The sequence below is a fragment of the Amblyomma maculatum genome, chromosome 6, assembly GCF_055883805.1.
Source record: "Amblyomma maculatum isolate TAMU_Amacu chromosome 6, ASM5588380v1, whole genome shotgun sequence".
Classification (NCBI taxonomy): Eukaryota; Metazoa; Arthropoda; class Arachnida; order Ixodida; family Ixodidae; genus Amblyomma; species Amblyomma maculatum.
In genome coordinates this window covers 162721207-162865385 of record NC_139349.1, presented here as the reverse complement: position 1 = coordinate 162865385, position 144179 = coordinate 162721207, and the positions used below count along the sequence as shown (strand labels likewise).

Here is a 144179-nt window from a genome sequence, read left to right as displayed (position 1 = left end):
CGAATGCGAGTAAATCTGTAATAACCTCTTTCATTAATTCTAAAACTTTTTTTTTACCTAAGCGTTGCCCATAGTGAGGCCTCCATTTTTAAGTTTTGTTGCGTTTTTTTAACGAGATGCGTAGTACCAAACATTTTTGGCTTTACCGAAGTGCATTCAGTACTCTGGCTGTTCCGAGACTGAGCCGGGCCTGTACCTCGTGGGCCGGGCCGGGTCTGGGCCTATATTGAAAAAGTCGGGCCGGGCTAGGGCGGGTAACGAGAAAGGTTGACAGGCTCGGGCCGGGGGAATATTTAAGGCCCGCGCAATGCTCTAATAGAAACTATACGAATTTGGAAGATTACTCGGACAGGTTTGATAAAAGCGAGGTATATTTTGCTTCTCAGTAAATGACTGATGCAGATTAAATATTTACGTAGAACTTTATTATGACATTGTTGGCAGGCGAATGCTATTTGCGAGGTAGCTTTTTCTCCTTACTAAGCAGCTATTCCAAAGAAAATTATAATGCGTAACTCTATATCGTTACAGTTCATGCACGCGAACAACATTAGGGGAGGCACGGATAAGTACGCACGTAGCGTATTTCGAGCACTCCTTGAAGCGTCTTGCCTGGTCCGCGATACACTGCAGCAGACCAAAACCAGAAGCCACTAGAACAGCGGATGAACTACGGGAATTTAGAACGCTTTCACTTGCAAGCGTCTTTTCGCATGTCATAACAGGCATCCGTTGTAGCACGTCCAACGTTCCGGCGGGGACGGTCGTTCTCTTTGCATACTCCTTATCACCATAACAGATCACCGCAAGTGCATTCCACGGCCTCGTGATTCGCGGTCACGTTGAATGCATGCCCCACTCTTTCAATATCTAAATTGGCATGCCGCATAAAGCCCGGCGCACGGGACAGTGTGCGCGGGCGGCTTTCAAAACAATCCATCTATGCGTGCTCATTTTTGCCTTTAGACTATCCAGTGAACAATGCAAATGTTTCTCCGATGTCACCGAAGTATTTATGCAGCGGGACGCACGGTTAATGCGGAGACATCGAGAAAAACTCGGCAAGCACAGGAACCTCAAACAACTAATTGAAAAGGGGGTTAGTTGCTCCGGAGCGGGCTAGAGGGCGCCACCGCCGTCACATGAAATCACAAAGAAAAAAGAAGTCGTTCGCCCTGCGCGCGAGAGAGGAGGAGATTTGAAGGCATGGCGTCTTGTCGCTACTTTAGTTTTTGTGGAGTCTTAGCGGATAAAGCCCTGGAAATTTGTACTCGCGGAAGGAAAGAAGCGCAGCCCGGCGGCGTTGAAGCGCACTCGTTTCCGCTTGGTCCTCAGCTGACGGCAGATGGGTGACGTCACCTCCTTGACGTCACCCTAATTGAGTGACTTTAGAAAAATAAAGCCGACATAAAGATAAATGTCGAAAACTACCCGGTCCCACAAGTAGAGGAAACTAGAAACTTAAGAATGGTCCTCCAAGAAAGAGGGCAGAACACAAACAACGAAAAATGAAAGATGGCTTAGCTCTGCTAGCCCGCCGGAGTGGTGCAGTGGTAAGGAGCCCTACTACTCTGCCGGATCACCCGGGTTCGATTCCGACCACGGCGGTTGCGTTTCGATGGAGGCAAAACGAAGAGGCGTCCGTGTGCTGTGCGATGTCATTTTGTTGTTGTGGCTGCAGGGAAGAACGAAAAGAAAATGCACGGGCCTGCTACTGACCCTGTAGCTGAGCCACCTCCACTGTTCTCTTCAAATTAGAGGAGAACGACAACAACAACCTCCGCTGATTGATAAATTTTATAGGAAGGGAAAGACGCGGTAACTGGCGCCTCTCCCTTATATGTCTTGAATTGGTGGGCAGACAGGTGAGGCTATTAAATTTAGTGACAAACCATCGTCGGAAGTGAAAACTGAAGAGAAAAAGAAATTAAGGCTTTCGGTGCGTTCTTGACTATAGGTATCTCCCACATTTTGAGTCTTTGCTGGATTAACATATCGCCAAAATTTGCTAGGCGCCTCAGTTAAAACTTTTTGAGTGTTACATTATAAAACATATCCTTAGCCACTTTGACAAGACGTTTAAGTTCCTTACTCATTTGGCTAATGATACTACTCGATTAGGATCAGACCTATTCCTCTTTGCCCTCCGTTTACGTTTTAATTTTCGTTTTGCATGTATGATTTCTCTCGTGATCCAGGGAGACCTTTTTCTTGTACATTTTAGGCGCTTGGGAATAAACTGCTTAATACATTGTTCCACCACGTTCGAGAAGTAAAACCATAGCTCGTCAACTGTAGTTCCGCTCTCGACTAGCCACATAAAATTATCGAATGAACACTCGAGGTCATCCAAGATAGCAACATCATCAGCGGCCGTAAAGTTTAGAACCGTCTTACTAATGTTGTGCGAATAATCTGGTATCATGTCTAAATTCATTATTAACATTTTATAATCCGATATACCCTCGTGGAGTTCACATGTACGTAGATATGGTAGCAGTACGGAGGATACAAAAACTAGGTCAAGGAGTGAAGATGTCGTTTCACATATTCTGGTATAACATTTTACAACTTGTGTTAGGTTTTAAAAAAAAGCAAGTTCTACTAAATGCTCACAGCTAGGTTTATCCGGAGAGAGCATATCTGGCAAATTAAAATCACCTAAAAGCAGGATTGGGTTATGATTTAACTTTGTGTCCTTGAAATGTCTCAGATTCACAAGCATATCTAGAGAGGAGTCTGGGGCTTTATAAAAACCATCGACAAACACCAAGCGGTTGTTCAAATTAATTTTACTTAATTTTAATACATACTGATTCTATATTTGTTGGAACATCCAACACAGAAAATAATATATCACTTTTAACCATAACTGCAACTACACCACCTCTTTCTATCCGGTCTTTTCTTAATATCGCATAGTTTGTGGTGTGACCTCCAAATCTGTAACATTCTGTTGAAGCCAAGTTTCAGTTATTACCAAAATATGCGGTTCGGGCTCTAAGATAATACTTTCAATGGCGGCTACTTTGTTAACCATGTTTCTCACGTTTATGTTTATAATCTTAAGAGATTTATTAGATAAATTATTGAGTCCCACATGCTCGCTTTCTGCTGGAGCATTACACCTCACTCTCTCACCTGTGACTTCATCCCATACGTATAGGATATTGCTAATTTTAATCTTATCGAAGATTAATTTAACTTTCGCACCGTTGCTCCTGTCCACGACTGAGGATTCCCAAAGCTTTTTACGGATCTCAACAACTCTTTTAGAGTAGTCTTCTGATATGCTCGTTTCAGTGCCCTTGAGCTTGTGACAGTTGCGCATAAGTTTCATTTTATCGAGAAGAGAACGGTAGTTCAGGCGGTACGGTTTGATTTCGGAGCGCCCAGTAGAAAAAGCAGGGCAATCCCAGAGTAGATGAGATATGCCGCCGCGAGTTATGGGGACACGTAATCATTTTCTCTGTATACTGACGCCAGCGGGCCATTCTAGAAACTGATGCTAACATACATATGATATTTGACAAGTATGGCTCGCTTAGTGGCCTGATTATAGCAATGTGATTTCAGTGACGACCTAAACAATGAAGATTCTGTCTACTGCCCTTTATCTCTATTCATGGCCATGAGCCTTCCCATTCAATAAAGGACATTCAATCAATGAATCAGTCATTTTATCTCTCAAATCTGATAACTTCAAAATAACAGGACGGTCCTTACCCAGTGTTTTCTATCCTAGTCTATGAATTCTTTCAATAGAATTCAGTTTGTGTCCAAGGTTTTTTCCAAGTATATCATCATTCGCCTTCTTCAGCAAAGTCTCTTCATTTTCGCGCCCTTCCTCTTTTGCACTCCTAATTATGAGATTGTTTCGGCGGCATCGGTTTTCAAGATAATCAAGCTGCTTGGAGATACTATCCATGTTGATGACTTGACCCTCAACAACAGTTTCTGTCAGCAAGCCTTTTGTGAGTTCCGTCAAGACTCTGAAATTTGTTTTCGATTGTCTGAAGCCTGGTTTGTATTTCTAAAATGCGTGCGTCAGATGATGTTTGGTTTTGCTGAATTTGTCAGATTTTGGACAATATTTCTTTCTGTAAGAGTACCATTGAAAAACAGTCACTGGCACATTGCAGCAGCCTATGTGGTCACGGCAGCACTATTATACAGAGATAGTCGCTACGGAAGTCATATTTTTCATCACCAACCTGCACAAGTAAGGGTACGTTCAGTGACATTGCCACGGCCGTGCCCCCGTGTCCACTGAAGCAGGAACTTGCAGGAGCGCCTCTTATATCCACCGGTCTAGCTGTCCCGTGACGGCTTGTTGACGTCAGCGTGCGCGAAGATGTGCGTCGTAGTCCTTGTCCACGTGCCGTAGATAGAGCGTAATGTCGTCGGATGAAGATGCGCAGAACAAGCAGTACCCATGCAGCCATTGCGCCGTGTTGATTTCGTCAAGCTGCAGGCAGCATCCTTCAGCAGGGAACGATGTTGCCTCACCGAAAGCGAAGAGCAAGCAGCCAGCGAACACATGCACAAGTAAGGGTACGTTCGGTGACATTGCCATGGCCGTGCCGCCGCGTCCGTGTCAGAGTCACCCGTTAATAATTAGGGGGTACTATTATTAACGATCCCCTTCATGGATCACTGCCTTGTCGTGGCGGAGGGGCTTGCGAAACTCGATGAAGTCGTGAGCTCTGCTGTGTAGGGCCACCCAAGATAGACAGGTCACGGCAGGGGGTCCTGACAAAATGTGATTCACTGGAGATGATGGTAATGGCAACCCACTCCAGTATTTCGTGCCAAGAAAACCCTATGGCCGGTCACAATACCATTAAAGATATGGCGCCGGAAGATGAGCCCCCCAGGTTGGAAGGCATCCCACATGTTACTGGGGATGAACAAAGGGCGATTCCTAGTAGCTCCAGGACGAATGAAGCGGCTGGGCTAAAGCCAAAAGGACGCTCAGTTGTCGATGTGTCGGGAAGCGACCGGAAAGTCCAATGTTGCAAGGAGATATATCAAATAGCAACTTGGAATGTAAGAACTATGACGCAAGGAAAACTGGATGTCGTCAAGCGAGAAATGGACAAATTGAACATTCATATCTTGGGTATCAGCGAGCTCAAGTGGACCGGAATAGGAGAATTTAACTCCGGCGACCATTATGTCTTTTATTGTGGGCATGAATCCAAGAGAAGGAATGGGGTCGCAATCATAGTAAACAGAAGAATGGGCAAAGCATTGCTAGGGTACAACCCCAAAAACGACCGAATGATTTCACTTCGGATCCAAGGTCACCCTTTCAACATAACAGTTATCAAAGTCTATGCACCGACCACTACTGCTGAAGAATCTGACGTTGAGAGATTTTATGCGGACCTACAGTGCCTTTTAGACCGCACCCCATCATCAGACATCATTTTTCTCATAGCAGACTGGAATGCTAAGGTCGGGAGTGAAGAAATATCCGGAATTATAGGCAAGTTCGGTCTTGGCGAGCCAAATGAAGCTGGGCAGAGGCTAGTAGAGTTTTGTCAAGAAAACAACCTGACCATAGCGAATACTCATTTTAAACAGCACAAGAGGCGCCTCTACACATGGACTTCACCGGACGGTCTGTACAGGAATCAGATCGATTATATTCTTTGCCGGCAGAGATGGAGAAGCGCTATACAAGCAGTAAAAACAAGGCCTGGGGCCGATTGTGGCACCGATCATCAGCTTCTAGTTGCCAAAATTAAGCTTCGACTGAGGAAAACGCAGAAAACTAGAAGGCCTTTCAGGTATGATCTGGATCAAATTCTATTAGAATATGCTGTGGAAGTGAGGAATCGATTTTAAGAATTAGATCTAGAAGACAGAGAGCCCGAAGAGATGTGGACCGATGTTCGTGATATAATATAAGAAGTTGCTACTAAGGTAGTTCCAAAGCAAAAGAAATGCAAGAAAGCAAACTGGTTATCTGAAGAGGCTTTGCAAATAGCTGAGGAAAGGAGGATGGCAAAAGTTATGGGGGAAAGAGAAAGATACAAGGTTCTCAATGCGGATTTTCAGAAAATAGCAAGGAGAGATAAGAATGCCTTCCTGAACATCCAGTGCCAAGCAGTTGAGGACAACAGCCAATTAAGGAACATAAGAGCTCTGTATAAGACAATCAAAGATAAAAATTGAAGCTTCTGTGCTAAGCTGGGCGTGATAAACGACAAACGAGGCAAGGACCTCACTGAAGCCTCAGAGATACAGAAGAGGTGGCAGGAATACAAAGAAGAACTGTACAAGAAGGACCCGAATGTGCAAACCCAACATAAGACGGTTGTGATTACTGATCTCGAGCCGGGCATCCTGAAGAGTGAAGTTGAATGGGCCTTAGCCAGCCTTGCTAAGAACAAAGCTAGCGGAATTGATGGCGTTCCAGCTGAGTTGCTTCAAAACCTCAACCATGACGCTGTTAACATTCTGCATACATTATGTCAGAAGATTTGGACAACCCTGCAGTGGCCACAGGATTGGAGGAGGTCAGTTTACATCCCCATCCCAAAGAAAGGCAGTGCCAAAGATTGTTCCAACTACCGCACGATCGCGCTTATTTCGCATGCTAGCAAGGTGATGCTGAAAATCCTCCAAGGTAGGCTGCAGCAGTATGTGGATCGAGAGCTTCCGGAGGTGCAAGCTGGGTTTCGCAAGGGCAGAGGAACTAGAGACCAAATTGCCAACCTTCGCTGGATCATGGAAAAAGCAAGAGAGTTCCAGAAACCCATCTACTTCTGCTTTATTGATTATGAAAAAGCGTTTGACTGCGTAGATCACAGCAGATTGTGGCAAGCTCTCCAAGAGATGGGAGTTCCAATTCACCTCATCTGTCTCCTCAGGAACCTGTATGAAGGGCAAGAGGCCACAGTCAGAACTGGGCATGGTCTTACTGATTGGTTTCCGATCAAGAAAGGAGTGAGGCAAGGATGCATACTGTCGCCCTGTCTATTTAACCTATATACAGAGTGCATCATGAGGTAGGCCGGTCTGGACGAGTCTTCAGCTGGAGTGAAGATTGCTGGAAAACGTATCAACAACCTTAGATATGCGGATGATACCACTTTAATGGCAGAAAGTGAAGTGGAACTCAATAGACTTCTGATGCGCGTACACGAAGAGAGTGAGAAGTTTGGGCTTAAACTGAACATTAAAAAGACAAAGATCATGGCGTCTTGCCCTATGAAGTCCTGGAGCATCAATGGACAAGAAGTGGAAGCTGTGACAGATTTTCTCTTCTTGGGCTCCAAGATTACCTCGGAAGGAGACTGCAGCCATGAAATTAGGAGACGCTTGCTTCTGGGAAAGAGAGCAATGGTTAGCCTTCACCGCCTAGTAAAGAGCAGAGACATTACTCTGCCAACCAAGATCCGTATAACTCGTGCTATGGTCTTTCTAGTTGTGATGTATGGATGCGAGAGTTGGACTGTGAAAAAGGCTGACCGGCGAAGAATTGACGCATTTGAATTGTGGTGCTGGCGAAGACTCTTGAGAGTTCCTTGGACTGCCAGAAGATCAAATCAGTCGATATTGTTGACCATAAACCCTGACTGCTCATTGGAGGGTCAAATTCTAAAGTTAAAGCTCAGCTACTTTGGTCATCTGATAAGAAGAGAGGAGTCGCTGGAGAAAGATTTGATGTTGGGAAAGGTTGAGGGTTGCCGGAGAAGGGGTAGGCAGCGAACGCGATGGTTAGATGGTATCCTCGAGGCACTGCAGATGAAGTTATGTGATGTTAGGAAGATGGTGAGAGACCGGAAAGCGTGGCGTGACATGGTCCATAGGTTCACGAAGAGTCGGACACGACTGAACGACTGAACTGACTGATTATTAACGATGCGCCCTTAACGCTGCGCACACTCCCAGACACCCTTAGAGTGAGTGGGGGTAGCTGTTCCTGTCGCAAAGGAGATGCCCTCGACCTGCGTGGCGAGCTCAGCCGGAATTCAACTACCTTGTAGTGACAGAAGGGAGTGGCCGTTTGGTGCCCAGCTGTCGCCGGTTCAAGTCAGAGTAAGGGTTGGAGTCAGAAGTAACAGACAAAACAAACTTTATACACAGCAAGAGACGATACAGAGGAACACACAAACACTAAAATCGCACAGACGAGAGGTTCACAGAAAAACAAACGCTTAGCATACAATTACAGAGGTATTCAATAACACAGAGGATTTACAACAGATCAATCAGATCAAACACTGTTGCAGTCCGACGCCTCGAGAGTCACAATGTGGCCGCCATGCAAGACAGCGTCGCTCCCTCGCAGGTCCGTGGGCTTGCCAGCAGCGGGTGATCCCCGGGAGTCCAGCCGAAGCACCAGCGAACACGTCGCACTGACTGACTACATAAGCGGCGCGGTCTCTTTAAATAGGGCGCGCCGCGTCTATCCGTTAACCCGCGCCAAAGGTACCGCGCACACACACTTAGTTTCGCTGGTTAGAGCGCTCCCTTCTCCTCCCGTCGAGCCGCGCATTGTCATTGCCTAGGTCCCATACAAAGTTTTGAGTTTTCTGACATATTCCAGCTTGATGAGTCCGCGTGATCGCCGGGTGATGGGAAAGAGGGTTGCGGCAACGCGTGCAAAGCTACGCGCTCTCTCACGCGGGGAAGGAGGCTTTTCTCGAGCTTTCCATGCGACGCCGCGTGGGCCTCGCTCCGTGCCGCCTTATTACAAATGTGCGCCGATTTCGTGACAGTCAGCACGAGCTTTTTCTAAACCGAGTGCTCTTTTCGTTGGCGCTTCGCCTGCAGCTGTGTCTTCAGCCCTTTCCCTAAATAGCGCTCCCCGGTAACGTTGTTCCTCAATTAGTTCTAGTTTTTGTTTGGTTCTCCATCCATTCACCCTGTTCGGCTTTCCTGAATGTGCCAAGACCAGGCAATAAAGGAAAGAAGAGCGGGGCATGGCAAAGCTTAGGAATTAAACTTAGGATTTGCAAAGTCAAACCAAACAGAGAAACTAAAATTTGTGACGTCATACAGGCCTAGTTATTTAACAAATGTGGATTACAAAATACTGATGAAAGTTCTGGCAGCCAGACTACAGACAGTGATAAAACATGTCGTTGGCTCCCACCAGACGTGTGGTATAAAGGGCCGATCCATTACAACAAATATTCATAAGGCGAGAGCGTGCTGGAATGTTGTGACGTTGCTTGGGCGAGGGTCGCGCTTCTTCAGCTCGACCTAGAAAAGGCGTTTGATTGTGTTCCCCATGATGCATTGTTTGCAATATTGGATTATATCAATGTTGGTTCCATTATCAGAGAGGGCGTAGCCCTGGCGTACCGAAACTGCACAACGCGATTGATTGTTAATAAAGTACTAGGGGAACCCATAAATGTGCGGCGTTCGGTACGTCAGGGTTGTCCCCTCAGCCCTGTTCTATTCTGCATTTGTATCGAAACTTTATGCCTGTCTATTATGCAAAATTCATCTGTTCAGGGCTTTCAACTGTACATGTCTGAGGTCAAACGTTTGGTGTACGCTGATGATGTAGCAGTGTTTTGTGCGAACAAAGAAAGTATTCGCGCCGCAGTTCAAGTTGTGAAAGATTTTAGTGCGACCGCAGGAAGTCCAGTAAACAGGGGAAAGTGTCTTTGCTTCTGGCACGGGGCGTGGACATCAATGCCTGACTTTTTTGCCAACGTTACACGGGTTACAACACCCGTGAAGTATTTGGGCGTACCTCTAGAATTCTGTGAAGAGAGCAAGCCATTTTGGCGCGCCCAAGCTCAGGAAATACGGGAGAAGGCTGACAAGTGGAAAGGAGTGCCGCTGTCTATCTTTGCACGAGGCACTGTGTGTAATCTATTTTTTGTTGCCAAGGTGTGGTACATCATGCAAGCATTTCATTGTTCTAGGTTGAGTTTTCAAAAGCTACACCGAATCTTTGCTGTGTTTGTATGGGCATCAAGCTGGGAAAGATGCAGTCGGGATAACCTGTTCAGGGCCAATTAAAGACTGCGGTCTTGGGCTTGCTCACTTATTCGTGCGCCAGCTTGTAAACAGATTTATTTTCTTTCGCAACGCTACCGACCCCTTTTTGCGCACTGTGTGCCAAGTGAGGCTCGCGCGGGCGTTGCCCAATTTTGTTGTGGCCACGGAAAGCAAGCCAGGGCGTCTTTCTAGTTTTTTCGAAGAGGTTGTCAGCAGTGTTCGAATTCTGTCAGCTCGCTTCTCGACAGAATACTGAAGTTCACTGAAAAAGAAGAACCTGTATAAAGCTGTTTGTGACGACTTCTCTGTTCCTGTGTACAGAGCCTTGTATAGCGGCCGTCTAGGTCAAGGCATACTGGAACGTGTCAAAAGAATGCCAGTTTCTTTTGGGGTAAAGACGTTTTTCTTTAAGTTACATACAGGAACATTATCGGTACAAACGTTTTTTGAAAGCAAGGGCTTTTATCTGCCATGGGGTTCACTTTGCTTAATATGTAAACAGCCAGAGACAATAGACCATGTATTTCTGCACTGTTGGGAGGGCGTTTATTTTTGGGATGTGCTGCAACTAACTTTTAAAAAAGAATTGCCGTTAGACTCATACGGGATTAGATTCCTGCCAACTGAAAATAATGATGGGATTTCACTTGATACGGTTATGCTAATAGGCCTGCACAGTCTATGGCGGTCCAGAATTGCGGGTTTTCACTGTGACCCTGACGCCCGCCCTGCAAGGCTCTACTTTCGCGAGAGTATACACGCATTGGTTGGAATTCACAAATTGAAGACCACTCTGCCAGACTGGATTTCAAGAGTCGAACCACTACGCGAGCTGAAGGAATTTTAACTTGACAAAGGCAACTCGTATGAGCCTGCCGGATTCTGTATTAACAGTGTCATGCTTGTGGTAACCACTCTGCTGTGAGCATTCTGTTTGTAGTGCGTTTTTGTTGGTTTTGTTTTGTGTTGGTGATGACCGGTAATAAAGAAAAAAAAGCGGGGTATGGCAAAGCGGTAAAGCGCTCGGCTGGGGATCCAAGGGGTGGAGGTTCGATTCCTTGATGGAGACGAATTTCTTTTTTTTTAATAAGGAGGAAACGCACACCTCCTTAGCGTTCCTAGGCAACACCGGCAGAGCTTGACGAGGGGGCTGCGCAGCTGGCCTTGGCTGTGACGTCACGGCATACGCCATACAGCATACGGCATACGCGAAGCTCGGCTCCGACCTTCGTAGTGAAGCTTTTCGCATCAAAAACCACCCGGACACGCCCATCCGACATGGAAAGAAAAGGGCAAGACCAATGGCGAAGGTAGTTTTGCTGCCCAAGGTAGAAAAGTTCCTCAACCAGATAGCTGGCGATCTCCTTTCGTTGACGCCCCAGGACAGGGAAAACGGCCCGGTGGCGCCGGCTCGATTCGACAGCCTCCCAACGATTGCACCATGAGCGACCGCGAGGCATGTATGTAGAGGGGTAATAATACCTCTTAAATGGGTGTGTAGTACCCCTTAATACCCCTCGTGTAATACTCCTTAAATGTGGCCTTTGAGGTATCAATAAACGAAGAAGTTCCCAGGCCGCTCCGAATAGCCGATGAGCGGTTGCTGTCCGCTGTCACGGCGCTGCAATCAGATGTGGTCCCCGCCGCGCGCCCGTGGTGAGGGTACGCGCTGAGAGGGGGATCGGCCCCTTCGTTACAAAGCAGTGAGAAAGATTGTGCGGTGCGCGCCTTCGCAATTCCTTCTTCGATTGGATTGGATTGGAAAACATTTATAGTCAGCAATGAGCGATTTGTGGGCGCTACATATAGATGGCCTCAATACCGTTGCTCTCGGCGACCTTTTGAGCCCACTCAGTAGCCCGAACTTGCGTTGACGGGTCTGAGCTGGCCAGTATAGCCTCCCACCGCTCAAAAGAAGGTACTGGTAGTAGGTCCGCTGGTGGCGGCGCTTTTTGCGGCCCCATAATATGTGATCATATCCTGCTATTTCGCCGCAGTGTTTACAATTTGGATTGTGTTGTGCTGGGTACATGTGCGCTAATTTAGAAAGGCTGAAGAAGGCACGCGTCTGGAGCCGACGTCAGATTACACCTTGCCTTTTGTCTAGTTTCTTGTCTGGTGGAGGATATATCCGCCTTTCTAGTTTAAAGTGATTAGTGCAGTCATAAAATGAGATTAGTGCATCTCTCGAGAAATTGGGGTATTCTTCGATTTCCGCTGGGCTACAGCCCCTGGCTCGGCTGACGACCGTTCGCCGGAGTGACGCGTGACGATAGTCTCAATATTTAGTAGTACTATGGGCACTTCTCCGTTCTTTTCGCCTTCTTGGAACACGATATGTTGCGTTTAACTTGACATCAGCTCTATCACAGTATACGGGGTCGTCACAGGGCCTTCTCTAATTGTGTCGCTTGCTGCCAATTTAATGCACACGAATCGGAGTAGCGCACGCATTGTTTCCTGGTGTTTTTGAAGGGTTCTCGTTGATGCTTAACTGCCATTTCGCTCTCAGATACAATTAGTGCGTGCTAACTCACAAATGTGACACACAAGGTGAAGCAGTTGAAGATCTCGTGTGTTGTGGAGCGAACAAGTTGCTGATGCTTCTGCGAAATATTTCATGGTTTTGCGCGCAATACGAACTGTCAGGGTTACGTTTTCAGTGATTTGCGCATGTTTTTCTGCTCTTGCGAGAATGAAAAGAGCACTTTCCCATATTGTCAGAAAACTAGCGGACAAAGAAGGCGTCTCATGACACGCGGTCAGATTACTAATTCTTTTAGTACAACGTGTTCTTCAACCCGGTCCGCGATTTAAGCACGCATTCGCGGCCCGCTTGTTTCCTGCCAACTGCGAAAAGTACTCTTTACTTTCTCTTGAAAGCAGGAAGGCGAGCGCAGGTGCTCAAAACACAACCGTGACCGTTCATACTGGGTAAACGCTATAAAAAATGTCAGTACCATGTGCTGAATCCCCAACATTAGTAGGTCATCACGCGCGTGAGGATACTGAACCCATACAAGGATTGAGATGAGGAGCTGGATATAACGGAACAAAGAAACCCTTCGCTGTACCTCGATTCTTGTGCAGTAAATTGCCACCAAACAACACGATTAGGGAAGGAACAGTGATGACCCCGTATGCTATGAAATCGCCGATGTCAAGGTAAACGCAGTTATCGTACGCAAAAAAGGCGAAAAGTACAGAAAAGCGCCCATAGCATAGAGAAACATACGTAAAGAGCGGACACTCGAGCCGTTTCGCGGCTGAGCTAGTAAGGGTCTGACCACCCGCGAGGCGGCGTTGTGATGTTGGCTTCCACTTCACATCAAATGTAGACAGCTTATCATACATACAGCGGACTTCATCTAACCTTCCCCTTTCCTTACTCTTTCCATGTAAACGTTGATGCTGCGCTGGTCATGTGTCGCCGGGTACGCCCACCTCACCGCACTTTTCAATGCGTCGCCTCGTTTAGTCGGTAACTTATTTCCTTTTGCCTGCACAATTATTTTGGTGCTTCTTGAGCGAAGAATGCTTTAAGTAAATTGCTTGTGGCGCTGCGTGAGCTTATCTTCCACGTGTAACATAGAATATGAGATATGGCGCCCGGTTAGTGTGCAGTTACTGTTTTTCAGGTCGTGTTTTGCTGAAGAACATGTGCTTCCTTCCATTGCGTGATTTTCGAAAGTAACCCGCTACGCCTACGGTTTAAAACGCGGAATTTAGCAGTGGCTCACGTGTATCCTAACACAAAAATTCATTGGGCACTAAAAGAACACTGTACTGAGCATTTGAGGTCGCCTTGTGAACGATGTTTACTTTTCGTTATTTGCACAATTCATGTGCTTTTGCCGCTTCGTAAGCACCTTTTTTACATGTCGAATTCGTCATGGCTAAAGCATTCTCGTTGTGGCCTGAAACGCTTTGCTGCCTGTTCATGGCCTGAATTTTTGAGGACATCTACTGCTATAAGTCTTGTGCAATAGGCTCCCTGTAATGCATTTTTTCATACGATCAGAGGGCAGTTTTGATCGCGATCAGGAGTATAACCATATTGTGATACTATTATGTATTCGATGTGTTGCGTTTAAGTGTTTGAACAGCCTATATTGCTCAAGGCTGGAGTATAGAAATTCCCCGTGGGCTTTACCTGCATTTTTTCCTCCTTACTTGTTATGCCAGATTTTCGATACGAACCATCCACCCCCCCTCCCTTTCTATTGTTTTCCCCTCTCTGGGGAATCGAATTTTTCATTACGTATATGTGCCATAGAGTGTTTTGTATACTGCTTTGGTCTGTGATTAATGTGCGTCACGTAGTGGTGACGAGGTCGACGACACAAATGAAGGGTCGATGATTGCACTAAAGAAACTCTTTATTTGGGCTGACTTGCGCCCGCAAAAGAACTAAGCAACTCGGCGGCGGCGATAGAAACAAACGTGCACGTCGATCGTCGAACAAAGAATGCTCGCCACACTCGTCAACGCTCAATTTAAAGGCTGCACAGAACAATCTAGATAACGTCGCAAACAGCTACCAGCACGGACTGGAACATTGTGGAAAGACACCCGAGTGGCCGGAACCTTCGAGATAGATCTCGGTGCATATTGCGCTACAACGAAACTGATGAAGGTGTGACTCCCGACATTGAGCATTAACAAACAAATATTACGGAACTGATACACGGTCCAGAATCAGAGTGATAAGCCTGTATGCCGGCGGCTGTTGAAAAAAACAACAAATGCAGTTTTGAAGGATTCGCGGCATTACCCACCTCCCCTTACAAAAAAAGCATCGCCTCGATGTTCCAAAACAAAGAAACTTAAAGATAAACACTGCAAAATTTAAACACCAAAGATTCTTTAACGCGCATAATATGGCTTCAGTCGTGCAACATGTACAATTTCTGGTCGTTCGCGTCGCCGTTGTGAAGCTGACGTTCCGTCGGGAATGACTTCATAGTCCAGTGGTCCGACGCGGCGAATGATTTGTACAGCCCAAAGTAGCGACGCAACAACTTTTCACTTAGTCCGCGACGGCGAATTAGTGTCCAAACCCACACTTGGTCTCCTGGTTTGTACTCTGCGGAGCGTCGTCGTAAATTGTATCGTCGGCTGTCGGTGCGCTGTTGGTCTTTAATACGCACCCGTGCGAGTTGTCGGGCTTCCACTGCACGCTGCAGGTAGGCGGCGACGTCAAGGTTGTCCTCGCTGGTTACGTGCGGCAGCATTGCGTCGAGCGTTGTCGTGGGCTCCCTGCCGTACACAAGCTTAAACGGGGTCGCTCTGGTCGTCTCCTCGACTGCCGTGTTATACGCGAAGATTACGTACGGCAAGATGGCGTCCCAGGTCTTGTGTTCAGCGTCGACGTGCATGGCGATCATGTCCGCGATAGTTTTATTCAGGCGCTCCGTAAGGCCATTGGTCTGTGGATGGTACGCAGTTGTTCGTCGATGCCTTGTATGACTGTATTCCAGGATGGCTTGCGTCAACTCTGCTGTAAACGCCGTTCCTCTGTCCGTGATGAGCACTTCTGGGGCGCCATGTCGCAAGAGAAGTTGCTCGACAAAAAAATTTGGCGACTTCTGCCGCGGCTTCGGCGCAACGGGTAAGGTAGTCAGTGGCCACGATGATCCACTTGTTACCCATAGACGAAATGGAAAGGGGCCGAGGAGATCCATCCCAAATTGTTGAAAGGGCAGGATTGGGGCGGAATCGGGTTTAGTAGTCCTGCTGGTCTGATCGGCGGCGTCTTGCGTCATTGGCACTCACGACACGTCTTCACGTAGTGGCCAACTTCGGCAGGCAGTCGCGGCCAGTAATACTTCTCTTGGATTCGACGTAACGTGCGCGCCAATCCGAGATGGCCTGCTGTGGGCTTATCGTGCAGCGCCTGCATAATTTCCTGCCGGAGGTTTTTAGGCACTACAAGAAGCTGCGCGGTCTTGTTGGTTGCTAAGTTCTTCTTCACCAGGAGGCCATTGCTTAACGCGAACGATGATAAATGTCGCCTGAACACACCAGGAGGAGAAGTGGTCTTTCCTCCTAAGTAATCGGCTAGCGCTTTCAGCTCAGGGTCTGATCGCTGTTGTTCTGCGAAACTGCTGGCGCTTACCGGTCCCAAAAAGGCGTCGTCGTCATTGTCCTTCGGGGGCAATGCGTCGGAGTGCTTCCGGCCCGACTTGTAGACTACAGTCAAGTCAAATTCTTTAAGTCGTAGGCTCCATCTGGCAAGGCGGCCGGAGGGATATTTCAAATTAGCCAGCCAGCAGAGTGCATGATGGTAGCTAACAACCTTGAATTGTCGGCCGTATAAGTATGGACGAAACTTAGAAGTAGCCCAGACGATCGCAAGGCACTCCTTCTCGGTCGTCGAGTAATTGACTTCGGCTTTTGTGAGGGACCTGCTAACGTAGGCGATTACTTTTTTCTGACCGGCACTCTTCTGGACGAGAATGGCTCCTAGGCCCACACTGCTCGCGTCGGTGTCTATTTTTGTCTCGGCGTTTTCATCAAAGTGGCCAAGTACAGGAGGGCATTGCAGGCGGCGCTTAAGTTCGTCGAAGGCTTCTCCTTGCGGCGCTTCCCATTTAAAAGGTACGTCAGCCTTTGTAAGCAGCGTCAACGGTTCGGCGATCCGCGAAAAGTTTCTGACAAATCGTCAATAATAAGCGCGCAGCCCAAGGAATTGGCGCACAGCTTTCTTGTCGGCAGGCAATGGGAATTGTGCGATTGCAGCTGTTTGTTCCGGGTCTGGGCGAATACCGTCCTTGCTAACAATGTGACCTAGGAACCGGAGTTCTTCGTAGGCGTAGTGACACTTCTCTGCTTTTAGCGTTAGTCCCGATGACTTGATGGCTCCCAGCACTATCTGTAGTCATTTTAGGTGGTCTTCAAAGTTTGACGAGAAGACAACAACGTCGTCCAAATCTACCAAACAAATTTGCCACTTCAAGCCTGCCAGGTCTGTGTCCATTACTCGTTGAAATGTGGCTGGTGCGGAGCAGAGGCCAAATGGCATCACCTTGAACTCAAAAAGACCGTCTGGTGCGATGAAAGCGGTCCTCTCGCGATCTCTTTCGTCGACCTCAATTCGCCAATATCCGCTTTTCAGGTCCATCGATGAGAAGTACCTTGTATTGCAGAGCCGGTCCAGAGTGTCGTTGATGCGGGAAAGTGGGTTGACACCCTTATTTGTTATGCTATTCAAGCGGCGGTAATCAACGCAGAAGCGAAGTGTGCCGTCTTTCTTCTTCACCAAAACGACTGGTGCCACCCAGGGGCTGTTCGATGGCTGGATTACATCATCACGCAGCATTTCCTCAACTTGATCGCGAATGGCTTGGCGTTCTCGCCGCGATAGACGATAAGGGCTTTGGCGCAGAAGTCGGGCGTGTTCGTCCGTTATTATGCGGATCTTGGCCAGTGGTGTTTTTCGTACCTTCGATGACGATGAGAAGCACTCCCCGTAGCTTCGAAGCAGACTGAGAATTTGGTCTTTCCTGTTGTGGGTCAATGCCGGGTTGATGTCAAATGTGGGCTGACGGAATAGGTCCGGTGCGTCTTCCAGTGTTTGGTCGTGGAGGGCGAATACATCTTTAAGGTCCGCTAATTCGTCGAGAAAAGCGATCCTCGTGCCCTTGTCGAGATGCCGGGATTCTTCGGTGAAGTTTGTTACCAGAACCTGAGCTTGACCTCTCCGGAATTTCTTGATGCCTCTTGTGATGCCGACACCTCGTTCTACGAGTAATTGAATATTTCCTTCGACGATGCCGTCAGCGGTTTCGATGTTTGCGCTACCTACGCAGACTGCGATGCTTGATCGGCGCGGGACGGTCAATTCTTCATCGAGGACGTTTAGAGGGATGTGTTGCATCGACGTCGTCGTAGCAGAAATGGCTTTGTCTGCAGAGAGCTTGTTGAGATTGGATCGCAGATCAAGGATAGCACTATGTTCATTTAGGAAGTCCATGCCTAAAATCACGTCGCGAGAGCACTGCCGCAAGACCACAAAGGTGGTTGGGTAAGTACGCCCATTTACGGTTATTCTTGCAGTGCATCGTCCCGATAGAGTATTCAGGTTGCCACCTGCGGTGCGAATCAGCGGGCCATCCCAAGCGGTGGTAACTTTTCTGAGCTGAGAGGCTAACGGTCCACTAATGACTGAATAGTCAGCTCCGGTGTCTGCTAGGGCAGTGACTCTGCGACCGTCGACATCAACTTCAAGGTCACTTGTTCGCGTCCTCGCATTGCACGTGGGCCTTAGTCTCCGATCTTGGCTCCGTCATTTCTTCAGGTCATAGCCAGGGCATACCGTTGTTACTTCGCTAGGCGGCGGTGTCTGCTTGCACTCTGGTCGTGTTGTCGTCGATGACGTCGTATGGAGCGGCCGTGAAATGGCTGCGTCGTCGTAAGTGGTCATCTGCGGCGGATGATGTTCGTCTTTTCGCTGTTGAGCAACCTCACCTCCAAAGGTTGCTCTGTTTAGTTTCCCCTGCGCGGGCTTGGGGACATTCCGCGCATACTCTCATCGTAGGTATTGCCTGGCGACGCAGAGCGGGCCGTATGCGGCGATGGAGATCTGAACCAACGGCTTGGTGGCGCAAGCTCACCGCTACGTAGATAGTTGTCAATTTCTTGTGGCCGTTCCAAGGATTCCAAGGGAAGGAAAGCGTAGCAGCGAGCAGGGGGCGGCAGAAAGTTAGGTGGGCGGATGAGATTAAGTTCGCAGGGGTCAAGTGGATGCAGCTAGCACAGAACCGGGTTAAGTGGAGAAATATGGGAGAGGTCTTCGCCCTGCAGTGGGTATGATCAGGCTGATGGTGATGATGATGATGTGGCCGTTCACCTAGGCCTGGTCGTGGAGCGTCGACTGCAAATCCGCGGGGACCGATTCGTCGGTACGGGCAGTGGCGCAGAATGTGGCCGGCCTCACCGCAGTGGAAGCATAATGGCCGGTTGTTTGCAGTCCTCCAGGCGTCGCACTTCCTGGGGTTTGGGGGTCGTTGGTAGGCTTGGCGGGCGGGGGCCATGGGGCGGTTTTCAGGAACAGGACGGTAGCGGCGAAGGCTCGGAAAGTCGTCACGTCGGGGCTTAGGCCACGTAATGCACCAGCGTAGTTCGTCTCTGTTGCCTCTTGTGCTGGAACAGTCGCAGCCGTCGCTTGAGGAACGCCCACCGCCTGCTGGACTTTTTCACGGACGACGTCCGCGAGCGTCGCCACCTGGGGTTGTTGCGAAGGTGGCATCAATCGACGGAGCTCCTCTCGCACGATCTCCCGGATGAGGTCCCGAAGGTTCTCTTCACTTGCAGATGCGCTGGGGTAGTGGCTTGAGTAGTCTGGCTGAAGTGGTCGCTCGTAGTGGCGCATCCGGATGTACAACGTTTTCTCGATGGCAGACGCTTCCGTTTCAAATTCCGCCACGATTTTTGGCGGATTTCGGACAAGATTTGCAAAAAGCGATTTTTTGACACCTCGCATTAAAATTTTGACTCTCTCACCTTCAGTCATGTTAGGGTCGGCGCAGCGAAATAGGCGCTTCATTTCTTCAACGTACGCCAGGACAGGCTCGTTAGGAAGCTGAAGTATTGACTGAAGGAGGGCCTGGGCTCTTTCCTTTTGGACGACGCTTGAAAAGGCAGTCAAAAACGCTTCCTTGAAAATGTCCCAATCCTTCATAGCTGCCTCATGATTTTCGAACCAAACTCGGGCATGTCCTTGAAGAACAAAGTAGACCTGCCTGAGTTTCGCAGCATCGTTCCAGCCGTTGAATTCTGCCACACGGTCGAAAAGGTCCGACCAGTCTCCAGCATCTTCATCCGGTCGTCCATGGAAGCAGGGGGGCTCACGGGGTTGGACGAAAACAACCGGTGCTGTAGCCTGGGCGATTGTCAGTGTCGATGCCTTCCGAGATCGAATGGGGTCAGGCATCAGACCGTGTTCGGGTTGTAGGCCTTGAAGTCGGCGGCTGGCTCGGTTACCTGTAGGCTGGTCTTCCAGGGCGACAGGAACACGGCTTGAGTCTTCGCTTGAAGGATCAAAGGCAGCACCTCCACCAGATGTCACGTAGTGGTGACGAGGTCGACGACACAAATGAAGGGTCGATGATTGCACTAAAGAAACTCTTTATTTGGGCTGACTTGCGCCCGCAAAATAACTAAGCAACTCGGCGGCGGCGATAGAAACAAACGTGCTTGTCGATCGTCAAACAAAGAATGCTCATCACACTCGTCAACGCTCAATTTAAAGGCTGCACAGAACAATCTAGATAACGTCGCAAACAGCTACCAGAACGGGCTGGAACATTGTGGAAAGACACCCGAGTGGCCGGAACCTTCCAGACAGATCTCGGTGCATCTTGCGCTACAACGAAACTGATAAAGGTGTGACTCGTGACATCGAGCATTAACAAAGATTACGGAACTGATACGCGGTCCAGAATCAGAGTGATAAGCCTGTATGCCTGCGGCTGTTAAAAAAACAACAAATACAGTTTTGAAGGTTTCGCGGCAATATGTATGTGCGTACCCAATAAATTCTCTTTACTTGTGTCTAGCCGTTCACAACTCTTTTTATATTGCTCTCACGTGCGATATTTTAGAGGAGGAGGAAGAACATTTATTTCCGCCGAATATGGCGCGGCAGTCACCTGCGGGTCCGCACGCACGCGTCCGGGGGGGCAGTCTGTCGCACCGCGGCCGGAGGACATCCGGCCCTGTCTAGGAGAAGAGGTCTTCAGCCTCGGCCGCCAGACGGACGGCGAATCGGTGTTTTTTTGTCGGAGCTTCTTAGCGTGGTCTCCCATTCATCGCTAGTTTTAATCGCGTTGCGCCCGGGGGCACTCATGCATCTCCATATTATGTGATCAAATGCTGCCATGTGGCCGCTAAATTTACAAATTTCGGTTTCTGCACCGTCCCCCTTCCGCCTTCTGGCACCCAACTCCTCCACAGGGGCGAAAAGAAATTTCAAGCTTGGAGTCTTCTCCAGTCGTATGATTCCTTTTTACTCGGGGATCTATCCGGTGGCGGATATATCCTCCGGTCTTTCTTCAGGTTGTCGGTTACATCCCTAAACGTACCAATACATTCTTTGTTTTTAGATGTTGTGGAGACGTCCGCAGCCCCCCGAAATAGCGAGGAGCGGGCGAGCATGTGGGCAGCCTCGTTGCCGGCGAGACCGGTGTGTGCTGGGGTCCAGATTATGGTCACGCTTTAGCCGAGAGACGACTCGTTCAGAATTTTTGCAGCACGATTGCTGACTCTACCTCTGCTAAAATTTCTAACCGCCGCTTTGCTATCGCTGATGACGTGTTTCACGCCTGGTCGTGCAATGGCAATGGCTATTGCAATCTCTTCCGCCTCTACCGGTGGTAGATCTCGGTTTCTTTCGATTCCTATGGCTATCCCGGCGTCTAATACGGCGACCGAGGTTACGTCGCCTTCTTTCCCGATCGCTGCATCGGTGTAGGCGACCGATCCCGGCGGTTGGTTGTCCAATTTGTTAGCGAGGTGCTTAGCTCTGCTTTTCCTCCTCCCCACGTCGCGTACGGGGTGCATGTTCTTCGGTATGGGCGAGACGTATAGATGCTTTGATTTCTCGATCTATGCTTTCTCTCACAATTTCGCCTTCCCCAGGTGCTAGTAGGTTTGCCCAGTCGAGGATTTGTCTACCCGCCGCCGTACCTGCGAGTCGCTGTCTCTAGGACAGCCTGATCACCGCATCTAGCTCTTTCCACTCATTATGCAACCCAATTTTCTCTAGAATGTAGTTAGATGTAGTTATGGGGAGTCCTAGAGCGCACCTCGTACATCTCTTAATTATAGTGTTTAGTTAGCGTTCTTCGGTCTTGTTGATATTTAGGAATGGAGTCGCGTACCAGATTCTGCTCGTGACAAAAGCTTGTACGAGTCTGAGTCTACTAACCTCCGTGAGACCACTCCTTCTGTTGGACGTCTTCTTAATTACACTGACTACAAGCTCGTCCTGATCTTTTAATTTCTTAATCAGGCTTTTGTTTCTATCCCTGCGGTCGATAATCATACCTAATATTCTAATATCATTTACTTTCGGGACTTCGTTCCCGTTGACTTTAATTTTGATATCTGGAGTTATCTTCCCAGTACTGCTGGTCATTACCAGGAGCTTCGATTGTTTTGGCGAACAGCATAGACCTACATCCTCTGCGTGTTTGCTGATTATATCTGCAGCCTCTTGGAGCCTAGATGTGATGTACGAGTCGTTCCCTTCGCATATCCAGACGGTCAGATCGTCCCCGTAGGTGCTTAGTTTTAAGTCATCGAGATGGCCAAGCTTACGGAGGAGCTTCCTCATTACGATGTTAAAAAGGAAGGGTGAGAGCACAGCCCCCGACGGAGTGCCTCTGTTACCCAGCGGGAACTCCTCCGAATTTAAGCCCTGAAAGCTGATGATCACGGTCCTGTCTCGCAGGAATGATCTAATGTAGTTGTAGGTTCTTTCGCCTACTCTTAGCTCAGCGAGCCCGTCGAGAAGGGCGTCGTGGCTGACGTTGTCGAAAGCTTTCTCAAGATGTAAGCCTAGAATAGCTTTCGTATTTTTTCTCCTGAAGTCTCTGACTACATTGTTATGTAGTCTGAGCATGGTATCTTGCGTACAGAGGCCGGGCCTGAATCCGACCAATTCAGCCGGCCACGCATCATTCTCTTCAGTGTATTTGGTTAGCCTCCTCTGAATGACTTTCTCAAGATTTTGCCTAGGCAGGATATTAGTGATATTGGGCGGAGATTCTCCAAGCCAGGTGGTTTTCCCTGCTTGTGGATTATTTTAGAGGAAAAACACGCAGCAGGTATGCCCATTTTTTTTCTTTTTGTGACACTGTGTAGAGTGCTTTACCATGCCTTCTTTTGTTATTGCATTTTTTTGCATTTTTTAGAGTGTGTGATCCAGTATGTTTTAGTGTAATTCAAAATACCATCAAGAGAATTAACTTTTTGCATGAAACCCATGCCTCCTATGTGTTCAACTTAGAAAACCGGCTAAATGACATCAAAGAAGTAGAATAATAACAACTTCAATCGCATTATCCCAACCTGCATGAAGAAAGTAAGTTACGCTTATGTTCTTCGAGAACCTTGGTGGTATTTTCAGCAAAAAGACTGCGATCTGCGACTTTATTACGTCTGTATGCAAGGAAACATTAAAGACCTTGCGCGCCACTCTAAACGTTGCAGTTTAGTGTTTTAACTGCCAAAGGTATATCAGAATCGAAAGCATTGCTATCGAAACCAAAACCGGTACAGAGCAAAAGCACGTGCATGGAATCTCGGAGGACGTAATTTGCGGTCTGACAGCCGCTTGGGGCACTGGCGGCAGTGCAGTAGCTGGGTCGTAAGGGCCTATTGAAGTGTCCGCTCTTTACGTAAATATGTTTCTCTATGCCCATAGTACAACTAAAGATTAAGGCCAGCTTCATATTAAACTCCGGCGAACGGTCGTCTGCAAAATATTGGCAGTGACTTAGCTTGGTTAAGCTTGGTAATTGCGAAAGCAATAGCTATGGCTACGCCTAGGTTCAGCTGAAGGTGTCGCTGGGTGGGGTGCTTAGGTTATGCTTATGGTGATGCAGTGATTCACTCTTGCCACGGCATATGGTTCAACTATTGTTTATTGCGGGGTGCTGCCTGATTATTCTATGTATAACTAGTAGCGAGGCAAGGAGTGCCGTTGCTGCAGCGATATACTTGGTTGTGGGCTTGGTTAAGGCAGAATGTACAAGTGCCACTCCGGCACCGGCTGCAACGGCATTCTTTACGCCAGCAGAAATGAAAGCATCCCTGGAGACTGCCTTGGTTACACCTGCCGCTAGGCCACCTCCTATATAGTATCAAACTTTGCGCCAGCAGAAATGAAAGCATCCCCTGGAGACTGCATTGGTTCCACCTGCCGCTAAGCCAATGTTGCACACTCCGGGGGAAGGGCGGCAGTTCTTGGCCCTACGGGGATGGGGCGGTAGGTCAACGCCGCTTGCGGTGGGGGCTAGCCAGACACTGAGCTTTATCTGTTGTGGGCCGTCATTGCACCCGTCACCTCTTCCGTGGTGGTGGACGACGGCTGTTGCGGCGCGCGTCTTTCTCTCCCTCATTTTTCTTTGTTTATTTTTCTCTTCTGTCCGCTCGAGGCAGCGGAGGTGGCTCACCTACAGAGCCAGTAGCAGGCGCGTTCATTTTCTTTTCTTTCTTCCTACAGCCACAACAACAACAACGTTGCACCCACGGAGGCAGCTGCGGCTGCAGCCCCATAATTTTTCTTAGCTTTAGGAGCATGTGGCACAACTGCAGCTCCGCGATTGGTAGCTACCGCCTCTAGAGGCGACGTTTCGAGTTGGGGCCCCTATTTTTGCCGCAGATGGGATGACGTCACTCCGGCAGTGGAGCCCATCGTTGTAGAAGAGGGAGTTAGGCAGCGGTCAGTAGCTACCGCCTCACGCGCCAGCGGTACGAGTTAGGGCCCCTGTTTTTGCGGCAGATGGGATGACGTCACTCCGACGGTAGCGCTCCCTCATGGAGGGAACGGGAGTTAGGCTGTGGTTAGTAGCTACCGCCTCGCGAGTTGACGGCGCGAGATGGGTTCCCTGTTTTTGCGCAGCTGGGCTTGGCGGAGCGCCAAAGTTCACGCTAAAGGTCAATATTGGTAGCTTCTGCCTTGCTACGCGAAGGGCTGAAAAGTTAAAGCAGTACTGCTTTCGCAATAAAACTCGCGTAATAAAAGAGTGTTACCGGCTTTGTATGTTTACTCTCAGGTGAAGCTCAAGCGTTCCATTCCTTCTAATGAGCAGAGTAGTGGATGAAAAAGAAAGAGGAGCCTTGGCTAGGACTTTGCTTAACTGAAGGAACAAATAATGCGTTTTTTTCAATTTTGACAGAGAATTTAGTTGTTCCTTTATTCTCATTAAGACTTTTCGACTTCGCGTCAGGTGGTTTTTTCTCGTAAAAGGTGGGTCTGGTGTGGTCACCTGCATGCGACGCTGACTGAGGCTACGAAGACGAGTCCGTGTATAGTGCCTAAGTGCAAGAGAAGGGGTACTGTGTTGCCCGCCCAAGGTCGAATAAGGATGAAGCAAGGGTTTTGAAGTAAACGTTGACATCCCACCTGCCAAGGCAGGTGGTGGTAGAAACATTTTATTGCCATTTGGAACAAATATTGGGGCGAAGCTCCTGCATGGCACTTTGGTGCTCCCTTACTACATGGGAGGCACCCTCATATGGCAAAAGAAAGTCTTTGAAGAGCAATCCTCCTCAGAGCACTGGAAATGATCTTCCGTTGCTCTTCACTTGAAGTGCTCTTCATGAGAGACTGCCAGTAGGACTCTGCTAAGTTCGGTGATGGGGGATGAGGAAAGGTGGGGAATGTAAGAAGGATGTGTAGGAAGTGCCCTGGTTTGCCACAGAGTCTGCATGATGAGGAAAACTGGTCTGGGTATCGAGCATGTAGTAGTGTAAGGTATGGAGCAGTCCGAAGTCCGAGTCTGCAAGCTGCGCCAGTGCACGGCGTGCGCTATGGTGAGAGAGGGGGCTGGGGGCGTATATTCTTTTCGTTTGTCCCGGTAGTGCGAGAGAATATCGCGGAAGGAGAGCAGGCGCTCCTCGGCCTGTAGAGGGGGCTCCATTCCTCTAGCCCGGAAAGTAAGACCTCGGGCTAGGGAATCAACCTCCTCGTTGTCAGGGAGGCCAGCATATGCTGGCATCCAGACGAGGGTTATGGGGTGCCGGGGCTGCCAGAAGTGTATTATGCGAGCATTGGTGCGGGATATATAGCCGTTGGCGTAATTCAGAATCGCAGATTCGGAGTCAGATAATTTTTGTGGCAGATGTAGAGATGAGAGCAAGCGTAATGACTGCCTCCTCTGCCTCTGTGGTGGAATTGGTGATTATAGAGCTGGAAGTAAGCAGTTTTGCTTCATTGTCGGCTACAGCTAGGACCATACGGGAGCCTGACGTATATTGCGCTGCGCCCACTAGAACACCTCTTGGTTGTTGCTATATTGTCTGTGAAGGGCATGAGCCCTGGCTATTCTGCGGCCCTGGTCTTGCTCAGGGTCCATGTTTTTAGCGATGAGAGGTATGATGAGGTTAGAGCGGAGAGTAGGAGAAAGGGGGACACCGTCAATGGGGTGTATAGCTGGGCTAAGGTTTAAGTAGGATAATAAAGTGCGGCCAGCCGCCGAGTTGGATAGGCGGGATATTTGTGCCGTTAATGTAGCCTCTCTAAGTTCCTCGAAAGTGTTGTGTACACCGAGTTTAAGGAGTCGGACATTAGACGTGCTGGGGGGAAGTCGCAGAGCTGTTTTCGTGCAACTTCGTAGGAGCGCGTTCACCCGTTCTCTTTCCTTTTGTTTTGGGGGGAGGTATGGGAGGGTATATGTCGCGCAGCTTATAATGTAAGCCTGGGTGAGACGAATTGTGATTCGCTCGCGTAAGCCTGCCCAGCGGTTGGCTATGTGGCGAAGCAGTCGGGTGGTCTGTTGACATCGCGTATGGAGTCTTTATGACTTCTCCGTGTGCACCATGGGAGTGAAGAACTAGACCCAGTACACAAATTTTGGATACCAATGGGATCGAATGGGTGTCTAGCTTGAGGAAAATAGGCGGACTGCCTGAATCGTATGGCCTGGGGTGGTAGAGAAACAGTTCTGATTTTGAAGGGGAACAAGTTAGGCCACGTTCCCTTACATAGGTGTCGATAGTGTTTAGTGCCAATTGTAGGTGCTCCGCTGTTTCAGCATCACTGCCGCGGTTAGCCCAGACAGTGATGTCATCGGCGTAGATGCTGACATGAATGTCGGCGATTTGTGCTAATTTTTGGGGTAGGTGAAGAAGTGCTATATTGAATAGTATAGGGGAGAGGACCGCGCCCTGGGGCGTACCTCGTGCACCTAGCATGATCTCCGGAAGGCAGTGGTCGCCAAAGGTAAGTGTGGCTGTGCGATGGCTGAGGAAGTCTGGGACGTACTTATATAACCTAGCGCCGACTCCCAGGGTTGTAAGATTCTGAAGGATTGCTGAATGTGTAACATTATTAAAAGCTTTATTCAGATCCTAGCCTAGAATGTCTTTAGTGTTATATGTTTGACTGTCGAGAATGTGATGTGTCAGCTGTAAGAAGACATCCTGTGTAGAAAGGCCAGGACGAAATCCAAACATGCAGGTGGGCTTGAAATTTTTGCCTTCTAGATATTGACAAATTCTGGTCGAGAGTACATGTTTCATTAGTTTCCCGACGAAAGTGGTGAGAGAAATGGGCCTAATGTTTGAAATTAGTAGGTTTCTCAGGTTTCGGTATAAATACAACTTTGGCTTCTTTAAATTGCGGCGGGAGGGTTCCCCGTTGCCAGCACTCGTTAAGGTATTCGGTAAGGGCTGCGATAGATTGGGAATCGAGATTCTGGAGTGCCTTATTATGTACTCCGTCTGGACAGAGGGCTAAATATGTGTTTAGCCTCTGAAGCTCAGCCTGTACCTCTGATACCGTAATGGGCTGGTCGAGAAACTCGTTAGGAGATCCCGAATAGTCGGGGTGTGTTAAAGTAGGGTACTTGGAGAAGTAGTGATCTCGTAGTTCTTGGAGAAGTTCCGGTGGATGCGTATCGCAAGTACATATTAATCTAGTGAGGTTGTCTCGTTGGGTAGTCCTAGTCTTACTAGAGCCTATTAATGAAAGTGTCGATGCCAGAGTTGAAGGCGAGAGATCCGATCCCTTTAAGGGCATGCTGGGCGCACTCGATCTCTGGCATGGTGACATTAACTCACCGACAATGTGAGAGGTGTTTTGTGGAGCTTATCATAGGATGATGATGATGATGAGTCTCTGGATCTTAGAACTTCAGCATCAATCCTCTTGGCGGATGCTTCGAACAATAGGAAGACAGAAAATCTTGCGTAACTTTTGTTTTAAAGTGGTCCTGTCCGGAGTCGTCGATTCTTTTTTTAGAAACCAGGTTTTGTCAAGTAGAAGGACACATTTATAGATTAAAAAATCCTGCCATTTGTTGAAAGCCCTGAACGGCGGTAGCTGTCGAGCAAGTCAGTCATCAGCGTCGTCACCTCGCAGACCGGGAACATATGGGTGTCGCGTTGACGGCTGCTCACAGTCCATGTGGGAACGGGAGCTGGGTTGTAACAGGAAGAACAAGAAAACGGCGGCGTTCCCCTTTTGTGTAATGACGATGCTGGTAGATGTCAAGTGCCGGCCGGAACGCAGCTCCGGGTAGATGCAGGTGACAAGGCAGCGTAACTCCGTTGTCTCAATGAAGACCTGAAGTCTGAGTCGCGCACCGAAGCCTACCACCTTAAGCGAAAACGATCGCTATCAATAATAGAAAAAGATGACGGTGAAGCAGCATGTGCACCGGTGTGAAAGATCAAGTGTCATACAGCGCACAATATGTTTATTTGGCACATAATACTGCAAATGTATAGTTGTTCAAGACAGACAACAGATTCATTAGAAAGTGAAATTATACCTGTAAAGTTATATCTCGACAGAATGCATAGGTAAATGAAAGTTAGGCACATAGATATTCGTCACGAGAGCTAGTCTTCGGGAATATCCAGCTCAACAGCGTATGTGCGGATGTAGATAACTACAAACAGGAAATACGTGACTGGAAACAAGATGCGAGATGCAAGGTCAAGCTTGTCGGCCGTTGTCCGCTGTGCTTTCAACCAACTCTGGATGGTGGTTTTCCAGTTGTCTTGACCCGTGCTCTTAAGTGTTTCAATAGTTGCATTATCCTTTGTCTCCATGTCCTGCACGTAAAAACAACAGTGAGACACAACGTGGGCATAAGTCTACTGTGGGAATTCATTAGGGTTCGACTCTCAATAATGTTGGCATATGTCGCGATGTCCTGAAAGTCCAACAAAGGTGATAGCTGTTCAATATATTCAACAGCATGATTTTATGCAGCATACTAGCGTAATATGAAATAATGTGAAATGTGTGAGCATTAGCGTGAATCTAATTTGTATATTATTGGTTCAGCGGTGCCGCAGATGTGGCGATGGCGCAGCGCCAAGTTCTTTGCTTAACCTTGCATCAACATTTTGCAGATATTTTCTACACGACGCCACACGCCATCTGGTTATCATAGCAGTAGACTCCTGATATCACGTGCGGCCGTCACGGGTTGGATACTCCTACGAATACTGCAACCAGCATCCTCCATCTTCAATCAGCGGCGCGGCAGCAGTGGTGACGCAGTCTGTTGCCCTGTGCCCTAACCTGTCATCAAGTTTTGGGAAGTTGATAAAAAAAAGTTTATTCAGCAATTCCTTTTTTTCGCTGCCGGCCCTGCTGCTGCACTTGTTATTGCGCAATGTACTGATTGTTGGTTCCTCTATTTTTTATCATGAACTCTGCAAAAGGTCCATGCTCCTCATGCGACATGGTATACAAATTTTGCTGTTGGAGACCCAGTCAGCACATGCGTCAACTGCACTTCAAGTTTTCGCATCAAAAAGGCAGTGGCATGACCGAGCGTTCATTTAGGATGTTGATAGAGGCCTCTAGGAAATCGCTGAATTCCTGCAAGCAATCAGCTGGACAGACCGTAAGGAAACGAATCTCTGAACATTTCCAAGCTGAACTAGCAAAAATAAACATTGTCGCACATTCTCGTACTTGGGACCAAATTAGACAAGCTAATGAACACTCATGAAACTGTGTTGAGCTAGAGAGCAAGTACAGTATCGCTTCGACACTTATGATGGCAAAAAGGTGAACATAAAGCCTCAGAACAGAGACGTAGGAGACCTGCGCCTCGATTGGAAGCTTTTGAAAGTAAAAACAAGAAATGAATGAATTCGAACAGTAAAGCTACTGCAAGATCATGAAATCCACAGATTTGAACCGAGTGACGATGAATTCCTCATGCATGAAATTAACAAGATTGTCTGAACACTAGACCTAGCAGGCTGAGCAATTCGATAGCAATGTTGAGAATGTGCACCGTTCATCCCCGAATAAGGATAAAAGACCTGTGGTACAGGGAAGTGCGTGCGAAAATATTTGACTAACATCAGCTGCTATGAAAATTTATCATCGATGATTATACGGTTGGTTTGACTCGCGAGGACGAGGACAAAGCGAAGTACACATTCACAAGGACTTCTGAGGGTACAGTGCTCGTAAGGAAATTAGGATGGAAACTTGCTATGGGTATTGAAGCCGAAAATGCACTGAGCAGAATTGTGTGGATGAGTCGCTGCAGTTCTTTGTATTTCTCAAAATCAGTATGACGTGCTACATGACCACTTCGTTCAACTTCGTCGTGAAAAGCGACTAGCACTTACATGAAAAGAACTTCCTATTGTTTTTTTTTATTTAAATGCAGTGATAGAAAAACAAGGCAACGTGGGCTCATTTAAATGCAGAGCCTGAGAAACAAACAAGTCGATGACAAATTATACCTTTCTGCATGGCCCTGTTCTTTTGAGTTACTGGATTTTTCCGAAACTTATATTCCAAGTATTCTGGATGTTTCCGATTTTTGTGGGTAATGCCATGTTTCTCAGCATCTAGCGCAAAATCGAGCTGGGGATATGTCCCTCTACTTCTGGTTGCTACCACTGCGAGACCATAGACGACTTTACATTCATGCGTGACAACTTTGAAACAGTTGTCTTCATATGCGAAACATTGTTGTAGTTTGTATCTGACGACCTGTATCTGTTCAATTACATAGCATCACTCATAAATTTTATGAATTCCAGAAAAAATCACAGGCAATGTGAAATCGACCAGGTCTATATCAGCCATGCTAAGTTTCACACAGTTATGCTCGGAAATGGCTGTGAGAACGTCATCGAACAGTATACGAGAGTCATCTCAAACACAAGTACACTAATAAACTTATGTTTCACAGATTTCTATGAGTCTGCTATAAAGCCCCCGACCATGCTTTTTCAGCAAATAGGGATGGATCACCTCGACCCCTTTCCAACTTCATCCGCGGGTAACAAGTGGATCATCGTCACAACTGACTACTTTTCGTACTACGTCGAAGCGAAAGCACTGCCTATTGGTGCAGCGGCAGCAGTCGCCAAGTTGTTCGTCGAAAACATTTTCTTGCTACACGGCGATCCCGCAGTGCTCATCACGGACAGGGGAACCCCATTTACGGTAATGATTACGCAAGCCATCTTGACCTACAGTCATACAAGAAACAGAGGTAGTACAGCTTACCCTCCCCAGACCAGTAAACTTACGGAGGGTCACACCAAAATGATTGCGGACAAGATTGCTACCTTCGCCGATGCCGAAAGCAAGACCTGGAACATCATCTTGCCATACGTGATCTTCGCTTATAACACGGCCATCCAGGAGACAACTACAGCGACCCCGTTCAAACCTATGTACGGCACGGAGCCCACGACGACGCTAGACGCGATGCTGCGCACGTGAAAGAAAAAGACAACCTCGACGTCTCCGCCTACGAGCACCGTGCAGAGGAAACCCGATGACTCGCACGGCTGTTTATTAAGGACCAGCAGCGCACTGACAACCGGCGATACAACGATACGCAATGCAGAGTACAAGCCAGGAAACCATGTGTGGGTTTGGACGCTTATTCGCCTCCATGGGCACAGTGAAAAGCTTTTAGACCTATACTTTTATACCTATACTATACTATACAAAGTCGTTCCCCGAGTCAGACAATTGGACTACGACGATATTCCTGACAGCGCGATGACATCCCAGCGGCGCCGTGCCACCTAGAAAACGCGGATGTCGTATGCTTTAAGCCCTTTCACGTGCTCTTAGGCCCTAGATGTTCATATTTCCAATGTTTTGTTCTTTAGTTTACGTTGGAAGCATCGAGGCGATGCCTTTTTAAGGAGGATGGAAGCCACAAACCATTTTAAATCAATTTGATGCTTTCACTTAGCGCAGGGAATAATGTTACAATCTATTTCTGTTCATGCTCATTGTCTCAAGACAGAGTATTATAATTTTTCTTCGCTGCGCAATATGCACCGAAATGTATTGCGAACATCCCCTGCCACGCGCGTCTGTTTCTACAATGTTCTCGGTTGGGCTATTCATATTGTCACGTAGTGGTGACAAGGCCGTTGACACCAAAAGAAGACACAGGCTTGATGGTACTGAAATTAACTCTTTATTGGGCTGATTTGCGCCCGCAAAAGAACTAAGCAACTCGGCGGCGGCTAAAGCAACAAACATGCTCGTCGATCGTCGAACAAAGAATGTCCGTCACACTCGTCAACGCTAAAATAAAGGCTGCTCAGAACAATCTAGATAACGTCGCAAACGGCTACTAGTACACCCTAGAACATTGTCGAAACATACGCAAGTGATCGGAATCTTCGAGACAGATCCCGGCGCATCTTTCGCGACAAAAAAATTATAACGCTTCGTATCGCGACAACGAGTATGAACAAACACGGGATACAGAATTGGTACGCGTATCAGAATCACAGTGATAAGGCCGCACGCCGGCGGCTGTTAAAAAAACAACACAGTTTTGAAGATTTCGCGGCAATATAACGTTCTGTCAGAACCCCAGCACTTATGTGAAAGGACTTTCAGCATATAGAGAGATTTTGAACCTTTCTTTACTAGCTTGTTCATTTGTGGAAGGAATGAAATCTTTCTTTCAAGAGGTAGCCCTAGAAACTTGTGTTCATGTTTTACAGGTAGCTTACCATCATTTAGGTTGATGGTGGACCTGATCTAGGATAGCGCTCAAACCAAAATTACTCGCATTGGTGTGTATCTCCGTACCAGCGTGTTCATCAAAGTGTGCGTCATAACGGATGCTGACTGAAGGCAGCGTTGAAGGTCCTGAAATGCCTGTTGCTGCGGTGTTTCCAATTGGAGCTGTACATCTGCATTGGTGAGATAAGGGGCGCGGCGAGTTTGGAGAAGTTTGTCACAAATCGGCGGTAGTACGCACATAACTCAAGCAAGCGCCGAACTTCCTTCTGGTCTCCTGGCGGTGGGAAATTCACGATGGCAACAGTTTTCTCCGAATCGGGAAGGGCCGCTTCATTGTTGATGACGTGGCGTAAAAAATTCAATTCTTCGTAGGCGAAGTGGCATTTGTTGCCCTTTAAAGTGAAGCCGGAAGATTTTATAAGTTGCACTACCGCAAAGAGGCGACTAATGTGCCTTGCAAAACGTGGTGTGAAAACGATCACATCGTCCTGGTATCGAGACTCGCCTGCCATTTCAGGTCTCCGAGGACGGTATTCATAAGCCTTAGAAAAATTGCTGGCGCGGAACAAAGGCCGAACGGCATGACCTGAAACTCGTACAACCCATCTAGAGTGATAAATGCTGTTTTGTCGCAACCTTCTCGTCTACCTCGATTTGCCAGTAGCCAGATTTAAGGTCAATAGAAGAGAAATACTTGGTGTTGTATAAGCAATCTAAAGCGTCATCATTTATGGTTTGGTGGCAAACATCCTTTTTAGTTACATTGTTCAACCGTCGGTAGTCACCACATAACCGTAATGTTTAGTCTTTCTTGACAAGGATGATAGGTGCAGCCAAGGGGCTCTGCGATGGTCGAATAACGATCAAGCACTTCCTTAACTTGAGTGGTAATTTCAGCACGTTCTTTATATGAGACACAACAGGGTGCCGTGTCTGTCGAAACGGCTGTACTTGTATCGTCTGTAACAATACGTTTTACAAGGTGTGCTTTACCGACACGCTGCAGCGACACGAACACAGTTCTTTAACGGTTGTGGCGGTTCCTCAGGATGTATTGCTCCTTTTGAGGTAGTGCCGGGTTGTCGTACTTTAAATGGCGACTTCCTCTTCACCCGTTCTAGAATCACCAATGTTCATCGATGGCGTCGACATAAGCGACAGCTGTTCCCTTATTTAGGTACCTGTGTTCATTGCTCAAATTGGTCAGAAATCGACTTAGTCATCTTCGAGGGAGACAACAGCAATACTGCGGTCGAGAAGCAAAGCCATTTTACTCTTCACGACACCTCCAACCTCCCGGAGGGTGTGCGCACCGATGGTCACCATTATACTGGAGCGGTGAGGAGCAGCCATGTGCTCGTCGAGAATGTGGAGCGGCGCTGGCAGAACACTGTTAGCTTCGAGGGCATTCTCTGTCAATAACTTAACCGACTGGGATTGCAGGTCAATGATAGCGTCGTTTTCCGCCAGGAAGTCCGTACCCAGTATAAGGTGTCTGGAGCAATCCGATGGCACAACAAACGTTGCCAAGAAGGTTAGCCCTTGCACCTCGACTCCCGCTGTGCACGTTTCTCTAGGTGTAATCAAATGTCCTCCTGCGGTACGTATCTGTGCGCGGTTCCAAGCTGTCGTAACCTTTTCGAATGCCGTGGCGTATTATCCACTGAGTATTGAATAATCGGCTCCAGAATCGACCAAAGTGGTTACGACGATCCCGTCAAGTGAAAGGTCTAAATCGACTGGCGGTGGCGTCTCGCTGCGATAATGTTGAGGTGTCCGGTTTCGGCTGCGGTGCGTTGAAGAAGTGCGGTGTCGCAGAGAGGCAGTCGGGCTGCGAAGTTGGTCGGGGTGTCGGCTTGCCGCAAATTTGGGCGGCCAGGTAATCGTCGTCGTCGTCTCTGGGAGTTTTGGAGTCAGCGAAGTGGTTTGCGTCGTTTGAAGGCCTTGTACGTTTCGTCGTCCAGCAGCCACATTTCCAGAGGCGACTGCGTCTAATTTCCTGTACGGGAATTTTTAGACAGGTCCCGCGGCTAGGAGGAATCGCAGCGACGGGGCGAAGGCGATCGTTGGCGCTGGACTAAGTTCGGTCAGCAAGGTAATTGGCAATCTCCCGTGAGCGCTCTCCCGGTAGCAGACAGCGAGCACCGAAGGGGAACCCGCGAAGACTCATATGTGCCACAAACTTAGCACAGCGGCCGGTAGTGCGCAGTTCACCAGATGTCAGTTTGGCGGCGCTGGGGTCGCTGGACGAACGTCTACTCGGCAGGTGACATTTTGGGAGCGGCCGGCACAGGTGCTTCGTAACGTGGTATTGAACCCAGTAGAAAACGGCTTGGGACGGCAGCGTAACTGATTATAGGCGGCTGTGGAGGGCTTGCAAGAAGGGGCGAGGTATCCAATCCTTGTTGCACTTCTTCGCTAACAACATCGGTGACCGATGAAACTTCGGCAGTGCCGGCGCAGGTAACAGTTTCGCCAGCTCTTCGCTCACAATGGCTCTAATGGCCTCACGCAGTGAATCTCCTGATGACGCTGTGGTTCTCTCAGTACATGTGGACAGCATCGATAAAGTTGTGAGGTCATACTGCCGGGACCGCATGTCAAGCGCTTTCTTGGTGGAAATAGCTTCCTTGACGAATACATCCACGGTCACTGTCGGACTGCGAACCAGACCGGCGATAAGCTGTTCCTTCACACCCCTCATCAATAACCGCGCTTCCCGCTCTTAGGTCATACTTGGATCTGCGTGGCGGAACAGAAGCTTCATCTCCTCCGCGTACACCATCACACTTTCGTTCGGATACTGGATACGATTCTGCAGTAGAAGATCGACCTTTTCTTTGCAGAATGTGTTAATAAATGCCTGACGAAATTCTACTTTGAATTCGTCCCATGTTAGGAGGCGAAAATTATGGTTAACGTACCAGGTCCTCGCCGAGTCCTCCAGGGCAAAAGAGAGATGACGCACCTTCACGTTAGCGTCCCAGGCATTGAAAGTGGCCACCCGGTTGAACTGGTCCAGCCAGTCCTCGGCATCTTCATGGGGCAGACCATGAAAACGATGAGGATTTCCAGGATGAAGCGGGAGATTCACAGATTACGCTTGTGTATTCATGGGGACAGTGTGTATGCTTGTAGACCGTGATTACAAACCGAGCCTAATTAGGGAGATAGGCCACGTAGTCGCCGGCTGCCCTGGTGAACAGGCGTGTGTACCTTGGGAGTGCTTCATTGGCTGGAGTCGTGGCTTGAAGACATGACTCCAGGTACATGAAAGATCTACCCAGCACTTCTACACAAGATGTGTCATTGACAAAAAGAAGTGGGCAGGCCGCAGCGACGGTAGTACAGAGATCCGGTGTGTTAGCGTAGTCCAGGGAGGTTCGGTCGAGTGCAAGACGGGGACTTCGCCGTCTTCTGCTCCTCTCATTGTGGCATCAATATATGTAAATTATTTGCTAGCTGTTCGCAATACATTGATTTTTATTATGTATGCCGAGGATCCTGCAGTAGAGCGTGTAGCGCTGTGCGCTAGGAGGTAAAATGTGGTGGCGCGCTCAGCGTAGCGCGCTGTGAAGAAATAGTGAGACGCGCAGCGGCTGGAATAAATCCAGACTGCTTCATAACAACAACAACGATAACTTGGGGCGCCTGTAGAAACAGCATCGGCTTGCACACTATAACGTACAGGTAACCAGTGTAAAAAAAGGTGCTGCTTCCACACAAGCCGCATATAAAACTGATTTATTCCAGCCGCTGCGCGTTTGTTTCATTTTTTTTCTTCACAGCGCGCGACACTGAACGCGCAACTACAACACTTCACCTCCTACCTAGCGCGCTGCGCTATACGCGCCGCCACACTACCATCCTCTACCGCCCATAAAATGTAAACGACTTATTTTGAAAGCCAAATTGTATCCTCAGGAAAAGAGGATCACTCAGTAGATCGAATGTACTTATTATCAATGCTAATAGGCCTAAGGGTGCACGTGCTGTTGACGCCCAAAAACCGCAAAGTGGACATCCTTGATTTACTGGTACTAAACTATGCAAATATCTTCATCGGACCTATTTTCAAATGTCTTTGTGTATTGTTTGAAGAGCATATATCATGAAACGAGAATATTGATTTTGTCCTCTTTAAAATCTGACGTTTAACAGGCGTCCATTTTAAACTGCGATCCTGTCCACAAAAAACATCATACATTTAACATATAAATCACTATTTCTCTCAAATATATATACTACTGACATTGTGTATGGGGTACTACCACTAACATGGACATTACCGAACTTTACAGATTGCAGAAAAAGGCAGATGGAATAATCCTGAATGTTCCTTACGACAGCCACACAACTCATATCTTTCCAAGACTTAACCTAACATGCACGCCTGAAATCAACAGACCATATTTATCAAAGTGTTACGAGGCAGATAATAGAATAAATAGCAATGTTCTTGCCGACTACCTAAATTTATGCTTTTTCACGTGTAATAAGCTGCATGATGCATTATTGCCGTATACATGTGCTTGTGCTGTGTTTCCATGCAGTAAACAGGACCACTGACCCCGTCAAACCACTTTTGAGGCTCTTTGCCTGCGGCGCCTCAGCGCCATTGTTTGAAACCCGGCCATTCTAGAACTGGCTGTATCGTCTGTGCGGGAAGTAAAAAAAAATACGAGCAAGTGGCGATGCTTGTTTCAGGGCATATTCCGGTGCTTTTCCTTTATAGTGGCCCTAAGCCGCACGATCTTACGAAACTTGGACTCTCCATATGAAGCATCATCTCTAAGAATCCTTTTTTTTTTTCAATTAGTATCTTTCCGTTCAAACCTGGACGGCTGGGTGGCAGGCCGTTCTTTTCGCTTTTCGTGGTGCTTGAATTTTATATGAACTGCCGGGCCTCTTGGCATCAATGTTACTAGGCGGGGACCGGTAAGACCTGAACGACACCCTGAGTGGCCTTTAATCAGTGCCTTTGAATCCATTTTCCCCCTTCTGCTATCCGACGGCTGGGGGGTTGGGCCTACCGGCCGCTTGAGGCCATGACCGACCAGGCTGCTCCAGGCAGGCCACCGCCTCCGTGCGACGCGTCCTCCTGTCAGGCGGCTTCTAACATCGTCACGGACCTGACCTTTTACAACTCCAACGTTGCATCTCCTGGCAAGCTTCCGGAGTCCGACCCTGCCTCCCTATCTGCCAGTCTCCATTTGGAACGCGACATTTCTAAGTTGCCGGGAACCCTGGACCTTCCACCGCGGTCAACTGTGGACTCGGAGTCGCCGAAGTACAACAGCTTGGAACTTGGAACGGACGCTGATGCCATGAGGGTCCATGAGCAGATCGTTGCGGCTATTCTGGACAGGGATAGCAAGATTGGTCCCTCAACCAGGGCAGTCCTCTTGCCTCTTGTCTGTGCCCTGTACCGCCACACTGCGCACTTCTTCGCGTGTGCTGTCGCCGAAATGAACCATTCCCAAACAGTTCGGACTTCTTTGGCTGCACGAGATCATGAACTGAGCGTCCTCCGAACGCGGCTTGCTGGGGTGACTACCAAGGACACCACGGCTGCGGTGCACCTTTCCAGCGGGAGACAACAGCCCCAGGTCTCTAGGACATATGCTGCTGCAATGGGTGGCTCTTCAATAACTGCTCTACAGGCAGACGCAGTCATTGCAGCCCCTACTGCGACCTCTGACTCGTGTGAGTATCCTGCTTCCGGAGATTCCTGCATCAATCCCCAGCCGCACCAGATGGTTTTAACTTCTGCTGCATCTTCGGACCACGTCGGCAATGAAGTGGTGGCTCTTCTCAAGGCAAACATTGATCCCGAAGTCGAGGGAATCTGGGCTGTTACTCTGCGGGCCTCCCGTCGCGCCCTGACGGTTACCTCCAGGGATCCTGAGGACCTCTATCGCCTCAAGTCTGCCATCTCGCGGATCGAGGCCACGCGGACCTCCGTCAACGTCCGAATCTCCAAGCAGCGGAACCCGCACGTTCGATTGACGGGGGTTGACCCTGATATCAGGCCGGAGGAGCTTATCTCTGCACTCAACCATCGCAACCCGACTCTTCATCTGGACCCCTCTTCCTGCAAGGTCAGGCTATCTTTTCTACAACGCTCCGGACAGTTCGTTCACGTCATTGAAACAGACCCCCCAGCTTTTGCCCGTCTCTGCAAGGCACGTCGAGTAATCATAGGGTGGACTTCCGTCGAAGTGTGCGAGGACCTGCATGTACCTCTGTGCACATTTTATGCACAGTATGGGCAAGCTTTGAAAAAGTGTAAGCTGAGGAATGACCCTTCGAAGGCGCGTTGCACCCGTTGTGCGGGGCCGCATGCCTTGGCAGCTTGCCCGAGTTCCATCCGGGATCCTAACATTAAGTGTGCCCCTTGTGCTGCCGCCGGTCGCCCATCAAATCATCGTGCGGGACACGTGTCATGTTCTATTTTCAATGAACTCTCGGACAAGATCCGCGCGCGAACTAAGTATGGGCCGTGCACGGAACACACGCACAGTGAAAATGGCACACAATAAGAAGACGCATCGGTCTGCAGCCTCGGGCATCACAGTTTGGCAATGGAACTGCCGTAGCTTCAGACGGAAAAGGGCATCCCTACAAATCTACATTCAGAACCACGCAACTACTCCGGATGTCATAGCTATTCAGGAAACAGGCTGCTCGCCCACTTTGACCGGATACAATACCACCTCCCTATCTGCACGCACTGCAATTCTCGCCAAAAACACTCTCACGGCCATAGACCATACACTCAGCAATCAAGTAATTGAGCATACGCTCACTGAAATACTGCCGCCTGCACCAGATGCCCCCAGCCTTTTCATAATGAACGTTTACGACCCACCCCGAGCCAAAGGACACGGCTTCCTCACATTTCTATCCGACATCAAATGCATATCTGGTTCACATACACTGATAGTAGGTGATTTAAACGCTGGACACACAGCCTGGGGATACCTTAAAAACACTCCCAAGGGCACACGTCTGTACAACGCATTTATGCAACTCTCTCTCACCCTCATCACGGACCCCAACGCCCCTACCCAAATCGGCACTAGCACCGCCAGAGACACCACCCCAGACATTACACTGACCAACATTCGCTCTCCCATTTTCTACAACGTACTACGAGACACACTGGGCAGCGACCACTATATTGTCCAAGCTCAAGTGCAATATGGCGCAAAAAGAGTTCACATCCAAGAGCCAGCGTCTCACTAATTGGAAAGAATTTCGTGAGCAATGAGCGGTAGTCACTTCCGAGGACAGCAATCTCCCACTGGACACCTGGGTAGATAAGCTTCAGTCTGCACTCAAACGCACCACTAAAAACATCAAAATCACTCCGCAAGCACCTCAAATCGACCCTCATCTTCTGCATCTCTGGGAGGCAAGGCGAAGCCTTGTTAGGAGATGGAAAAGACAACGACACAACAGAAATCTCCGCCTCCGAATCGCACATATTACCATTGAGGCCATAGAGTATGCATCCAATCTGGCAAACTCGAACTGGCGAAACCTCTGCAATAGCCTTCAGGGTACTTTAGATACGCGAAAAACTTGGAATATTCTCCGAACCCTGCTCGACCCCACAGCCACCAAACAACAGACAGCCATCAACACGCACCGCCTCATTCACACTACAGCACAAGGCACAGACATCCTTCAATACCTCACACAGCGATACCTCACACCTTCTTCCACGCCCCCATCTCCTCCACCACCTAACCCAAGGCTAGATGAGGACATAACCACCGCGGAGGTACGGTCCACCCTCGCCCACATCACTTGTAGCACCGCACCCGGGCCCGACCAAATTACATACAATCTCCTTCGAAACCTTGATGATACATCTCTTTATCAACTCACAGCTTACTACAACCAACATTGGAGGGAGGGTACTTTACCAGCCTCTTGGAAACATGCTGCAATCAACTTCATTCCTAAGCCCGGAAAACCCCTTTCCTTAGACAACCTACGCCCCATTTCTCTCACAAGTTGTCTTGGCAAACTATGAACATGTAATCCTTAGACGGCTTCAACCTGAACTCGAAACTAGCGGTTTTTTGCTCACTCTCAATTCGGCTTCCGCCCACATCTCTGTACCCACGACATTCTACTGCGCCTGAAAGAGACCATCCTAAACAATACCCTCCATAAACATGCCACACGGGCCATACTTGCACTTGATATACAAAAGGCATTTGACAACGTGAGCCATGACCACATTCTGTCTACCCTTGCCACAACTAACTGCGGGCTACGCATCTGGCGCTACGTTGAAGCATTCCTAACCAAACGCACGGCTCATATCACACTCGCGTCCTACACCTCCCCGACCATCTATTTACCCAACCGAGGCACACCGCAGGGCTCAGTCCTCTCACCCATCCTCTTTAACATCGCCCTAACTCCCTTAGCCCGGATACTCGAGACTATACCTGACCTTCAGCACGCAATATACGCAGACGACATCACACTATGGACTACTAAGGGTTGCCCTGGCCAAGTTGAACAAACTTTGCAATTCGCTACAGATGCCATCCACACATATACAAAGGCTATAGGTCTTGCGTGTGCACCGCAGAAATCTGAGCTTCTAGTCATCAAGCCTTCCCCACGTGCCCCATCACCGTACTCCTTGACAACGCTCCGATTTCCAAAGTACCACGGCTCCGACTGCTGGGTCTCCACATTCAACAGGACACTAGAGCCACCTACACCATACACCTCCTGCAGCGCCAAATCAACCAGATAACACATCTCATTCGTCGCATTTCAAGCCGCAATCATGGCCTCAAGGAAAAAGACACTTTAAGACTCTTAGATTTCCTTATCGTTAGTCGACTAGCTTACCACCTCCCCTACCATCACATCACCAAAACCCAACTCAATAAACTTAACGTCCTACACCGCTCAGCCGTTAAAGCAGCCCTCCATTTACCTCGTCATACTAGTACAATTCGGCTCCTTCAATTAGGCATTCATAACAATGTTGAGGAGATCATAGAGGCGCTCCTCTCCAGCCAGCAATGTTGACTCCGCACAACATCTACAGGCACTCATCTCTTGCGCTCAATTGGCTACAATACCCCTGATCCCTCACCTCATACTCATATACCAATCCCTCCGCGTCTGCGGAGCCTCCTCGAGCTCAAACCCCTCCCACAAAATATGGATCCCGAACACCACAAAGGTCGTCGCGCAGCCCGTGCCTCATATTTTTCCAAACAGTACTCCACACGCCAAGACATCATCTACACGGATGCTTCACACAATCCGGACATTCCTCACATCTGCACTGCTGTATTCACGGACATTCGCCGCTCAACATTCAATGCCGCCTCCATCCACTGCACTAGCATCGCCGAGGCCGAATGCTTGGCCATTACACTCGCAATTGCACACATCAGTCAGTTGCAGACTCAGCACACCACAATATGCACAGACTCCCAAACAGCATACAGATATCTACTGCGAGGAACCCTCTCAAACTCATCTGCTAAAATATTATCTACTCTACCTACCCCTCCCGATACCATCACCATCACATGGGTTCCTGGGCATGAGGACATCCTCGGAAATGAGCGCGCTCATGCGTTTGCCCGAGAACTAAGCTTCCGGGCGCCGTTGGATGTCCTCCCCAAACCTTCATTATACATCACCATCGAACCTCTTGACTACCCTACAATTGTTCAGTACTATAATCGCTGCCGTGCCACGTTCCCGCCACCACATCCCACGCTTTCTCACATCGACAGCACGTACTGGCGACAACTCCAAACACATTCGTTTCCATCTCCACAATTTGCCCACATATTTCACCCCACGGACTTCCCACCGTACTGCACCACATGCAACGCTACCCCACCCACCCTCTACCATTACTTATGGGAATGCCCACATCCAATCCGCGTTCCTCCCGTCAAACACCCCTCCTCCTGGGAGGCTGCCCTTCTAGCCACGCAACCTGCAGATCAGTTACGGCTGGTCGAGCGGGCTAAGCTAGAAGGAACAGCCAGTGGGCTCCTGGACTAAGAGGTCCTCCTGGGAGTGTTTACATTTTTTTTAATAAAGTTTTTTCCTCCTCCTCAAACCTTGTCTAGAAAATAAACCTTTCTTCAACTTTTTTTCGCCTGATTATTTCCAAACTTCAAAGAACCAATTTCCTCTTTTCTCTTCTTTCAGAACAGGTCCCTGAAAAGAAGGTATCTGTAATCGTACAAAGACAGCGGCCCCGACGCTTTGGAACGTATATAGATGTGCGGTGCGCCACTTAAAACCAGATACCACCAAAAAGGGTGCCAAGTGGTGCTTTTTTCACCAGAATGCAGCCAAGGGCTATCCAAAGGTATCATTCAGTACTGATGTGTGGGGTCACAAAATAAGTGAGCATTACAAAGCATTTTTTTACCCTAGGCATCAAAAAAACCTATAAGAATACAAAAAAATATTTCAACAACAACTGTGTTTTCGTACAGCCATTGGCAGCATGCGTCCCACGAGCCATTATTTCGACTCCAAGTCAAGGCCGAACGGAGCTCAAAATACTCACTTGGCGTCCGCAGACGACTGGTTTTCGCAACATTACTTCAAAGTTTCAGATATTTTTTTTTCACTGTATATTAAAATGCGTTCGCCAAAATTGAGGCGCCGGCTGAATAGCAGGGACAGTTTACTCACAAGCAACTCGAGGGGCTGCGCCTTGCCGAAGCATTCATCGTTAGCCTTTGCCGTTTCTTGCGCGACTGGCTTGTCATTAGCGCATGAACGACAGCCAGCGAGTAGTTCGACCAGTGCTATGTCGATCCACACAGCCAGCACGAAGGAGAGGGTGACACCGGTCCACACGTCCGCCGCTTTGACGTAGGCCGTCTGCGGGAACTCGGAGCGCCGCAGCCTGGATAGTGTCGAGCAGGCAGCGACAAGCACCAGTGCGGGGGCAACCAGGCGCGTTCTCGTGGCACCACCGCTGTTTGCCAACCAGAGCGGGATCCAGGAGAGAACCACATACATGGCGCAAGGAATGAACAGCAGAGCGTCGAGGCTGCGCGAAAGGCGCCGGAACCAGACGTCCAGCCGAAGGCAGGAGTAGTCGCCTGCAAAGGCATTTTTGAACGATTAGTAGAGCTCGTGTCGAGAAGCCGCTCATATCATAAAGATTTCGCGGTGCAGGTGTAAATAATGATGCGGGTGATTTTTCGCTCATGGTTCGGATCCACAAATTACATTTTATAGGTCATTTCTTCCTCCCAATAAACATTGAGCTGAAAGCTGCAAATGACGGCTCCTATAAACCAGCTACCTCAACAGCACTTAACAACCTGTTCAAAACGCAAGCCTGAAATACCGTACCTCTAAGCCGCTGCAAATGCGACATGAATACTTAAATCGCTGTCCGTAAGGCTCCAGGGCCTGCGAAGCAACTGATCACAAGTAAAGGGAGACCCATCTCAAAGAGGAAGGTCCTAAGACTCCATGGCTAGCGACAACCCGCATTTTTTAATTTGGACCTGGCAACGTTTAACGCTGGAAATCTGTCAAGTGAGGCTAGTCTAGCAGTGCATTTCAAAGTAGCGGGTATTAACCGGCTTAGATCTTAGTTAGGTTAGAAGGACAAATGAACCATATATTGTAAAAAAGGGCGAACCCTTACTATGCATTCGAGGGTAAAGAGACAAATGGGGACTAGCTGTAGGATTCTGAGCCAATAACATGTAGCTGGTAGCATAAAGCAGTCGCATAGAATTTCCGGGAGAGCGGCAAGCAGCGTTTTTTGGCTTATTAAAGATTCTAAATTCAAGGCTGTGCAGGCCTACGTGCCTACACGTAGTCGTGCTGACCAGGTATTCGAAACATTATATTACAGGTAGAATCGGCAATGGGTAAGATAAAATCCTACTGTATTATGCTGATAGACGACTTAAAGGCTGAGATAGGGACGATGCAGGCTGGTGACCAGGCGGTCGGTAAATATGACGATGACTGTAAAAACAGATGGGGATATTTATTAGTTAATTTTGCAGAACTAAAGAATTCGGAAAACATCAATATATTTATCAGCAAAAAGAAATACCGAAAGCCAAGATGGAAAGCCAGAATGGCCAACCAAACAGAAGGAATCGACTGCATATCGAACTCAAACCCTGACGTGTTGCACAATATAGAGGTAATGGTGATAGAGCAATGCAATGACCCAAGATAATAAAGCCCCGCATCAGTCTATATTTGAAGAGGTAACGAAACAAAGCAGTTAGGAAGGCGCCCATTATGAAATTAGCTGTAAGGGATTAGTAGTCGAATTAAACATTTGGCTGCGGAATATATTTTCAGCTATAAATGAAGAAGACGACCTTTGTGTAGAACTAATAATCGATCCTTTTAGAGTGGTAGTAATGTATTCAGTAGGATAGTTATGCAGGATATGGGTAAACTAACTGTGCAGACGAAAGATCTGATTACCTTGGTATACCGAAGCATGAAAGCCCTCATCCCAACGGACAGCATCGAAATGGCAGAGCTAGCAAGGATAATTAAGTCCACAAGTGACAAGCCTACTGGCGTTGAAAAGGAATCTGCGTATATGCAAGTATCACATCTATGCGCCGGAGCACAAGCGGGTGATGTCGTTACCAATATGCACAAAATAGTCGATGTAGGCGAAGAGCGAAGTACTGATCTATACAATAGCCTACGTAATCTGTACGATATCGAGAAGTTGAGCAATTGATAACAATCTAACACTGCACGAGTAAAAAAAATATTAGCAAAGAAAGCTGTAGAAGGTATGAAAGGAGGGAACGCAGCTGAGGAGGACCGGGTAACTTCAAACGTGTTGAAGGACTGTGTAGGCAAGGCGACGGAAGAGCTTTCCGCCCTCTGTGTGAGATGTACGTCATATGATCTCAGTTCAGTTCAGTCGTTCAGTCGTGTCCGACTCTTCGTGACCCTATAGACCATGTCGCGCCAAGCTTTCCGGTCTCTCACTATCTTCCTAACATCACATAACTTCATCTGCAGTGCCTCGAGGATGCCATCTAACCATCGCGTTCGCTGCCTACCCCTTCTCCGGCGACCCTCAACCTTTCCCGACATCAAATCTTTTCTCCAGCGACTCTTCTCTTCTCATCTGATGAATAAAGTAGCTGAGCTTTAACTTTAGAATTTGACCCTCCAATGAGCAGTCAGGGTTCATGGTCGACAATATGGACTGTTTTGATCTTCTGGCAGTCCAAGGAACTCTGAAGAGTCTTCGCCAGCACCACAATTCAAACGCGTCAATTCTTCGGCGGTCAGCCTTTTTCACAGTCCAACTCTCGCATCCATACATCACAACTGGAAAGACCATAGCACAAGTTATACAGATCTTGGTTGGCAAACTAATGTCCCTGCTCTTTACTAGGCGGTCAAGGCTAACCATTGCTCTCTTTCCCAGAAGCAGGCGTGTAGTAGTTGTTGATTTGATATTTGACAGAACTTTGTTACTACAACTTTGAACTTTAGGGGATTCGAATAAAAGTGAAGAAATCACACGCGGACAAAACCTCTTTATCGGTAACAAAAACACTGGATATATTCAGCAAAGTTTACACGCGTCTTTCTCCGACTAAGGGTGCGTTCCACACTGTCTCGTCCCCTCTTCTCTCTCTCGGCCAGTCGTTCCCAGCAGCACTCGCACCCCGTACGTGCGCACAGCCTCCTCGTCGCCGGCCCAGGCCCCTCCTTCTCCTCAGCGGGCTGCCACGCCGACCCTTGTTTCCAATCGCGCGTTCCCCGGTCGTTCCGGGAAAGTGGACCATGCCGTCTTCGGTTTGTAACTTGAAACCTAGGAACGCGGTGACTTTTGCTGGCTGCTCTTTCGGGAGCAAGAGCTCGGCATTTCTTCTCTGCTTTGTGCTCAGATTTATTGCTCTTTTTCGTTTCTGAAGTCGAGCTACGGGATTGTCGGTTCTTCTTTTTCTTTGTATATTCTTTACATCCCCCCCCCCCCAAAAAAAAATGAGTGCAACTCATTTTATGCGCGTTTCCAAGGGATAGAGGAGCGTAATCATCGAGTCAGTCCAATAGAATACATTCATTTGGTGATCAATTGCTCCTTGAAAGTAGGCGGCCATGCGTGATCCAATTACAGCCGCCATCAGCTCCAACCGAGGCAGCGACAAGGCCTTCAGAGGCGCCACGCGTGACCTGGAAAGGATGAGGTTGACGCTCACCGTTTAGTTGTCTTCTCCAGTGCGGAGGTAGGCACAGCAGCCGTAGGCCGTCGGACTTGCGTCGCAAAAAATGCAGATCTGCTCGGAAACGTGGTCGTTCTGTAGGATGCAACGTGGGAAGGAGAGTTGTCTCAGATTGGCGAGGTCTAAACACCAACTTCTCCAGTCTGCTTCCAAGTCGCTCGGCAAGTGGTCGTCCCACTCAATACCTCTCTACCATAGCCTTTGAAAAAGGATCTTTGCTCGCACCACGAACGGTGCGACGAGTCTCAAGGGGTCTAATATTCTTGCCGACGCCTGCAACACCGCGCGCTTCGATGCAGCTCCGCTAGTTAATGAGCAGATCACACTGGCCAGGGATATTGCCACCTTGCCGTCAGCTGCATTCAATTCCATTCCATTCCCAGGATCTTCTGTTCACCGTTCGAAGGTGTAGTTTCGTCGTCCCCAAACGCCGCGCGGACTGCATCGGAATTCGAGGACCATTTCCTTAAGCACATGCCGGCATCGCTCATTATGTCGATGGCTTCAGTGGGCATTCTCAACGCCTCGTTTACTCTAGCCGCTCCCGCCACCAGATCGTCAACGTAAAGGGAGCCCTTCATGAGGCTCGCCGTCTTGGAAACTTCATTTGTCGTGCATTTCAGGTGGTGGAGGAGGGTAGCGGTCAGCAAATACGGGCTGGCTGTCGTACCGAACGGTACCCGAGTCATTCTCCATCCTTCGATATCCGGCAATGCTGACGGGTCAAGCGGCGGGCTACTGTACCAGAAGAACGGCAGGGAAGAACGGCTATCCTCAGGCCGCACGCTTATCTGCAGAAATGCTTTCTCGATGTCTGCTACGAGAGCGACCTTGTGTAGGCGGAACCGCAAGAGAATCTGCACCAAATCACTGACGAGGTTAGGTCCTTTTTCGAAGTGGTCGTTGAGTGACCGTTTCCTCGGAGCGTGTGATGATGCGTCGAACACGACACGCAGCTTCGTTGTAGTTGCCTCACTACGTACGACTGGCTGATGTGGCATGTGATAAACTTTCCCAGACACTACCTCTTCGGTCACCTGCTCCGCATGCCCTGCCTTGATGGCGTCGTCGTATTGCTCAACGAGTTCTGGATTGCGGCATAGTCGCTTTGTCAGGTTGTCGAGTCGCCGAATTGCCATATTTTTGTTGACGTTGAGTTCTTTGGATGCGTATTTCCATGGCAAGGCAACTTCATAGCGCTGACCTTTCTTTTTCAACTTTACCTTGCTCAGTGCTCTTTCGTCGTGTGTCTCTGGGGAATCTTTTATGCCGATGGCGTCTAGTTCCCAGAAATTTGTGCAGCGTAGTGTGGACCTGGTCTGAAGTTTCCAAGCCTATTCTTAGTATGCAAACATTGTTTGCGGTTGCGAGGCTTGAAGTCACACTGAACGGTCCCTGAATCATCCAACCAAACTTTGTATTCACCGCTGCTAATCCTTCCTTTTCGTTGCATCTTTGCACCTCTCCCGTTTGAAATTTCCAAAGGTGGTCGGCTCCAATTAGTAATCCAATACCTGGCACTGAAGACATGCCCGGATGGATCAGTCTGTCTGCGAGCAGTGCTCCTCGAACTTCCATCTTTTTCACAAAACTGTGATCTGCGGGCACCTGCCTGACGTCCTTGCATATGAAAGGCACCTCAATAGCCTCTATTGCTATTTCGTGATCTCCGTATTGGCTCCGAAGGTGAACTTCTACCAGCCGGCAGCTTTGGACTTGCGCGGCCGCAGCACCAAAGGTGTTTAGGTGAAAGTCAGCCTTTCCTAAAACCTCCAAATCAAGTGTTTTTGAGATATCTACTCGAATGAACGTTTTTTTACTTCCACCGTCTATTACGCCCCGGATGTAGCCGTATTTGGTGCTCCCGAAAGCAAAGGCACGAAAAGTCTGCAGTGCCGTCTCTTGCGTTTCTACTGTTTTGGCTTCTGCATGCACATTAGTGGCGGTAACCTCTGTTGTCACGTCAGTTTTGATCACTGCCCAATTGAGGTTACACATTGAGGCAGCGTGCCTTTTCTCGAAATTCCCGCATTTTATCTTTCGCCTGCAGTCTTTTGCTCGGTGTCCCCACCTTGTGCATCGAAAGCACCTTTTCGTCCTGGCAAGTTTTTCGATTTTTTCTTTGTTCGTCACTGCAGCCGTACATCTCTATGTCGTGCCTGTTCGAATCGCAAAATGCGCATTTCTCTGTTTTGCCTGCTTGAGCATAAATAACCGCGGCACTCGGAGTCGGCTGCCTGGCGCGTTTGCCGAAGTTTTCCTTGTAAGAAGGCTTCTCAAAGGCGGGACCTTGCCTACATCGCTCTCGACACTGTTTCTACTAGCAGAAAATGTAGTACCTCCTCTAGCCTTCTCTCTGATCTGTCTGCTGCCTGCGTTGAGGCGGAGGACTGCTGCGCTGGTGACGCGGGACTACAATCGGGCGGCGACAATACATCTATCTTGGTCGCTCGGCTTGCCAGGCGGTGAAACTCCACCACCATATCTCGCGGCTGCGCCGTTAGAATAATGTCGCAAAGCATGGCGCAATAGGCATTCTTGGTCACTCCGAGAGCCGTTAGCCCGCAAATGTAGGTTTGAACATGATCGTAGAGCCGCGGAGTCCTCTGACATCTTCTGATGACGACACGGGCGGTACCGTCCTTAATTCGGCAAGGTGTTCTTGTTCGATTAGCCCCTTGTCTCCGAAACGGCGCTGCAGTATCTGTATAGCGCCTTCATAGCAGGTCTCAGTCGCTTGTAACCCTTTAACTGCCGACGCGGCAGGCCCAGTGAGGAGGCTCTTTAAGTAATAAAATTTCTCCGCTTTGGACAGGGCCTGATTATCATGCACCGCTTCGCGGAAACATTCCCAAAACGACTGCCAGTTGGCAAGCTCACCATTGAAAGACTGGAGCTGCAGCTTCGGAAGCCTGATTGCAGTGAGTCTGGGCGTCGGCACGGACGTTTGCGTCGATTCGGCGTTCTGTTCAGACGCAGTCTGTTGTGAAGCTGCGATTCGAGCACTCAGTTGGCCGATGAGGTTTATGGCCCGGTCGTCGTATTCGACGCTTTCTGTAAACTCGGTCTCGAACGCTTCCTCCGATAGATAGTTCTCCAATTCTTCGTTGATCTTCCGCAGCTCATCATTGCTGACTTTCAGTCTGTGAAGCAGAGCTGTCAGCTGTTGGACGTTGGCGGTCGGCAGTACTGTTGTGGCCTCGTTGATGATAATCGTGTTCTGCCCTCGTCGACTTCGCCTCTTCGCTTTGAGCTTTTCCATTTTGGTCCATCGCGGTCTTTTCAGATTTCTCCACTATCTTCTCATCCCGGGTTTCGGCACCATGTAGTAGTTGTTGATTTGATATTAGACTGAACTTTGTTACTACAACTTTGAACTTTAAAGGATTCGAATAAAAGTGAAGAAATCACACGCGGACAAAAACTCTTTATCGGTAACAAAAACACAGGATATATTCAGCAAAGTTTACACGCGTCTTTCTCTGACGAAGGGTGCGTTCCACACTGTCTCGTCCCCTCTTCTCTCTCTCGGCCAGTCGTTCCCAGCAGCACTCGCACCCCGTACGTGCGCACAGCCTCCTCGTCGCCGGCCCAGGCCCCTCCTTCTCCTCAGCGGGCTGCCACGCCGACCCTTGTTTCCAATCGCGCGTTCCCCGGTCGTTCCGGGAAAGTGGACCATGTCGGTTTCGGTTTGCAACTTGAAACCTAGGAACGCGGTGACTTTTGCTGGCTGCTCTTTCGGGAGCAAGAGCTCGGCATTTCTTCTCTGCTGTGTGCTCAGAATTATGGCCCTTTTTCGTTTCTGAAGTCGAGCTACGGGATTGTCGGTTCGTCTTTTCCTTTATATATTCTTTACAAGGCGTCATGGCTGCAGTCGCCTTCCGAGGTAATCTTGGAGCCCAAGAAGAGAAAATCTGTCACAGCTTGCACTTCTTGTCCCTTGATGCTCCAGGACTTGATAGGGCAAGACGCCATGATCTGTCTTTTTAATGTTCAGTTTAAGTCCAAACTTCTCACTCTCTTCTTGTATGTGCATCAGAAGTCTCTTGAGTTCCACTTCACTTTCTGCCATTAATGTGGTATCATCCGCATATCTAAGGTTGTTAATACGTTTTCCAGCAATCTTCACTCCAGCTGAAGACTCGTCCAGACCAGACTTCCTCATGATGCACTCTGCATATAGGTTAAATAGGCAGGGCGACAGTATGGAGCCTTGCCTCACTCCTTTCTCAATCGGAAACCAATCAGTAAGACCATGCCCAGTTCTGACTGTGGCCTCTTGTCCTTCATACAGGTTCCTGAGGAGACAGATGAGGTGAATTGGAACTCCCATCTTTTGGAGAGCTTGCCACAATCTGCTGTGATCTACGCAGTCAAACGCTTTCGCATAATCGATAAAGCAGAAGGAGATGGGTTTTTGGAACTCTCTTGCTTTTTCCATGATCCAGCGAAGGTTGGCAATTTGGTCTCTAGTTCCTCTGCCCTTGCAAAACCCAGCTTGCACGTCCGGAAGCTCCCGATCCACATACTGCTGAAGCCTACATTGGAGGATTTTCAACATCACCTTGCTAGCATGCAAAATAAGCGCGATCGTGCGGTAGTTGGAACAATCTTTGGCATTGCCTTTCTTTGGAATGGGGATGTAAACTGACCTCCTCCAAACCTGTGGCCACTGCAGGGTTGTCCAAATCTTCTGACATAATGTATGCAGAATGTTAACAGCGTCATGGTTGAGGTTTTGAAGCAACTCAGCTGGAATGCTATCAACTCCGCTAGCTTTGTTCTTAGCAAGGCTGGCTAAGGCCCATTCACCTTCACCTGCCTGGCTCGAGATCAGTAATCACAACCGTCTTATGTTGGGTTTGCACATTCGGGTCCTTCTTGTACAGATCTTCTGTGTATTCCTTCCACCTTTTCTTTATCTCAGAGGCTTTAGTGAGGTCCTTGCCTCGTTTGTCCTTTATCACGCCCAGCTTAGCACAGAAGCTTCCTTTGATATCTTTGATTGTCTTATACAGAGCTCTTGTGTTCCTTAATTGGCTGTTGTCATCAACTGCTTGGCACTGTATGTTCAGGAAGGCATTCTTATCTCTCCTTGCCATTTTTTGAAAATCCGCATTGAGAACCTTGTATCTTTCTCTTTCCCCCCTAACTTTTGCCATCCTCCTTTCCTCAGCTATTTGCAAAGCCTCTTCAGATAACCAGTTTGCTTTCTTGCATTTATTTTGCTTTGGAACTACCTTAGTAGCAATTTCTTGTATTATATCACGAAAATCAGTCCACATCTCTTCGGGCTCTCTGTCTTCTAGATCTATTTCTTGAAATCGATTCCTCACTTCCACAGCATATTCTAATGGAATTTGATCCGTCATATGATCTAGGCGTCCCCAAAATCTTGGAAGGAGGATGTCATCATCTTAATCCCTAAAAATCAGAACAATGAAGAGTAGAAAAATTACAGACCAAAGCACTCACTATTAGTCACGCACAAACCAAATACTATTGTAATCGCTAATAAAGTCAGGGTAACCTTAGTCCTCAATGACAAAAAGGGTCAGAGATACTCTCTTAGAGGCTACACAACAATCGGTCATATTTGTGCTATTAACTAGCAGCCAGTTATAGTGTTACAAGCAGCCTCTATAGATAGCATTTATAGGTTACGACAACCAATTTTAGATCCATGACATGAGAGTGTAACGCAAAACGACGAAACACACCGAAAGTTTACACAACCCAGGCGCTGTGTTGTGTACCCTTCAGTGTCTTTCGTCCTTTTGCACTACACTCTCATGTCACGGACCACCGTTACCGACTAGACCAATTTTCACCCTTGTAAACAATTTTAGTGTCCAAGCCTCAGCAGTCGTGCCGGCTTAGCGAAATAGATGAATCACGGAAATTAATCATTAAGAGGAGTCAGATTGAGACAGAAAGCATTTGGCGTGTACTATCGGATCATACCTGGAAGACCGACACCCTTCCCCACATGCTGGTATTAGGTTCATGCGTGAAAGCTAAGCAAAATCCCTCAAGATAAGTATATGTAGACAAAAGCCATTTAAATCATGATGCTATTGCCAGCTGCCGCTTCCACGCGGCCTTCACACTGCGATTTTAGCGCACTGAGCGGTCTTATTTACGCTTGTTGCCTCGAGACATGGCTTTGTCACTTTCTAGCACGATATGCGCTGGCATTTTTCCCGAGCTTTCGCACCGAAACACAACTGTTTCCATGTCGTTCTAGACTTTTCCATGTTCCTTCGGTCGGTTATCTAGATAGTTGTTCACCGGCTTTAAATTGAGCGTTGCCGAATTGTCCGGATTTTTAGTTCCACGACCGACGAGCACACACGTTGCCATCGCCACCCAGTGAAGAATAAACATTTATGAGGGCTCTGTTCAGTAAAAAAGAGGAGGGCCCTAATAGCCCCCCCCCCCCTAAAGCACGCATGCACGCAAGTACACACAAAAATAACCCACACACACACACCACCCTATCCACCCCATGTTAAGGCTGAATCGCATGCACGTGAAAACTCACGCGAACGCGAACGCGACGGCGGCACGCGTCGCGCGAAGCCTTCGCGCGCACAGAAATGCATGTGTCGCTTGGCTCGTCGCTCGGATCTGCCGAAATAGAAAATTTCGCTCGTTCACCCGGAAGTGAGCGTACGTCACTGCCGCTCATTTTGCACGCTTTCTTTATTTTGCTGTGTTGCATTGCGATTGTGCACTACTGCGTAAATTTTTCGCTTTGTACGAACAATGGTGAATACCCAAGGATTCAAAAAACGTATAATCGCAACCGAAACAAAAGAAACAAGGGTTCACGTGACTACTCGTACAGACTACAGTGCAAGTTCACACACATTCGATACGGTTTGTTGTAAATACATTTTGCTTTGCATTGTTGTCGCAAAATAACTTGAAATCGTTATGACTGTTATTGCATTTGGCAGTAGTTTTGCGGTGTACTAAGCCACTATTCCAGCCACACAACCCATCGTAGAAGAACCTACACAGAGCGTCGTCGCCGTTTCGCTCGGTTCGTGCTGTCGCGTGCATGCGTCTTCCCCAGTAGGCGACGGAGCGAACCATGATCGCTTTCGCCGCGCCGCCTTGTCGCTTCGCTCACGTTTTCGCTCACATGCGTTTCCCGCTTTATTCTGTTTGGGACTTGACGCATTTTAGAATTGCATGCAGAGAACACAAGCCACATTTACTTGGAATCTGCGGATTGTTTATGAACCCCGCCTCAGCATCAACTTTCCCGCCGAGTACACGAACAGACCGGCGTCTAGACGAAGCTCCTCTATGAAATGAAAGGGCACGCATCATCTTCCCTCAAAAGTGAGAACGCGAATTCATGAAAAATAAATTCCTCGAGTGGTTATTTTCTTGAATAAATCGATACCACAGGACGAATGGCAGCATGTGGGCGCAGACGTAGTAGATATGGGTCTTGTTCATAAGATATTGTCAATTTCTTACCGTACATACACTGTCAGTCATCCAATGTATACCTTTGTGAATTCATCCAAGCTCGCCTAAGGTAGTAGTTCTAGGGAAACTGCAATATTATGTTCTATATGCTGATTTAAAGTGCAGCAAATGATGTGCATTACATCAAACGCTGTCGTTATGGGGGAGGCTAAATCTATTTGAAATGGTGGCACCTGTAGAAAATGACATAGGTACTTATCTAGCAAAAACTTAATGCTTCAACACTCTGAAATAATCAATAATGTAGGTTGACATTTTATTTAGATTATGTAGATTGTAAAAGGCAATATATTTACGTTTCGCACATAATTTCCAAATTTAAGACAGAAGGAAGCACCTTTGCAAGTATCACAAACATTTTTGTTCTCAGTTTGCAGAATAAATTTAGATTTTGCAAAATAGCGTATGCAGCTCGCTCCAAAGAGCAGCCGCAGCCGCTGTACACGGTGGTCGAAAAAAATAGGTTTGGCAGTGAAAATAGCGTGGGCACTAAGCTCCGCCTTCAAGCGTATTGTAGCACAGTATATATGCACTTTCCTTTAAAATTTCCCGTGTCTGCCGGGACTAGAATCCATATCCTACCGATCACCTGCTGAGCGTTAACTACCCCACGCCGGGCATGTGAGAAGCATATCGTAATTCTTTCTGTCTTTATTGCCGGTCAACAATACATACAGGCACAAAAATCACTAGCCTACCTTTGGCATAAGCGATAAAACGTTTTCATTTTGATCAATGCATCGATCACATCCATCAACTGAGGCTGCTCAGGCTGACTACAGAGAACATCTCTAAAAAATGTTACAGTTTCAATGAAGTTGTCCCGGACCGATCGCACGATATATTCTCCACGAGACCAGAAACTTGAAAAAAGGAAGGAAGTAATGTGGCGTCGGCTCCAGAAGCGTGCCTTCTTCAGCCCATCTAAATTAGCAAACATAAACCCAGTACAATACATCCAAATTGTAAAGACAGCAGCGAAATAGCCGGGTACGATCACATATTTTGGAGCTGCAAAAAAAAAAAAAAAAAAAACGCCGCCACCTCTGGACCTACTACCAGTCCCTTCTCTAGAGCGGTGGGAGGCTATACTGGCCAGCTCAGACCCGTTGACGCAAGTTCCGGCTTCTGAGTGGGCTCATAAGGTCGCCCGAGAGCAACGGAATTAAGAACATCTAAGTTTAGTGCCCACAAATTGCTCGTTGCAGATAATAAATGTTTTGTAATCCAAAGTTTCGGCGTGCATAAATTTGATCCACTTTTTACAGCATTTCGAAAAGCAGATCGTAAGTCTCCTTTTTTTGCGTAAGGATGATAGTAGAATTGAAAATGACGTTGCAGTTCGTGGTAATGGTGACAATATAACGTCGACAATGACGCTGTGGTTCGTGATAATGATGATATTAGAAAATGACAATGACCGATCATCTAAAAGATGACGATATTGATCATTGTGCCGATGACAGCCCCGCCTCGGTGGTGCAGCGGTTACAGCGCCTGACTACTGCGCCCAAGGATGCGGGATCAAGTTCCGACCGTGACGGCCGATTTTCGATGGAGACGAAAATCAAGGCGCCTGTGTCTTGTGCTGTCTAAGTGCTCGATAACGAACCCCAGGTGGGCGAAATTTATGGCGCCCTTCACTACGGCCTCCCTGATAGCCTCAGTAGCTTTAGGACGTTAAACCTCATGAAGAAACCGAAACGGTATCGACGATAATGACTATGGAGTTAATGAAAACACTTCTGTAAAGTATTTTTCGCCATTTCCATTCTTAAGCAGATTTAAGCTCAGTCGCATATATCTGCCTTTGTCTGCCTTTTCATTCTAAGTTTAAACAAGTGAATAAAGGTATTTGCGTTTCTATAAGAGTTTTCGAGCCTTTAGCTGACACAGTTTTTTGAAGACATCTTCAACGTTGACCCGCCTGGCAATCTCGCCTCTCTGCTCACAGCAGCGACGAATACTCAGGTGTCTGTCAGCTATGAGCAGTCATAATTTCTAACTAATAATTTATTATTTTTTGTCACAGCTCTCACTGCTTGCGCTCTGATTAAAAACACATGTACAGCTTACTTCAACAGCCGTAATGACAGACATTACTCGGTTCACGAGCTGGTAGGAGCCGGCTCCTAACTGAAAGCCAGCTACAACCCGTTTGATTCCATTTTTCCGCCAGCTGGGATACGCTAACTTCCAAATGGTGAGCACCTGTAAGACGTTAATGCCAGTTGAGTACCAGCTCGGACCAGTTGAAGCCGTCTGAAAACATTTAGAACCTACTAAAACCATTTTGATTTTTTTTTTCTCAGCGATTTGAGCGAGTAAAAAGTTGTGTACTTAGACTGCAAAAACATGTGGCCGGATTTGGGATTAGGCAACCTTACCATTCGATGAAAAGCTCTTGAAGCATCTGACATTGGGATACAAAAGCTCTATTTTTATTCGCTGAATATCAGGAAGACGATTTGACTATTTTTCGCACCAAACCTCGAAATGCGCTATTTTTTTTTACGCTTCCGGGGGGACCCTGAAAACGGAGGACACATTCAATCCTGGATAATTCGACCCTGTTGACGTATCCGAATTGCTTAATTTGTATTGTCAAGACTGCCAAATAACGAGTTTATTTCAGGGTGTGGGATAGCGCTTCTTCTGAATGACGAATGTCAACATAAAAAACGCCACAACTAGCTATTCGATTAGCGGCGGCTACGGAGGTGCATATCAACGCTACAGTCGTCTACGTAGCGGCAGAAAAAAGCCCCACTTCCCAGCCGGAAGCCAGGCTTTGTGGTCACCGTTGCTGACGCATGCCTTGGGTGACACAGTGATGCGCTCTATTTTATTGGTAACGCAGTTCAGCGTGTGGCCGTGTTACGCTGGGCCGGATGATTACCAGACGGAGGCTCCCCCCCCCCCCTCCACGGTGTGGAGAGGCCTGAGGGCTTGTAAAAATCTGTGCAGCGTACTCGATGAGCATGGCGTGTAGTGACAGAAGCAGGCTGCGAAGTAGGGGGTCGTGGATAGACGCCTGTGCGCGCGCTGGTGTTTCCTGGTTCAGCGAAATCGATGTAGGCTGACTTCAACCGATCAACAGAAACGCGGACGTCGTTCGCGTTAACGCGCACGGCGAAGATTTTGTCGTCGCGATGGAGAACTGGCTAGGGTCCGCGTAAGGTAGCTGGAAAGAATGCTGGAAGTCCTTCAAGATGAAAGGGGCCATGTTACAGCGCTGAGCTTCAGGTGACGGGCGAAGGGGAGCGATGATGCGTCGGACCTAGCTAATAAATCGGTGGGATCTGGCGTTGCGGTGTTGGATAGCGGTGCAGCAAGAAATTCGCCTGCAAAGGTAGAGTGGTTCCCCGTAGATGAGCTCTGCAGGTGCAGTCTGAATGTCCGGCTTGAAGGTGGCGCGAAGTCCTAGGGTGGCGGCTGGAATGGCTTCGAGCCAGGTTGAGTCCGGGTGGAACATGGTTTCTTTGAACTGTCGGTAGAAACGCTCCGACATCCCGTCGGGGCTGGGGTAGTAGCTGGTTGTCCTTGAGCGCTCCAACCCGATGGTCAGCTCGAGGAGCATGAAAAGGTGCAATTAGAACTATCTTCCTTGGTCGGTGGTGGCGCGGCGAGAGTGCCCGAAAGCGTGTAATCCAGCCGGCGCAGAAGGCCGAGGCGACGTCTTCCGCGGTGATTCCCTCCAAGTGCAATGCCTCAGGCCATCGAGTATACGGATCTATGGCGAAGAGGCAGAGCCTTATGGTATCAATGTGGACTTGTTTAAACAAACCAGAGGGCTGGTGGAATACTCCGAGCGGTAAAGTAACATGACCGGTGATTTTAGCGTGCGGGTATTGAGTGCAGAATCGCGCCCAGGTGCGGCAATCCCGCTGCATGGAAGGCCGGACATAGCGGTCGGCCACGAGGCATGTAGAGGCTCGTATGCCGGGATGACTGGGATTATGCAGCTCATGAAGAGGCCACAGCGATAGGGAAAGGGCACGTAAGGCTTGCTTCATGCTGTTTGCATGTCGCACTAGATAGTCGTTGTCGATCAAGGCATGAAGACGTGTTGCAGCTTTAGGGAGGACACACTCTGAAGACGTTCGTGAAGTTCGATGTCCGTAGTCTGAGTCTCGGTGAGGACGTCAGCTGTCATCTGTGAAGAGCTGACAGGTGCCACATGGGAAAGCACGTCGGCGACCACATTGTCCTTCCTACTGACATGTTCGATGTCGGTGGTAAACTGGGCAATGAATGATAACTGGTTCTGCTCGACCGGCAAGTTTGTCGCGGCGTTGGGAGAAGGTGTAGGTCAGAGATTTGTGGTTGGCGTAGGTAGTGCAGTGCTGCGCTTCAGGAATGTGGCAAAAGTGTTGAACTGTTTGTATATCGCCAGGTGCTTTCTGTCGAAAGTTGGCCGCAGAAGGGGTCGTTTTCCGAGCTGAGAGGTCCTTGAAGAAGAACGCCAAGGGGTGGCAGATGTTGTCTTAGAGGTGGCAAGAGTCCCAAGGGAGCGTCTGGCACGGGATGGGAGAGACGTGTGGCGATCCAGAGAGCAGCTTTGCATTCTTCAAAAAGTTGCGTTAAAGCCGGTGTACACGCGATTGGTTGGTTTCTCGCAGACCCGCCAAGGCATCATGGAGGGTAGCCTGGTACTCGGCTGCGTGTGGCAAGAAAGGCCTGTAAAAGATCAGCATGCCGAGCAAAGGGCAAAGTTCTTTAGCGGTGGTGAGTTAGGGATAATATTTCAGGTCTGAGGTGCGTTGAGGCAAAGGTCGAGTTCGCTGTGATGAAACTTCAATGCTGAAGAATTTGACGACTGAAGCGCCGAGCGTGTTCTTTGGTACATTGACCAGTAGGCCATGGTCATCGAGGCATTGGAAAAGTAGACGAAGGTGCGTGTGGCGTTCGTCGGCGTTACGCAAAAAGACCAATATGCCGTCAAGATAGACGAAGCAGAAGTCGAGGCGGCGGATGACTTCGTCGATCATGACGCGTTGAATGATTTGTCCAGAGTTCCTAACGCCAAAGCTCATGAAGGGAAACTCGCGCGAGCGAAAGGGGTAATGATTGCAATTTTTGGGACATATGTCGGGGTTGACGGGTATCTGCGTGTAGGCCTTCACTACATCTAGCACGGAGAAAATGTGGCAGACATAAAAGCTATGGGCGAATTCCTGTATGTAGTGAACGGGGCATCTGTCCTTAATTGTGCGGGCGTTGAGGGCACAGTACTCCCTATTGGGCCGCCAGCCTTGGGTCTTCTTTAGAACATGGGATGTCGGAACGGGGGGCGATACTCTCACGCAGCATGGCCGCGAACTCTGCTTTGGCTATGCGCATGCGGTCTGGGGCAAGGTGACGGGCGCGGCAGGAAATTGGGAGGCCTGGGGTGGTCGGGATGTGTGCCCAGTGGTGTGCTGCACTCCACGTGGCAACCCGCTAGAGCGAGTCAAACCGGGAAATTCGGCGAGGATGGCCTGGTACGGTGAATGATTTCCATCACCGAGTACTTTGATGCTTGGCTGGTAGGTAATTATTAGTTGTCTTGGCGAAGAAAATCCTGTTGTTGCGTCGATGAGACGACCGTGGCGGCAGTCCGGAAGGACGTCGTAGTGCACCACAAAATCTGAGCCGATGACTGGCTCGATGACGTCAGCGATGACAAATTCTAGTGAAAGCCACGGCATGCAGGTGGAGCGAACCATTAGTCTTGATTGTGGGGGATGAAGATGCGATGTCCACCAGGTTGGCAGCTAGCAGCCGTGTCTACGAGCTGCCGTTGGCGTTTCATTTATGCCTAGTGGAGCAGGGTAGTCGATATTGGCATGCTCTGTCCCCTGTCACGAAATCGGTGCACATTTTAATTAAGCCGGCGCGGTGCGAGGCCCGCGCGGCGTCGCATTGGAAGGTTCGAAAAGCACCTCGTTCCCCGCGCGAGAGAGCGCGTAACTTTGTACGCGTCGCCGGCGCCCTCTTTCTCATCACACGGCGATGACGGTGACTCATCAGTCTGGAAGATGCCAAAGGTCTCCAGAAATTTCTACGGGTCCTGGCCAGCGGCTCGACGGGAGGAAAAGGGAGCGCTCTAACCAGCGAAGCTAAGTGTGTGCGCGCGCTAGCCTTAGCGCGCTTTAACAGACAGAGGCAGCGCGGCCTATTTATGGAGGCCGCGCCGCTTGTGTAGTCAGTCAGTCAGTGATTGCGGCGTGTTCGCTAGTGCTTCGGCTAGACTCCCGGGGATCCCCCGCTGATGGAAAGACCCCAGACTTGCGAGAGAGCGGCGCTCGTCTTGCATGGCGGCCACATCGTGACTCTCGAGGCGTCGGACTGCAACAGTGCCCGGTGAACAATTTGGTGTTTCTTTATGTGACTCTCTCATGTTTGATCCGCGTTGTAAAGCCTCTGTGTTATTGAATACCTCTGTAGTTGCATGTTTAGCGTTCGTTTTTCAGTGAACCTCTCGTTTGTGCAGTTTTAGTCTTTGTGTATTCCTCTGTATCGTCTCTTGCTGTGTATAAAATGTGTTTTGTTTGTTATTTCTCACTCAGACCCTTACTCTGGCTTGAACCGGCGAAAGCTGGGCACCAAACGGCCACCCTTTTCTGTCACTACAAGGTAGTTGAATTCCGGCTGAGCTTACCACGCAGGTAGAGGGCATCTCCTTTGCGACCGGAACAGCTACCCCCCCCCTCACTCTAAGGGTATCTGGGAGTATGCGCACCGTTAAGGGCGCATCGTTAATAATCCTTCTAATTAATAACGGATGACATCCCCGAAGCGTCCATGTTAGTAGCGCCGGTCTTCATCACCAGGCTGCTGTGACGGCGTTATGTTAAGGTCACGGGTTTGCGGTTGGCGCGTCGGCAAGTGCTGATCCATGCGTCTTTAAGGGAGTTAAGCTGTCGATTTATATTGTCGATACGGCGAGCAAGCTCTGTGGTGATCAGCGGTGCGGCCACAGCCTGGACGGTGGGAGACAATTACGGCAACGAAACCTCGATGACGCACGCAATCAGTGATCCCGGCAAGTTGGATGAAATGTAGCGTAAGCTGACCGTGCAGGAATTTCTTGACATGCGGTAGAATTCCTTGAAGCTAAAGTGCTCGCACAAAGGAATCCTGGACTTTCATGTTACCCGCGAAAGCACGCATGTGGCGCGGGAGCTGCGAAGGCTTGCTCTCGGCACGTTCTGCGGACTGTAAATGTCGCACCTTCTGGTCTTCTGAAAGTGACAGGCGGCGGATGAGTTCGGTTTTGAGGTGTTCGTCAAGGTTGGCTGTTGGTGGGTTGGCAAGGATGTCAAGGACCTTTTTGGCGTAGCGAGCATCGAGGTGGCGACGACATAATCGTAGTGGGTCCGGTCTTACGTAATGTGTTCGAGGTAGAACTAGGCCTCGACTTAGGCTACCATACCTCAGGCGAGTCAGACCAAAACGGCGGAAGCTTGACAGCGACATGTCAGACGTTGTGCGAGGCAGCTTACGGGATGCCGTTTTCCGGGGTTCTGATGTCCTCTGTGGAGCCGCCTGCATACTGCTTCACGGAAGCGTTTAGTCGCAGTCCCGTTCCTGAAGCTATTGCTCTTGCTCGTCCACGGCGATGCGTTTTTGTCGGTTGTCCAGGTCCAAAGATGTGGGATCTCGTTTCTGCTGAAGGACGAATACAAACAAAATCGTAACAGCTGTTTATTCGATTAGCGGCGCCAGCGGATGACCGTACCAACGGTATGCCCGTCTCAGTAGCCGAAGGGAAAAGCCCGCTTACCAGCCGGGCAGCCTATTTTCGCAGCCATCGTCGCTGATGCATGCCTCGCGTGACACAGCGGTCGTGCTGTGGTTTATCGGTAACACAGTGCAGCGTGTGACCGTGTTACGCCGGGCTGGAAGATAACCAGACCGAGGCTGCATGAACATATGCGCAGAGTGTGTCGCCACAAGATCATTTGCAGCGTCCTCCTGGGTTGCCTTTAGCTTTGCCATCCCGACGTGACAATATAAATTACGTCCCCGAGGTACTAATTGTTAGGCTAAGGTGAAGGCTAACAAGAGGGTTAAACTCAAAGCGGAGAGCTAAAATTATAACTGAAACTTCGTGATAGAAAGCCTGCCGAACGGGTTGGAAAACAAAAGCGATTTAGCGATGTTATGGTTGATATGAAGAATAAAGGGACAATTGCGGTTCTTGCGGAGCAAAGGATGACAAATTGTCCCCCTGGGTGACACCATTTATTCCAACGGAAGCAGAAGTACACTAAACAGACGTCTCGTACATCGCTTTGAGCGTCTTCCGAACACGGCGGCTACCTCATCCTGCGATGACCTGGCCCTTTTGCATCAGCGCTCCCATCCCACGACCGTAACTATGATCGCCCGGAGAGAACTCGAGACCCTAACTCCTGCACCATTCCCGTCTCCGCTGCCCGACACCGTGGCCATACTAAAGGCCGTTGTCCGCCAGGAACTTGCCAACGTCGGCCCCTCATCTGGCTCCGTACCGCCCCGCCACCATCGCACTCTGTTCATTTTGTGGCTGCTACAACCGCCAGCACAGCCTCCCCACGTCTCTACCTTGGTCACAATCCTGCAGAGTGGCGTACCTCAGACGACAGGCCAATCTGCTTCATTTGCTGTCGAGCAGGCCACACTTCGCGGTATTGCCGTCGCCATACCTTCCACACCACTCGCTCCTATTACAACGCTGACCGTCGGTATTACTATGGACCTGGACGCTTCGCTGTCCCGCCAGAGGACCCCCGCACCGCCTATGATTAAGGCTCCTCCATTTTTTAAAGGTAGCGACAGGTATTGATCCAGCCGGCGCTCCCTCCGATAGGCCGGTTGGCTGCAAGTGACCTCCTCACCGCCAAGCTCCGCCCAAAGAGTCCAGCGGGGCTCGCTGCGCCGCTGAAATGCACGGCGATCTGCGCTTGCCAGCGAGATATTGGCCGATTAGTTAAGCAAAAAGTACTTCACAAGCCTCTATTGCTTTTTGGGAGTGTATGTGCAGTACTTAGTGCTTAAGCGGACGCAAGAGTTACATCTCTGAACTTAAATTTTGAAGCACACGCGTGACATGCGGCTGCTCCGAGCTGCCGTGCTTTCGTGTGCCGGAACCGTGCGGAGGACGCGAACAAGTCATTTTCCATTCCTCGCGGTGACGATAATAGAAACAGAAGGAAGCTATGACCTCATGAGATCGGGCGTAAGAATTTTAAGGCCACGGAAAACACCCGACTATGCGAAATGATTTCTGTCTGCTTAAAAAGCCGTTCGCTTGCCCGGCGTGGCCTTTGCTTGGGCATATGCTATTTCATGAGCAAAATATCAAGAACGCTATGACTATGTCGCTATTACTTGTACTGTGGATGCCTAGTGAAAAGTCACTGCCGTGTCGCACCCCCTTACTTTCACCGAACCGATCAAGGCTGCAAATAACGCGTGGAATCAATGGTGTCAAAATGCTCAGAATAAAAATGCAATGCTTGATAATGCTTGTTATGAAAATTTAGACCGTGCATTGATCATTTGATTGATATAAATGAAAAATGAAACAGTGGAAAAACGGAAGGGTGAAAAATGTGTCAATATGATCGAAATAAAAAGTCAATATTCGCCTATGCTAAATATCGGTGTATAAATATTAAAAAACAACAACAAAGATTTGTTCCATATAAAGTGTAAAATCAACCGTGTGTGTGTGTGAAACGCTATTGAGCCATTGTTTTAACGGAGGAGTTTCGCGGCGTTGCATCGAAGTTCCGCTGAACGCGCACAGGGACTCGTCAAGTTTCAAGAGGCGGCATCCAAGCTCACTGGTGACATTATTGCCCGGCAGGCTAAGGAAAACAATATAAAGCAAATTAAGAATATGAAAGTGAGAAAACGTTATCCGTGAGCTTTGAATCGCATCATACCCGATTTTGTTTTTACTTGTTGGAAGATATACATGCGTTGGTAATGTACAGCTGCAGAGAAATTGACTTTTTCTCCAAAATAAATCTATTGGTATCTTTGTAAACGAAATAAACTCGAGCCAAAAAAATGTTGAAAACTGAGTATACCCAAACAGTTACAAACGCAATGACGCCCATATTACATTAGAGCTCTATGCGCAACGACGTTCCCAAAAGTTGCAGAAAGCTCGCGGTCTACTTATTTTTTAGTAAGGAAACGAGTCCAATAAGTTTACTGAAATATCGTTTCTACTTCAAGTTCGCTACTAATTTCAAAGCATAATAATGAACACTTTTCTAACCGCTGTACTGATGCGAATGGTTCAGTAGAATGGGCTGGCTTGTTTAACGCCCGCGTTTTTCTTTTTTGACGTTTATGCTGCACACGCAAATTTAAGTTATTATTCCTGTCTTTTCAAGCTTCTTAAGCAGGATAGGACACAAATCTGTTGAATTAACCTGTTTATGTGTGCACCAAGCGCGGCTTCATGAGTACGAAGTATGCACGAAAGAGTGCGGCGCGTCGTCTGCTAGCGCTGTCCCCTGGACCCCTCGAGAGGGCGCTCGAGTAGTTGTCGCTACCTTTAAAAACATGGAGGAGCCTTACCTATGATCGCCATGGACACTTTCCTCCTCAACCAGATGAGCCTCGCACCGAAACCATCCCAACTGCTCGTCGCTCTAGCCGATCTCCATCTCCCAGGGCTCGCCGGTCCCGTTCACCGGTACCTCGTCGCGGCTCCTCCCCATCATACGCCAGAACCTACTCGGGAAACTAGCAAATACAGTGCCGGGAACTGATGCTGCATCACCGAACCGGACTGCCAACTCCCAGCCCCACTTTCCAGGATAGGTGATGCCCTCGACTGCTTGCCCGGTGCAAGTTATTTCTCTTCGATTGATCTTCGTTCCGGTCAGTGGCAGATCGCGGTTCACGAACAGGACCGAGAGAAGACCGCCTTCGTCGCTCCCGATGGCCTGTACTAATTCAAGGTGATGCCTTTTGGCCTGTGAAATGCGCCCGCTTCATTTCAAGCGTATTGTCACGTAGTGGTGACAAGGCCATATACGCCAAAGAAGACACAGGCATAATGGTACTGAAATAACTATTTATTGGGGCTGACTTGCGCCCGCATAAGAACTAAGCAACTCTGCGGCGATAGCAATAAACGTGCTCGTCGGTCGTCGAACAAAGAATGCCCGTCACACTCGTCAACGCTGAATTTAAAGGCTGCTCAGAACAATCTAGATAACGTCGCAAACAGCTGCCAGCACAAGCTGGAACATTGTAGAAAGACACACGAGTGTCGAGAATCTTCGGGACAGATCTCGGTGCATCTTGCGCTACAACGAAACTGATAAAGGTGTGACTCGCGACATCGAGCATTAACAAACAAAGATTGCGGAACTGATACGCGATCCAGAATCAGAGTGATAAGGCCGTATGGCGGCGGCTGTTAAAAAAAACACAGTTTTGAAGGTTTCGCGGCATTACTCCTCCTTAAAAAAACATCACCTCGATGTTCCAAAACAAAGCAATGTAAAGAGGAAGTTCCAATCAGGCGGACAGATCGCCGAGAAAGAGGAAGTGCGTTTTGCGGACAAGCTGTCTACAAGCTGAGCCACCCCCGCTCCGGTCTTACTCGCTACCAGTGCCCACTACCAGTGCCTGGATCCCCGCTTAACACTTGGTGGAGGTCGCGGGATTTCTCTTCTACTTTCTCGCCCTGGAGCTCCGCAGCCGCCGAATTCCAACCGCAATGACTGACTCCAGCACCAATACCACCGGCCCCGCTATCTCGGCCTCTTCAATTCCATGCTCCGGGGTGCTTCGACAGCGGGACACGCCGTTCTTCAGCGGTACCGACGATCAGGACGTGGAGGACTGGCTTTCGTCGTATGAGCGTGTAAGCACCCACAATAAGTGGGATGACGTCTTGAAACTTAACAACGTTATCTTCTACCTTACACAAGTGGCAAAGTTGTGGTTCACCAATCACGAGGCTGACATTTCAACTTGGGCCTCGTTCAAATCTCGCTTTGTGGATGTCTTCGGTCGCCCTGCGGTCCGCAAGCTTCGCGCCGAACACCGTTTGCGCGAGCGGATCCAGCAGACAGGAGAAACCTTTACCAGCTACATCGAAGACGTTTTAGATTTGTGTCACCGTGTAAACGCATCAATTACTGAAGCCGAGAAGATTCGCCACATCATGATGGTCATCCACGAAGGCGTATTTAACATTCTGATGGCAAAAGAGCCCCGTACTGTATGTGAGGTTGTGACGATGTGTCAAAGCTACGACGACTTTCGTCGGCAACGCATCGTCTCTCGAAAACCTGAAGCCACGATCGCGGCTTTGTCTGACGCCCCTGTCAGCTCCACACTAATTCAAGAAATTAAAGACTTCGTCCGGGAAGAAGTTGCACGGCAATTATCGCTAATTCCTAACGTTCTGCATTCCAGTTCACACCTGGCTCCGACCATACGCCAGGTTATTCAGGAACAAGTTGCCGACGCACTTCCGCCCCCTCGACAACCAAGTCTTCATGCCGCTCCACTGACAGCTCCGCTCATTCATGCCGACGCTGTCCCGACGCCCGCACACACTCCACTGTCGTATGCTGAGGTTGCCGCAAGACCACCACCTCGTACGCCTTTTCCATCGTACGGTTCACCTCAGCGGGCATTTTTCACCCAGCGCCGTGCGCCACCTATTCTACGCCCTAGGCGCACATCTGACAACCGGCCCATTTGCTTTGCATGTGGTCTCCCTGGCCATGTTGCACGCCTGTGCCGCCGTCACCCGGCCCCGTACGCTTTCGATCAGAGCCCGGTCAACTACGCGCAGCCGCCGTCCCATCTCCGTGCGTCCCCTCAGCCCTCGTCCAACTTTGACCACTTCTCGAATGACAACCGCTCAACCTCTCCGCGCCGTCGCTCTCCGTCGCCGATGTGTCGCCGTTCTACCTCGCCAGTGCCGGAAAACCACTAGACGCAGTTCCGCAGGCAAGAACTGCGCTTCCGTCGACCAGTGAAAGTCCTGCTTCGCCACCGAACAATTTAATTGAACTTACCATTGAAAATATTTGTACTCTTGCGCTTGTAGATACTGGTGCTGCTGTGTCGGTTATTGATGTTAGACTGTGCCGCTTGTTAAGAAAAGTTGTTCTGCCATATTCTGGGGTTTCATTGCACACCGCCACTGCTCAGCACATCGAACCGATCGGTACCTGCACGGCTCGAGTCACCATTCAGAACGTTCTCTACGTCATCAGTTTTATCGCTCTCCGTGACTGCTCTCATGACATTATTTTAGGATGGGACTTCTTGTGTCGCAATCGCGCCGTAATTCATTGCGCTCGTGCCGAAGTAGTTTTTTCCGCTGTGCACCGCACCGACTGCCGCTAACGTTCTTGGGGAAGCCAAATGCCACGTTGCGGATGCTACTAATATCCCGCCTTCATCTGCTGCGATTGTGCCTATAAACGGTCCCTCTCTTCAAGACTGTACAGTGCTCTTCACCCTATCTTCCCTTTTCGTCTCACGACGCTGTCTTCCCCTGCCCTGCGCCGTCCTTAGTGTACGAAGCGGACGCACCAAACTAGTCATTACTAACGATTCGTTCTATCCACTCACGTTGCAACGTGGCGAGTGCGTTGGGCATGCTGAGCCTGTTCGGTCAGAAAATTTTGTGACCGTCCCACCGGTTTCCTCCACCTGTGCCGACACAATATCCCACAACGTCAGTGCCCTTAGCCCACTATAGTTCCTCGTCTCCTTCACCGCCTCTGGCTACCTTCGACAAAGCCATCGACAGTGCTCTCGCTCCAGATCAACGCGCCAAGCTCCTCGACTTACTGAACCGATTCAGAGCTTCCTTTGACATCCAGCAGCTATCCTTGGGTCGTACATCAACTGCTTCTCACCACATCTATACTGGAACGCACGCCCCATTACGCCAACGCCCTTATCGTGTATCAGCCTCAGAGCGCCGCATTATTGATGAGCAAGTCGACGAGATGCTCAGTAGGGGTGTAATTCAGCCTTCCAGTAGCCCTTGGGCATCCCCGGTCGTTTTAGTCAAGAAGAAAGACGGGTCTATTCGGTTCTGTGTGGACTACCGACGCCTTAATGCGATCACACGAAAGGACGTCTATCCGCTACCACGCATAGACGACGCGCTGGACACTTTGCGTGGAGCGGAATTTTTCTCTTCAATCGATTTACGTTCTGGCTACTGGTAAGTTCCGATGGCTGAGGACGATCGCCCCAAGACAGCTTTTGTCACCCCCGACGGGATCTGTGAGTTCAACGTCATACCATTTGGCCTGTGTAATGCACCCGCCACATTTGAACGCATGATGGACAATATTCTCCGCGGTTTGAAGTGGCACACATGTCTCTGCTACTTGGATGATATTGTTGTATTTTCATCCGACTTCGCGACCCACCTAACTCGCCTTGAAACTGTCGTGCAATGCCTTAGCAACGCCGGTCTACAGCTCAATCTGAAAAAGTGCCATTTCGCCGCTCGCCAACTCACTATTTTAGGGCATTTAGTGTCCAAAGATGGCATCCTTCCAGATCCATCTAAACTTCGCGCTGTCGCTGAGTTCCCGAAGCCAACATCTATCAAGCAATTACGCAGCTTTATAGGCTTATGCTCCTATTTAGGCGTTTCGTTCGGAACTTAGCGACCATCATTGCCCCTCTGACGCGACTTCTCAGCGCTCACAAAGATCTTTCTGCCTGGTCGCCGGCTTGAAATGCTGCTTTTACGAAATTGCGCACAATACTTACCTAACCCCCGTATTGCGCCATTTAGACCCGGCTGCTCCTACTGAAGTGCACACCGATGCCAGCGACGTCGGCCTCGGCGCTGTTCTTGCCCAACGAAAACCCGGTGTTGATGAATACGTTGTGGCGTACGCAAGTCGAACTTTGACCAAAGCCGAGACCAACTACTCGGTAACAGAAAAGGAATGCTTGGCCATTGTTTGGGCGCTTCAGAAATTTCGGCCATACTTGTATGAGCGCCCATTCGATGTTGTTACAGACCACCACGCTTTGAGTTGGTTGTCTTCATTAAAAGACCCCACCGGCCGTCTCGCCCGCTGGTCGCTTAGACTACAAGAGTATGATATCCGAGTCATCTATCGTACAGGACGTAAGCACTCCGACGCAGACTCTTTATCTCGCTCGCCAGTGTCGCCTGACGCTCCGTTGTCCCCTGCCTCCAGCTCCGCCTTGTCTTCCTTGTCCATCGACGACATGCCATCAGAACAGCGCAAGGATCCGTGGCTTACATCACTAATCGATCTTCTTACGAACTCGTCACTTTCACCGGCTCCTCGCGCCCTTCGTCGTCAAGCGCAGCATTTCGCCCTTCGTGACCGTCTTCTCTATCGACGCAGTTATATGCGAGATGGCCGTAAGTGGCTGCTCGTCGTACCTCGCCACCTCCGTAGTGATATATGCGCATCTTGCCATAATGATCCGCAGTGTGGTCATTTGGGTGTATTTAAGACTTATGAACGGTTGCGACAGCGGTTTTACTGGCGCGTTATGTACACCTTCGTCAACAAGTATGTGCGCTCATGCATCGACTGCCAGCGTCGCAAGCCTTCTCCTCTCCATTAGCCGGCTCCGCTACAGCATCTTCCGTGCCCGTACCGACCATTCGATCGTGTTGGCATCGACTTGTATGGACCCCTGCCATATACACCTGCAGGGAATCGTTGGATCATCGTGGCCGTCGATCACCTTACTCGCTATGCGGAGACAGCAGCACTTCAGGATGCCACCGGACCCAACATCGCGTCCTTTCTTCTTCATCATTTCATTCTGCGACACGGGGCCCCTCGTGAACTTCTAAGTGATCGAGGAAAGTCTTTCCTATCCGAGGTTGTCGAAGCGCTCCTGCGCGAATGTCAGACCATCCACCGGACAGCCAGCGCGTACCACCCTCAAACCAATGGCCTCACAGAGCGCTTCAACCGCACACTGGGTGACATGATGTCCAAGTACATCGCCTCCGACCACTCCGATTGGGACAAGATTCTCCCATTTGTAGCCTATCCCTATAACACCACCGTTCAAGCAACTACCGGATTCTCACCATTTTTTCTGCTGTACGGGCGTGAACCTTCGTCTCCACTCGACACCATCCTCCCCTACCGTCCTGATATGTCAGAGTACACATCACTTTCAGCAGCTGCCAGGCACGCTGAAGAATGTCGCAAGCTGGCTCGCTCGCTTACTTCGGACGAGCAAGCCCAGAAGAAAGCGCACAGCGACAGCAGCCACCCTGTGCATCAATTCTCTCCCGGAGCTCACGTATGGCTCTGTGTCCCATCGACACCACCAGGTCTTACCAGCAAGTTTACTGCCAAATACCACGGACCATATCTAGTGCTCCAAAAGACGTCTCCCGTCAATTACCTTGTTGAACCGCTAGCCGCTTCCACCGACCTTCGTCGCCGTGGGCGTGAGATCGTTCACGTGGACCGTTTGAAACCCTATTACGATCCCGCTATCCTTTCGTCTCCTTGAGTCGCCAGGATGGCTCCTCTTTTCTGCGGGGGCAAGATTGTAAACAGGAAGCTCCAATCAGGTGGACAGATCGCCGAGAAAGAGGAAGTGCCTTTTGCGGACAAGCTGTCTACAAGCCGAGCCACCCCCGCTCCGGTCTTACTCGCTACCAGTGCCCACTACCAGTGCCTGGATCCCCGCTTAACAGCAACTTAAAAATAAACACTGCAAAGTTTAAACACCACAGATTCTTTAACGCGTGTAATATGGCTTCATTCGTACAACAAGTACAATTTCTGAGCGTGCGCGTTGCCGTTGTGATGCTGACGTTCCGTCGGGAATGACTTCATAATCCAGTCGTCCGACGCGGCGAATGATTTTGTATGGCCCAAAGTATCGACGCAACAACTTTTCGCTTAGTCCTCGACGGCGAATTGGTGTCCAAATCCACACTTGGTCTCCTGGGTTGTATTCTGCGTGGCGTCGTCGTAAGTTGTATCGTCGGCTGTCGATGCGCTGTTGGTCTTTAATACGCAGACGTGCGAGTCGTCGGGCTTCCTCTGCACGCTGCAGATAGGCGGCGACGTCAGGTTGTCCTCATTGGTTACATGCGGCAACATAGCGTCGAGCGTCGTCGTGGGCTCCCTGCTGTACACAAGATTGAACGGGGTCGCTCTGGTCGTCTCCTGGACTGCCGTGCTATACGCGAAGATCACGTACGGCAAGATGGCGTCCCGGGTCTTGTGTTCAGCATCGACGTACATGGCGATCATGTCCGCGATCGTTTTGTTTAGGCGCAGTTTACGCAGTTGTTCGTCGATGGCTTGTATAACTGTATTCCAGGATGGCTTGCGTCAACTCTGCCATAAACACCGTTCCCCTGTCCGTGATGAGCACTTCTGGGGCGCCGTGTCGCAAAAAAATTTATTCGACAAAAAATTTGGCGACTTCTGCCGCCGCACCATTTGGTAGCGCTTTTGCTTCGGCGTAATGGGTAAGGTAGTCAGTGGCCACAATGATCCACTTGTTACCCACAGACGAAGCTGGAAAGGGGCCGAGGAGATCCAATCCAATTTGTTGTAAGGGCAGGTTTGGGGGCGGAATCGGGTTTAGTAGTCCTGCTGTTCTGATAGGCGGCGCGTCTTGCGTCGTTGGCACTCACGACATGTCTTCACGTAGTGGGCAACATTGGCAGGCAGTCGCGGCCAGTAGTACTTCTCCTGGATTCGACGCAGCGTGCGTGCAAATCTGAGATGGCCTGCTGTGGGCTCCATCATGCAACGCTTCCATAATTTCCTGCCGGAGGTTTTTAGGCACTACAAGAAGTTGCGCAGTCCTGGTGGATGCGAAGTTCTTCTTCACGAGGAGGCGCTTGCTTAACGCGAACGCAGATAAATGTCGTCTGAACACAAAAGGAGGGGAAGCGGTCTTTCCTTCTAAGTAATCGGCTAGCGCTTTCAGCTCAGGGTCTGATCGCTGTTGTTCTGAGAGATTGCTGGCGCTTACCGGTCCCAAAAAGGCATCGTCGTCATCGTAATTCGGGAGGGGGGCGTCGAGGGGAGCGCGTGATAAGCAGTCTGCGTCGCAATGCTTCCGACCCAACTTATAGACTACAGTCAAGTCGAATTCTTGAAGTCGTAGGCTCTGCCTGGCAAGGCGGCCGGAGGGATCTTTCACATTAGCCAGCCAGCAGAGTGCATGATGGTCGCTAACAACCTTGAATGGTCGGCCGTATAAGTACGGACGAAACTTAGAAGTAGCCCAGATGATCGCAAGGCACTCCTTCTCGGTCGTCGAGTAATTGACTTCGGTTTTTGTGAGTTACTTGCTAGCGTAGGCGATTACTTTTTTTTTGTCCGGCACTCTTCTGGACGAGAATGGCTCCTAGGCCCACACTGCTCGCGTCGGTGTGAATTTCGGTGTCGGCGTTTTCAGCAAAGTAGCCAAGTACAGGAGGGCATTGCTTAAGTTCGTCGAAGGCTTTTCCTTGTGGTGCTTCCCATTTAAAAGGTAAGTCAGCCTTTGTAAGCTGCGTCAACGGTTCATTGATGTGCGAAAGGTTTCTGACAAATCGTCGATAATAAGCGCACAACCCAAGGAATCGGTGCACAGCTTTCTTGTCGACAGGCGGTGGGAATTGTGCGATTGCAGCTGTTTTCTCCGGGTCTGGGCAAACACCATTCTTACTAATGATGTGACCTAGGAAATGCAGTTCTTCGTAGGCGAAGTGACACTTATCTGCTTCTAGCGTTAGCCCCGATGACTTCATGGCTTCCAGCACTGTCTGAAGTCGTTTTAGGTGATCTTCAATGTTTGATGAGAAGACAACAACGTCGTCCAAATTTACCAAACAAATGTGCCACTTCAAGCCTGCCAGGACTGTGGCCATTACTCGTTGAAATGTGGCTGGTGCGGAGCAGAGACCAAATGGCATCACCTTGAACTCTAAAAAACCGTCCGGTGTGATGAATGCGGTCTTCTCGCGATCTATTTTGTCGACCTCAATTCGCCAATATCCGCTCTTCAGGTCCATCGATGAGAAGTACCTTGCATTGCAGAGCCGGTCGAGAGTTTAGTCGATGCGGGGAAGTGGGTAGTCATCCTTATTAGTAATGTTATTCAAGCGTCGGTAATCAACCCAGAAGCGAAGTGTGCCGTCTTCACCAAAACGACTGGTGCCGCCCAAGGGCTCTTCGATGGCTGGATTATGTCATCACGCAGCATTTCCTCAACTTGATCGCGTATGGCCTGGCGTTCTCGCGGCAATACACGATAGGGGCTTTGGCGCAGAGGTCGGGCGTGTTCGTCCGTTATAATGCGGTGCTTGGCCAGTGGTGTTTATCGTACCTTCGATGATGACGAGAAGCACTCCCCGTAGCTTCGAAAAAGACTGAGAATCTGATCTTTCCTTCCGTCTTCCAGCGTTTGGTCGTGGAGGGTGAATACATCTTTGAGGACCGCTAATTCGTCGAGAAACGCGATAGTCGTGCCCTTGTCGAGATGGCGGTATTCTTCGGGGAAGTTGGTTGCCAGCACCTTAGCTTGGCCTCTCCGGAATTTCGCGATGCCTCTTGCGATGCCGACACCTCAACAGGGGACACCACAGTTGGATATTTCCTAAGGTGATGCCTTTTGCCCTGTGTATGCGCCCGCTTCATTCAAGCGTATGAAGGACTCTCTTCTACGCGGTTGCAAATGAACGACGCGCGTATGTTATCTAGATGACGTCATTGTCTTTTCTTCGACCTTCGAGAGTCATCTTCACCACCTTGAGGCCATTCTTCGAGTCTTCCGAAGAGCTGGCCTGCAGCTGAATTCAAAGTGCAACTTCGGCCGATGTCACGTCAAGGTACTCGGACACTTGGTCAAGGATCGCGGCGTTCAACCCGACGCCGACAAAATTCGTGCTTTAAGTGCATTTTCTACACCCCGCTGTACCAGTGACGTTCGTAGTTTTCTTGGCCTTTGCTCGTATTTTCGGCGGTTTGTCCCCAACTTTGCGGAGATGGCTCGTCCGCTCACCAAGCTTCTAAAGAACGACACTCCATTTTGCTAGGACCTACAAATCTCAAGCCTTTTTTGCACTCATTGCGGCCCTCACCAACCAACCCATCCTGGCACTCTTCAATCCCTCGGCACCAACGGAGGTACGCACCGATGCCAGTGGTTGCCGTATTAGTGTCATTCTCGCCCAACAGCAGACAGGTTGCACTGGTCATTGCTTATGCCAGTCGCCTCATTTCAGCGGCTAAGCGAATTTATTCAATCACAGAACTTGAGTGTTCAGCGCTCGTGTGGGCCATTAAAAGTTTCGCCCTTACTTGTTTGGTCATTCGTTCTCCGTCATCACCGACCACCACATCTTATGTGGGCTTTCTTCGCTGAAGGACATTACTGGTCGTCTCGGGCGTTGGGCGCTGCGTCTTCAGGAATACACTTTTTCTATCGTCCACAGGTACGGTCGGCTACACACGGATACCAATTGCCGGTTCTGCAACCCGGTAGATCAGCCGTCTGAAAGCGAGCGTGACAATCACCCCTGTGTGTTGTCGATCTCTGACCTTCCAAACATTCGTCATGAGCAGCGCTCAGATCCCAAGCTTTGAGGCTTTATCAACCGCCTCAGCACTGCTCACCCTGATGCTACCCTTGCTTTATATGTGCTCCACAAGGACACTTTATACAGGCGCAATATGCGACCAGATGGCTCTGAGCTTCTACTCGTAGTCCACGACCACCTGCGTACCATCGTTCTTCAACAGCTGCACGACGCACCCACTGCGGGTCATCTTGGGGTATCTCGTATACGTACTGCGTCCGCCGGCGCTTCTTTTGGCCAGGCCTCTACCGCTCTGTCCATCGTTACGTGGCTTCTTGTGACTGGTGTCAGCGATGGAAGAAGCCCTCGATTGTGCCTGCTGGATCCCTACAGCCGATTGACATCGCAATAGACCCATTTTCCCGACTTGGCCTTGATCTCCTCGGGCCTTTTCTTCTGTCTGCTTCGGGAATAAATGGATTGCGGTGGCTACGGACTATACTACGCCCACACCCTTACACGAGCGATACCCACCAGCTATGCAACTGACGTGGCAGTGTTTCTCCTCCACGAGGTTATCCTGCTCCACTGTGCTCCACCAGCTGCTCACTGACCGTGGTCGCTGCTTTCTTGCTCTATTAGTCGAAGAAATTCTCCGATACGACTCCATTAAGCACTACTTCACCATCGCTTACCATCCACAAACGAACGGCCTCACAGAACGCCTCAATCGCACACTCATGGACATGCTGTCAATGTATGTATATGTATCAGCTGATCACCGTGACTGGGATATTACCTACCGTTTGTAACCGTTGCTTATAATTCATCCCGGCACGATACAATGGGCTACTCGCCCTTCTATCTTCTGTTCGGCTGTGGCCCTTTTCTTCCATTTGACAGCGTACTGCCTCCCACCGTTAATGCAAGTTCCTATGTTCGTTACGCCATATCCCGAGCTGACGCCACCCGTGTTATTACTCGCCGCTGACTGGCTTCCTTCCAAACCTCTCCAAAAACGCCGCCATGATTCTTGTTATCGGGATGTGCACTACATTCCGGACTCGCTTGTCTTGCTCTGGACCCCCGTTCGTAGAATTTGGCTGTTTGAGAAGCTGTTGCCATGCTACCGTGTTTTACGGGCAGGCACTTCCGTGACATACGGGGGCACCTCTGTGAACCCACATCGACAGTTCGATATGCCCCGTACAGAAAATTGTTCATGTCGCTCGCATAAAGCCGTACCACTGTAGCTGTAGTTTCTCAACATAGTACGCACCAGGACTGTGGTTTTCGTGCCGGGGTAATGTTACGCTTACACCATTGAAGAGGACGACGATGGACTATAGAGTGATAGACGACGGAGCTGAAGAAACGGTTGGGGCTTGCCTGAACACCTACTCCTCTCATCACCTGTTGTGGTGTCACCTGTTGTGGTGCTAGCCTTCTGCCACGTATCAATATATTTAGCTTCTCTCGAACCCTCCAGTTGCCAAACCAGATGGTTGGTTCAGAAGACCCGAATGTTGGCCGACTTGCTACATGATAAGAGAAGATGCACGGCTCGGACGCACGGACAAGAAGATGCACGGACAAGCACAGGGAGGGTGCACTCACACATTGCTCATTTGCGCTGTGGATTTCGAACGCTTCTGCGATTTCCCTGGATATCCTATCCCGTCCTCTAGCAAGAATCCCGTCCTCTGCTTGTCGCAAAAAGAATTGGATTTTCTCAGAGGCAGGGTAAATGTTTAACTTTTTTCTTGAATGCCCCTCTCCGCTACTTTTGTTAATCACCTTGTGCCACGATTTTAGTCCCGTGTTTTTTTTACAGTTATATTTTAATGCTTTTATTTGCCTTTTTGGCTATGTATATATCTGTTTTACTGGTTTTACTTTCCGTCCCGGCCTCCTACACCGTGGTTTTTATCGCTTTTAGTCTTTTCGGCGTTTCATCTTTTTATCGTTTTTTACTCTTAGACGTGCTTACACGGTTTCGGTAATTGTGCAGGATCGCATTTGGCCACACCCCTCTCTTTGTACCTTATATATGCGTCCTGCTTCGGAATAAAATTTCAGTTGTTAGTCAGCGCCTGTGTCTTTGTCTCCCTTCCTTTGTGTTTCTTCCCGTTCCTTGCGCTGTTTTATTTCATTATGCAGTACCAACTAGCCCGGCATCTTGCACCACTGGCTAATGTTTTAACCTATAGACTTGCACATTTAACATTGCCAGAATAGCAGACGTCTTAGCGCAAATAGGTTTGCTGACGGACGGAAGCTCTGCTTAAGCCCTTGTCGTCAAAAACAGCCGGTCTAGAAAGAAATTTATTACACAATGCATACGAACAATTCATGCTGTTTGTTAGTGGATACTCATTTGCTTACCGATATACAAACTAATTGCAAAGGAGAGCAGCAGAATTCACAGAGGGTTGTAATCTCAGAGCTACCGAAGCCATCCTGGTCAGCATACCTGTACTCGTTCGACTCGTGCAACTGCCCTGCAGGAATCCAATTATCTCGTAATTCTTGATGACGACGCCTGTGCCAATCTTCACAGCGTCAGGTTGCTTGTAATAGAAGACGATGTCATCCGTGGTGTACCCGTCTGCATAACAAAAAAAAAATTTGCACAGCTAAATGGGCTCTTGGAGGAGCTGGCATTCATACTATTTAAGAGCGAACAGGATCATTCGCTTGATTTTCGATTCTGCATTCCACTAGCTGCCTAAAATATTTAAAACAGGAAATTGGATTTCGTAGACATACAAGTATTTAGGGTCGCTCAAGGCAGAACGCGTGAATGGGATCCCGGACATGCATTATGTAAATGAGAGGGCCATGTTTTGGCACCAATGTCACACGAGAAAAGGAGGTAAACCGAGGTGCCGCGTAAATGAGAGCTACCCTTATAGAAAAGCCGAGCTGAAGTTTGGTCGTCCGAAAGCAACGCCGCATTTTTCGCTTGGTGGAGGAGCGTGAAACGTTGCGTCACCTCCGGAGCAAAAGGTCAGCTTACTTCTTGTTCAACTGCACCGAACGAGCTTCGGGAATGGTTATTATGGCGCTGGACAGAAGCGGCCGCCCCACCGAGGCTAAAGGGAGCTAGTAATTAGTGTTCTGTCGAGGGTTGTCATAACAATGGACTAAGGAATAAATGACGAACAATTTTCTCTGGGCCGCTTTGGAAGGCTTATTTTTCAACCAATAGTCTCGTTAAAAACATTTCCGCGTTCATTGTGGAAAATAAACAGCGAGTTTCTCCTGAAGTAAGAAACGAAGTTCGGCTGGTCGCTTGATATAATTATAAAATTCAACGCTACACTGTATGTGTGTGACTGTTCGTGCCTCTTCTCGTCCTGTCTTTACATTTGTACTTGCTGAACCAAGTCCGCAATAATGCGTAAACTCAGATATGTCGCGAGACTAATAAAGATAGCTTGGACAAACGTGTTTAGAGTGTGCAATGTTTAAATACCACGCCGAGAAAATAATACCCACGAAGGTTTGCCGTGCGCCTGGCTCCTCCGGCGTGACTACTTTTCGGCGACTCAAGTTATTTCGCTGCTACTTAAGCGATCTAAAATCAACCGAAACGACAAAAATCGTTTTTGCGACGACCGCGAGCCGCAAATATGAATATGCTCTGAGGAACACCTGCCTCAAAGTATTCATATCGGCCGAGAAACCGTCGGGAACTGAGGTTCTTATACGGGAAAGAGGCCTTCGTAATCGTGAAAAATGCGCAAACAAGTCCAGGATCCCGTTTATGCTTGAGCTGAAAGCTCAATTTGCTGCCACTACCCTTATGAAATGCGCTGAGGAATCAACTAAATATAATGATAAATAAAGGTAAATAGGCCTGCTAAGTCTAATATTAAACGAGACACTGGGAGCGCTCCTTCATATTTGTTGTTTGGAATGGAGATATATGCTGGAAAGATTTCGAACCTTACCAACACTATTATCACGTGCCATCTTCGATATTCGGTACAAGCCAACATCTCCATCTTTCATGCCATCGATTATGGTGAGGTATGTGTTTAGTTTCCTTTTATGTTTTCTTTATATTTATTGGAATTTATTGCATTTTTGTTGCTCATACTTCTGTCAGCAAACTTGCCTCGAATTTCAAGTATAGAGCGTGCCTGAATGTAGAGCATTGCAAAGCGCGTGTACTGCGTCATGCTATTTGTATCTTTAGTTATTCTTTTGTCAACCATGTTGTACACTACATTGGCACTGCGATGATTGCATTGATGAAAGTCGCGTTTTTCTTCTTCTCAATTTCATTCTATGCCGGAACTGCTGCATTTTTGAAGTGATTCAACATTTACCATTCGTTGGTAAACCAGCCTTCCTGATATTTCATACAGTGCGCATGAACAAAGCAGAATGTACTCACTTAGAGGTCTTTCATACAAAAAGCTAGCAAGTAGATATGCTTTCAGAAAATGAGTTGAAGTTCATAACAAACCACCGCACAAGAACAAATCATTTAGGACACTCAATATGTTTTCTTTCGGCTAAATTGGGACCGCTATACGCAGGTGAATACGGCAAGTTGCTTATTCACGCGTCAGTTAGTCGCCCCTGTGCATTCAATTGTCTTCCGTGGAGAAGGAAATATCTGCACCCTCCTTGTCATTGGAGCAAGAGGGAAACGAGTGATCACTGTTTCGAGGGAACGAGCAAATATTTCACTCGAATATTTCGAAACCGTCCGGCAAAGCTGGGAGAAATTATTCTCACTACGACAAGTGGGAAACGACCCTTAGTTTTCCTGCTTTATGGTCGGTTCTCGAAACTGCCACCGACTCGCAGTTTGCCGTGCCTTCAAGTACCACTACGAAGTTTCTTTCGTTTGCGGTTGGTACAGAGAAAACGCCTGCCGTCAACCACAATCGCATTACAATCTGTTCTTCCCAGGTCTAACACAGATTGTTTTGAAATTTTATGTTTCTCTCGACAGGAGATGGCGCCTTGTCTGCTACTTAACGGGAAACCGCCACTGGCGATAGCAGTGCTTGCCAATAACTCCGAATAGACGTGGCAAAATATTTCGGTAAATTTATTAAAGGTCTGCAAACAGAATGCTGTCTTAGTCATGTGCGCCTCAAGGAAAACGCTCGCTAGTAAAAAACAATTCCCGATGAGCAATTCATTCGTCTGCAGGTAATTGTGCCTCCAGTGCGGCTCGCACAGCAGACTACCTTCTTTTATGAAATTTTAATCACTATATCGAATTTTATCGTCACGCTTCACTCCCTGACGCGCGTTTAAAACTAACGTAAGATTCAGTTAGCTACTTCGATTTTATATTCCTTTCACTGCAACTTGTCGAAAAGGCCAGGGTTGTTTTTGAGAAGCCTTCATAGTCCAAAAAATCACCTTCCTCACGCTACACCCCTTATCGAGGAGTTGCAAACTTTCATCGCTACCTGTCAGTTACACTTCCTCAACAACTCGTTACCTGCTCATAACCGAAGGGACACTAGCTCAACTCTTAGTATTAAACCAGCACTAATCTCCAGAAAGAAATCTTTTTGCAGGAGGGTTATAGCTATACCCCACAAGGCCTACGACTTTGTTTCGCCTGCACACTAACCGAGACAAACGTGACGTCCACCTTTAAACTAAAGCCGCATCTGGTAGACAACTCCCCCACAGAAAAACTAGCCGCTCTTCATAACCAACTCCGGAAGTTGAAAACGTTACGGAAAACCCAGCTGCAATCGAAAACAACTGCCAGGTAGCCGCCTGTCCACCTACTCCCTTATCTAGACGGGTACTCAAAAGAGCGCCCTTCGGAAGCGACACTCACCTGCCTGTCGGCCCACCTTCAACTGTAATAAAATGTTGTTCAGCGTGCGAACATGTTGCTTAGAGTAAACATAGAGGAAGCAATGTGTGGAGAATTAAATACACTTTTCCATCTTAGAGAGATGACCCTTGCGGAAAAAGAATGTAAGGAGCAACGGATAGCGAGAGCGAAAACAAGGTCGGCCAGTCAGAGCCAACAGGTGCGACAGTAAGAGGCTATGTTGCATGACACGCTGTAGTGAATTGATCGGACTGGGCGAACGGAGAGTGAGCACAGCATGTCAGAGTGATGACAGATTAATTGGGTGCCGGCACTCACTCTGCCGGTCAAAGCACGTCGTCAGTGGCTTGGACGGCTCCACCCGCGAGGTAGACTTATGTGAAGTAGTGATATTTCTCATCTATCGCAGCAATCGCCTCTGAATCCCCCATCCCCCCAAAAAAGAAAGCTAATTAAGGGACAATCATACTGGGATTCTTGGCCTACGTTACCCGCATAAGCAGAAAGGTGACGTCCATACAGCAACATAAACACAAGTTTTTGTCATGATTGCGGTCTTTTTAGCTCTGATTTTGTCATGCCAACGCCTATCAGCTACAAGAACACACCATTACTGGCACTGATAGCCCTGTTCTGCCGCGTGTATGAGTGGCTAGTTGCAACCGATCGCACCAACCAGAAGCTGTTAAGCTCGTCAGACTACTAATCGATAGGCCCACGCACGTTATCCAGACATCGCGCATCCGTTCTCGGGATAGGTGAAATAAAGTTATTCTTAATCACCTGAGAGGCGTATTCATCCAAACAATTTAATTATGACAGAGCCTTGAGCAACTCAATATATCTTATTTAAAATGAAAAGATAATGCCATACATTCGACGGCACAGAACACGATGGCACAAAACAAAGCAAAGAATTCGAGAACATTAAAACAGTGCAGACTGCGATACTGCTTACAACTGGGCATGATCACTGCACAGCTCTGCGCATCGAATGGGTACTTCTTGAGGTTCATTGGGCAAGACAGCTTGAGAGTCAACCTGCGAAGGAAGAATGAATGCTCAAATTGCCGCTGCGTTCTTGAGCAATTTCAACTCTTGAACCATTTCATTTTGCGCTTTTCAATCTACCTTACGTTCTCTTCACTAGCCTCTGCCATATAGCGCAAGCACGAAAACTGTAAAAAAAAGAAGTAAGTGACAAGTTTTCATGCTTGGAAAATACATTTTTTTTTAAATTATGCAAAAACAGCACGCTCTTTTACATTTTTTTACCGTTAAGAAATATAAAGTCTTCGCCGGCTAACTATACGTTTCTGTTTGTTCCCTTAAACGTACGCTGTCACTACAGACCTTCAGCAGTCACGCTATTTATTTGAAATATTGTTTATCATATTCGCTATATAAGGACAGGTCTTGAATATCAACAGAGCTCTGCAAGTGTCTACTAAATTATTCTGCATGAGGCCAGAATAATCAAGGTATTCCTCGATAATTACGCAGCCGCCTAAGGCAGCATCCTTTCACTACCGAGTTTAGTTTAAAGATGCTGGCATGCATTGTGCACGTGTAACTGACGACGATTTGCCATTCCTAGAGTAGACATGCATAGAGTAAAGATATCATTACTAGCATGTTTACTACTCCGTTATTTAGCTTCATTTTGCTTGTCTATGATGAACCAGAAAAACAAACTTTTTCAAGAATCAGATCCACAGTTTAAAATGGCACCTAATACCGCTGAGTATAGGGAAACAGCAAAAGAAGAAACCAATACTCCACCAAAAAGGCCGTAATCAGCATGAAGTCTCTTGTAAAATATCGGCTAAAGACCATAAGCCCAACAACAAGCACGGGTAAAAAGAGCTGTATATACTCACCTTGTGCTGTAGAGAACACGTCCAGTTGAGAATATCCGAATAAATGAATTAGGCCGGGGCACATGGTGGAAGTACCCTTCTTTTTCGTTAGAGAAGAATGCGTCCGGCCTCCAGATATTTTCAGGCTGGTACAAATGGAGGTACTCGACGTCTCCCGCACGATCATCGAACTGTAGTCGCGGATCGACCCAGCTTTGACGGAAGTACACTTGCATCGTGTAGTCCTGCGAGGGGTCGATACATTGTTCAATTGCCAACTACAGTAACGATGTGTCTATGAAAATACGCTGTTTATTCTTTAGGCCGCTGTTTTTGTGTGTGTGTGTGTGTGTGAGAACGTGAATGATAGTTGAGGCTATTATCAAAGTGCTTTCCGTATTTCAATTGTGCCTTCGAGTTTTGAAAAGCATATACTTGCCAGTCTTGCCTTTCTTCCCTATCGTATTGCTTTCCCGTTTCGCTTCGGTACTGTTTAATTCGCAGAAGACTGAGTGGGCAGTACAGGTTTCAGCAATGTAAAACAATTGCGCGAGGTTAGAAGAAGGTACTCTAAATAATGGCGCAGCAAATAGGGCCGACATCGGCACTGGTCAACAAGACAGTATACGTGCTCCCGTGTAGCTTGCATACGGGCCTGACGTTAGACCGTGCAATAAGCAGTTTTCTTTAGCACATACATGCGGCGTCTTATTTTCAGGGCGTCTGTGCATGCTTCCCTACAAAAGGCCCACAGGCGCCTTCTACAAACATTTTCTATGATGCAAACACTGACACTTAATATATATACTCATTAATCCCTGTTTTCAATTTCCATTTTCTCCTCTTGGCGCCTAGAAAACTGTTCTGCTCTTTCCTAAACAGTAGACTTGAAAAGATCTTAAGGGAAAAACGGTTTCAAGTTTTCTCCTAGATGGGAATTAATTATGGGGTTCTTTAGGGTTGTGATGTTTGTTCGTGAGAAGACAATAAGTATTTAGCCGAAAAATACTGATTACATATAGAACGTTTTGTTTCTATCAGTGGATGCACGTTACAACATTAAGAAAAAAATTAGCTTTTTTTTTAAGAGCGCGGCGCCGTTGCCTAAGATGTGCATGTTATAAGGTGGCTTGACATTGGGGAAGTCTTTTAAGAAAAGGAGTGGTGTATCAATTTATGTAATTAATTGTTTGTCCTTGGTTCATTTTATTCAATACTACAAATTTCTATTTAACAGCTCTTTCTTTTATTGAAAAACTTTGCGTTCAGGGGGAAGTTTATCTTAGGCCTCCACATTCTACTTAAAGGGGTTATGAAACGGCTAGAAAGGTCACTGACAAACGTTTTCAATGTTTAGAACAAATGCTTCCGAATATTTTTCTAAAGTAAAGCTCCTCGGAAAAAATCCAGCGATTTATTATTAATTTTTAAAAATTCCGTTTTTTGAAATTAGCGGGCTGCGCCATTTCCGCGTGGCGGCGAGATTCGGAACTCTTCTGCCGTGATTGCCTACGTCACAAGTGCCGAGAGTGACAGGCCACGACAGGCTGCCATTGGCTGCAGCCGCGATGGCCACTACGTCACGGACACACTTCCGGTTGCTGCGAAAGTCGTCTGCTCGAGTGCTGCATGCATGCACTGCATGCGTGAACCCGAGCTTGACGCTTCGGTTTGCGATGTTAACCGAAAAGGTGGTGGCGTCCGACTGAAAGTGGCGTCGGTAAAGGAGTGCGAAAAGAGCACCAGCTGGTCCGATTTCACACCGTACCCATTAAATAGGCAGCATCAACCTTCATGTACCGACCGACGGCGCAGCAGTGTACTGTAGTCCCGTGTCCCGTCTCGTCTTTGCCTAATCGACCATTTGTACGGCGTGTTGATAATTAAATGGAACGTGCGTCAAAAAAAAAGGTCTACCCTCAGCTTCATCGCGAAAGTAGAAAACTTCGCGCCATATATGTGCAGCACCGGATGCCGCCAGGTTACCGCAGAGATGCCGTCCGTGGGCGCTGCGGCCGACGGCACTCCAATCGTGTGCTGCTCCCTGGCCGTCGCTAGGCCTTGTTTATTTGCGTCGAAGCCACGACGGACGGCATTTTGGAATCACCCGCTTCGCTGCGTCTCTAGCGTAGCCGCTCGCATGCTCATGTGCGCGATTCTTGCGTGTCATTGCGAAAATCAGTGACAACCTGCGCTGCCGAACTGAACGTGCCGAGCTGCTTTGCTGATGTTTTGCGCCGTCGATTCTGGCTCGGACGATGCGTACACATGAGATAAAACACGCGTGCACGTTACGCATTGGCACTTCCTAAACGATGTACGAAAGGACTTAAAAAAAAACACTATACTATCCTTTTTGTTAATTTCAATTTTAAGATTCGCCGACGAATAATTCGTGCTCACCTGTCTTCCGATATCCAATCTCTGTAGCGATCATCAGTCCGTGCTCTCGTCGATGATACGCGTATAAATTCCATTCGTTATGCACAGCAGATGCCTCTCGCCGACCATAATGAAAGCAGCTCCGGACTAAAAACGACGACGACATGTTTGCACGCGGGCTACTCCAATGCTCGATCGTCTGCCAGCATCCATGCAGAGCCGATGCTATCGTGTCAACTCCGCGAGGGGTCACCGGCCGCCGTTGGTCAATCCGCAGAAGACGGTACCATAGAGACTGACCCTGGCAGCGCGAGAGAAGAAAGCGGTCTTGTAGAAAGCCGTGCTCGGCAGGAGTGCACGCTAATTTGCGCTGAATGGGACAAATATATCAAGGAAAGTGCTCCCTCCGCGACTGCTGCCGGTATGTTTGGACAGCAGCTTCCCACCTGTAGGTATGCGCTCGCGAAGGCCCCGAGTTGTTCGGGCTGCTGTCGCACACAATTCCGAGAGGTCAAGAAACTGAAGAAACCGGCGGTCGAGGAAGACAGCAGACAAGGTTGAAAGCTATGCAAACGCAGACGGGACCGGAAAGGCAGAGACAGTGAATGCATGGGCGACGCTCCGGGAAAACAGGTGCGACGACCGGAAGTCTGAGAACCGAGCGTCGCCCTATGACGCTTCGTGGGCGGGGCTAGCGGTGGGGAGTTCCCGAGCTGGTTTCTTCGTTTTTGTTTTTTCTGGTGTCTCCGTGGGCGGGGCTAGCGGTGGGGAGTTCCCGAGCTGGTTTCTTCGTTTTTGTTTTTTCTGGTGTCTCCGAGTGATGAGTTGAGGGAAGCAAGGAGGAGCACCGTTTTTAATCGCCGATATCTCTTGTGGTAATGAAGCTAGCTAAAAAAAATCTTGCGTCGAATTGACTTGTGAGGGAGGGACTATCTCTCGACCAATTTGCTTTACCCCATTTTAGGCATTGCATCACCCCCTTAATGTGGGCGCCTTCAATTGCTCCTTTGAGATATCGTTTTTGATCAATGAAGAAAAATACATACACATCAAGGCACTATCACTGGGCGGCAGCCTTATTTTTCTCAGATAAGGAATGTCCAATAGCAAGATTCCAACCGCGCAAAATACACGCTAGTCTTAACCGTCCACGTCCAGCGGTTTTAGACAAAACATTATTGTTTTGTAACTGTGGTGTAGAGTAGAACTTCATTAGGAATATGTTGATGGGAATTGTTTAGGCTTCACTTCTTTTGTATCAAATTTCATCTTCAATCTTTTTCCTCCCCTAAAAATGAGTAGTTAATATTACTATAGATACCAATAGGGCACGTTTTGCAAGAATTTGGGCACGCTGCAACCCTGCCGAAGAAGAATCAACGGACACACTGTTTTCTGCTGTAGAGTTTTGCGATATGGTCTGAACTTCCAACCTGAAATTTTTCCCAGCATTAGCTTCTCACTTCTGGGTACAGTTTAATCGATTTATGTGAATGCTAGGGCTCTCGAAATTGCAAACACAAAAAGCAACGATGGTAATTGTTTACAATCTCTAGAATGTTGTATATAGCTCTCTGACCTAGTGTGCACACTGTCAGAGAGCTATATATACGTCATGTTAAATGAAAGCATGAGCTTACTATTTTTGTGCTGTATAAGAAATATCTCCATACATAAGTAAAATGTATTGCTCTCATACAGTAGGGAGTAATACAACGACCGAACTTGGACGCGAGTATATGTATTGTTACGATGCGGCAAGACGATGAAGAAAGACGACAGAACATGACCGATGGCGATAGTAGATGACGTTTAATGAATTGCTAGCGGGCCTAGAGCGAACGCTCCTGCCCGCGCCATTGGCGGCTTCTTCCTACTTGCTAGGTCGTAACATGACCCGGGGCCACCGAGCGATAGTCCCGATCGTGGACGTGGAAGTTTATCGATGTTGATGAATTCATAGTATGATGATGGGCGTGTTTTCTGGATGCTTGAAGAAGAAGAGGAAGAAGTAAAAAGAGAACGGCTTGCCGGCACGATGATTCCCAATGAACCTTGGCCCAAGACACTCTCGGGCCACACGTCACCACGACCCCTTGGCGGAGGCCAAGGCACGCACCGCATGGCATAGGAGGGGGACGATGTCTTCCAGTGTAGTGGTGTCTTGGGTCGTGGGGTCGTTGGTCGTCTGATCAGGTCAGTGGGGTCACATATGGTCGTTTGGGTCTGTCCTTGTGTCTTGTGGTCATGTGTGACATCTCGGGTCAGTCTCGCCTTCGTCGTGTCGTGTGGCTGGGGCGGGGAGATGGGGCGGTGGAACGCAAGGTCTTGCTGGGTTTGGCAGGCTGGCGAACAGCCATATGCGATGCCTCCTCACCTTCAACCGACGGCGCACGAAGTCGCAGGGAGCCGCAGCTTCGGAACAGGATGAGGGGGGTGATGATGAAGTACCCAGCACCTCGAACCAAATGTTACGATGCGGCAAGCCGATGAAGACCACAGAACATGACCGATGACGATGGTAGATCTCGTTTAATTAGTTGCCAGCGGCTCCAGCGCGAGCGCGCTCTTCTTCTTCTCCTTCGTTATAATGGCACATACCCACAGTGGGGGATTGGCCAGAATTCGTTGTAGATGACATAATATAATTGATAATGCCGATTGATTTGACTGTATTATAGATAACCTAATAATTAGGAGTTAGTGTTGCTGAAATAATTTGAAATTTTGAGGCAATACTAGTAGAAAGCATTGAAAAAAGGAATAAATTTGTAAAATAGTAAAAATACGAATAAAAAAAGTACAATTCAGATAGATCAGCGCTAACACACAAATCTTCCAGTAGCAATAATATAAGTTTGAAGTAAGTCACACACCGGTTTTAGGGCATACCCTTTGACGGTTGCACCAAAGGAGAGGAGGACAGGAAGTGTAAATGGCAATCCTAGGCGAGCAAGAGGTATTTCTAGATACTTTCTTCTCTGAGTAGCATACCTGCGGCAGGAGAGGATGTAATGTTCAATTGTTTTTACGTCATTACATGACGCACAAGGATTCCACGGCGTGAATTCAAAGCGACATAAATAAAGATTGAGGGAAGGAATTCTACAGCGCATGAGCATTATGGAGACCTCACATTGCCTCGAGGTGCAACATCGGACATTCCAATGGAAATTTAAATGGTTAAAATCCGTAGTCGCAAGGAGTGGCTGATGGCTCAAGGAGTTTAACGTTTGAAACCGTTCAAAACGGGATATATTTAGCAATATAATATTGGGTACAACATCGGCAACAGGCTCCTACCCGCGCCACTGCCCGCTTCTTCCTCCTTGATAGTTCGTAACAATATATATTGACACGGTGCAGTCTTTGTCTTCACTATGCGCTGATCGGGAGCGTGTGCCTCCTCGAGGAGAAGAAACCGACATTCTTCCATTGAGGTGGGCCCTGTCAGTTTTCTGCCCCTCTGTGCGCGGTAACTTCCGTGACCTCTGTGTCCCGGGGTGACTTCTGACTAGACTTCACGTCGTGACATCTGGTGCAGGTGCTGGGTAACGCAAACCATGCTCCGAACACCTCCAACCACCCGAGACTCCATTTCTCAGGGAACTCCTGCCATCGAGACCACGCCTACCCATCCGGGTAGCCGACGGCTTCGAGGTCTTGAGCTCGAATTCGCGCCTGTGCTATTTTCCCGTGCTGCGAGCTCGCCATCATCTTCTCCAGCACCGCCTTCGGCGACAACACAACCACCCATAATGATGCAGGTCGATATCACTGCGCCCTCCTTCGTGTTGCAGCAGCCGCGGGAGATACCCACTTTCCAAGCCTTTCCAGGCGACGACCCGGAAGACTGGCTGGATACATTTGAGCGGGTAGATCAGTAGAGTCGTTGGGGCGATGACCAGAAACTGCAGCATGTATTTTTCTCGCTGGACAGTGCAGCTCGTACATGGTTCGAAAATCATGATACTATTCCCACGAGCTTTCACCACCGTTCTCCGCAAAGAACGCGCCGAGCTGCTCCTACAGATGAGAGCTCGGCTCCCTAACGAGAGCGTCCTTGTTTACTTCGAGGACATGATGAGGCTATTCCGTCGCGCTGATCCAAACATGTCCAAAGTAAGAAAAGTTCTCTATCTCATGAGGAGAATTAAGGAACCGATCTTCGTTGGATTAGTGGGATATCCCCCCACGACCATTTGGGGATTTGTGTCCGAGGCCACTACCATCGAGAATGCGCTCGAGATGCGATCCAAGAGTACGAGCGGCCGTCCATCCCTATTGCTGCGGCCGCCGACACTGGTAGCATTGACGTACTCCGCGAGACCATACGGGCCGTCTTACGCGAGGAGCTGCAAAACCTATTTTCGACGGCAGCCCCCCACCAAGTATCCTGCCTTTCGCAGATGGTTCGGGAAGAGGTCATCCAGGTAGTCACTCCACCCGAGCCACTACCAACAATACCACCACAGGCCATGACCTACGCCGCAGTCACTCCTCCTGCCTGCTCACCTCCCGGCCAGCACCAAGAAGCTCCTGCCTACATACGTCCAGCACCTCCCGCTCAAGCTCCTCAGTTGCATCCACGCAAAAGCGACATCTGGAGCACTCACGATCATCGCCCGCTGTGCTTCCACTGTGGCGAGGCTGGTCACCTGTTCCGCAATTGCTATTACCGACGAAAAGGTCTGCCGGGGTTTAGCGCCGACGCGCGAAAGTGCAGCGTGATGAACGGCCCCCTGTCATTGACGCGTACTTGGCTGAAGCATCCGGAATGCCCTATGACTACTCACGGTCGCCTTCACCGCACCATTACTCTTCGTAGACACGTCCAAATGCTGGCTTGACGCGGGTCCGCTCAACTAGCCCCCGTCGGGAAAGCTAGAAGGGGCAACCTTTGGAGGGAAGGTTGCTCATCGACGAAATTCTCAAGCTCCTCCACCGCTGCAACCGGATAGTCATCCCGTTTCACGACGACACGACGCACCCGACAATGATCCGCTGCCTCGGCGCTCCAATTCTTCGACGACACGAAACCAGCTAGTGCCACACCGCAGCCGTGACCGTACCCCCGCAATTCCGGCAACACCACAGCTGTAACCGCCGACGTGAACATTTCAGTGGACGGAACCGACGGGAAAGCGCTCGTGGATAACGGCACCGGTTATTCTGTGATGAGTGGGCCTTTCGCCGCCACTCTGAAAAAGGTGACTACACCCTGGACATGCCCGCAAATTTGTACTGCCGGAGGCCACTTGATAACGACGACCGGTACCTGTACTTGTAGCGTAACAGTGCAAGAAAAAGGTATTTAGCAACCTTCGACGTACTTGCCCAGTAATCCCACGACGTCATCCTTGGTATGCATTTCTTACCAGAAAATGGAGTCGTTATCGACCTGGGGACTAATTCAGTGACCTTATCGACTGAGAACCTTCTCCGATTCTTTACATGTTGGCAGAACCGATCTCGCCAAGTATCGCATTATAACGGATGATACCGTGCCACCTCTCAGACAGTCACCTTACCGAGTGTCTCCAGCTGAAGGCGCCGCTATCACCCACAGAATGAAAGAGATGCTTCGTGACCATGTCATCCAGCCCTCGCGGAGTCCATGGGCTGCACCTGTCGTTCTTGTGAAGAAACATGATAGTACGCTGAGGTTTTGTGTGGATTACCGCCGGCTAAACAAAGTTACAAAGAAAGACGTCTATCGACTTCCACGCATCGACGATACTCTGGATCGTCTCTGCTTCTCGAAATATTTCCTTTTAATGGACCTTAAATCCGGATATTGGCAAATAGAGGTAGATGAGAGGGAACGAGAAAAAACTGCGTTTATTACTCCGGATGGGATCTACGAGTTCAAGGCTATGCTCTTCGGTCTCTGCTCTTCGCCGGCTACTTTCCAACGGCTTATGGACATCGTACTTGAAGACCTCAAGTGGCAGACATGTCTCGTTTCCCTTGACGACGTTGTGATCTTCGCTCCAATGTTCGAGGAGCACCTTCGGCGACTTGAAAATGTTTTGCAAGTTCCACGCCATAACATTAGCTGGCCTTACTTTTAAGAACTAGAAGTTTCATTTTGCTTACATGGAGCTCAAGTTCTTGGGCCACGTAGTTAGCCACGCTGGTGTCCTGCCGGATCCAGAGCAAACGACAGCTATTGCCAACTTCCCTACTCCTCAAGGCCAGAAAGCTTTTTGATTTCGCTCGACTTGCCGAGGCCCTAACACGTCTGACGAAGACAGACATGCCTTTCACTTGAAACACACCACACGTAAAAGCATTCAAAGAGCTTCAACGCCGCCTACAAACACCTCTTATAATGGCTTACTTCAATGAAAACGCCTACACGGCGCTTCACACCGATGCAAGTAACATAGCCTGGGCGCCGTTCTAGTTCGAACTCAGGGCGGCCAAGAACGTGTGATCGCTTACGCCAGTCGCTGCCTGTCTAAAAACGGAATCGAACTATTCTGCAACAGGAAAAGAATGTCCAGTCATTGTGTGCGCAATGTAGAAATTCCGGCCATATCTTTATGGGAAACCGTTCAAAGTAATTACTGACACACCATGGTCTATGTTGGCTCGCGAATCTAGAGGACCCGTCAGCCCGTCTTGTAAGATGGAGTCTCCGATTACAGGAATTCGACGTAAGTATCACGTGTAAGTCTGGCCGCCAGCATTTGGACGCTGACTGCCTCTCGCGTGTTCCTGTAGATCCCCCCACATATAAAATTCCTGATGACGCCATACTGCTTAATGACATCAGCGCAGAGTGCTTTGCTGAAAGACAATCTGCAGATCCCGAACTTCATCGCATTATGGACGATCTAAACGGCGCATGTACAACTGCTCTGAAAGCTTTCAAGCGTGTTCTATCATTGTTATGTATACGCAATGGTGTTCTCATAAAGAAAAACTTTTCCGCCAGCCAAACGCCGCACATGATGGTTGTACCTATGTGTCTACGTGATTGATGAAATTTTACAAGCTTGCCACGATGAACCAACTGCGGGACATTTGTGAGTCACCCGCACGCTTGCAAAGCTCAAGGAAAAGTACTACTGGCCTTGTCTTAAATCAGACGTTTCACACTGTCAAAACGAGTCGCAGTTGTAGCGTCGTAAGGTGCCGCCGACCAAACGCACCGGATTCTTGAAGCCAAGAGACCCGCAATCGAGGCCTTTCCAGCATATTGGTATGGACATGCTGGGACCATTTCCCATTTAACACTCGGATAATCGGTGGGTCATCATTGTTACGGATTACCTTACACGATAAGCGGAAACCGCCACTCTAGCCAACGGTGTTGCCTTAGAAGTTGCAAAGTTTTTCATCCATTGGGTTGCCCTGCGTCATGGCACACCAGAGATTTTGATCACTGACAGAGGTCCCGCATTCACAGCCGAATTCCTGCAACAGATCTTTATTCACAGTCATTATGAACACATAACGCGACACCACACCATCCTCAAATGAACAGCTTGACTGAACGCTTGAACAGAACACCCGCTGACATGCTCTCCACGTACGTCGACGGAGAGCGCAAAACGTTGGATGAAGTGCTACCATACGTTACCTTCGCATCCAATACAATAATCCAGGAAGCAACGAACATGTCACCTTTCCGCCTGGTCCATGGCCGTGAGGTGACCTCGATGCAAGCACCGTGGTCACCTCACTATTATGGATCAGGCCATATGTTACTTCACCTAGATGACGGCCAACAAGCTGATGTTCACACCTTTCTGCACCTCGCCGAAGAGGCCCGTCAGCTGGCCAGGCTGCGAATTCAGAACAACCAACGCCGCGATGCCCAACGATACAACCTCCGACACCGGGATGCCCGGTACACAGCTGGAGACCGTGTCTGGGTGTGGGTTCCTGTACGTCGACGAGGCCTCAGCGAGCAACACCTCTATGGATACTTTGGCCCATACAAAGAGGTAAGACCAGTTGGAGACCTAACGTACGAGGTCGCTCCTGATGTATTTAGAAAGTCCCGGAGCACCGTGCTCCCTGAAGTGGTCCACGTGGTCCGCCTGAAACCGTCATCATCATCATCATCAGCCTGATTATACCCACTGCAGGGCGAAGGCCTCTCCAATATTTCTCCACTTAACCCGGTTCTGTGCTAGCTGCATCCACTTGACCCCTGCGAACTTCTTAATCTCATCCGCCCATCTAACCTTCTGCCGCCCCCTGCTACGCTTTCCTTCCCTTGGAATCCAGTTTGTTACCCTCAGCGACCATCGGTTATCCTCTCTTCGCACTACATGTCCTGCCCATGTCCATTTATTCTTCTCCTGAAACCGTATTACGACCGTTAGTGCTGACTCTGTCCGTGCTCCGAGCAACTGCCCTCCGTGCAATGTTTTTTGTTTTGTTTTGTTTTCTCATCTCTAGCACATACATCCAGCATCGGGGCGATCCTTCTTGTACCGGGGGGTGTACCTTGGGGGGGGCGGCAATGACATGGTTTAGTATTTGTCTTCCCTCTGCGCTGATCACGAGCGTGTGCCTCTTCGAGGAGAAGAACCGAAGTTCTGTTGAGGCGAGCCCTGCCAGCTTTCTGCCGCTCTCTGCACTGTGACCCCTGTGTCTCGCGGTGACTTACTTCTGACTAGACTTCACGCTGTGACAATATATATATATATATATATATATATATATATATATATATATATATATATATATATATATATATATATATATATATATATGACCCTTTGGGTCTAGCCTGCTCTAAGCACCTGTGTGTGTATGTGTGTGTGTTGTGCGTGTCCAGCTGATTCACCTGTATGTGCCCATATTCTATTTGTATCACCTCTTGCCAAACCTATAAGAAGACGAACAAGAATCATGTACCCTCAGTCTAGAGAAAGGCAGGGCTCCTGCCGAAACGTCGACTATAAATAAACTTGGAAACAGTATGAAGCAATTTTTCACTTTTATTTTTCACATATATATATATATATATATATATATATATATATATATATATATATATATATATATATATATATATATATATATATATATATACATATATATACAGGCACTCAATATATCTCGGCGCAACTCTGAGGGCACAACAAGGAGAATCGTCTCTTCACTGTTAGCAAAATTTTGCTTGTAGAGCACGTTAACACGCAGAGTGAACGTTTTAAGCCCACGATAAAAAACACGGGGAATACGGGCGTCGACGCCCTGCTGATAGTCGACGAGTGACGCTAACTCTCGGTCCATTCTCTGCAGCTGCGCCATTTGGGTTGTACTGATAGCCCCCAGGAAGGGAAAATCATCGGCCGTTTCTTCTGGACATATGGCGATGGGCGAGCGTGACAGACAGTCAGCATCCTGATGCTTCCGTCCTGATTTGCACACGACTGTTACGTTATACTCTTGTAATCTAAGGCTCCATCTAACCAATCGTCCTGAGGGGTCTCTGAGGCTCGGGAGCGAGCATAATGAATGGTGGTCGCCTATAAGGCGGAAAGGAAGGCCGTAGAGGTATGGTCTGAACTTGGTGAGGGCCCATATTATATATATATATATATATATATATATATATATATATATATTGTAACGGGTACTGCGCCAAACGTCCAGGCAACACCCTGAGCCTAGAAGACTGCCGAAGTCCGAGAGCGGTCCGAGCAGCAGTCTGAGCGCAGTTTCAGGCAACCAACTTCGCCTACGCAAACCAGCAACCACTTCATCGTCTACGTCAACTAGCCACTGATTGCCTCCGCTTCGTAGTCGACTATAGTTTGTATCACTGCCCCCCTCCTCTCTTGCATCGACTCGATGCGACGCGGTACTACTAGGAAGAAGTTAGCGAAAGGGTTCACAAAAGTGTCACAAGGACCCAGCGGCGTTGACGAAAATTTCAGCCATGCACGATCATGATAGGGCTTCAGCCGAGCAACGTGCACGACTTCAGGACACTGTGGTCTTCGGGATGGAGCTGCAGCGGCGGGAACAACGGCGTAGGTGACGTCACTGATACGGCGAACAATCCCGTATCGGCGTAGTAACTTTTCAGATAGGCCGCGATGACGAACAGGTGTCCACACCCAGACGAAGTCGGCCGGCTCGTAAGTGACGATTCTTCGGCTGAGGTTATACCGAACAGCGTCATTCGCCTGCTGTCGATGGATTCTGAGGCGTGCTACTTACCGCGCTTCCTCAGCACGCTGAACAGAGATTTCAGCGTCACGTTCGGCGTCAGAGCCGCAAGAAGGATCCACTGGCTTCATGGCATCCAACGGCGTGCTCATTTGGCGACCGAAGACAAGTTGGAACGGGGTCAGTCGCGTCGTCTCTTGAGGGGCGGTACTGTACGCGAAAATTATATAGGGCAAAATCGCATCCCAGGTGCGATGTTCTGCGTCTACATACATAAAAATCATGTCGGTGAGGGTGCGATTGAGGCGCTCCACCAGCCCGTTGGTCTGAGGGTGATACGCCGTCGCACGTCGATGGCTAGTGTGAGTCAGTGTCACGACCAACCGAATTAGGCGAGCCGTAAAAGCTGTTCCACGGTCAGTGATTACCACGGCGGGGGCGCCATGACGTAGGACAATGTTATGAACGAAAAATTGAGCACCTTCGGCTGCAGTACCTTTAACAAGGGACGCGGTCTCTGCGTACCGTGTTAGGTAGTCTGTTGCGACGACTACCCAACGGTTGCCAGAAGAGGACTTCAGAAAAGGACCGAGAAGATCCATGCCCACTTGATGGAAAGGGGTCTTCGGCGGAGCAATAGGCTGAAGAAATCCAGCGGGTTTCTATAGCGGAGACTTCCGACGTTGGCAGTCATGACATGAGCGTACATAGGCCCGCACCGATGGGAGTAACCTTGGCCAATAATACTTTTGACGAATTCGTACAAGTGTACGGCTCACCCCCAGTAGGCCTGTGGTGCGTTCATCATGACAGGCACTCAATATATCTCGGCGCAACTCGGAGGCCACAACAAGGAGAATCATCTCTTCACTGCTAGCAAAATTTTGCTTGTAGAGCACGTTACCACGCCGAGTGAACGTTTTAAGCCCATGATAAAAAACACGGGGAATACGGGCGTCGACGCCCTGCAGATAGTCGACGAGTGACGCTAACTCTCGGTCCATTCTCTGCAGCTGCGCCATTTGGGTTGTACTGATAGCCCCCAGGAAGGGAAAATCATCGGCCGTTTCTTCTGGACATATGGCGATGGGCGAGCGTGACAGACAGTCAGCATCCTGATGCTTCCGTCCTGATTTGTACACGACTGTTACGTTATACTCTTGTAATCTAAGGCTCCATCTAACCAATCGTCCTGAGGGGTCTCTGAGGCTCGGGAGCGAGCATAATGAATGGTGGTCGCCTATAAGGCGGAAAGGAAGGCCGTAGAGGTATGGTCTGAACTTGGTGAGGGCCCATATTATATATATATATATATATATATATATATATATATATATATATATATATATATATATATATATATTGTAACGGGTACTGCGACAAACGTCCAGGCAACACCCTGAGCCTAGAAGACTGCCGAAGTCCGAGAGCGGTCCGAGCAGCAGTCTGAGCGCAGTTTCAGGCAACCAACTTCTTCGCCTACGCAAACCAGCAACCACTTCATCGTCTACGTCAACTAGCCACTGATTGCCTCCGCTTCGTAGTCGACTATAGTTTGTATCACTGCCCCCCTCCTCTCTTGCATCGACTCGATGCGACGCGGTACTACTAGGAAGAAGTTAGCGAAAGGGTTCACAAAAGTGTCACAAGGACCCAGCGGCGTTGACGAAAAGTTCAGCCATTCACGATCATGATAGGGCTTCAGCCGAGCAACGTGCACGACTTCAGGACGCTGTGGTCTTCGGGATGGAGCTGAAGCTGCGGGAACAACGGCGTAGGTGACGTCACTGATACGGCGAACAATCCCGTATCGGCGTAGTAACTTTTCAGATAGGCCGCGATGACGAACAGGTGTCCACACCCAGACGAAGTCGGCCGGCTCGTAAGTGACGATTCTTCGGCTGAGGTTATACCGAACAGCGTCATTCGCCTGCTGTCGATGGATTCTGATGCGTGCTACTTACCGCGCTTCCTCAGCACGCTGAACAGAGATGTCAGCGTCACGTTCGGCGTCAGAGCCGCAAGAAGGATCCACTGGCTTCATGGCATCCAACGGCGTGCTCATTTGGCGACCGAAGACAAGTTGGAACGGGGTCAGTCGCATCGTCTCTTGAGGGGCGGTACTGTACGCGAAAATTATATAGGGCAAAATCGCATCCCAGGTGCAATGTTCTGCGTCTACATACATAAAAATCATGTCGGTGAGGGTGCGATTGAGGCGCTCCACCAGCCCGTTGGTCTGAGGGTGATACGCCGTCGCACGTCGATGGCTAGTGTGAGTCAGTGTCACGACCAACCGAATTAGGCGAGCCGTAAAAGCTGTTCCACGGTCAGTGATTACCACGGCGGGGGCGCCATGACGTAGGACAATGTTATGAACGAAAAATTGAGCACCTTCGGCTGCAGTACCTTTAACAAGGGACGCGGTCTCTGCGTACCGTGTTAGGTAGTCTGTTGCGACGACTACCCAACGGTTGCCAGAAGAGGACTTCAGAAAAGAACCGAGAAGATCCATGCCCACTTGATGGAAAGGGGTCTTCGGCGGAGCAATAGGCTGAAGAAATCCAGCGCGTTTCTATAGCGGAGACTTCCGACGTTGGCAGTCATGACATGAGCGTACATAGGCCCGCACCGATGGGAATAACCTTGGCCAATAATACTTTTGACGAATTCGTACAAGTGTACGGCTCACCCCCAGTAGGCCTGTGGTGCGTTCATCATGACAGGCACTCAATATATCTCGGCGCAACTCGGAGGGCACAACAAGGAGAATCGTCTCTTCACTGCTAGCAAAATTTTGCTTGTAGAGCACGTTACCACGCAGAGTGAACGTTTTAAGCCCACGATAAAAAACACGGGGAATACGGGCGTCGACGCCCTGCAGATAGTCGACGAGTGACGCTAACTCTCGGTCCATTCTCTGCAGCTGCGCCATTTGGGTTGTACTGATAGCCCCCAGGAAGGGAAAATCATCGGCCATTTCTTCTGGACTTATGGCGATGGGCGAGCGTGACAGACAGTCAGCATCCTGATGCTTCCGTCCTGATTTGTACACGACTGTTACGTTATACTCTTGTAATCTAAGGCTCCATCTAACCAATCGTCCTGAGGGGTCTCTGAGGCTCGGGAGCGAGCATAATGAATGGTGGTCGCCTATAAGGCGGAAAGGAAGGCCGTAGAGGTATGGTCTGAACTTGGTGAGGGCCCATATTACCGCCAGATGTTCTTTCTCAGTTGTTGCATAGTTGGTTTCGGAGCGGGTAAGTGTTCGGCTCGCGTAAGCGATGACCCGTTCTGCACCTTCTTGCCACTGAATTAGTACTGCACCAAGCCCAACGTTGCTGGCATCAGTGTGAATGTCTGTTGCGCCGTTTTCGTCAAAATGGCCTAGTATCTGGGGATTCTGTAGGCGGCTGCGAATCTCAAGAAAAGCGGCCTCATGTTTACTTCCCCACAGAAACCGCGTGTCATCTCGAGTCAGTGTGGTTAGCGGCTCTGTGATGTGCGAAAAGTCTCGTACAAAGCGTCTGTAATAGGAGCACAAACCTTTCCGTTGGAGAAACGCGGTATGGGCGTTGGCATACGGGGCGCGTGGTCTCGTCTGTTATTATACGGTGCTTGGCGACCGGCGTTCGGCCCACTTTGGAAGACGTTGCGAAGTAGTCTGCCAAATCTGCCAAGACAGTCGAAAGCAGATCCTTCTGAGCCGGCGATAACTCGGTGTTTATTTCGACAGGTGGCGCCTGTATCTCCCAGGCCTCTGACGGGTCGACAGATGAGCTTCAATTTCGAGCGGCCGTTCGCCGTTCCGTGGACAGGGTGCATCGGTTCCGAAGCCGCGAAGTCCCACTCGGCGATACGGGCATGCACGGTAAAGGTGACCGGCCTCCCCGCAGTGGTAGCAGATTGGCCTGCGGTCTCGCGTACGCCACACGTCCGACTTGCGAGGGCGTGGAACAGGCACCACAGCTTGAGCCGATGCGTCACACGGAGTGATGTGGTTAACCACCGGTGTCGGGTAAATAGGACAACAGGCAGCTGCTGAAAATATGGTGGTGTTCGCGGCGGGTGGCAAAAGATTCGAGCTGAGAGCCTGGGATCAGTGGCCATGTCGAGGTGGCTCGAGAGTTGTGGCTGCGTGATCCTCGTAGGGGTTGAAAGGGGCCCAACCTGCGACTGAGTCGCGGCGGCGACTGAGTCGCTGGTGGACCAGAGTCAGATCCGTCGTGAAGCATGTAAACGTTGGAAAGCGTACCCAGCCCACTCCACCAGGCTCTAAAGGGTATTGCGCCAAACGTCCAGACAACGCCCTGAGCCTAGAAGACTGCCGAAGTCCGAGAGCAGTCCGAGCAGCGGTTTGAGCTCGGTTTCAGGCAACCAACTTTGTCGTCTACGCCAACCAGCAACCAATTCATCGTCTACGTCAACTAGCTACTGATTGTCTCCGCTTCGTCGTCGGCTATAGTTTGTATCAATATATATATATAAACGTCAATTGGTTGTTGCCTTCGGTTGCCTTTTGAGACTGTTTAGAATGTATTCTGGCAGCACGTTCAGTGACAACGGATTCACTTTTAGGATATACCTTTAAATAGTCGCGACCAGTTACATCACGTCCATTACGTCTGTCGTGTGCAGGCGACAAACAAGGCAAGGTAAAATTGCTTCCTTTTCGTGCGTATTTAATGAAATAGAGAACTTTCTTGGTTGCATCAAGCATTGCTTTCTTTATGGCAAAATAAAATTATCTTCGTCGTGTTTTACAATTTGACCTAAAGAATGAGCAATCATCTACTTGTGTGACACACCTTCAACATGTACCGGAAGTGACAAGGATATATACTTCATCACAGCATTTTGTTTCTATATTTGCTACCAACCATTTGGCTACCTCTATTTTGGCGTGATTTGACTGGCTGGTCAGCTTTAGTCAGTCTGTGGTCAATACGTCTTCCTTCGGAATAACTGTTCGTACATAACGTGCTTGCAGCGTTATATTTTCATCAAACTTATAGCAAGGCTTGAAGAGGAGCGGTTGCTCGCAAACCTTGTTGCCATTGCAACTGCAAGCTTTGTCAGCGCTTATGTATATCGGCCCCTTCCCAGACAATTTCAATGCAGCTGGTAATGAGAGGTCCTAAAGCAAATAACTTGCGAAATCTGAAAAGTAAACAAAATTATTTATGGATATCCTTGATTATCCTGTAGGGTTCTGATTGTAAAGGGTCTTCTTTCTATTGAAAAAGGCACATAAACGCGCCAGCGTGAACCGCCGACTTGTGAAACGAGCACAGACAGGTAATTAGAAATGAATGAAGTACCTGTGCTCACCATTTGCTTTGCAGAAACCTCCGGTATCGAAAGGACGAACATGCTTACTTCTACGCGGACAGGACCTTTCGGAAGAAAAACAAGGAAGCAAAACGAAATTATAGTTACTTACAGCACAATGTTAATAAAATACGCTGTAATTATTTCTCTAACACATCTCAGGAGAAAATACTGAAAATGTTTCAAGGTGTATTAAACATTACCATCATGATAAATCGTGTATTCCCAGTCCATTCATGAGCCGCAAGCAAGCAAGAAGCTCTGAGAAAAGCGTTTGAGTCTTGTACCATGTAAAGTACGCTACGGGATCAGTGCTTGTATCATGTCACAAATTTTGTACAATAGTGGCACGAGCAATCAGGTCTATGCACACACTACGGCAAGAAAAAAGAGAAAGAAACTGCGTTTCTTGCACGATGGCAGCGCCACTAATATACTACAATGGGAGAAGCACAGAATGAGGAAGCGCGAAGCTTCACACAGAGAGTTTGATTGGAAGAACGAGTAGATATCAGTAGGTGCCGTAACAAACAGTTCAAGAGCTAAATACAAATTTTGAAGCACGAAGGTTTATAAGACCTCAGGTCCTGGTACGACATAGCGACAAGTGTCAGATGTTGTTTTTAGCGTTGGGAAATTGGCTCACTCAGGAAGGTCGAGAGAAAAGGTCGTGCGTATATTGAATATTTCATAAACATGTGCATATATTGTGTGCACAGTTATCTTTCTTTTTAAAAGCGAAATAGCCTACAGATGCCTACTTTTCACTAATTTTAAATAAAGAACAGCAATTTTTAATCTAGCGGCGCGCATCTTAAAAACACAATTGTGTGATAAAAGAGCCCACTGTGTTGTAATAGAATAACACTTTCTGTGTGCTCGTCAACCAAATCATCTAATATGGCAGGTGCAAGTAGTTCCACGTTATAGGCGGTTATTTACACTCTATGTGCACTGCATATTACGCCATGCATTAGTTCCCCTGTTGCACATTACTACTTTTTTCGAATAATGTCAACAGAAGCTAGCTCGTAAGAATATTTCATTTTCCCTAGAATGTAATGAGCAGCTTTTCACACTCAGCAGAAAAGCTAAATCAAAGAGAGACCGAATCGTTCAAATTCGCTATCCGCCCTTTACTAATTTAGCGCCTCTATCGCGGGCAGCGTACAAGTATTTGAGTGTTTTCAATCATGTTAAGGCTTCATCAGGAAAGGTCTATAGAAATCGTAACAAGAATGTCTTGTTAACTACAGTATTACCCACCGGATTTCTAGACAATGATCTACTGCCGTGGAGCTCACCTCGAGTTAATGCAGTGTCCATATGTTAACAAAAAAATCTGATAGCCATGCGTAAGGGGTACGGTACGCTCACTAGCCATATAAATGATGAGCAACAACGGAGGCATTACTGCAGCTTGTTTTGTGCTATTAAAGCGAAAGCGTTATTCGCTATGTTTAAAGATGTCTGTCTTCAGACCGTTTCCGCAGATCTTGTCCGCAAGCCGCGTCCGATAACCGTGTCCGCAGTAGTTGCGAGTAATTGAGAAGTGGTAGAAGTTAATGAGTGGTGTCAATCGATAGAAGCTGGCATAATGGTGCGGAAGAAATAATAATTAGGCCGATGAGTTAATTAGGCAAATTATTACAGGCAAACAATGTAAAAATTGTCCGCAGCAGTTGTGAGGAATTGAAAAGTGGTGGAGGTTAATAAAGGGTGTCAATCGATGGAGGGTGACATAATGTGTCCAAAATAATAATTACGTCAATAAACTAATTAAGTAATTATTTAGAGGCAAAAACGCAAAACAGTGTCAGCAGGAGTTGTGAGTAATTGAAAAGTCGTAGAGGTTAATCAGTGGTGTCAATCGATAGAGGGTGGTGTAATGATGTGTGAAAAAAATAATTAGGTAATTATATACAGGCAAAAATTAAAAAGTAAAGGTCTCATTAGAAAATGGTCGCATTAGCGAATGGCTTGGTGCCACATTTAAATGTATCAAATAATAAGATAGTTAATTAAATCAATCAGTCAAGTAAGGTAACATCAAGGATGTGATGTCACCAAGCCGGAAGTAGAGTCGAAAAATGGCATAGGAAGGATAGGCACGCAATTTGAAAGCACCAAAAACTAAAAAATAAACAGGAAGTGAAATAATGTGACGTAGAGGTTGTGACGTCATGCTACCGGAAGTAGAGCCAAAAAAGGGCATAATAAGGGATCTGCGCGCAATTTGAAAGTACCAAAGACTAAAATGGGTAAACAAGTGAATTAAGCAACTTGAAGCAACCAGAAGCAACCAACAGCAGCATCCGTGCTTTCGCGTTACGCCAATGCAGATTCTGCAGTCCTCTTTATTTTTATTTGTATACTGTTTATTTCCTTTTTCAGCAACCTGCCAAATGTTGCGGAATGAGAAATGCACTCATCACACTTGACTCCTATAAAAATCGCCAGTGCCCTAGAACTTTGTTCGCAGTAATCCTCGATAGAAAATCCATCAAGGTCCTTACACCGACTTCGTGCAGCACTGAGGTCTAAACCACGACGTGGCCAAACTCAACGCATTGAGCTCTAGTCGTTTTTGCTTGCTCATCTCTTTCTAAGCTTTTTTGTGCATCGCCATGTGATGTCGAGCTAATAGTATTTTCCCTGATCAACCTCTCTGCTTTGTAAGGTGGCTCTGAAGTAGTCGGTAATTCTTTGTTTCCCACAAAGCGCACGGATAGAAGGACGACAAATGAAGACATAAAAAGCCCTTTTCTGCTTATGAGTCATCCTATATCAACTGTTTTTCTTTCCCCGATCGCTAACTACCTACTTAATTGCCTGCATCATTGCATTTTTTGTGACATGAAAATGTCGTTTTTTGATTTATATTTAATACTGGATGTCATTTTACTCGTATTCTTTATTTTTATATTTAATTTACTATCAGCCTGACCAGCCGCTCTACAGAAAGAGCGAATTTTGGTATTTCTTTTCGTATGGTAGGCTGCCACTTTTTGTTTGAGAAAAATTAAAATCGCGAAGCTAAAAGTCGACAATTTCTGGAAGGAGCTTTACACCGAGATTATGTGTTTATTGCGCCATCATTGGCTTAACTACACGCATATGTAACCTTTTCTAGGTACTTACCTGTACCATTAACGACTGGAGGTCGGATGCTGCTGTCGTACGCATTCTTGTCAAAAATGGTATTCAGGATACCCGTGTGGCGTTCTCGGCTATACAAGCTGAAACACAAATAAGCATGACAGCACTTGTGGACACGCCCCGCCGGGGTGGCGCAGTGATTAGGGCGCTCGACTACTGTGCCCAAGGCCGCGGGATTGAATCCCGGCCTAGGCGGCCGCTTTTCGATAGAGGCGAAAGGCTAGGCGCCCGTGTGCTGTGCGATGTCAGTGCACGTTAAAGAACCCCAGGGGGTCGAAATTCCGGAGTCCTCTACTACGGCGTCTCTTCTAGCCTGAGTCGCTTTGGGACGTTAATTAAACCCCAAAACCAAACCAAACCAAACTTGTGGACACTGAAATCCTTAGAAAATGTCAGTACGTGCTAGTGGACTAAAAGACTGCCCCACGGGGCCAGGAAAATGAAGCAATAGGAAAACAACAGCTCTGCTTTGGGTGATTTATGCTTTCAAGCGGCGTAGTTTGGACGTTGAAATGCTCTTACCCGCCCCCCCCCCCCCTCCTTTGACAAAAAGGAAAGCATAGGGGACTTTAAAAGATATATTTTACTAGCCTCATGGCGCCATTGTCATCGGCGCGTAAAATGTGACCTCAGGTGAGGCGCGAGGAGCTATCGCCTTCCGGTTCTTCGCAAGGCGGCGCGCGCCGGCGACGCTCGCATCTGCTGCTGCTTTTCTTTTTTTATTTCTCAAATGCACCTCCTGCTTCTTCTTCTTGATAAAACTGGCCAACGTTATACGTTCCGACACATACAGGGTGTTTCATCTAAGAGTTTACCTATTTTTAAAAAATAGGAAAATTCAGTTTTATTGTCGGTTCTTCTTTTAGCTGTTGTATTAAGAGTAGAGAAAAATCAGGAGCCTTAAAGGGTACTAATTAGCTTATTAATTAACTAAGATTACCTAATTAACTCTTTATTTATACCAGCTAGGAGCTGCTTTCAAATTGCAACAGTGAGCTACCGGTGTGAGAACGCCAAATAGTATTTTAAATGACAAGAAACGCGCATTTCTTAAGGACTGCAGCGCTGGCAATTCTGGCCGCTTTCGACGCACGAAAACGAAACCTAGCAGTCGAGGCGCGCACTTATGCACGCCCATGAGTGACGCAGCCGTGACGTCACCGAGAGAAACCAGCCGTCTGGAGGCGGCCGCTGCCGCCCGCGAAGTACGCGCCTGGAGCAGCGTCATGGTCTGGTAGGATCTTGAGATATCACCAACGCATTGCGGGCGAAGCTTGTCATGGTGCGGGCGAAGCGCTGATGGTATGGGCAAATGAGCCCTCCTTCTTGACTACAAGCTTTGGCTCCCAGAGGGTGAAATAAAAAAAAAAGCAGTACATGCACAGATATCGCACCACTGGATGTGATGACGCAGCGCCAGACGAGTATTTCACGAGCGGCAGCAGCCGCCTTCAGACGGCTTGATTCGCCCGGCGACGTCACGACTGCGTCACTCGTGGGCGCGTACAATTCCGCGCTTCGTCTGCTAGGTTTCGTTTTCGTGCGTCGAAAGTGGCCAGAATTGCCAGTGCTGCAGTCCTTAAGAAATGCACGTTTCTTGTCGTTTAAAATACCATTTGGCATTCTCACACCGGTAGCTCACTGTTGCAATTTAAAAGCAGCTTCTAGCTGGTATAAAGAAAAAGTTAATTAGTTATACTTAGTTAATTATTAAGCTTATTAGTACCCTTTAAAGATCCTGATTTTTCTCTACTCTTAATACAACAGCTAAAAAAAGAATCGACAATAAAGCTTAATTTTCCTATTTTTAAAAAATAGGTAAAATCTTAGATGAAACACCCTGTATATCGACAAATATGCAACATTCGCTAACAAGATGCCACAAAGTCTCAAGCATAATGTAACCAGTGGACAAAACGGAACACAAGAAGAAGGAGTACGCAGGACAGCGCTGTCCTGTGTACGCCTTCTTGTTGTGTTCCGTTTTGTTCGCTGGTTGCATTATGCTTGATTCAAACCAACTAGCCCGCATAGCCACCCTGTCACAAAGTCTCCTTGCCTCCTGCCTACCGGTGCCCATGTCGTGTTGACTCTGCTACAGAGTTCTTGAGATTTCAAAACAACCTTGAAGGAGTCGCGCACTAGAACCATTACTTTGGCTGCCTTTCTTTGACACTTGTAGACAGCCGTGGAGGAACTAATTGACAGAAAACTGTGTCCGACCGTTATCAATCCAACATCTACTTTATAAAATAAGTTTAGGCACATATGAATCTAACCTGGCGTAGCTACACAGCATAACCAAGCAAACAAATGCGTTCAATCGAGCTAAGCCGCAGCAATTTGTGTTGATACATATGAAAACCTAACGTAATGGAGGCAAATGATTTTATAAAAATAACCACGTACCACCGGTCGGATCTAAACTCCTGCAGCCTCCAAATTTTGCGTCCGATGCTGTAGAGACGGAGCTCCGGTAATAACAATTTAATCTTTTTTGATAGTCATGTCGCATGTAAACTATCTTTGAAAACGTTAGCCAGCGCAGACCTTATCCAAAGCGGTGGACGTGGAACATGCTGTGACAGCATGCGTTTCACTTGGAGCATGGTCAAACTGGGAGGGCGTGTGCTGCATGGAAAAGCTCTGGCGCTGCCTACGAAGACCAGGCTGCCAGCTCATCAGAAACAGATCTGTTTTTGAATTCCGTGGTGGCAAGTGTGGATTGGGAAATGTATTCACGGATTAAGGCGATTGTAAAGAAGAAAAACGCTGTAGCGCAGTCGGAAGATCCCAGGTAATGATATCCGGAGGTCAAAGGGTCACATCCCATCACAGGCACGTTGTTTCGTTTTGCTTTTGTTTTGTAACCAAGTATTTTCTCGATTGCGCTCTTTAACATTCGGGAACATAAAAAATGACACATGCTTTCTTTAGTAGCAATGACTGTCGGCTGTCTTTTTATGTATGTCACGACAAAGCAAGTCATTTTTCTCTTTAAATTTGTTTGCTCATACGTTCAAGTAATGATGAAGACTGTAGCGCTAGATGTTCACCTCGATGTAACAAGTGATGTAACATGATCTGTTCAAATCAATTCCATAATTAAGAATGCCAATCGCGCCTGTGCTCCTTTCTCAGTGAAACTTCTCGTTTATAAACTACTAATTCGCAGTAAGTTAGAATATGCTGCGTCCATTTGGGATCCCAGCACGGGTAACTTCCTCACCACCCTCGAATTTGTTAAGAATAACTGTGCTCGCTTCCTTCTAAACTGGAGCCGCACTGCATGCGTGATGTCTGTGAAAGCACATTACATTTAACGTCCCTTGCTTCCCGTCGTGAGTATGCTGGTCTTTGTTTATTTCACTACATACAGTACCATTACCTGATACTGCGTAGCGATCTTGTGCCACCTTCATCAAATATCTCATCACGAAATGATCATTCCAATAATGTCGGTATTCCTTTCGTCAAAACATTCTATGATGCACTTTTACCACTAAAGTTCGATGAGGCGAAAGCCTCTATCGGGCGGTGGTCCGAAGCCCTCCACTACGGCACCTCTTTCTTTTTTTACCCCACCTTCCTCACTTTCTTTACGGCACGGTTAAGATGTCCGCAGAAATTTGTGGCAGCTCCCAGTCGAAAAAAACTACAGAACTTTGTCAAAAATACGACAAAATATCCTGTAGCTCTCTCGTAACCATCAGATTTTTCTGTAGTATTTTTCTGTAGTTCTGTACTTTTTCTGTAGTATATTTCTGTTGTCTGTAGTTCTATAGCACTTTTCTATTGTAACCACAGAAATTTCTGATGTTACTACAGAATGTTCTGTTGTCACAACAGGTTTCCCGTCAAAAACCGCACAGAAATTCTGTCGTAACATCAGAAAAATTTCTGTTGTTTTTTCCGACTGGGGGATAATGCACCTTTTCGTTTCTACAACCCAATTTGAAACGCCACTGATGCCTGCTGCACAGCGTCTGCTTGTGTATGCTGTGTGGTGCGGCTTTCGAGGAAGCGCCGAATGAAAGGCCCCACACGGACGTCTGGATTGGACGCCCAGAGGGGCCAACTTCGTATACGCGTGAATCGTCTGGTGAAGTTATGACCAGCCGTGGCATCATAGTTGTTTGTGACGTCATTGTGACGTCAATTCCGGTTATTAGATATCACAGGAGAAGACTTCCGGTGGATTTGACTTCACCCTGTTCCTGTGGATATATCGATGTCCGCGCTATTTCGACGTAATTTGGACGTTTTTGCTACATTTAGATAACTAATTGCGCTAAAGTCCATAAACTCGGCTTTTAAGTTATTCTTTTTTTTCCTATGTATCTTATGCAACCACTTTGTTTCCTCATATCTTTATTAGTTCCCCTTAACGGAAGCGATAGGGACGGACGAACACGACCGCGGCCGCGAGCATGAGCCATTAAAGGCTTTCGTCTTAAAACAAAATGTGCCGCAGACTGATTCCACGACCAGCCAAAGACTGAAACCACCTTCCTGGACATTCTTTCTATAGCACCGATCATCAAGTCTTCTGTACTGCTTTAGCTCAAATTTTATGACTGGCAACATAAACACTCTGTAAGCAAGCCACTTGTTTGTATCCATTTTCCTCCTTAAGGTCTCCTGCCTTGAGAGGAAAAATAAATAAAACAGGAAAGAGACAACAAGAAAACAAATTAGATGAATTCCAGTTTAATGTTTACTGATTGATGCACACATTTTTATATACATAGCGCGTGTATCAGAAGATATCCTGCAAGCCTGTCACACTGTATGTTGTGCAACGCAACACAATCTAATTGTTGGCGCCGTAAGAAAGAACTCCTTCTATGGTAACAAAACTAAAGGCATGCTCTCACATTTACTTTCCCGCCTTTTCATCTATTTCTCCTTGACTGATCTCTCTAGTTAGCTGTTCTCTGTTTCGGTCTATGACAACATCGCTTAAATTGTCGCGGTGTTCAAAGAGATTACCTTTACCGCTTTCAGATATTTTCTATGTTGCGTCCAATGCTATAGGGGCACTTTCTGGTCCGGAGAACAAATACTTTACCACATAACAGTGGTAGGAAATAACACCTTCGGCGCACTCAACAAATTTCTTCCTGTGCTTTGTGCAGGCTTGGGACAGGGTTTATCACGTTACAAAGTTTTGAAAACTAATTAGTGGCTCAAACACACATATTAATCAGCTGATGACTTGCTTTTATTTATTATTACGTGAAATCCCTTGTCTCTATGAAATTTTTATTACGCTCTTATGTTTTTCAGGAACGCTCCTTCGATCCTTTCTGGTCATTCCTTTAGCTATAGGCAACAGGATATATTGAGGATAACCCCCTGCTTGTAGCTGTTGTGCTTGTTCCTAGAAACTGCCTTCCATCAAGTGCACTCATGATGTTTTAAAGACCTTGTTAAAACAAGTGGCTACAAAACATCTTTTACTATGAATCCGTTGCGTAATACGCAAACAGACAGGCATTTGAGAGGACAAGACGTAAGCTCCGTCACGTGAGGTCCTGTCTACACTGTAAAGAAGATAATGACCTGCCGCCAGCGCGCCGGCACGACACGCGAGCACCAGCTGTTCGGGCCAGCGCTCCAACGAACCGCCTCTTTATCGCCACCCAAACCCAGCCCCGGTGCGGTTCGTCAACGGGATCCTCCCATTTTAAGTGGCACGGACAACCATGATGTGGAGGACCTGCTGTCCTCATACGACTGGGTGAGCGCTCACAACCGGTGGGACGACGGCATGAAGCTGATAAATGTCGTTTTCTACTTGACGGATGTGTTGAACCTTTGGTTCAAAAACCACGAATCGCACTTCACTACCTGGTCCGTTTTCAAGACCTCCTAAATTGACATCTTTGGGCGTCAGGCCGTGCGCAAACTTCGGCCTGAGCAGTGTCTTTGCTCTCACTCAGAGCAGGTCGGTGAAAGCTTCACCAGTTATATCGAAGACGTCCTCGACATTATGCAAGTGTGTAAGTACATCAATGACAAAGACTGAGCGCATCAAGCATGTGTTTAAGGGCATTGAGGAAGATTCCTTTCACATGCTTGATGCCAAAAACCCCACCTCTGTCAGTGAGATCATCAACCTCTGCCAGAGCTATGACGAACTGCGTCGAGGGCGAGTCTTCACTCAGCTGCCCTCAACACAGGCCGCGATCGTAATAACATCGACCTAAAGAGAGAAGTCAACAGTTCTCTCATGCTCTATATTCAGCAGTTTGTCCGTGAGAATGTCGCCCGGCAGCTGTCACTGCCTCCCTCTGTTCCGAACACGCCATCAATTCTGGCACCGACACTTCAACTACTAATACGGGGCAAGTGTCCGAGGACATGCCATCAGTTTGTCACCCGCCTCCTTTTCAATCTCCTCTCGAGTTATTCCCGCTCCTGTTTTTCTGCCGCGACCCCAACATTTCCAACCATGGCGAACACCAGACAAATTGCCGATTTGCTATGCCTATGGCCTCGCTGGAAACGTGATGCGTCACTGCGCCGCCGCGATATGGCCTCTTTTGACGAAGTAAACCGAGCATACGTTCACGATCCTCCTCGGCATTTTACCAGAACCCCGACTTACTAGCCCATCAACCCCGAATGCCATCAATCTGTTCGCCGCCGCTCGGTGTCTGCCATGCACCTTCGTTCAACCCTGCAGCACGGCATTGATGTTCTTGCCCTTATTGACACCGGTGCTGCTGTTCCCGTGTCAAGCGAAAATTTGTGCCTCCAGGTGCGCAAACTGATGACGAAGTTATATGGTCTTTGCTTCGTGCCACCAATTCCCTGCTCATCTACCCTGCGGCCACCTGTACAATAAGAGTTCGTATTCAGGGCGCACTCTGCATCATCGAATTCATTGTCCTTTCATCATGCTCTCACGACTTCATCTTGGGCTGGGACTTTCTGTCCCAACATGAAGCCATTGTCGACTGCACTCGTGCCGAAGTAGCGTTGTTTGCCTTCTGTGATGCCACGACGATCGGCACCTCTACTACGTGCGCCAAACTCACTGTGACTGACGATGTTTCAATCCCGACATGTTTTGCCGTGATTCTGTCTGTTGTATTCGGCCCTCTTTCCGACAGATCTGTCATCTTCACGCCAATTCCGATGGCTTCACGCGTCGCCACTGTGTACCCCTGCCGTTTGCCGTGCTCACTGTTAAAGCTGGCTGCAGCACCATGGCCTTCATCCATCTATTCAATTGCCCGTTCTGTTTTCATCGTGGCAAGTGTCTGGGAAGGGTCCAGCCTTTTGCCTCGATCCTGCAATGTGACAACCTCTTCCCATATACCGGTTGCTGCGCTTACTGCTACTTCAGCTGATTGATCTCCAGTAGAAATCTTTGCCAGCCTTATTGACAATAAGCTCACGCCGACTCAGCAGACCCAGCTCCTTGCCCTGCTTGACCAGTTCCGTGCCTCCTTTGATTTATCACATCATAGTTTTCGCCGAACATCGGTTGTTACAAATCGGATCGACCGGTACCCATTCGCCGCTTCGCCAGCGACCTTACCGCGTTTCCACGACCAAACGTCAAATCATCTACGAGCAAGTGGCCGACTTGCTTAAGCGTGGCGTCTTTTAACCTTCGCACAGTCCTTGGGCCTCTCCAGTCGTTCTCGGCACCAAACAAAGACGGCTCCATCCGCTTTTGCATTGACTTACGGCGCATGAACAAAGTCATTCGTAAGGACGTCTGTCCCTTGCCTCGTATTGACGACGCCCTTGACTGTTTGCAAAGCGCAGAAACTTTCTCATCTTTGGACCTTCGTTCTGAATACTGGCCAGTCCCACTGGCCGATGCAGACCGTGCCAAGGCAGCTTGCTTGACGCCAGATGAACTGTACGAATTTAACGTCATGCCGTTCAGACTGTGTAATGCACTTGCCACGTTCGAGTGCATAATTGGCCCCATATTGCTCGGCCTCAAGTGGAAGATCTGCTTTTGCTATTTGGACGACATTTTGTTGTCTTGCCGGATTCCCCGATGCATCGCACTAGAGTGAAACATGCTTTGGAATGCATTACTGCGGCTGGCCTGCAACTAAATATAAATAGATGTCACTTTGCCGCACGCCTATTGACAATTTTGGGTCATGTTGTTTTTGATGATGCTGTGCTCCCCGCTAATCTAAACAACGTGCTGTCACTGCGTTCCGAAAATCATCCGCGATGAAGGAACTCAAAAGTTTCATAGGCATCTGCTCTTATTTTCGAAGGTTCATCCGCAATTTTGCTTACATTATTGTGATATTGACAATTCTCCTTCGTGAAAGCAACGACCTCCCTGGCTGGTGTTCGGCCTGTGACGAGGCATTTATTACACTGCGTCGATTTCTTATCTCGCAGCCATATTACCGCATTTTGACCCTGATGCTTTACTGAGATCCACACCGATGCAAGCAGCACGGGTATCGGTGCTATTCTAGAGCAACGCAAACCAGGGTGTGCTGACTATAATGTCGCCTACGCGAGCCGCACCTTGACGAAGCCAGAGCTAAGCTACTAGTTACTGAGGAGTGGCTAGACATAGTTTGGGCGATAGGAAAATTCCGTCCTTATGTATACGGCCGACCATTCGAAGTCCTTACGACCACCATTCTCTGTGTTGGCTGTCCTCCCTTAAATATCCTACTGGCTGCCTCGCTCGCTGGGTGTTACGGCTTCAAGAATATGATATTCGTGTTGGTTATTGATCTGGAAGCAAGCATAACGAGACCGCCGCACTGGCTCGCTCTCTGCTACCCCCTAAAAGTATTTGCGATCCCCCCACAGATTGCAGTTCCTTGCCTTTGACCATCATGACAGTCGAGCAGTCCAGAGATCCATGGATCGCCTCCCTTCTCGGTTTCCTTTCGGCCACTTCATTCACTTCGAACCATCGTGCAATTGGCCACCAAGCTGCTCGTTTTAAAATTCGCGATGGCCTGTTATACCGCAGAAATTATCTTGCGGCCGCAAATCGCTGCTTGTCATTCCGCAATACTTATGTGCAGAAATCTGCGCTTCATTTCGCACTAACCCGCAAGCCGATCACGCTGGAGCATTCAAGACTTAAACGCGGCTTCGATTCCTTTTGTACTGGCGCGAAATGTACAGCTACGCCTACTCGTTCGTTCGCTCATGCCTTGATTGTCTGAGCCGCAAGCTCGGCCATCGCCATTACACCGGCCCCATGCAGCCTCTCCTTTGCCCATCAATATATTTATATTGAGTAGGCACTGGCCCATATGACCCGCTTCCCTGCACTGCAGCCGGAAACCGCTGGGTCATTGTAGCGGTAGATCACCTCACCCGCAACGCCGAACTGTCGCTCTACCTTCTGCTACGGCACGCGATACTGCTGCCTTCATCTCACACCACTTCATCCTTCATCACGGAGCGCCACGGGAACTTCTGAGAGGCCGTGGTCGTGTATTTTTATCCGAAGTCGTTTCTTCTCCCTTGCGGCAATATAACATCACTCATCGCCCTACCACCCACATATCACCAACCACCCGCAGACTAATGGTGTGACAAAAAGATTCAACCGAACTTTAGGCGACATGTTGTCAATGTACGAGGCTGCCGACCATTCCATCTAGGACACATTGCTAAATTTTGTCACGTATGCTTACAATATCACTACCCAGACCGCCACGGGATTCTCGCCATTTTTCCTACTATATGGGCGTGAGCCATCTTCACCACTAGAAACCATACTTCCTTATCGGTCCGATTCTTCTGAAGCCGCCACCGTGTCTGAAGCCTCTGATACGCTGAGGAGGGCAGAAAGCTCGCCCGTTCCGGCCAGGGTCGAAAGAAAGATCGCTTTCATGCCGCTCACGCCACTGAAAGCTGTCTTCCGCAAGCCTGTGTTTCGCTACGTGTGCCTTGTACATCACCTGGCCTCTCCTCTAAGCTACTGCCGAAACACCAAGGACCCTACCTCGTCATTGAGCGCACCTAATGCGTCAATTCGATGGTTGAGCCCCTCACGCCTTCGCCACACATTCGACGACGTGGGCATGAGACCGACCATGTTTCTCGCTTAAAACCCTACTACGATCCAGACGTAATGTTACCTCTTAAATTGCCAGGATGGCTCCCTCTTCTCCTGGGGGGTGATTGTAAAGATGATGACCTGGCGCCAATCCGCCGGCATGACACTCAAGCACCAGCTGTTCGAGCCAGCGCCTAGCTTGCAAGCGCCTAATTTGACCTAGTCTAGCGAACGAGCCCGCCTTACAATAAAGCTTGGTATAACACAGTAGTTTGAGATAAAGGAAAAGAATTTTCGTCCTATTTAGTAATCACAACCGAGGATACGTTTTCCAGCTCTTCCATGGTGCAATCAACAACTATAGGAAAATAATTAACATACCTATAGAGTCTTCACACACTGAAACCAGATAGACGAGCATTCAGAATTCTGTTAATATTTTCTAAGGGTAAGTGCACAATACTGACGAGAGGAATAAGGTGAGTGCAAGCAACCTCTCTCTGCAGGCATGGTTTGCCTTGCGAGCTGATATACGGGTATGGGAGTAAACGAATAGAAGTTCTAAAAGCAGCTTTACCGACAGTCCTAAGGTGTTTGAAATTCTACTGCTCCCAAATCACCATTGCTATGTTCGACGCACTTAAGCAAGTCGTCGTGGGGTAGTGAGAGTTGAAGATTTTTAATGTCGAATGAGAAAAACATATCTCATGTTAGGTAGTGCTTTCAGGAAGGTCACTACTACTTTCAAGTTTTTTTATAATGATCAAATCCCTCATTGTTAGTACGATTAGTTCTTCTTACGGAAACAAGAGGGTTGATTTTTGTCGTTTCATTATTTGAAATAAATACTCTCAGAGGGACCTTCGGTTTGTATGTTTTCGCACAGAATGAAACCTTCAGATGAATTCGCGGGCTATATTATGTAGCTTTTGCCAAATCATCTGATTTAGTCTCTTGCTTTAGTTTATTTCTTGCGTTTTAGTCCAGACGTAGATTGGTTGACATGCCACTTAAAGATCGTGAAATGGCTTTATTTACCTTGGGATTTAAAGCGGACTTTCTAATATGGGCGAGACAACCTCCCTTGTCGGCTGGAAGAACATAAAGGGAATGTTCTACTAATATCTGGTCATCTTTCTCATACAAGTTTTCTACTGGGCCTGCTTACACCGGTACAGGACGTACGCACCCTAACCAATACAGAGGCCCACGCCGGTCGGGATCCAGCCTGGATACTAGAGGCTCACAGGCTAGCAACGCCTGGGTAGATTATCTGCCCACAAGGCGAACTTTGATCCGAGTGATAGGAACTTCCGCTCGTTCTCAGGCAAGTGAATTGATTGCGGCGTAGGGGAGGCGTCATTTTAGTGATTGTGTTTTGGTACGCAGACACCAAAGGAGATGCCTAAGTTACTGCCGCCATATCAATCCGGTGTTCTGATATGCAAAGCGAAGGCATTTTGTAGTCGGTGTCTGGCTGTATTCAGTGGAGCTGCTTGTAGCTGTACTTTGAGTTGTACCACAAACTTAACACGAATGATGGAAAGCGTGCCTTGAACTGCCACCAGAACCGCTAAGCAATAGACATTGGTGCGTTTATGGCAGCTGACTGTAGCTGGGGATCAGGTCACTTTCACCGCTTTTTTTTCAACTGTAGCCGATCGCCACGTAGAAAGTGCACTCGTTACGTAGCCGTTTTTCCGTGTTTTGCTCTCCTATGCAGCCTCGCACACCAGAACAACGCGTTGGCGTCTTAGTACCCTGGCAACTCGATGTTGCGCGCTAAAATTTCTCTGCTCGTGTGCCTCGCAGGAAATCGGGGTATAATTTCATGCCAGATATTCATTTGTTATCAAACCTCACTGTCTGCCCAAAGTCGTTTTTTCCTCACTGCTTGTGCTCTTTATCCGTCATTGATTATCTCACAATACGCGTTACTTTCCAGGAATTTTAATAAGAAGCGCACGTCCATGGCCAGAACATGTATTTTTAGATCCGCAAAACTCGGACGCGCGTGAGCGACGCAAGCCTGGAACGCAATTTTTGGTTCACAGGATAGAAAGCAGCAACGTGTCGTCCGGACGCCTGATGCCGCATCTACGTGTGAAATTTACAACAACGCCTACGTAACGAGCGTGCTTTACATGGTGATTGCGCTCAGTCTAAAAAGCAATCAAAGCGATCTGCACATCCGCCATTTCCGCCCCGTTCAACGCACCGGGAGCATTATTGCGCAATAGATTACCGCCACTTTGGGGCGCTGGAGACAGTCCAATTCAGGTTTTCCGTCACTCATGTTAAGTCTATGGGTGGCTATTCATGGATATGCGAACAAGAGAGGCGGAACATAATGAAAAAGGCAACAAAATAGCATCAATATTCCTGCATTTTTTTTACCATTTCACCTCATGGTTTTGTCAAATGCTAAAACATTGAAATTTGTTCCGCCCTGTATTATTACGGTTAAAATAAATTGGCAGTAGCATAGCTCGGCTATGCCAGGATATACGCAGCGTTTGCTAAGTTTCAGCTGGGTATTCTTAGTTTTCGCAGCACGTTTAACCTTCTTATGTTTGCTCTTCGTACGCTCAACCGCCAAATGCCGGGCAACTACTTCAGGATCCGATGAGTTAAGCGTCTTCGCTTTTCTGAACCGCTGACCAACTATTGCACTCTCCTTCTCTATGGCTATACCATACTGCCAAAATCCCCACTATAGGGAACCTGCACTGCATAGGTAGCGCTGCAATTATCCCGCAGCGTCACTGAATAAGTGCTGCTGTTAGCCGCTTGGTTAGCGATAAACGACCTAGCATGTTCAGCAGCATTATAGATACGCGTGTGACAGATAACGTTCTTTCCCAGGCGCTCTAGATGTAGCCCAGTTAACTGACACACGCCACGCAAAGCTACGACAGAGCGTGCAATATGATCCCTGTAAGCTCAAGTAAGTGGCGTGAAAACGCCCTAAAACACCGCATCAGAAGTATTTGCTCTTCTCACAAGGATATGTGTTACGGCGCGGTGATCGGCACAGCAAACTTCATTGCAGGTTGCCTATATATATACCGGGTGTCCCAGCTAACTTGAACCAAGGGTTACAAAATAATATATTTGAGGTAGGACAGTGAAACCAGCTGCATAGAACTGCCAGCCTCCTTGTGCACCACCGGCAATGTTTTGTTTAGCGATTACTTCATTGGCTAATTACGTTAACTTTTCTAACTTACTAAATATTCAACTTAGACCAAGAATGTGAATTGGAAGGTTGTAGAGCACCTTCAGAAATCCCCAATCCATTAAAGGCGATAAAGAAAGTCTCACGTGTATTTTTTTTTTCAGGCTGAAAAGAAAGCCCGCGAAATAAAAATATTACTACGTGACTAGCGCATTTGAGCGCCACGATCGTGGTGCTCTAAGCCGTGGTTTGAGCGAACGAAATCAGCTGCGGCCGTGACCCGATGGTCCAGTTGCATTGGCAGGCTGAAAGGTTGGCGATGGTTGGTTGCGAGCTCGAGCTCACCCTTCGCCACCGAGATATTGACCTGGGGCCGAATTACGGACTCCGCTCACAAGTTTGTGAGCGTGACGTCAAAATTACGAAGCTGTGACGCAGCCTTGAGACGTCAATCGTGACGAGTATGCGAAATCGTCCAATTACCAGCGACTTTTAGCGTGGCTCCGCCCTAGTAGTCCCGAATCCTCGGCAAACATTGATGCCACAGTGTGGCACAAAACTGAGCAGGGACCGTCTCCTAACTTTTTCTAACACGACGCAACTAATACGCAATAAATAAAACAAACAAAGGTTTATTTTGTCAAGATACTATTTTTAGTATTGATTAACATTGAGCTCAAGTTGAAGCGTTCTTAGTTTTGTAGTTATACTTGCTATTAGGGAACTTTTGTTGCCGCGAGGGTGCGCGGGCGGCGTCATGGCGTGCACATGGCGGCCTGCAAGGAAACAGCTGATTCCCCGAGAAGGTGCTGCTTTTTTTAGCGTCGTCGGTAATCGAAGTGCCGTGCAAGTGCCGTGAGCATGCTGAAAATCTAATAGAATGCAGTCGAAGTTCAGGGCCTGCAGCGATAAAATTTCATGGAGCGCTTGACACGGAAATAGACAAAGACAACTTGCGAAGGTGTTTTCGGTCGGCGCCTACTAGTATCGATGAGAAAAGTGCTGAAAGTGCAACGTGCAGGCTCCGTGGTTCTATTTGTTTCTCTTTAGGAAATACAAAACGACTGTGAAGCATGTAGTGTAGGCCAAAATGAAGCTCTGTCCTTGCATGATCATCTGTTTGTATGTAGCTGGATAGTTTAGGAAAGAACATGATCATGGGAATGCTTCCACCCCTGCCGTGACTAAACCCGAAGCCTTCATTCACTGCAGTGCCACCGCGAGAAGGCTTTCGATGTAGCTTTCATTGTAGTGTGCTCTGTATTTTTTTTTCTTTGTTCTCATGACTGAGTTGCTTTGTTTTTGAGCGATACCTTCTGCCCACACACCATTTGCTTGATGCATATGTGATGTTTTTCTGCGTACGCTACAATCACTGTGAGCACTAAAACTCGCAATATTATGCATTCAATTTGTCAGCTTTACACTGTTTAGCATTAAGCAAATGCTTTCTATGCGTCCTAACAGTATATGCAGGCCTGTAGTTCTGGAAGGTTCACTAATGGAGACTACCTTATGCAAACATTGTACATAGCACTACTTGTGTCATGTTTCTGCACTGTTAAGAGCCATACTTTGTTTCCTGCTTCTGAAATGTGCCAAACCTATGACAACTACTATGCACGCCTGTAATCATTAAGCAACTATTATTTTGTGTCATGCCTCTGAGTCGCAGTTTTATGCACAATACTTTCATTTCTTGTTTCTGAAGTGTGTCAGACCTGCGATGAGTACAGTGCCAGCTTACAGGCTCTAAAAAATTATTCGTGTATGTCTTCTCTGTGTAGCACAATCGTGCAGCACGTGCAAATAACTGCCTGTGCTATTGCAGGCAGTTGGTTTCGCTGCTGCATATTCAAGCGTGTGAAACGCTGCAGGAAAATAAAGGGGCACAGTTGATACACGTGCTTCTAAAAAACTTCTGTGAGACTTTCCCATTCCGATAGGCATCACAATTGCTGCCTCGTTGTGAAACACTTTAATTATGTACTCAAACACAGGCACACACACAAACACCAACATGCACGGTTGCAAGCAACAGTGAATGGGGGGGGGGAGGTACGAAGACAAATTTGACTTGACAGATGAGGTTCGAGAAGATTCATCATTATCACAAAGGTTTCTGGCACAGACATGAAACGAGAAGGCGCTGCACTTGGCTGCCTGCGATGAGTTGGTCAGCTACGTGTGGTATATCATAGGCGATTGTTGTGCTGGCATTGACGCCGCAGCTGTTGCCGTACCATGGGCAGCTGTGCCAGCCAGCTCTGGTGGCAGGTTCTGTGGAACAGGCTAACATGATTCTGTATGGCTTTTTCCTAGAGGTATGCATGGCAATAGTGATCCCACTTCCAAGTAGCCGGTACACAGATGTGACCCTTTCTTGTCCAAGCCAGCAGCACCCTCTTCGTCTGCAGGCAGGAAGACATCCAAAGAAGTTATGCAACACGGCACATGTTACACGCTCTGGCTGGTAGAGGAGCGTCTAGTATTTTTGCAAGCACTGGAAGCGGCTCTTCAGCACGCCTACGCAGTTATCCACCATTAACCTTGTAGAGGTGTATGCCTTGTTCTATAGCCGTTATGGAGAGTCCGGACCGGAATGCCATGACATTGGCAGCCATGTCTCCAACAGGTGCCCCTTTCACCAGCATAACCGAAAATGGCACGCTGTTAAGCACATTCTTCGTCGTTGTCGACCTCAACAGCCTCATAAACTGACACAATGGAAGAGTCGCATCAAGTAGCTCATTGCCAGGTCTTGCTGACGATGACATTCATGGGAGTGCAGACAATGAATGATTGAAAGTTTCAGCAACACTGCTGTAAGGACAGCCTTGCACTTCATATCGGTATAAATGGTGCCCCATTCCTACTCAATACAGGCATCAAACACACGCATTCCCATATTCGTTTCTTACGTAGGCATTTCAAAAATGTACGACGTGTCTTACGTTTCAGCTTTTATAAAAGCCCAAGAACGGCAATACATGTGAGGCATGTGGAGCCTACCGTAACTTATCTTGCAAAGAGCAGCACGGCTCACTGTCGTGAATTCGACGCCTCGCAGAAGGCCTTCCTCGGCCTGTGTCATGCCTGTGTGCAGCCGAGAAGGCCGCCAGAAGAAAGCATCATGCCAAGATACCACGTAGGGAGGTTCATGGCCCAAATCATGTCGGCATCTCATATCTGAAAACAGGGACATCACAAGGCTACTCGTAGACGCCCGATGGGCCTGTCACTGTCCTATATCCTTCTCGAGTAGCAACATGCGTCGAAACATCTCGCCCGGCACGTCAAACAGTCTTCGTACACCGTCCTTTGCCGATGATCGCGTCGGGGCGCCGCCGCTACCGCCTCACGAGAACGCCGGCCGCCGCATAGACCGCCGCCATTTTTCCTTTGTGAGCGCGCTCACAAACGAGTTGTGAGCGGCTCGCGTCGCTCACATCCCCCGCTCACAATTGGCCCGTAGTCGACGTCACCACTTCAAGTGTGTTCATGACGTAAACAGCAGACGTCGATGATGTAAAGGACGGCCACTCCCACCGTTTTGCCGCTGGCCAATAGGAAGATTGTGAGTGTGAGTGTGATTGTGAGTGTGAGCCGTCTGTAATACGGCCCCTGCGCACACCAGCAGCCTGCGTCACGATAGGCGGATGGTGATAAAGAACCAGCAAATGAAGGTACGAGCACGAATCTCAGTCGAATCAAATGATGTCGTTTCACCCCTTTACGCAAGCCTGTACGCGCAGATGTAGTGGCTGATCCTTTATCGTTCATCCGCTTGTCGTGATGTTCGCTGATGGGAGAGAAGGTGATGCAAAGGCCTCGTCAGAATCTCAGTTGTAACGGCTCACCGCGGTCGCTGCTACATGCACCGTCACGTGCGCCGGCTAGCTGACGCAGGTGAAGAAACCACCGCAAGCATATCCGCCTGCCACTCCAACGTGGCCGATGACGCCCGACCTCAGGTTATTTCGTTCACTCAAACCACGACTGAGAGCACCGCAATTGCTACGCGCAAATGCGCTAGTCACATGATTTTATTTGTATTTCCCGGGCCTTTTTTTTTAGCCTGGAAAAAAAGATACACGTGAAGCTTTATTATCGCAGTTAATGGAATGGGGGTTTCTGAAGGTGCTCTCCAACTTTGCAATTCACATTTACTGTCTAAAATCATTGTTTAGTAAATTAGAAAACTTAACATAATTAATTAATTGCAAAACAAAAAAAAAATGCCTGTGGTGCGCAAAGCGGCTGGCAGTTGCATGCAGCTAGTTTCCATGGCCTACCTAACATATTTTATATTTTAATCCTTGCTTCAAGTTAGCTGCACATGTTTTCAGCGCTTGTGCGGCTATGAAGCGGCTGCAGCCCAGCATCAGACTTGGCTACTACTCAACGGAGGCGCACAGATGGGCACGGGCCGGGGCCAGTGCGTCCATATACCTTGGTGCGTCTGCCGCGGTTAAGACGTCACTCCGCTGGAATGCACACACCGGCGAGGCGCGTGCGCGGCGGTGGCGGAGAGCGCGGTTCCGGCGCACCAGAATCGTGCGTGTGAAGTCACTGCTCCTGCCGCTTGCGCAGCTCGGCTCTTCATGAGACACGGGAAAATGCTAAACTTCAGAAAGTGTAGCTAACGCTACAAAAACTGGCTACGTGTACACAACCATCTGGAGAAAAGAACAAGAGATTACAAAACAATTTAGAGTCAGCAAGCACAGCAACCTGGTAAGAGGTACTGTGTCGGCTGCTGCGGCCGATAAAACATGACAGCATGGGTGCAGGGGAAGGAAATTCGGGCTTTATTCCGCGCTAGTTTTATAACCACTACTGGAAAGACGGGTTACCTCATCTCCTAGAGAAGCCGATTGTGCGCGTATGCCCCGTGGCTTCCGGGACAATAATTCAGCTACCGATACATCCACCTTCGTTCGGAAATAAAAAAAAAAAACGAACGCTCGGTTACAAACAAATCTGAATGTTGCATGCCGCTCGCACAGATGCCTCGTTGACTTCACTTGCATAGAAAATTTAAGGCGCTTGCACAAAGACCTTGTTCAACGTGAGGCGCCCAGGTGGTGCTCTTTGTCTTGTTGACCGCCTTAGTGCTGTTGCTAAAGGTGCAGTGCGCGCGGGACCCTGCGTTGGGAGCACTGTGCCGAACTGTGGCACGGTGGTACGCGACTACGGTGGATCAGTGCGGCCCGAGGTTGCCGAATCGGTCGAGCTGTCTGCGTCGTCGACGAAGTCCGGAAGTTCCTTCTGAAAGCGTTCGCTGGTCGGCAGCAGGTGCCGCCGGTTGCGTCGCAGTATTGCATTTTCGGTGAAGATGTCGTTAGACCTTGGTAACATATACTGACGCAAAAATTGAGTTTTCGGTTATCACGTTCTCTTCCTCATCCGAACGATGTCGCCTTTCTTTAGAGGAACCAGCGGCCGATTGAGGCTTTTGGCCTGGGGATGCTTGTACACCTGGTGTTCGATACTACAGCGCAAGTCGGGCAATGGGTGCGACGCTGGCGGTCCTCAAGGATCTCTGCAGGTGTTTGGCCGCACCCTAGGGGTTTGGACCTGTAAGCAAGAAGTCCCAACTAGAAATCTTGTTAAGTTCAGTGCGTTTCTTTAGAATAAGCATTACAATTCGCACACCCTTTTCACGAGACCATATCATTGAGAAAACTGTGGACTTGGGGTGGTGTGTTTGAAATCATGTCGCTTTGCACAGGCAGCGAAGTCATTACTTGCGAACTGCGGATCGTTCCCTGTGCATACCTCCATTGGTATAAAGTAGCGCGTAAAAATTGTGCTAGTTGATTCAATGACGCTCCTCACTGACAAGTCGTTTAGCGGTTCTACTTCGGGGAAGTTTGACAATGCATCGCATAAACACAAGTGTGATTTCCCGCGGTACTGGAAGATGTCGATGACCGCTCGGTACCATGGGCTTTTCAGGCACAGGGAGCATTTTCTATGGCTCTCTTTTGGCTGTATGCGTATTGCATACATAACCTACACTTTTTAACATACGCATCAATGTCACAGTTATTTCCAGGCCAGAAAACTAGACGTGATGTGAGTTTGTTCTTATTAATGCCCATATTACCATGATGAATTTTTTCTAAAATTTCCCGTTGCAAGCAAGTTGGTATTATAAACTTGCAGCCTTTCAGCAAGACGCCTCTACCTTCAAACAGCTAATCTTCGCTTGACATCAGCGGCACTTAGATAGCAATACCATCACTTAGGCATTTTAGCACGGAGCTTAGATAAGGATCGTTCCTCGTCGCTGAGGCCAGCCGATTCCATGTGTCGTCCCTGACAAGCCTGCAAACCACACTTACAGCGTGAACTACCACGTCATCACTCTGGTTGCTCGTGTCGTACTTGGCAGGGGCCCTTTATAGTATGTTGGCGAGCAGAAATTTTTTTCCTGCAACGAACCATATTGTCATGTCATAACGCATCAGCCTACGAAAGAACCGCTGCAGTCTTGGCAGTGTATTGCCAACTGCTTTTTGTAGATGGCAACTAATGGGCGGTGGTCTGTTTGCACAATAACCTGCCGACCGTATACAAAGTGATGAACCTTTTCGCACCCCTATACCATAGCCATGGCATTGCTGCCTTCTCTTTTTCAGAATACCGTGCTGCGCATCAGTGATCACTTTGGAACCATAAGCCACTAGTTTCCAGGAATCGCTATGACGCTGCAATAAAGCTGCGGCAATCCCATTCGGTGATGCATCACAGGACACTTAGGTCGGCTTCTTTGGGTCAAGCATTGACAGGAGCGGTTGTTTGCTCATGCTATTGCTTAGCAGTTTCCATTCACTCGCTTAGTTATCTGTCCATTCGTAAACTGTGTCTTTTCTAATAAGGCTCCTGAGAAGTGTTCTTTGCGCTAGCATGGGTAAAATGTTTCCAAAATAGTTCAAGACCCCGAGCATTTCCAACATACTTTTCACTAGTGAAGAGCTTGGTGGTATACCTTCTGCACTGATAACGTCGCCTAAGAACTCAATTTCATTAACGCCAACTGTGTATTCTCACAATGAAATGTGAAACCGGACTGCTCAGCTGCTGGCAGCGCTGACCGCAGGTGTTCGTCGTGCTCCTGGCGGGAGGTGCCCCAGAACATTATGTCGTCCACGTGTACTTTCCCGCAGGAAAGTGATTAAAAAATTTCATTCAGTATTTTCTGAAACACTTCAGATGCTGACGAAACCGAAAAGCATCCTTAAAAAACGATATCGACCGAACGCTGTTACAAAAGTGCAAATCCTGGAGGATTCATCATGCATTGGAATCTCATGAATCTCCAAGTTTGCGTCAAGTCTGGAGAACACTATTGCACCCGCTAGCTCGGATTCAATATCTTCTCGCCTTGGCACTTCGCAGGGTTCTCACGTAATGCATTCGTTTATCTTCCTAGCGTCCATGGACACTCGGATATTGCCGTCTTTTTTTTTTTTTGCGAACGATAACGAGAGATCTCACATAGTCTGTGGCTTCTGTGACCTTGGCGATGATTAAAGCGTTTTTCATGAGTTCCAGTACTAGCCGAAGCGGTTCTCGTAGAGCCAGCAGAACACGCGTCTCACTGTTTGGACAACAGGTCTGGCGCCTTCACGCAGGGCGACGCGGTAGTGGCGTCGAACACAGCCTGTGCCGCTGAACAGGTGTTGGTAATTGCGAATTACTCTCAGAACTGTACACTGTTGCGTTGTTTACTTCCCGCGGAAGAAACCCAAGAAGCATGCTTGAAGACCAAGGATTGCTTGATTTCGTTTGCGTAGTACGAAAAAGTTGTAAACGCTCTTTCGGTTATTCAGCTCCACTTGAGTTCTGAGGACCCGCAAATGTTCAATAACGCGGCCTCCATACGACCTCAGTATCGCACTGCTCGGCCTTAATTGTGGCTTGGGGTCCATTTTCCTGTAGAGACCGAAAGGCAAATTGTTAGCTTGGGATCCCGTGTTCTTTCAACTTCACCAGCATACTGTTCATGCGTACTTCAACGGTCCTTTCCTGCTGACTTCTGACGCTGCTGACCGACGCGTCGAGTGCGTTAAAGTCTTCTTCGGATTCTTACGGTGCGTCCACCTGGTTATTTGCCTTGCGGCAAACTGCGAAATGGTTCGCTGCGTGACACTTCCTGCATGTCCGTCCGAACGCTGGGCAGCTTCGATGTGCATATGTTCGGCCTGATTTTCAGCGCTTTAATTGCTTTGACTGCGGTGTACCCTGGGTGCCTCGATGCCAGCGCACCGCCATATAGGATGGCGACAACCTCACCGGTGCCGCTATATTGAATCACACGAGATAAGCTGCGGTAGCGTTCGTAACAATATCGTTCATGCTTTCGTTGCTCCTCAGTGTGCTTTTTTATCAGTATTGCACTGTGTATCCTGTTGCTCCTAATAGCCTTTTTAAAAGCCTAGGGTCGCAGACGGAATAGCAAGACTTACTTTTTGGACCACAAGTGGTCAAGGTTGAACATTATATGTCGTCTGTCGGTTTGAAAAACGAGCTACTATTTTAATGATTCGTTGCCCACCAGGTGCTGTCGCTTCGTGCCGATGGGAAAAATTTCTTTTTTTTACGCAGAGTTACGTTTTCCACGCTTTGTTAACGGCAGCATGTCGTCAGCCTCTCGCGCGCTTTGGTCGGCTTCGCTTCCATTGTGCCGGATGTCTCCATGTGCTAAGCTCGCAACAACTGATGTCTCTCCGCTTTCGAATATTTGAAGATGTGCCTGTGGGCTATTCGTTCGTTTATTGCTGAGAAGGGTGCTGCTACATTCCTTAAAGGGCCACTGTCCAGGGAAGGCCCTTTTAAGCAAAGGAGCCCAGTGTTTCGATCAGGTACCGGATATAGTCTGTGCTAAATGCGACAATGACACGCTCGCCACAAATCATCGAAAATACAATTCAAAGCTCTCTCATGCTCTCCTCCGGGAAGCCAGCTTCCCCGTTTCCTGCGCTGGCCTGACGGGCCACAGCAATGACATACGTACCGCGAACGATGTCCATTGGTGCGTCTCGCTGACTGACGGGAGAATTATGGGTGTCTACCGCTCGCAGCGCGCTTTTCCCTCGCCACGGCCAGACTGAATCCAGCGGCGCGCGCTCCCTCGACCGTTTTTTTTTTTGCGCCCGCGGAGAGCCACGCCCCACCTCCCGCCAAACGCGGAGGAGGAAGGGGAATTTGTATTACGGAGGCTAGACGACCTCGGGCAGGAGAGTGAAAAACCTTTGCGAGGGGACGGAAGGAGAGAAGCATGACAGAATCGGGTGGTTGCGGTGGCTGTAACTGCGTTATTAGTTACTCTTTTCAAAAACATTTTGCGGCCTTGCGTTCTAGGGGCGAAGTCTCACAGTCACTGGGGAAGAAAATATTTTCGACCGGAGGGTGGACAGTGGGCCTTTAAAGGTGGCGGTTCGTATACACAAATAATCCTGCTGCATACCAACGCTGTCACAGCGCCTGCATTTCCGAGGCGCACGAAAACCGATGGCGCCTCTTTAGAGTTAGCAAGACGGCTTTCCAGAAATTGTTCGCTTGTTTAATTTTTTTTCTCTGTGCATACCAACGGAGGATTCTTGCGTGCGCTCACGTGCAGAAATCGCTTTTGTAATTGCCATATACGCACCGGTTGCTCTGCTGCGATTCCTCAGTTTGTGAAGCACGTTTCTGCAGATATTTCATCGTATTTATTTTATCAAGCCCATATGTACTCCTTACTAGTCACTCTATAATCTACACAGAAGGCGGTGCATTTTAGGTCAATAATTAAACTCTGACAATTATTTTCTTAACCGAAATAAAGATTATCGGCATTAAAATGTAATGAAGTGCGGCAAAAAATTGACATGAGAGGTTTAGTTTAAGAACAGCAATTTTAACGATGTCTACGCATAGATTTCTTACATTGCCTACAAAAGTGCCGTGAGGATAGGCTAGTCTATTCGAAAATTAAGTGCTGCCTAAAGTTTAGCCACATTAATGTTCCAAACAAATATGTATTATAACTTCAGGCTCTCCCCTAGCAGACAATACAGACAGAGAAACAAGTCGCTGTATATTATTTCTTCATTGTCAAGTGCAATTGGATATGGCGAAAAACGCAACATACAATAGACGTACACAAGGCAGATGAACATAAAAACGTTCTACGTACAGTGAGGTGCGACGTTAAAAGAAAAAGAAAAAAGGATCATGAAAAAAGATGCAAGCTACGAAATAAGCAAACAAGACATAGGGGAAAAATTACTTTTGACAGTGTGGTCTAAGCTTCGCAACAAGAAACCAGAACATAAAAAACGTTGCAAATAAATAACAAAAATGAAAGGTAGGGTTGCAAAAAAGCTCATATTTCGTAACATTTAAAGCAATTTACTCTCTTCTTAATGGGCTGAAACGTGGAGGCTAACCAAGAGAGTTCTACTTCAGTTGAGGACAACCCAGAGGGATATGGAACGAAAAATGGTAGGGGTAACATTAAGAGATAGGAAGCGTGCAGAGTGGGTCAGAGAAATAACTCAAGTTAATGACATTCTAGTGGAAATTAAGAAGAAGAAATGGGTACGGGCAGGACATGTAGTGAGAAGAGAGGATAACCGATGGTCGCTTAAGGTGACAAACTGGATTCCAAGGGAAGGAAAACGTAGCAGGGGGCGGCAGAAAGTTAGGTGGGCGGATGAGGTAAAGAAGTTCGCAGGGGTCAAGTGGATGCAGCTAGCACAGAACTGGGTTAAGTGGAGAAATATGGGAGAGGCCTTCGCCCTGCAGTGGGTATAGTCAGGCTGATGATGATGATGATGACTCTAGACAAGTTGACGCCAACCAGAGTCTTGCGGCCCTATCCTTGATCTGATTCATTCGGTTCGCTCAGCCAGCGGAGGTATATACGCAGTTGCATGACAACAAAACGGCACAACAGTTTTATAATGCTTCTGTGGCTAGTGCACTCATTAGGTAGCAGAGAACCTGATAACTCAATAAGGCTTGTCACTGTCTTGATTGGCTGACGGAAACGACAATTATATATTTGGACTAAAAACTTCGTAAACACACATTCAGAGGGAGAAACGAACTGCTGTACTGCATGGCTTACATACACCTGATTCCTATAACTTTGATCGTACTCCTTGCACAAGGGCATGCTCATAGGAACGTCACCATCACTGACGACCTCAGGGCAGGCAGAGCATGGTTTCCTAGTAGAGGAAAAAGGCTTTGCCAAATAGCTTGCCAAGTGAGCAACGTTATCACTTTTTATTCGAGACAGTGGCTCTACTTCTGCGCAGTCATCATCGTATGTGGTTTCTTTGAATTCATGCTGTACTTCTAGAATCTGCAAAAAGAAATCCACTAAGTTGTTGCTGCCATCAGCTTCATAACCAGAGCTCTTAGGTATACTTTGGGGAACTCAAACAATTCTGAGTGAATTTTTGACATCATATGCCCTGACACGGGAGAAATCATCCAGATCACTGCAAACGAATTATCAATGCAGTCTTGAGACAATCGTCCTCTTAAGAAGAATGCGTAGCCACACTCGTTCAGCAGAAACTCGTGAAGTTTAAGCACTACAGCAGTGGACATTAGCACCCCTATTAGATATGGTTTCTACACTTTTTTTGATGACAATGCCTAAACTATCGGTGACTTCAACAGCGAGTTTGATAGTGGAAAATAATCTCTTCATATTTAGTTTCATTTGATAAGCTGAGGGTAACAACAGGGCGCCTCGCAGTCACGATAGTGTATCACTTGAAAATCACCTCACAAATGCAGGCTGTTGTTCCAGACTCGGGTGACAGCTTCTTCCGCTCTGCAAAGTACCTGATAGTGGCAGGTGCTTGTCGGAATAACTGACTTCTTTTTTGTGAAGGGGCTATTGGAAATGTACAGCGCACTTAGGTTAGGTGCCACCTTCAACTACTCTGTCCAACTTCAGCACAGCATCTATGTACTGAATCGGCAAATCAGTGCTGGGTGAATTGTATTTCGCACTGTTTTTTTTCACTCAATTTCATCTGGTCTTTTCGCACGAGGTGCCCTGTGATATATTGTAGTTCAAGTGAAGTGTCTGGCATAAAAAACAGCGGCATAGAATTGTCATATGGATTGGGAATAGTGCATGTAGTGACAGAGGAGCGGGAGCTAGACAGGTTTAAGCTACGCCACATCGCACGGCTGGAGCTGCCCATGTCGCATGCCACCTACAGCACATGCAAACAAATTTCTGTGCAAGTGTTATTTAGGTGGAAGAGAATATCTCTCAACTTTTCTCCGTTCACAAAAGCACATCCATAATTATAAGCAATTACTTGCTTCCAGCGCGTGTTAAGACCTCCAACCATGAAGACGAACGTACGATTTGTTGCTTGGTCGGGTTCAGGGAGCGCCAGTTTGCCAAGAAAGCCATCACCACTTCGATCTAGCTCAACACCCTTCCGAATCTCAATTTAATCCAGAAATAACGCAGTCTTTTTCAATGTTTGACATTACAGCCACCTTTACCTTCACCATGTTGATAATTTCAATAAATACCCGGGCTTTCAAGTATCCCTCTTGAAGAAAATTTGGTTTCCTTGTTCTAAAATCAAATCGCAACCTGCAGAGCCACAACCAAATTTCAGGTGCAGTGATGTTTTGATGGTTTCTATGCTATTTAGCACTATGTATCTGTCTCTTTCCTTTCAGAGGAGCCTTCTGGTCCCTTTAAAAAAGTTCAAATTTTTGGTGAGCGTAGAGAAACCTCTTTCCGGACGCTTAGTTTTTCTGTTTGCGATTTTCAACTTCTTTTTCGCTGAAAACAAGCTTTCATGAAACTCAGCGTTTTTCTTTCATGTCTTGCAAAGCCTTTCGTCACGGTGTTTCAAGCGACACTAACTTAACAGCCAGGCTCTCAAGACTAACCACTGTTGACCTTCAGGCGCAAATATCAGGCACTTCACATGCATTCTCAGTATTCAGTTTAACGCTTAAGTTAACTCTGCTGTCTAAACACAACTTACGCGAGCTACTTTACAAAACAAACGCCAGTGCTTTCCGCAAAAGCATCAAACAAAAGCGCGATGTTATGATTCTTTGCGAATTCACGATACCTACAGCAGCGTCGTACAGAACCATATTTTAATTGCAAAGTATCGTTTGATAAGATTAAACTCGTTTGCAGCTTACCCCGAAGATATATGAGCTGTCAGTTGTTTTGCACCGATGCCGCTTAACTTGTGCCTCCCACTTCCATCTCCGTTCCGAGTCCCGGGGGACGCGAAAACAGCGTAACCCTTCACGCGTTCACCCGGTTCATATTGGCGCCCGACAGACCGTGATTTTGGCTCGGTAGAGTTAACAAGCATGTCAGTCGTACGGTCGAACGCATTCAAAGTAAAACCACCCGGGAGTCGTCAGCGGGTACTGTGCAGCGAACAGCCCAAGCTCTTCTGCTTGTGTCGAGCAACTGCGACCGCTCCGACGTCGCAGTTAGCCAGAAGTGGCGTGGGGCTGGTCAAAGGTTGGCACCACCCTTAACAGCGGTGCTGGAATCAAGGCACATTAGGTGTACCCGGGACAGCGCTTTCCTTTCGCACCAAATCCACTGTTTGCTGCGGGCGCTCACTCCACATCTTTTGGCGCTCAGCCGTCCTTTCAGCGGCCTTGCAGATTTCCTCTTTTTTCAAGCTGAGCAACTTCTCTGGCCCTTTGCTATCACTGGTGCTAAAATCTATTTGGTCTTGAATCACTGACGCTTTCAACGTGCCGAAATTGTATGACTGGGCTTGAGTCACGAATACAATGCTCACAGGGCTGACTGGAATTTCGCATTCGTTTCTTGAGGTACCGCTCATGAACTCCATTCCGTTGGGCAGTACAGTGTTCATCAAACCTTTTGATCACCGTCGCATAGCCGAGCTTGTTCTTTCCATATGCAAAGATAAATGTGTTGTAGCTGGTGTCGCCTTCCTCTCTTACGATGGTCAAAATGAACACGGCCTTCGCCTACTCCTGTCTAGGTTTGCAATTGGCTTCGAGCCACTCAAAAAAAGCTCAAACGTCTTTTGAAAGAGCTGCCAGTACTTGCTGAAATCCCCTGTCAAACGCAGCGGCTCCGGTGTGTTCAGGAATTCCATCTTGCTGGTCGGTGACGCCCCACTACAACTTGGGCTACATCCTACTCCTGACGCCATGTATCAGCTGCTGCGGCCGATAAAACGTGAAAGCACGGCTGCAGGGGAAGGAACGTCGTGTTTTATTGCGCCCTCGTTTTATAGCCTCTACTGGGAATAGGAGCGATCTCCTCTCTCAGAGAAGGCGACTGATCGCGCATGTCCCGTGGCTTCCGGGACGATGATTCAGCTACCGATATACGCATCAGTTATGGGCGTACCTTTAAGGTTAAATATGCGGCTATAGATATTTATTATCTTGAGTCTACCTAAACTGTATTATTTCCCATAGTTGCCAATAGATCGATTAGCTTCATGTATTACCTATTTACGTACAACGTTTTAGGTAAAATGCCACTCACCAACGCCCACTCCAAGCCACATTAGTCGTGACGTTATTACACAGCCAATTCCTGGAGAGCAGAGGCGTGTAACCCGACAATTATGACAGATTTGGTGACATAGTTTTGAATAATATTGTGGACGTTAAACTAGCAATGAACTGCAGTTAAATACAATAATCCGAACTCATTTAGTATATTTTGTTAACCGTGTAGGATCTAGAAAATTGATTGTTCCCCGGATATTTTATTTTCACAGCGCCAGTGATTTCAGCCTATTTTCCTTATTCCTCTCGTTGTATTTTGCGTAAGTTGTCTACACTGATCTCGGAAACCACTTTTATATCATATGATGCGGCAGGCCTTTGAGCGAAAAATCCGATTTGCTATTTGCAGCAAGCCAACGGGCTACGAATCCGTCACTCTCTTCGAGAGTACGTGACTATAGTGGTTTGTGCAGCGTTTTCTGGTTCCACATGAAATCACAACGTTACACAAAAAGACACCGTATCGTACTATGTTGCCGGACGATATATCCTGCACTTCTGTCGCTCAAAGGCGGTGCAGAACTTGGCAGAAACTAGAAACGTGAGGCCTCGAATTCATTATTGCACTTAATTTGTTGTGTTCACAAATGGACTTACTGTCTCTTCAGAATGATTTAACTAATCACACAGCAGCAAGAAACAAAGCTACTGCTTTCATTTTTCACTGATCACTGACAAAACTTAATTTAACTCTCACCAGCTATAAACGAACAGCTGCTTCTCATGTACCTTTCAAGCCCACCGTACGGTGCAGCTGGTCTTTATTGTACCAACGTGTTCTATGTTATTTCATTGTCTTTAGACATGAAAGCTGTTAGTCCCGATTTGCAGCTACAACGCGCTTGTCTTTTTTGTGGTTTTTGTGGCCTAAAGAACGCACGCTGGAAGTGTTTTGTGGTTCGCTTCTAACGCGCATTTTCTGGTTTGATTTCGTTTGTGGGGCTTAACGTCCCAAAGCGACTCGGGCTGTGTAGAGGCCGCAGAGCAGGGCTCCGGGAATTTCGACCACCTTAGGTTTATTAAAGTCCGCTGACACCGCACAGCACACGGCGTCTTGGTTTACGCATGCCCCGAAAAGCGGCCGCCGCGGGAGGGGGGGGGGGGGCAGGTTTTGATCCCGGATCCTTGGGCACAGCATTTGAACGCCTTAACCTTGCACCACCACAGTGGAACCTATATTCTAAAGCACTGTAAGCAAAATGTTCTGGTGCGAAGTTAAACAAGAAGCTAACCAGAGAACACAAACAGTAGATAATCCACGGAGAAGACACAAAGACAGGCGATAACCAACAACTACTTTATTCTTCGTCGCAACAACGCATATATAGGCTTGAGACCACCCTTGTTCAAGCATATAAGAAACCGAGATGTCACCTGGTCTAAGCTAACAATGTCGCGAGTACAGGAACCTATATTCGGCTTCGTACAGAGAAATAGAAGTGTCGCTAATACAATCTTCACCTTTTCCCTTGATATGAAAGGCTTCAAGTGCCAACCGCACGTGTTCATTTTTGCTTCTGCCAAGAATCGATGTTTTAATAAAATAGTTGTTACTTAGCGCCTGTCCAATTGTCTTGTCGGTCTCATCTGTGTATTGTCTACTGTTCGCGCCCTTCAGTTGTGTAGAAAAGCAGCAGTAAGATCGATAACATCTGCAGTAAGAAAATCTAGAGGATTTTTTCACATCCTAACAGTCTTCATTTATGCTTTCCTATCAATATTTCTTTACCATCGTTCTTCAACCGCAACACGAAGATCACTAAGCGCTAATAAACACTGGCGAAATACGTCAACGTATTCTCAGGATACTAGCTGATAACGGCCGCTTCCAGAAATGCAGCCTTGCCTAATATTCTCTTAATGTTCTTGCTTCGAGAGCGCTGCAAAGCATACAGTAAATTTGTGAGTGTTTCGCAATTCTCGGTGTTTCTAGCCAATGAAAGCGTTTTGTTATGGGCGAACTGTTCACATGACATTCAGACATACCGGCGTGATGAGGCTGCATTCACGACGAGGAAAGCGAGCCAGAGCGAACTGCATCTGAGAGTCATGGCTTCTTTCTAGAAAGTGGTCCGCTCTTGCGCTGAAAGAGACAAACATCAACGCACAAATATCGACATTGTAATAAATTAATCTTAGTGTTGCGCGCAAAAGAGGCGTCATCACGTGGATAAACGCATGTACCATTTTGTGATGGTGTAATGGCCGTTTTCAAGTTAGGAATTGTGTTCCCATCCTGATAGGTGCGCCTGACTACCCGAGCACTTCTGTCTTGTGCTTCTTTCCTTATTTGCAAAAACAGTACTCGCCACTGTTGGCGTGGTCTAGTTTGTCGCACCAATGTACATGCTGTGGCACTATTATTGCATTTTCACTGCTTTTTGTCTGGGTGATCCGTGCAAAAACGCTGGTTGTCGTCCATGGCTTTATCTATTGTCAAAAGAACAAGAAATATGCACCCTCATAAGAAGAAACTAAAATGCTGCTAATTTCCTGACGCGTAATACGATGCAGCACCAACTGGCCCCTCAAGCCGTTATTTTGATATTCTAATTAGTTTTTATCTGCTCGTAAAAATGCATCGCTGTGTTAACATTGTGAAACCAAAATTTCCTAACAAGAAAGCTAAACAGGAGATCCAGATGGATGGGTTAGCTATTTGCCTTCAGCACATACACACCACATGACGCATATACCAATCGCGCACGTTAGAGGGCATCTTAGTGTAGCAAGCTCGCTACACCCCCCCCCCCCTAACCTACACAACCCCCTCCCTTATCTCTACTCAATAAAGTTTTTCACTAACTCACTCACTCAAGGCTTCGGTTTTAAAAACCGCAAAAAGAATAGACTGTATCTCTACCTAAGCTGCCAAAATAATGTCAAATTGGTGTCAACCTAGACCGTCACTATGTGGATAATCATGCGACTATTATCAAACAATCCTCTTTAAATCTAAGGAATTTAAAACAATGCAGCCGAAATGCGTAAGTTTAATGCAAGTGGACTCCAAAATTACTGTTTTTTTATTTTTGTTTTGTGAGAAATAGATCGGACATCGGTGAGCTGTTTCCAGTACACTCGTATCTCAGCTCACCGCGGTAGGTTACATGCTTTCGCTTTAATCGGCCGATCCCTCAAACATATCCCACCAATGAACCCGAATTAAAGAAACTTCAATATGTTACACGACTGCAACGCACACTTAAAAGAATATGGTCTTCATGTGTCTAGAGCCACACTTACGGCGTCCATGTTAACTCATCCATGTTTTCGGGTGTTACGCAACACGTGTAAGTGACTGGACATCTTTTGAAACATTTTGGTTATTTGGACAGCCACTAGTTCGAAAATATGCAGGCAAATTTTTTTGCTATGCGGTAAGCATCTCAATGAGGCACAGTTATTCATACGGACTCTCTGATAGCTCTTGACGGCTATGGAATTGCCAAGGTCGTACAAACTGTGAAACAATACTATATGAAACATAAGTCATGAGGGAGTAATGATGTAAACCATTATATCTAAGAAGCACTAACCATCGAAACCTCCGTAAGGGAGTAAAAAAAATGACCGAGCATTGCGTCGCGTTCATTCCCGCAGATAATGCAGCAATAATAAGACAAAGCTAGCGTGTTAAGTATCGACATGTTTTTCACCAGGAAAACGTAAAGTAGCTTACATTACTGGCCCGATGCGATCCCTTGCGCGTCCACTCTGTGCTCAACCTCTGCTCGCCGCACGCTTTGTGCCAAGGCTGCCTCCGCAGATGCGCCACTGGTTGGAAGATGAAGCGCCCACTCAAGGGCTCTTTGTGTGACTCGCGTCGGCTGGCCGAGGGAATCAAGCGCGCTCTTTTACGAGATGAATGCAGACGTCGTTGCTACAGCCCACAAATTGCCGCCTCTGAAAGGCGATGGCAATTTTCATTTTTTTAATAGCCGGTAAATGTGAATGAAACGTGTCTCTACTGACACTTGGAAACCTCATAACAGCTATTGCACTGCATCAGTGGCCCCAGATATTTTTGACCTCCTAGGGTGTTACACATCTCCCAGCGGTTGTCTCAACCCAGAGCTAGCCGCCGCTGCCTACGCTTGAACACGTCATCTTTTGACAAGAAGCTCAAAGCCATAAAATCAACTCTCAACTAGCGATTCTTTTGTCTTATGATATCACGGTTGGATTATCGCTAAATATCAGAGCATTGCGGTGGTACTGTAATAGGGTCAACATTTCACAACGTGCGCTCTTGGGCACTGCTGCATTCGTTAGTTTTCTCGGCTATAAATTTGGCTCTATATCCTTGATAGGTTTGTGCCTTTCCGCTTTTGGAGACTCTTCATTTATCTCTCTCTTTTTTTTCAGCAAAGTGTGCCCCGGCCGACTTTGCAATACAGTCGTCTACAGCTCTGCGGAAGCCCTAGGTAGAGTTAAACCAAGGATACTTGAAGCTTCCCTGATTCACTGGCTCTTTCTAAATTCTTCTCATCTATAGAAAAAGTGTCCGTGTCCACCGACTGGCTCTGTGCAAAGGTGGTCCCGATTTTCAAAACAACCGGAAACAGACTTTTCGTAAACATGTACAGACCCATATCACTACCTAGCTGTTGCTGCGAATTATTGGAGCATGTAATTAACAAACCCTCATAACCTAAGTGGAAAACAACAATCTTTTATATGCAAACTAGCGCGGTTTAAGGAAGAGTTTATCAACCTTTACTCAACTACTTGTAATTACACATGACTTTGCGGCTGCCATTAACACTGGTCTGCAGGTAGATTCAGTGTTTATTGATTTTGCAAAGGCTTTTTTTTCGGTTAAAGATTTTAAGTAATTCGAGAAGCTCAGCTTATTTGTATTATTTCAAAAATAATTTCATAGATCGTCACTTACCTTTCAGGCCGTTCCCAATATGTCAAAATAAATAAGGCTAAATCAGACACATTGGATGTTTTTCAGGCGTTCCCCAGAAATGTGTATTAGTGCCTACACTATTTCGTATCTATATCAATGTTAATTTTTCCTGTGTAACTCAAGATGTTGTATTAAGGCTGTTTGCAGATGACTGCGTTTTTTCTAGATGACCAAAATAATCTGAACTTTTCATTGAACAACATTGCTTCTGGCTGTGACACCTGGGTATGAGGATAAATGTCAGCAAAACATCATCTGTTACCATAAAAAAGAAGAAGACTCCAATTTATTTCACTTACCTGTTATCAGGATCTGCTGTGAGGCGTAGTAAAGAAGTTATGTAACTGGGAGTAACAGTAATCACCGAAAAATTGAGTTGGGAATCCTTTATAGACAACATATGCACAAAAGCATACCGACAACTGGGATTCTTCCGACGAAAATTATCAGCTGCACCCTCACATGTAAAGCTAAACGCCTATAAGACATTAGTACGATCCATTCTCGAATACAATGCCGTAATTTGGAACACTCATCAATCTTATCTCAGCAAACAACTAAAAAGAATTCAAAACCTAGCACTCCATTTTATATATTCACGATACTTGCGTTACGACAGCGGGACGAGCTGTTAACGCAAGTGAAAGAGCTGGTAGCTCGTCGTTAGAATGGCGGTGACAGAGTGCGTTCATGAAATTTATTTTCCTCTTGTATCACTATTGTATCAACATAGATAAAGATTTGTACCTAAAGCTATCTTAGCATCGCTCTAAAAGAATTAACCATGACATGTGTATAAGACCGTTAATGCTAACTGTGACTTGCTGAAATCTCATTTTCCCCGTTCCATAGAAATATGGAACAACCTGCCCAACCAATTTATGAATAATGTGTCACTTCGTGCGTTTTCTACCAGCGTTGAACCTTTTTTTTTTTTCAAGAAATGTCACTTTCGTGGAGTTGTTCCCACCGTCCTCGTTTTGTTCACTAGTCTTAATTACTGTATGCTGTGTATCCTTTCTCTGCTGCCTTGGAGCACTATGCCTTTTGTTTGCACTTTTTTCCCACTCCTGTCAGAGCTTGAGAAAGGCTCCCAGTATTGGTAAATAAATAAATAAATAAACAGCTTAAACCAATTCTCACAAGTGTTACAGTTTTCCTCTAAGTTTCCTTTTTCGTTTAAGCGGTGTTTTCCTGTAAAACGGAAACATTTATTTATTTATTTGTGGTGCTTTGCGCAAAATATAGTTGAGAATTATTAACCCGGATAACATTGTTTGTATCACCAAAGCGCAGTGTATGTGTTAAAATTAAGTGGAAAGCACCTAGTACTCTATAAGACCTTTTCTAAAGGTTGAAGTTCTGATAGATCATATTTAATGGTAATAGTTTGGTCTGGAGTGAAACCATAAATCCTAAATAAACTTAGTGTGATGAAACTATGTTACGAATTCTTTCATTCTGGGACCCTCGCGGCCCTTCTTATAGTGTTTCAAACTGCGCACGCTCTTTTTCATTTGTATTGGTTCTTGAGTGCGCAACGCAATCGCGCAGGAGCGAACTGTTAAATGCGGAGGTTGCATCTGATCGGCGCAGCAGCGATGGTAGATAAGGGCGGTGGATGACTGCTCAGAGCATTTGCGCTGTCTGCAAGCGGCACAAGCCCGCGGGATTAGTCTCGCGCGATTTGAAGGTTTCCGAGCGAATGTGGACCAGCCTAGCGTTCCATGCTCTTATCAGCCGGGTTTCGAACCGGAACAATCATAATTTCGCATTATTCTCTCGCTAGCTCGTTGCTGTTGCATGATACAACCACCACTTGCGACCAGTGCAGCAAGCACCCTCTCTCTCTATTCTGAGGCCTCTATTCTGGCCAATGTTGCCTTCTACATAAAGTGTGCGGAACGGGTGTGGGCTGAGGCCCAACAGGATAGGCTCATTAGTTGGGAGACCTGCAAACCAAAGCTACGGGACTTGTTAAGCAAGCCGATCGGCTTAGAAGCCAGTGAGCTAGCAAGCCACGCATAAACCTGCACGCCGTCACACCTTTCTTTCTTTTAAGACATGTTATTCAATGCTTCCACATCACCGATACGATGACCGGGAGTGAGAAATTGGGCCTCTTCCTTTATTTACCATGAGAGTTACGACAATATGATTATGCAATAAACTTGTATAGGTGGTTTTTGTGATAAATCAAGTCGTATCTGCTTAGCGCGTATAATAAAAAAATAAGAACATTTCTCCGCGACTGCTCACAACAGATTAGGATGGATAGACGAACTGGCTAATCGATCAATTTATGTATGTATGTATGTATGTATGTATGTATGTATGTATGTATGTATGTATGTATGTATGTATGTATGTATGTATGTATGTATGTATGTATGTATGTATGTATGTATGTATGTATGTATGTATGTATGTATGTATGTATGTATGTATGTATGTATGTATGTATGTATGTATGTATGTATGTATGTATGTATGTATGTATGTATGTATGTATGTACGTACGTAAGTACGGACCGACGGACGGACGATTGCACAAATGAATGGATGGGTGGACAGATGAGTGAATGGGATCATGGATTTATATAGAATATAGAGGCATCCCCTTTGAAAGAGGGTGGTGGTAGCAGCCATCAATCTCCGCTTTTTTCCCGTGCATGTTTAATGTTGTTGCAAATCCGTCATCGATATTTCATCATTTTAATTTCTAGTGTAGGGTGGGGGTTAATTAACTGCACTGGGACTTAATATAGAACCACAGAAGGAACTGCCCGTGTGCAAACAAGTCCAGCGCACACAAGCTTCTTCTCCACCATTACACGTACATCTTCATCTCTACAACAATTTTTTTTTTCAATTCCTGGGAGACGCCTCCTGTCCACCTTCTTCCCATAGACGACAATTAAGCTTCTTAGCTGCGCCCATTTATCGAATCTTCGGGGCGAGCGGTGATGGGGCGCCATCGCGACTTGTTTCTTTCATAATTCCTGGCGCGCCAATGGCCGCCATTGAACTCCTGGTGCGCCATTGGATACGAGAGGAGACACTGCCACAGCGCTGAACTTACAATTGATGTTTATTGAGGCTCTGCCTCTGTTTAAATACAGTGGCGAACAGTCTCAACAAAGGAAAGAAACAACACACAAAAACCCCGCCGAGGTGGCGCAGTGGTTACGGCGCTCGACTACTGTTCCCAAGGACGCAGGATCGAATCCCGGCCTCGGCGGCCGCTTTTCGATGGAGGCGAAAAGCAAGACGCCCGTGTGCTGTGCGATGTCTGTGCACGTTTGAAAACCCCAGGTGGTCGAAATTTCCGGAGTCCTCCACTGCGGCGTCTCTCATAGCCTGAGCTGCTTTGGGACGTTAAACACCACAACCCAAACCCAAATCCAACACACAAAAATTGGCATAAAAGGCATGACCAGAACTCTGACCGTGGCAACAGTGGCACTTGACAAGCTGTGAGCAATCCCTTATCGGTGGCTGAGCCACCGATAAGCATTTCCCGCCCTAATTGTCCGAATGGCTTCTTTTCGTTCTTGCCCTTCGTTAGGTTGCCCCCTAGCGTTTTTACTGAACTGTGTCTGCGCGTGCGTGTTTTTGGAGCAGTGGGAGAAGCAGAGAAAAGCTGCGCTGCCCAGCTGAACATACTCTTTTCCTCCTTTTTTTGTCTTCTGTTGCTGCTTCTTTTTTGTTTCTGGGGGCTCCCTAGTCCTCGATCTCGAGCGCGACGCCGATGTGGACCCGGATGGCGAAGTAGAATCTGTGCTGAACGAGCGCTTGCGAGCCCGGCTGGTGTCGGGCATGTATCTGCTCTATGCCCAAGCTTGAAGCATATCTAGCAAACTTGCCGCGATGATCGGTAGAGGTAGCAACCCGTCTCGCCGCCGTAGTAATAAACGTGGTAGTGGACAATCCATTTGAATGTTATGACGGCGCTTTGAGATTTTCTAAGCATTCGTGCATAAAGGATTTTCACTCCTTGGGTACGTACCCTAAGATGGTATAGCAATTGGGTAAGTGTTGTCCTAACATCCAGTCCGTGGATCACTCCTTTGCATGCATTGTCCGGCGCGGCAACGTAAGCCATCACAGCGTAGTCTTTTGCACCAAAGCGTAGACTCAGAACGTTCAATGCAACGCTGGCAGTCTCCTTGCTTAGCGTGTTGATATCGGTGATGCTAGATTCGTTGTGCAGCGGTATAAGTAGGTTGCCTTCGTTGTAGATGTCTTGGTTTCCACATGCTTTGGTTAAAGCCCGGGCCATCTGATGCGTGCTCAGCTGGCTGATGTTGAGTCCATTCTTCGGTCTATTAATGACTTTGAAATCGGCTTTCGGCAGTGGAGGTAGCTTGTCTCTGGGAATAGGATTCTCTTTTTGTTTGGGCTGGCTCGGTGGTGGCTTGTCCGCCGCTGTGGTCCCGGTCTCCGGAACGGCAGTTAGCCTCGAGTTGTGGTGTATTTCAATGAACCATCCTCAGCTGTCGAATGAGTGTCTTCTGGGAGTGGTTGGTAGCGTTCTCTTCGCGTGTTGTATTCTCTTCAGTCGGTGCTTTGTCTCCTGTCGACGCCGCCACGTTGTCAGCAGCCATCCATGACGGTTCCCTTGTGAGCTTGAGCAGCGTTTCGTCAGGCCGACGGCCCGACGCCGCTAGGCTTAGCGCAGCGTTCTCCGCTTCGGATCTGCGAATGGCCAGAAGATGATGAAGTCTGGACTAACGGATCCAAATCTCTTATCATCAGATTCAGCTGGATTATAGAAGTCAATGGAGTATCCTACTTTCTGTGGCGTTGAGGTTTTCCGGGTAAAATGTGCAGTCAAAGCAGGAGCTCATGCGAAGCGCGTCCGCTCCATCTGGCCCCCTAGCGGAACGTCCGGTGGTTAATGGTAGCGACGCACTAGTCGTCTCCGCCACCATCCGAAGCAGAAGTATAGAAACGGCTGAAGAGGTCACAATAGCACTCGCTTGAGTCGGAATGAAGGCTAGATTGAATTTTAGCGGCAGTAAAACTGCGATCTGGAATATCGGAAAAAACAGTCTTGCAAGAAGCGGCCCGAATTATATCAGCTGCAGCTAAAATCAATCAAAAAATCACCATCATTTTTGTTCCAATATTATTAATTATTAAACCTTTATTGCCGCCGATACAGGAGGTTCCCCTACTCCCCCACCCAGGTACGCAGACCCGAATAGGGAGCTGGGACTCCGCCACTAAAAGCGAGCAAGGATACATTGATTCTTCGCGGCCTCAGCCGCCAGGCGGACGACTTCATTTTGGGTCTCAGGGGTTTCGATTTGGAGAAGGGATTCCCAAGCTTCCGTGTCATGAATGTTGGCCACTGCCCCAGGCGAAAAGGGGCATTGCCAGATTATGTGATCTAGTGTACCTCGCTGTCCGCAGTGTTTAGTTTTCGTGTTGTCTATCATCTACTTTTAAATGGTGAGCCATACAGGGTTGGGGTAATTTCCGGCCTGTAGTCTGCGAAGAATTTTGGCGCCTTCGTTGTTTAGCTCTTTATGTGGAGTGGAGAATGTTTTTTCTGTTTAGTTTGTAGTATTCACAGATCTCGTGGTAGGTATTTAACCTCTCCTCGGGTTCTGGGTTGTCGACCTGCTCGACGTTCGCCCGGTGGTAGACATCTCGGGCCAGCGCGTAAGCGGCTTCGTTTCCAAACACCGATTCGTGGCCTGGGGCCCATTTTATTATGATCCTCTGTTAGATCTCCCTGGGTTCGAGAATTTTCTTAGCCGCAGATGACACTCTTCCTTTTGTCAAGCTCCAATTGGCTGTTTTGCTGTCGCTTATAACCACTTTAGCTTTTGTGCCGACGCAGGCTGGCGCAATTGCTACCTCTTCAACGATAACTACATTTCTTGTTTTTATAGACGCCGTGATTAGAGAGGTTCCGGCTCCATCCACCACTGCTGCGATTGCAGCTCCCGATTTCCCGGTGGCTGCGTCAGTGTACGCCACGGAGTTCGGGTCAAGCTTGCTCATCTCCTTTTCGATGGCTTTGGCTCTGTCTTCTTTTCTCTGTTGTGAATGGGGCTCATGTTTCTTGGCATGGGTTGGATGTGCAGGTTGGTTCTGCAGTTTTTGCTGAGGTTGATCTTAAGGTCCATCCCTCTCTCGTGCTGGAGCCCGACCCATTCTAGAATTTGCCTTCCCGTCTCGGATTGACTGAGTCTCTCCATTTGCGCCATTCTTGTGGCTGCCATTATTTCCTCCCTTGTTTCGTGTACCCCCATTCCCAGCAGTCTGGTCGTGGAGGTGCAGCTGGGAAGGCTGAGTACGCTTTTGAAGCTCTTCCTTATTACGACGTCTATTTGTTCCTTTTCCCTTACTGCTAGGTTTAGGTAGGGGGTTGCATATCTTACCCTACTGATTATATAAGCCTGTACTAGGCTTAGCAGGCTCTTTTCTTTGAGTCCCCTGTTTTTGAGAGAGACCCTTCTGATGAGACCCGCTACTTGTGCAGAGTAGTTCTGTAGTTTGGCTATCAAGGACCCGTTTCTGCCGTCTGCCTGGATGATGATTCCGAGGATGCTAATCTGATTAACCTCGGGCACTTTTTGACCATCCACTCTGATTTCGAAGGTTGGCTTCTCCTTTTTGTTCTTGTAGATTAGTAGCTCTGATTTTTGCGGTGAACACTTGAAGCCTATATTTTCCGCGTACTTTGTGACCCAGTCACGCGCTCGAGTTTCTCCCGTATTTCTGCGTCCGAGCCTGTGTTTAGCCAGATGTTGATATCATCTGCGTAGAGGCTAAATTTGATTTCTGGTATTGTTTTTAGCAGGTAGGGGAGGTTAATCATTGCTATGTTGAAGAGCGATGGCGAGAGCACCGAACCTTGTGGTGTGCCTCTGCATTTTGTCCGGATGGTTGGGGAGTCTGTCTCTAAGAATTGTAGCTTGAGTCTTCTCTGAAAACTAAATACGAAGCCATAGCTGTTACCATTTTGCTTTTTAAAACGATAACGATATGCTGTATATATCTTCAACCACATTTACCAGTAAACCTCCATGACTTAGAGGAGCTTTTAGTAGTTGGTGATTTTAATGCCCATTCATCTTTTTGGGGCAGTGAATTAAAGGATACTAGAGGCCGCATATTAGAAGATTTTAAATTATGTAACAACATATGTTTGCTGAACACCGCAAAGCAAACATACTGCTCACCAAGCTCTGGAAAAATGAGCTCTTTAGAATTATCCCTTTGCTTGCCATCAATTTTTAATTATTTTAAATAGGACGTGATAGACAACCCGTATGGAAGTGATCATCGACCTGTTGTTATTGAGCTTTTATTTTCTCCGTCAATCATCCCTTCTAAACCACGTCGCTGGAAGCTCCACCTAGCTGACTGGTCATTGTTGAATTTAGAAGCCAATTTAGAAAACCTTTTTTCAGACAGCCTCAGTGTGGATGAATTAAGTGAGCTTTTCACGGCCCGTATCCTTACTGCCGCTCACCTTGCTATCCCCCTAGTCCTCGGGCAAAATACAACCAAATCATAAACTGTGGTACACACAGGAATGTAAGGAAGCAAAAAAACAACAAAATAAAGCCTGGGGTGTCTTTCGTAGGTAAACCTAATAAACTTGAAGAAAGCAAGAGCAAAAGCAAGATATATTCATCGCAGCCCGGAAAAAACATCTTGGAAAAACTATATTTTATCCATAAACAGTTCCATCACATCCAAAAAGGTATGGGAACAGGTTCGCAAACTAGATGGTACCTACCCCCTACACAGTCCCTCTCCTAACACCTCCAGGCGT

The 144179-nt window shown here is 47.9% G+C and overlaps 1 protein-coding gene and 1 pseudogene across 1 annotated transcript; both read right to left on the bottom strand.

Moving 5' to 3' along the window:
• Positions 1–28548: 28548 nt before the first annotated feature.
• Positions 28549–110649, bottom strand: LOC146187332 (glutamate-gated chloride channel-like). Its single transcript, XM_084608191.1, has 8 exons — positions 110606–110649; positions 103673–103770; positions 100532–100596; positions 82697–82920; positions 81775–81857; positions 77466–77600; positions 43406–43821; positions 28549–28764 (listed from the first exon to the last, which is right to left on the bottom strand). The coding sequence occupies exons 1-8, from the start codon at positions 110647–110649 to the stop codon at positions 28549–28551; spliced, it is 1281 nt and encodes a 426-aa protein (XP_084464317.1).
• Positions 110650–128888: 18239 nt separating this feature from the next.
• On the bottom strand, positions 128889–134718 carry LOC146187331 (uncharacterized; annotated as a pseudogene).
• Positions 134719–144179: the final 9461 nt, after the last annotated feature.

Bases quoted from the DNA above. Each gene is read 5' to 3' on its own strand.
- LOC146187332 (XM_084608191.1), bottom strand. From the start codon at position 110,649: ATGGCTTCATGTTGGGACAGAAAGTCCCAGCCCAAGATGAAGTC. The intron at 103,771-110,605 runs GTGAGAGCATGA...TTTGTGTTTCAG, and splicing joins TCCCAGCCCAAGATGAAGTC to CTTGTATAGCCGAGAACGCC. The intron at 43,822-77,465 runs GTATGCTGACCA...ATGCCTTTGCAG, and splicing joins CACGAGTCGAACGAGTACAG to GCGACTACTCCTGCCTTCGG.